Raw genomic sequence first — 131,048 nt, 5'->3', positions numbered from 1 at the left:
TGCCCTGCGTTTGGTATTTGAAACAGATTGCACTGACATGTTCAAGATGAACAAGTTACTTTCTAAACACATTATTCCACTTCAACCTACAAGTATGTAAAATGTTTATAAAGTGATGCACACTCTTTTCCTAGTCCCTAATATGGGCTTTATTGAGCCTTTTTTCCCCATTGTAATGTCTTCAGAGGAGTCAGGTCAAGCAAAAAGATTGAAGGTCAGTGCTGAGTCCCCCAATGTTAGTTCTCAACCTGGTCCATCTCCTGTAATAATATCTGAAGCACTTGCCAAGTTTTTGGGAACTGGAGAACGGGAAATGCTCCAGTCAGAAGCACATAGTCGTGTTTGGGATTACATTAAGATCAATCAGCTGGAGGTATGTAACTTTAATGCTTACTTTTAGTTTTTGCATTGATTATAATTGTTGAATGTCTTTTGAAAGCAGATGGTACTTGCTTATGACATTCTAGCATATATCAGACTACCCTACTGCTTTTGTGTTGTATTTTCACTAGTGTTTGCCCAATTATGTGGGGTCAGGAAGTTCTTTTTCTTTTCTATTTCAACATGTAAGAATTGGTAGCTTTTGAGGAAGCCAAAACTGTAAACCTGTTGAATCTGGTTATAGTTAGTGTTCTGTTTCTTCTGAATTTTTGCTTCTGTTATACAGGATCCTTTAAATCCCATGGGGATACATTGTGATGCCAGGCTTCGGGAGCTTCTTGGCTGTGAAAGCATATCTGCATTGGGAGTACCTGAGATGCTAGAACGCCATCACTTATTTAAGCGATCATGATAGTGCCAGCTGGTGAGTGTTCAAGGTTCATTTTAAGCCATTGTTCCCTATTGTTCCACGGTAGTTACTTTTTTGGCCAAGAATTGTGGTTGTGAACTCATCAGCAGACTGGGTCGTTCCTCCGGCATAACTAAATTGACAAACATCTAGCATTCTGTTATAAGCATATGGTAGTACGTAGGCGGTCAATTCTATGGGTCTGCGACTTGAAATTTTCTGTGGTAAAATATATGAACTATTAATTGGTTAGTTTCCTGATTTTTGTAGTAATTTTCCTTGTATGACAACGTCATAAATTTTCTCATTTTACTATCATAGTCAAATATTTGTTGCAACTCCTATGAAACTACAGAAATATCCAATTTAGGTTGTTTTTCCTACATTTCTAAACCAATCTAACTAATGTGTACTTGAGGAGAATTTTATCCTTGACAAGACGAGTTTACTCTGTTCTTTTTTTGGGGTTCAAACAAAAATGTTGCAGGTCTGACCAAGAAAATTATGTATTTGCAGGTGCACTGAAACTTTACCACCTGCCTGCCTGGGATGGTAGAAATGTTAGTTGAGCAGCTTCTGTTTAAGTCCTCTCTTAGGTCTTTTGTGCATTAACAAGGTTAGGTCATCTGATGTTTTATACTTTCGTCCTAGACCAGATGCAGATATGTAGCATGGGCTAATTGCAAGTAGTATCTGGTAGAAATGCTTTTGTTCTGATTTTGGGCTTACATGCCTCTGTTTTATTGCTAATTTTCTTTCTGATTTCCTGATCTTAAATCTTGTGGTGATGGATTGATGTTTTGGTCCTGAGATAGTCTTCAGCTGCTTGTTCCATCCCCTTGACTGGGAAGACAAACCTGCAGGGTGAACTGTCGTCAAGTTTATGTTCTTATTATATGTGGTAGCAAGCGATCTGTCTAGAGGGGAGTGAAGGACTTAAAAACCTCACCTTCGAAATCTATGTAGTGAATGACATGCTAAGGTTTTTCTTGCCTAAATTGTCATATAACGAGATCAGTGTAATGATGTCGGAAAATCTTCTTGCAAGCATGTAATCAAGGTTCATTGGCAGTTTCAAAAAGAAAATTAGCAGTGGGACAGAGGCATCCTCAGTTGCGAGTTTTGTTTCATGGGGACTCAGGATAAGGTCGTTAATTTACTTGGGACAGACCCAAAAAAGAAAGAATTGAAAACACAGGTGATCAGGTTTGGCTGGTGGATCTACACAGAATTTGTCAAACCAACCATAGAGAGTAGCTCATCGACCTGCACAAACACATGCTTGTTGAACACGCTCTTATGCTCTCGGATTTCTTTGGAGTTTGGTTTTGTTCTGGGCTATTAGGGCACTCATAAAGTCTACTGATTTCAAAAGAGCATGTATGGAGGCATCCTCCTGAAATGGTTCTGCTGTCAATACAGAGAAATTGAAAAGCCAAACAATAGTCGAGTCTCAAGATCTCTATTCTGCTGACGCCTTCTTCTGAAACATAACTATTGCGTAATTTGGCAAACCAAAATCATCAATTCGATAGACTAAACCACTACTTACTCGGTACATTTTCGGTGGCTCCTTTTACACGTTAAATTGGTAATTTCCTTTCGAAATCATGTAAGATTACGTATCACACAAACATATTACTGACCACCGGTAGCAATGTGCACACTTGACAAATTCAAATAATTGGTTCGGTGTGGTAGAAAGGTTAGAACTTTCTAGTTTTGATTTGCCTATGGTATTGCGGTTTTCCAACTCGTGTTTGATATCACTTGAAAACTTTGCCGAATGAAAACCATCACCTCTAGATTGAACCAGACGTTCCTAAGCCTAGGCTGAAACCCCGAACAGAATCCATGTAAGGTCAAATTCTAGCTTTCCGAAACAGAGAACCCGACTTGCTCTCCCCGGAACTGGCCCAGAATTAGACCGACAACGCCCTGCTTCCCAGGTCGACCCAGACCGGTGCTCCACCCCTGGTAATGATCTTCCTGCATTTAGGGTTAAGGGAATCTGCCATGCATTATTGGAGGAATAAAGCTAAATGAATAATTTTCCCCTGAATAACGTACTTTTCATGGCTTTGTTTATGATACTTTGTACATGGGAAATTTACTGCACCACAGACTCAATGAATGAACTGATCGTCTGTTGGCATATCTTTATCTCCGAAGTGGTTACAAAAGAAAGTACTTCCTTTATCCGATTGGCCCTACTGAAAAGGCCAAACAGAATTCGAATGAAACTAAAGAAAGTCGACTTAAGTTAATGGAAATCGCGGAACATGGAAGGCATACGATGCCAATGCTTTAGTCACCTTCAAGATCTGCAGAGAAGCACGCTGAAGCAAAGACACAGATATGATGCTGATGCGAGAGAGAGGTGGTCTCCACAGTCTGCCATTTCAATGTTTCGATGTCGCAAAAGTTGGTGACGGATGAATGAAACTTGCAATAAATTTAGTACAAGTTGGTTGAGTTAAATGAAAGCCAGAATTTCCAGCTAGAGATTGATGCATCGATTTGATGATTTTCTTCTTCTTCTTCTTCTTCTTGCTTGCGAGGTTATTGTAATCTTGTTGTGATTCGACAGAGCCAGTCAATTAAAATAAGGATGTGCGAAATAACACATTCTGCGGGAAGTGCTTGACAGTATTGTCAGCTTAAAGATTATATTACATATCTGGTGAATCAGTAACAATAGAGATGGAAAGCATTTACAAAATTTGAATATGAAAAACTGATGTCGCCATGAACATGTGATAACTTCGCGTAACGGAAAGACATGGTACCCGATCACCGCATCGCCAAAACTGTTTAAAAACATCAATCTATTGTCGCGTTGAGACGGAATCGAGTACAATATAAAAACACTTCATGGGTCTCACTCTAACAACTAGACTATGATGGTTTTGGTCTATTGAACCGAAGTCAGACCATACTTTCTCTGGCCCTTGTATAGTAAAATTCACTTGGACACTTCTGTCTTTTTCCATTTATTCACAGCTCTTTTTTCTTTTGGCCAACAATTCCCCACTCTTTTACTCTATTAGAATCTGGCATTCATCTCGCTCTCTCTCTGCCTCTCTCTCTATAAATAGACCTCATGCTGTTTGTTCTCTCTGCACTTACAAACTAAGCCACACCCAATTTCTTCTTCATTCCCTCAGTGTCCAGGCTTCTCTCAAACTACCCTTCAACTCAAACAATGGCCAGTGTTCAGGTACACAAGTTCACAGCTTTATCTTTACCATTGTGGGGATCTTAAGTCCAGTTTTCATGGATGAAATCCAGCTCAATGCACTTCTGTTTTTCCTTTGTTCGTCGACGCAAATTAGCACACTCCTTCTCGACCTAGTCGCTTTTAACTGTACTCATTGAATTATGCGTTGTAAAATAGCTTTTATGCCTAGACGAGGACAAGCATATACACAGATGCCCTATATTCAAGACTATTCAATCTGCTGCCATGGCAAAATGAGGGAAAAAAAGGTTATTAGGTCCACAGTCTGCGCTACATAAAGAAAGCCGATCCGTGGGGGCATAATGATATTACTACAAGAAGAGCAGTAGATAGTTACGTAAACTTAATTGAAATCATGAACAAGCATTTTTTTTTTTTCAATCTATCAATAGTTTCTTTTAAGAGTACCTAACCACAGGCGTAACGAAATAGTGTCTGATTGGGTTCAGAGGGTTCCAAACCAACCTTAGCCCTTTATGGTGAATCAAATCGCTATAACTGACAGCATCCACTGCATCGGGGTCATCTTTGCTTGATCATGTCGTATCCTGCATCATGTGCTGGTCACCATTGTAGCTGTCAGTTAAAAACATAACAGATCAGTTAGCCTGCCTGCTTGCTTGCCAATACTCAATTCTTGATCTTTCCTTCCTGTTGAGACAGAACATAAAATGTACAATCGAAATCAAATAGATAAAAAAGCCACCTGAGACAAATGAATTGCTTTCCCAGGTTTCAGGATCTCCAAGTGAATTTGAAGAAATCGAAGCAGCTGACACAACAAAGACTGAAGAGACAATTGCAGGGTTGGAACCAACCACCGATCATGATGGCGAAATTCCTGCAGAGGAAGCAATAGAGGAAGCCGATGAGGTTGAAGCCGAGGAAGCACCAGAGGAAGAAACCAAAGAAACTAACGCAAAATTCACTGAAGAACCTGCTGCAACACCGGATGAAGATGAGAATCCACTCGAAGAAGAGGAAGAATAAATCTTTTGCAGGAGATAAGCGCTTGAATTCTCTGTTATACCCTATGTTTCCTTATCTTTCTTATCATTTGCATGTCAAACCTGGTGAGAGTGAGACTAATGTTGTTCTGCTTTAGTTGAATGGATGTGATCTCTATGGTTTGTTGTTTGATTAATTAACATGACGCTTTCTCCTTGACGTCATTCTCCAAGGTCACGTTTTTCAATGTACCATCGTGCTATTTCCTAAGCGATCTCTATAGTTTTACATATTTCTATGCCAAAATCATGGCCAACTGAAAGAAACAAAACTTCAAACTCACACCAGCACCCTGAAAAAATGAATCTTCGAAAAGAAGTTCAGGTTTCTCCAAGCTTTGCAACTTCATCAACTGAAGTCCATTCAATTGGCAAAGAGCGTGCGCACACTTGAACCCACGAGCAAACAGGGATAAACAAACATTTAAGCACATACTGAGAGAGAGAGAGATCACAACCCGTCCATTTTCCATGGATTACTAGTAACCACTCCTGTGTATATATTTTTTTGTTACTGTCAATGTCAACTGCTAATACATTTGATCCCAAAGCTACTGGCGACATGTTCTTGAGTGACAAACTCAAGACGCTCTCGCATTACATCCAGTGAAGGACACAGTGGAAGCAACAAATTCATTACTTTCATGAACATTCATGTACATGACAGTTAATCCCATCTTCACAACTTCTCCAGCGAACGCAAGAAATATTGAAATTGCGTATGACAAATAATTTCCTCCAGCTTTCACGGGAGCAACAGTAAGGGCCTAGTTTCATCCGCGATGGCCACCAAGTAAAGTGATGGTAAATTACTAGTTTTATCGCCATTGAGTAACATAACTGTCTAATTTTAATTGCCTTAAGCAGTGGGTGTCATGCAGAAAAGTATTAGAACCCTTTAAAATCATATGTGTCGTTGAGATTCAATTCATTGCACTTAAGTAAACAATAAGCTCTAGTCTATTAGAGACTTCAAGCAACAATTGTTGAAGGCTGAGTCATACTAAATGTGACAAACTTGAGAAATTTTTAAGTACTTTTGCACTCGGCAATCTATTAACTACTGCCTACTGTTCGTCTCTTTCCAACGACCAATGCGGTTTACATCGACTGAGACAAAAATTTCGGTGCAAGTAAATTACATTTTTGTGTATGGCAAAGCACCGCGTCTGCTGCTGAAGTCATTAACCATGGGAAGCATAATGGGAAAGGAGATGACGACTATTGAAACTAAATAAAAAGCTCTTGCAAATTTAGAAGGGTCATAGAATGAGTTCAACACTTGAGTTTGGAGAAATGGCGATTTTGCAATCACGAAAGCTATGCTAGACAGCGAAAGTTGTCTGCAGAATTTGTAAGAATCATCTGCCGAGAGATCTACGACATATTGTTCTGTTGATCGAGCTATTTTGTGATCGAATTGCATATACACTCATCTGATATAGGGTGAGGAAAAAAAAATTAGACAAATGAAGATTCCTCTTAGGAGGCAATTGCTTACGTCTAGCACGGGCTCTTCCAAGCCTGACCAGTAGCAACATGGTACTCAATTCAACATGCGTTTAAGCTTGCCTTTTAGAGCCGTCACTAATCGGTAGGGTTGATTAGACACCAAAGTAAAATGCAAGAGTACATTTTACTTTTACGAACCAGAGATTCAAATGGATCCAAGGACTTGGCTACGCTAGATTAATCTAACGCCCTTTCAGTATATTTTCTCTTCATTTTGAAAATGTTTTTGCAGGCAATTTTAGTTGATTTTATTCTATGTCACTAAACATGACTGGTACTCCTATGGGTGCGTAACCCAGAAAGTAACACCCACTAAATAAAGTAAGAAATGGATTGCAAGATATCTAGAGAACCTAAATGCGCTATGCAAAGCGAAGCAAGTCACTATCCATCATCACGAAATTTCTGTAAACTATTACTCAGAAAAATATGCAAACAGGATGCAGGAATGGCTATCTAGTATGCAGCTTATATTATTTGCATTTTCGTTTATGCCAGGTGCAATGCGGATGATGCATGTAGTGATATAATTGCTAAAGGTTGATTCTAAATGACGTGCATTATATGATATGTATTGCTATGAGACTAATTAACTTTAAATCTACATGCAATCTACATGATTCTAATGACATCTTTTATTTGGTTTTTTTTTTTAGTGAAAATGATGGATTTTCTTATAATATATATGCATTCTAAAACTAACATGCACTGTTCTAACTATTCATGCGGACGATGCAATGTTGAGATTTCTCTTTTCATGTACTTTAATGGGTACTTTGATGTGCATTCTAAAGTGGACTTCTTAGCAACAAAATAAAATAAAATAAAATAAAGTGGGCTATTAGCAAAAAATAGAATAAAATAAAATAAAAGAAAAAGTAGATATCAACGTAGATACGGAATTAAAATTGCATTAATTACTATATAAGGAATCGAATTACCATATTAATAACTGAGATATGGATTTTTCTTTCTTGGCATTGATTGAGATACGGAATCAGATACTGAATTTATTGGTATTTTGATCAGAAACAAAGGGAAAATTTCTCTATGGCTTTTCTATATATAGAGGCATACTTTTTTCCCTTCGATGTGTCATTTTTATTAGACCCGTGAAAAACTCAGATTCAATCTAGACTTTGGTCATAAGCTCGATGAGTACCGCTTTTTTGTTTGGCATACGAGTCTAATTATTAGTCAATATGCTTGATATACATTGTTGGTTAAGTGAGAGTTTTCAACCTACGGAGAGCGAGACGGAGGCCAATGTCGGTGCCGGGCTGAGGGCAACCACTTCTTCTTCAGCAGTGGAGGCTCATAGAAAGAAGATCCATATGGAGTTGGATCTCAACCAGGAAGATGATGGGTGGTGCTGACAAGAATGGAACTCCTGTGTTACTTTTGGGGGGAGCGAGCCGGAGGCGGATGGCAGCGCCGAGGCTAAGGGCTGCGCTTCTTCTTCAGCAGTGGAGATATAGAGATAGAAGATCCACATGGAGTTGGATCTGAACAAGGAAGATGATCGGTTGCGCCCACAAGAAGGAAACTCCTGTGTTACTTCCACGGCCATCTCTTTTTCTTTTCTTTTTGTTTTTATTTCAAAATTACTTTATACAAAATACACCACATCTTGATTATCCAATCGTAACCCGATCTAGATCTAGATTTGGGAGCCTGTTCAACCTGTTTCTAGCGCGTCCGTAAGGTGATAGTTTTAAGGACACTTAACCTAAGCGAGCACCGCCTAATGGGCAAGCCAAAGCTATTGGGGAAAAAAAAAAGATTACAGTGTGTGCTTAATGGCCGTACAAGATTCGATAATCGGCCGTCATTTATCCTATTTTGAGGCCGAGACATACCTATTACTGTGGGACGAGAGTACGTTATCACAATTTGGGCTTTACCTGTTTTGTTGTTTGGATCGTGTCAGTCAATCTCGTATGATCTAATTCATCTCAATTGTTGCTTTATAATTTCAACACTGCATATTCGGCTCCTTTAGAGTTGTTTTGGTCAATCTCTTGTGATTTGATTTGTTTCAATCATTTCTTCGTAAATTTATTTTTCTACTTTGCACACAAATTGCCGGCTTATGATCCGACACATTATGAAGCATGTCACTTACAAAGTACATTATAATTTCTTTTCACGCTCTAATTTGAAATCAAGAGGAAAATGAAATGTATCTCTAATTGAATTGGTAAGGGAAACGAGATTGCTCAACTGCTTTACCTTGCCAATATTGTTTTAATGTTCTACACGGCCGGCTGTTTCTTTAGCATCTCAAAGTAGATGCGTCTACAGTTCAATATCGATAAAATTCAAACGTAGCTCCTTGCTTTCGCAAGTCCGAAACGCCCTTGGGTGGGCTTGCGCGACACCTCCCTCAGATCTGTTTCACTCAGATCTACTCGTCGGGAGGCTTGCTGAGGTCACGAGACCTTAGCATCGCGCCACCTGAGGTCGCGCAACCTTGGAGTCCTCACCTGGGCTTGCCGTGGCCCTCACTGGCCAGAGAATCGTCCAGCCTATTGAACATAGGGCAGACAATTTTGAAGGCAACGACGGGGAGCGAAACATAGGGCGACGGCGGCGCCAAGGCTGAGGGCAGCGCTCCTTCGTCGGCAGTGGAGGCTCAGAGGAAGAAGATCCACATGGTGTTGGATCTCAACAAGAAAGATGATGGGTGGTGCCGACAAGAAGGAAGCTCATGTGTTACTTCCACGGCCATCTCTTTTGCTTTTTTTTTCCTTCTTCGAAATTATCTTGCACAAAATATACCAAAACTCAATTATCCCGACGCTATTTGATCCTAGTAAATACACTCCGAGTCAAAGATCTTTGGAGAAATGACTTTGCATTTGGCAAAAGCTCAACCAAACACAGTCTAATTTCATTGGACCCTTTTGGGGTTTTTAAAGTCAATCTCTCAAGCTTTTTGAGGGTGGAGAGGACTAAGTAATTACATTGGGCTCTTTTAGGTTGTTTGAGTCAATCTCGTATGATTTAGCTTAGGTTCTATTCACTTAGCCCGTGGCATTAATTCGAAAGACTAGAAAAGCCTTTCCCTTATAAAATCCGTATACTCCAATTTTTTCTATGTGTGACAAGGAAACGCACCATTTTATTTTTTTTACAAACAAACATTAACAGTGTGGGGGGCGGAAATTCATATTATGGGCTCTCTCCTTTCCATTAAGCCGATAGGCCAATTCAAATGCAGTCCACCACCAGGGCAAATTTTTTAATGCGGACATGCTTTAGAGCGTCTAAATGTCTAAATGCCTAAATCCAATACAATATCAATATTCTTGATTAAGGGTCGGAGGTCGATTCTTAAATTATTTATTCAGTAAACGACTAAAAATGTCGTCAAAATTTAAGAGTCAATAAGCTCTTTCGTAATAACTTTTTGGATGGAGCGAACACAGATGAGTTACTGTTTCCCTTTCTTAAGGCACAGAAGGAAAGATTAGACATCATCTCCGACATAGGTAGAAGCAGTTCTCACAGTAGAACTCTAATAACATACCAAATCCGAAAGAGGGAAGTCAATCTGGGGATAAGATAGGGAGGAATAATTTAGCGGAAGAAGAATTGATTCAGATAATTTGTGTATCAATTAACTACTTTTTGAGATTTCTATTATAATTGTTTAACATGGAGTACATAGTCAAACAATGAGCATGTTTAGTTCAATATTTGGATGGGCTTTGTGGCTCTAAAGTCTCTTGCTGAAATACAAATAGTGTTTAGTTCGTTTTTTGCTCAACTTTGAGGAAATGCTAGGGATGTGCAACCGGATCGGGTTTACCTAAAATCTGAATTGGACCACCCGAAAAATAGATCTTGGAACCGGTTCTCATTCAAATAGATCGGGAATCGGTTCGAACCAGGCCGGTTCTCGATTCCAAGGACCTAGGAATTGAACTGGTTTTGGAACCGATTTTTAGTTACTGTTAAAAAAAAAATCCTAGTCTAGCTCACCTCACCTTCTCTGTCTTTGGTGGATTGTAATTTCTATTTCTCATATTAGGGGTTGTTGCTTTTAGCGGATGGTGAGTTTTATTATTCATCTTTTACTTTGAATCATCTCATTGTTACTCATATTATTTTGATGGAAAAAATAAAAACCAAAAAATAAAATAAAAGAAAAACAGGTTCGGGGGTAGATCCTGGAATCGAACAAAAAAAAAAAAAAAGGTAGATTCCAACACATGTTGTAGGACAAACATGGTAGGTTTCCCGTTCCTAAAATTTAGAACCGGTTATAACACGGTCTTTTTCAGGATCTAGATTCGGAACCTACTCACCCAGCTCATGCTCAACCCTAGGAAATGCAATTGCATTTCCAAAAGTCCCTAAAGGTTTTTAGCCCAACGTAACTTTGGAGGTACTTTACAAAGTTACATTTTCGGAATGCAACTATAACTTTTTTTTAATAATTTTATTTTCTTCTTTATTTTCTTTTTTTCTTTTCTCCTTCTTCCTCCTTTCACCACCTAATGCTCCTTCCTATGCTGACTGCGAATCTCGGCAACGGCGACCCCCCAACGATCAGCCATGACATGTGGGCTGGCAAGATCGGCAACGTGAGGGGGATTTGCTGGATCTCGACAACATGAGCCTCGGCGACGTTGGATCTCGATTGCGCGGCCTAGGCTTGTTCTCGACCGAGCAGGAGCTATTGCTCTCGAGGACCGAGATGGGGCTTGTGGTCTGGAATTGATGGGACGAGTCCTTGTTGCTATCACGGACCTCGGCGACGCGAGCCTCAACCTCGCTGGATTTGGCTAGGCCTCGAGCGAGCGAGGCTTGCCTTGCTAGATCCAACGAGGTCGGGGCGAGGCGTAGCCTAGCTTGTGGCCGGTCGCTGACCGTTGCCATGGCCGGCGATTGGTTGAGAAGAAATTAAAGAAAGAAGTAGGAAAAAAGAGAAAAAAAAATTAAAGAAAGTAATTAAAAAATAAAATAATAAAAAAAAAAATAATTAAAAATCGAATTATTTACAAAGGGTATTTTTTTTATTATACGGCATTTACTTTAAAGTTGTTTCTCAATGTGTTTTTAAAATATACTTTACCAAACACTATTTGTACTTCAGAAATCATCTTTAGCCCAAATGTATTTGTATTTTTCCAAGGACATTTCCTCAAAACTGAACCAAACATGCCCTAATTTACACCTCCTAGAGGTCTGTGATGAATGTATGAGCATAAACTTTTTAGGCATAAAGACTCCGACATGGACTAAGTATTCTTCAACGACATACCTCCCAGAACCAAAGCACTTGAGGATCGGTGTCTACATATCTGTTGTACTCTGTGTACGCCCTCCAGTCTTCTGACATGTATGTCTTCTTCAGTCCCATAAAGCATTAGACCGAGATCCTCGAGCTCCACATTCTTCGACGACGTAAGTCAAGTGTTTGGTTTGCAAATGTTATTTTGGGAGCGAGCGACCATCGGATGAGAGCGTGTGGGAAATGATGGCTCTGTGGTGGAGGGGCCAAATGAAGTGTTTGAGTCCGTGGGGGGTAGAGATGGAGCTTGAGCGGTTGATGATGGATCTGCAATGGAGGAGGACGTCAATTTGGTGTTCTCCACTAAAGATGTAAGGCCAAACCTTTCCTGCGTGTGTCTCATTCTAGACAGAAGAAAGACGAATATTTGTGTCATAGATGCTAAAATCCGACTTCGTGTTCGATATTTGAAAACGGAAACATGTTACTGCCATAACAAATGGGTAACATTCTATCTTCATCCAATTCAACAATCCACAATATTCGTCACAAATTATCTAGTGAATCAAGGACACCAGCTCTGGAAGATTAAGCAATTTTGGTCCATTTTGTTAATGGTTCTTTTGCGACTATTGCCATTCTCTCCTTTTGATCCACATTGTTTGTCTTTTCACTACACTGTGTCATGACTTTATTATGGAAGAAACGGATGTTTGAATGTTTATGGACGGAATTTGTTTCGATCTTTATTTTGAAATTCCTAATTATATTTTATAAGTATTATGTTAATGTGAAGTTAATGTATCAAGATAACATGTGTGGAGAGATATGATGAGATGAGCCCAATCACGGAATTGAAATGGTCGGGCCATGAAGGTGAGAAGAGCCACCCTTAAGTGCGACAAACAATTGAAACGATGCAAACAAGACACCTAGTTATTATTCTAACAATTAGTTGCCCTCAAAGAGATGATTCACATATAAGAGAGCATAGAGGAATTGTCGACACATGTAACTCCAACCATAAGAAGTCAATGCAACCCTAAAGCAAGATCAAGAGAACGGAGATCAGCTAGATTCTTTCTCCTTCGTCCGGATACCAATATCGGTTGTGGAACCATAAAGAATCGGCCTCTGCAGCAGTTCCATCATCATTACGGTTCCAAGCGTAGTATGCATGTGTACGGTTCTTGATGTCGAAAATGGCATGCCCGAAACTTGCTTCACGATAAGCAGAGTAGTCTGGCTGTGGCTCTGTCATACTGCTCCACACAAAATCATAATCATACATTCAGTTTCTCAGGCAAATGAAATTTGGAATGAAATTTGGATTAAAAAAAAAGTGTTTCTATCCTATTACTTGTTTGCTATGCCTTCTAGATTCCCTCCGTCACCGATGGTTATGTAGACAGGCGCATTGGGATCACGGACGGGAGTAGCCAGGCCATTTGTTATGTTATATGCTATGTTCGATATGCGTTCCTGTGGATAGAAAATGCACCATATTTCAAGAAGCCAAACGGTAAAATCATTACTTTAACAAAAACGAATTGAAAACTTACCGTTCTTTCATAAGCATGTACATGACCAGCAATCACAACATCAACCTTGTGCTCAACAAACCATGGCTCGAAAACTACTCGCATGGATTCTCCTTCCATGTAGTGGTAATTGTAGCTATTGTACATTGGAGTGTGCATGAGAACGATCAGCCATGGTGTTTCGCTCCTGTTCACTTTTGGCAGCTCTTCTTTGAGCCACTGGTACTGAGGAGTGTATATAGCTGAAAGAATAAGGTACGATCATTAAAGTGACAAGCAGTGCAATTACTTACCCCCTCATCAGCATAACTAACAAGATAGAGATTTTTCTCAGAAGTTCACAAGAGTCCATGTTTAAGATGAAATATTACGATATCACTAATCCGACCGGTAAAGATCCTTACCATATGCTGAATAAGAAGACAATACTATGATATATGCAGAAGCTCTCTTTATTGAGTACCACAAAGGGCTGGTACTGTTTGACTCTCTATATGGGACTTCGTATCGGTGCAAATACGGTTTAAATGGGGTATATTCCCCCTGAAACACAAATAACCTAAATTATTCAAAATCTGGCTGGGATGTTTGCTTCTCATCAAGTTCAGAGACTTCTATTAGAAAAACTTACAATTTCAGGGCAATAGTCAATCTCATGATTTCCTGAAACCCATATCCAATGCTGATAAGCCACGCTTCTCTCAACAAACCTCCCCCAACTGTCCCACCTCAAGCTGTTGTGCAGCGGATGATCATCTGCATAAGAGAGGTCGCCAACGTACAACACCGCCTTTGGATTATAAGGGTTTTGCTCATAATGAGTCAGCGTCACATTTGAATCATGAGTCTGACCTAAATCCCCTACAAGAAAGTGAATAGATAAATGGTATGGACAGAAATTAAGAGTCGAGATCGAATTTCCAAAATAGAATCTTGGGAAATAGAGTGCTATTTAGCATTAAACCGGAAATTTATTTATTGTTGCAGCGTTATGCACGAAGCCATTACAGATCAAGCAATGGAATTCAATCCAACTGAAATTTTCTTTTTCACTACCAAATCTTCATGTCTTGGTTTGAAACCGGATAGACATTTGACGCCAGAACCAACTCTTTAACCCATCACGAGAGAAACTTACCGATTAGACCGAAAGTGTAGGGGACATCCGGGCCGACTTCAGGAGGGGTCACAAACCAGAATTGTCGCCGGACGTGTCCAGACCCGACTACGTAGTGATACTTCGTGTCCGGCTGCAATCATGTGTATGGATTAAAAGGAAGTCGCCAAAGTTGGTATTAGTACAAAAGAAAGAAAAAGTAGAGGAAGAGCGAGCAAGCTCTAATTAAGAAATCCAAAAAGAAGCTATTACTTACCTCTAAATCTTTGATGGTGCAATGGTGAATGTAACCAGAAGTGTAGTTGTAGTACTTGTAAGACGTGACAACAGTGTCTTCCGAATACTTCTTCTTCTTGTGGTCCTTTTCGCTCCAGTAATGCACTTTGTTGGAGCCGGGTTCATCGGGTGTCACCCATGACACAATCACTGCCTTGCCAACATGATCTCCTTGTGTAATGTGAACCTGAAACACAATGTTCGAGCCGAGGTTAAACCTGAACTTTTTTTTTGTCAAGGAGGAAAATCGGAAGAATCGAAATTGCACCTGTTGTGGCGCATTATATCCGAGAGGCAAAGCAAAGACATCACTGTCAAAAGGCATGGCCACAGACGGCCAAATTTTCCTAACGAAAGGACTAGTCGTTCCTCCATCGCAGAACACAGCAAAAATCAGAACCGCCACACAATACGTCAAAGATGAGCTGGCCACGAACGAACCCATCACTTCTCAGTCTGTGAATTTTGTTAACTTTTAGTCAAAACTCAATTGCTCTTTATAATGTGATAGGTTAACCTGAATACAGGGGAATATTCTGATCTTCCCAGAAATTTCAGGGTGATTTAGTTCACCTGAATTTCATCACTTAAAAACCGAATCGTATTCAAACAGTTAACTTTAACAGAAAAGATAATTTTTTGATTGAGTCTATCCAGATTTTCCACGCGTTCCAAAATTTGCGCTTGGATAATGGTGAACTAGAAGTTTTCTGTGAATCTCTTTCCTTGAGAAATAGGGTGCTAATCGATATCAACTACAAGTATTTGTAACCTTAAAATTGCGGTTAATGAAAATACTTAGTCCATGGTTGTCTGATATTGACGAACACGAGAACCATCATAAATTTGACAAAAATGACAACCATCAGACACACGCATCTTATTGCATGCTCTCTCGGATTAAACGAAACACACTCATCCTTACCCTATAGCTCAACCTGATTCTGTCTTCAATAGTTTTCTTTAAATTTCTCAATTTGATCTGAAACTACATGCACCTGCTCAGGAATATTTGGTAATTCTAAGTACAGAAAATCTATTTTTTTTAATCAATTATCATTGAAAATGAATAGAAAAGGAATATCATTAACATACATGACAAGTGTTTGACCAAAAAAAAAAAAAAACATACATGACAAGTGTATAAAAATACATGACAAGTGAAATCTCAGCACGTGGACAGTTCGCAAATTTAACAAGTCATGACCTCAATTCACTCGAAGTTATGTTAACAAGTGTCAAAGGTCGTTCACATGGGCAATATAGTGTCGAGATTTAACTTGTTATGATTTTCATATGTAGCATAATTGTAATATATCCATTTTGTTTGTCCTTTAATGAATTGATGAACTTTGAAAAGTGGTTTTCTATACTTAGAGTCACCAAATGAAAAAAAAATGTTAATCTGGACAATGCCATCTGAGATTTTACTTGCCATGTATTTTCACATAACAAGCATAGATGTCTTTTTCTATTAATATATACTCTAATTGGCCTGGTAAATTTGGGTTCATATTGAAAATCAAGTTCTTTCGGGAAACATTGTTAAATGGCTTTACTTTTAGATAGTGAAATCTCTTCGTTTCATGTACTTTAGAGTCAAGACAGGGTCAAAGGCACTTCACGGAGACCATGCAGTGAAAAGTTTGAGATTTACTTGCCATGTATTTGCAAAAAAAAAAAGAAATGAAATGATAGGTTTGAAGAAATCTTGTGAAATCACGAATATTGTGATAAATATGATCACCATACAAATCTTAGAAACTTTGAATAGGGAACGAAATGATAGTTTCTAGCAAAAAAATAAACATAAAAAACAAAAATGAAATGATAGTTTTTAGAGAAAGCTTCTGAAATTAGGAATATTTGGATAAAATGATCACCTAAAATATCTTAGAAACTTTTAGGGACAACAAGTTTGTGAGGAGAGTGATATGCTTGGATTATTTCTACTTTTGAATCACGTCTTATTTGATCTATGAATTTAGAGTTTTCTAGTGCATGTGATGGGCTTGTGGCTTTTCCACGTAAAGTGGGCTTATTTGCAAAACAAAGACTAAAAATAAGATGAAAAAGAAGATATCAATGCAGATACGGAATTAAAATTGCTTTAATCGACTGCATAAGGGATAGATTTACCATATCAATAAGAGAGATACGGATTTTTCTTTTTGCCAATCATTTAGATTCAAAATCAAATGCACAAGGGAAAGTCTCTCCTCTTCTTTTCTATATAAAAAGGCATAGTTTTTCCCATAGTCCTATCACTTTTATTAGTCTGTACATGAGGCTCAATTCAATCTAGACTTCGATCATAAGCTCGACGAGCACTGTTTTTGTTTGAAATCTTCTTATATGAGTCTGATTATTAGTTGATTATTGATTAATATACTTGATATACATTGTTGGTTAGATGGGAATTTTCAAACTTAGCTCCTCGCTTTTGCACGTCCAAGACGCCCTTGTGTGGGGTTGCAGTGGCCCTTGCTCAGATCTATTTGTCGGTAGGATTGCCGAGGTCACGAGACCTTAGCGTCACCTGACGTTGCGCAACCTCGAGCCCTCGCCGAGCTCACGGTGGCCCTTGCTGGTTAGACAAGGAAGATAATGGATGGTGCCGACAAGAAGGAAGCTGTTACTTCCATGGCCATTTTCTTTTGTTTTTTGTTTTTACTTCTAAATTACTTTACACAACATATAGTAAAGCTTATTATCCAAATGCTATTTGGTTTTAGCAAATACATATTGAGTAAAAGATCTTTGGGAAATGATTTTGTATTTGTCCAAAGTTTAATCAAAGACAGTCTAATTTCATTGGACCCTTTTAGGTTTCTTTAGGTCAATCTCTTATAGCTTAATTAGTCTTAATTAAATTTTTTTACGATTTTATGATTTTCAATTCAGCCCAAATTTTCAATTATGGAAGTTTGAGGCCCAAACAGCATGGCCCAGAGAGAGAGAGAGAGAGGGACTAGTAATTATATTTGGCTCTTTTAAAGTGCATTTGGCAACGATTCCGCTCCAAAAAATCAATTTCATGGATGATTTTTAGATAACCAAAATGTATTTGTTTGTTGCACAAAATTTGTGCTCCTAAAATAGGAATGCATGTAGTAATTGTATATAATTTTTGTTCTCAACAACAATTTTTTTTTCTTTTTCATTTAAGTAAAATAATTACGTCTTGTCACTATAAAATCAACCTATATAGCATCACTAATAAAATGAATACAAATTATGCATAATCCATAATTAGTCTATTCATTTCGTGGAGCATAAAGACATATGTAAGATCCTTAAAAAAGAACATAAACTTAGCACTTGAATTTTTGCCACAAATTTGCCCTTAAACATTTATATATTTGATTAAACCCATGCTCGAACCGTCCCGACCCATATTACTTAAACACTTCTATATTTAACCAAATCATTGCATATGTGTTTATTATAATTTATTAAGAAAAATGATATGGCCTTTACACTTTCATGCAATACAAATCTAGAGATTTTTCTTTTATTTTTTTCAAAAAAATATTTTTTATTTTTTTCTAAAATATATGTTTTAAAAAATTAATTTTAGATTAAATTTATTTTATTATTACTAAATTTATTATTTATTTTTTTAAAATTATTTTTTAGTTTATTTTTATTGGTCTTGTTTCTAAATTTAAAAAAAATCACTTTTTTTTCTTGGTTCGTGAAATGTATTGGCGGTAATGGATAGAACAAAGGATTAGAGTCATTCATTTTTCGACCTTGTTGGTCTTGTTTCTAAGTGCTTGAGAATGGAATCAAAGAATTAAAACTTTTTTGTTATTGTTTCTAATTTCAAAATGTGTTCCAGTCAATCTCATTAGATTCAGTTTAGCCCAATCGTTTCTTTATAAGAATTAAGAATCACTTCATAGTAGCCTTAGTCAAAACACACCTTTCTATGAACGTCTTGCATCCTTTTCCTCAAACATGGAGCCCACAACTCTTTTCTTGCCAAAACCCATGAATATATATCCAGCCCATATTGCCCTTTTGCTTCACCCATAAATCTTGCCAAGAATCGTACTTCCCAGCTTGTATTTAGCAAGAAAATTATTAAAAAAATTTTAAATTTATTATAATTATGGCAATTCAATCCTAAATTTTTTTTTCTATCGATTTAGTTATAAACCTTTTAGTCAATTCAATCGATCCGGCCTATGGCTATATGGTGACATAATATTTTAAATATTTTTGTGAGTTTTTATTTTCTTTTTGTTTCTTTTTTTCCTTCCCTCTTCTTCGGGAGAGGAAGAAGAGTAAAGAAAAGAAAAAATAAATAAAAATAAAAAATTCAAAAAATAATATATTATGTCTTTTTTTTTCTTATGGAAAATAATATATCATGTCCGTTTGGCCAAAATTAGTCGAATGGACTGAATTGACACGAATACAAAAAGTTTAGGACTGAATCAACAAAAAAAAATATTTATGTTTGAATTGGTATAATTGTAATAAATTTAGAACTATTTTGATAATCTTACCGAATTTCGCGGAAATTTTGTGCCTTGGAAGCTTTACTTTCCCAACTTAGACATCACGTGAGATTCGGCCACGGTAGATTGAAGTGTGGGCTGGCCGAAATTCATTACGGCCTCTTTCCTTTCCATTACCCCAATAGGTCGATTCAAACGCAGTCCACCGCCGAGCCAACTTATTTAATGCGGACATGCTTAAGAATGTCTAAAATTTTTGTGTAATGGTCGGAGCTCGATGATTAAATTGTTTATGCAGTAAATGGCCAAACATGTCGCCAAATTCAGGCGTTAACAAGCTCTTTCTTGATAACTTGTTGGATAGAACGAACACAAATGATTTAATTACTCTTAATTAATTTGTTATGGTTTCATTTTTCAATTTTGCCCAAATTTCCAACTTTGGCTAGAGATTGAACTACATGTTGCCCTTTCCGGTTCTTCCATTGAATTTCTTGAATTTGATTTATCTCAATCAATACTTTACAATTATTTTTCTTTAGCCCAAATTTTCAATTTTGGCTTTTGATTCAATTTATCTCAATCAGTGCATTATAATTTTGATTTATTTTCAATTCTAACAAACCTTTCCTCATTTGGCTTCTGATTTGAGAGAGAGGGGAGGCTTAGTTACATTCGGCTCTTTTAGGGTTATTTCAGTCAATCTCTTATGATTTAATTTGTCTCAATCGACTCTTTATTATTTTCTAATTACAAATTTGGGCTCTTTTTGGATTGTTTCAGCCAATCTCATGTGATTTAATTTGTCTAAATCGATTTTTTATAATTTTTTTTTCAATTTTTTGCAAATTTCCTATTTTGGGTAATGATCAGACATAGAGGAAGCATTTGACCTGAAAAGTAGATTAACTGATGTCTCTGAGCTCGCTCTTTTGATGCTAAGTGGTTTAGATTTCATCATTCTACATCTGAACTTAATGTTTTTAGCCCAAATCAAGACACACACACACAAAAAAAAAGAAAAAGAAAATAACAAACAACAGAGGTTGTCTTGGTGAATAGTCAAATGTTTTGGCATTTTCTCATGTACCTGTAAATTTCTCAAGAAAAGAGTAGTTGATGAACGAGGACTGTGATGCCGTGATGACTATTGTGATGTTTATAGTTATGCTGTGTAGCAATCACTTAATGAAGGCTACGTTTAGCAATCAGGATAAAAGTCAGGATAGGATAAATTTTATCATATCCCGTGTTTGGTTCCTGCTTAGGATATGATATGGTGGGATATAAAGGAGATATAGCTCGAATATAATTATCCCATGGGGGAGGTGGGATAAATGTGGGTAAGATTTCTTTTGTTCATGGTATAAAAACTATTTTTCTGAATAACAAACTTCTTGTATAATAAAATTAAGATAATAATTATATTTAAATATATTTGAATTCTATTGTTAAAAAGAAAACTCAAAATAAAAAAAAACTAATTTTCATTTCTATTTATTATAAATATTATATATAATTTAATTTCTTTCTTCTTTATAATACATAGTTTGTATATGTGTGTGTCTATATATATATCCTAGTATCTATATCATTACATATTTTAAGCATAATAGTATAGTTTATTATTTAATGAAAAAATTTATTAAGATATGATGGAAGGGAATCAAAATAATGATAAAAAGAGATTTATAATTAAAAAAATAAGTTAAAATAAAGTAGAAGAACCCATAGTTTAAGTGAATATATTCAAACTCGGAAATGATTTTTCTAATTCTTGAAGAATGAGGGGCAATGAAATTTCTAAAAAAACTAGCATCTCCATTTCCTTTTCCTCTATATCTTTAGTTCATGTAGAAGTTTCATGACTGCTTTGTAATGTTTTAGTTCACGATCAAACTCTACGAAAACAGCAAGAGAGTTGAAACTTCCTCTCCTTATTAGCTTTCCGGTTCACATCAAAAGTCTAAGAAAAGAAAAAAAGAATCAAACCTCCTTCTCTGCTATAACTTCATGTTTCATGTTAAAGTTTAATGAATATAGCGAGAGATACAAAATTTTTCATGATCACAAAGACGAATGGTTATATTTTCTTTCTCTTACCAGATTTGGTAATGAATTATGAGATATTCTTACGGTTTTCATTTGTATATTTTCAGATTCATTTACATTGGTATGTTGTCAATATCAAACAATGAACATAATATGATGTGAACATATCTGGCTTTATTATTGTGATTCACCAAACATAAGATAAGATATGACAAAATTCATGGATTTCATATCTAATCCTATCCCGACTAAAAATCCGAACGACCAAATGTAGCCTTAATGGACAAATAATGTTACCAGATATTTATCTTACTAAAACCCATTGGACTCATGTAAATGTTGAATGTATATATCCAATAAAATAATTAAATCTATTATATGCGGACATCATTAATTAAGTGCAAGTATTCTTATGTTTGAGCCATAGGTGCAGTTGTTGAATGACATCTCATCTGACCATTGAGTTTAGAGTTTACTGTGCATTTCCTGGGCTTGTGGCTTATTCTTCTTGAGTGGCCTTACTTTCAAAACGTGAACAAAAGATATGAATGTAGATACGGAATCAAAATTGCATTAATTGATAGTGCAAGGAATAGATTGACCATATCAATGAACAAGATATGGATCAGATATTGAATTTACTGGCTCTTTATTCGCAAAACGATGGGAAAATCACTGTATGGCTTTTCTATAAATAGTGGCATAGCGTCTCTCCAACTGAAGTAACATTCAAGGTCCATTCAATCTAGAGTTCAGTCATAAGCTCGACGACCAGATTGTCATTGCATGTCTTTAGATATGGGTCTTATTATTGAATAATATGCTCGATATACATTGTTGGTTCAGTGAGAATCTTGCCGCATGCGAACAAGAGACCATTAAGAATGAAAGGCATGAGATTAGTTATAAGCCTTATATACTATTGCAAAAAAAAAAAAAAGAGTTATGTAGCTCACTTCAAATAATAAATTGGACACTAAATCGGTATGTCATCACTCTTCGTATATGAAATGCAAGAAATGAACATAATTTTATTTTTCGACTGCAGCACCTGAAGACTTTTGTCCTGAGGGCAAACGATTGCGAAGTGGACATGCCTTTAACTTTCTACAAGTCAGAGGATTTTCTTGATTTCTTAAGAATATTTTCAGAGACATTATGGACAACGTACGTTTCTGATTTTAGATAATTCTTGTAGTGGCAGCTAATAGATGGGGAGATTGAATCTCTCGGAAGGAGATTTACAGTTGTAAATTAGTTGCCCGCAAAATGCTGTATATATATACTATTTTATCCTATTTTTACGCTTTTCCAGTATTGATGACATGCGTCGAAGGCTCTTCACATAGACCATGCAGTGTAGTCGGGATTTTACTTGCCATGTATTTTCTAAGGTGATATTATTGCAAGTTGCCTTTTTTGATTTAGGGATATGTTTAGTAGAAGTCTTAAAACTTGTTACCAAAGTGTAATTGAGTTCTAAAACTTTCAGAAAGTACAATCAAGCCTAAAACTTGACAAATTGGGAAAATCAAGTTTTTCCGTTAACTCCATCCAATTCGGGAAAAATACTGACATGACATTTTATATTAATTTATCTCTCCTACGTGGCGCTAATGTGCCTGAAACAAGAAAAAAAAAATCCAAAACGATGTCATTTTGGTTCAAATTTGATTTTTAACATAAATATTAATTTAATTAAATTAAGAAATAAATAAAATTTAAAAAAGACCAACAGCAGCAAGGTCCCCCTGTTGGCCCTCGCCACTACCACCCCCCACCATCGCCGGAAGGGCCGGCAATAGTGGAGCGAGGGTCGACAGGGGTCACGGGCAAGCGAGGACTTGTAGGCCCTCGCCCAAATATGGGCAAAGGTCACAACCAAGGTGGGTGAGGGCTGCAACACCCTCGCCCAGGGGTCGCCGGTAGCTCCGCTAGATTTGAACCAACAAAGAAAAAAGAAAAGAAAAGAAAAGGAAAAAGGGAAAATAAAAATTCAGAAAAGAAAAATAAAAAACAGAATTGAACAAAACCGAATTAGATTTGTTGGTTCAGTTCATATTCGGTTTAGGGCGAGATTTTGTTCGATTCAGTTCGATTCGATTTTTTTGAAAAACCAAACTGCATTAAACCATTGACTCCCCTATAATGGTTATGGTATCTAGCCATTAGTATATGAAGGCTAGCCAAATGAGTTTTGATGGCCAAATAGTATCCATCATTCATTTAGTACAAGTCTTCGAATGATCGAGCCATCTAGACAAACTTGAATCACATCTTGTCTGACCTGTAAGTTTAGAGTTATTATTAGTGCATTTCCTGGGCTTGTGGCTCATTCATGTGAAGTGGGATCATTTGCAAAAATTCAAAAAGAAGGGACAACGATAGCTGTAACGCCCCCGTTTTGCTGCTCGAAATGAACAAGAATTGGACGAAGCCCATTAGGAACCGGCCCAGTCGCGGATTCAGCTGGTGCCAGAATTTCAGCTGCCAGTCTTTTCTCCAATCGTGGGCCACAGTCATGGAGGCCCAAAGACTTGCAGTTTTTATTTTAAAAACGAATGGGCCTATTTGGATGGATTTTCGGCCCATTCGTGGATAACAAATGGGCAGCCATACCCATTTTCTCTTGCACTCTGCTATCTCCCCCTTCGGCCGAGACACCCAGGGAGAACGACGCACGCTCCTCCACTCGCAACCTATGTTACACCGACATGGGACACGACACGACACGCCGACACGTTGTTTATCAAAAAACAGAAAATTCCGACACGCTGTATATGAAATATATATTTTTATATATACGTGATAAATTATTATTTTGCTGAAGTCACAAATAAATAGATAATTAAAAAAAGCCCTAGAATGAAATATGTCTGCCTGCGCACACGTTGGGACACTTTGTTTTTTTTTTTAGTTTCATGACCAAGAACTGTGTTTGTCTGTGCACATGTCTAATTCTTTGTCCCACATTGGCAATGTAATAGAGAAAGGAAGGGAAAGCCTCTTGTAAATGGGGGCTCAGTTGCATGAAGCAACCCTTCTTGGCTTGATGGGTCATGAGGAATGCCTAGTGTGTCCATGGGCCAAAGGTTCATGGAGACGTGGGCAGATAATGATTTTGAAGTATAAAATTTTCGTGAATTGATATTGGAAAGCATGTTGAAGCGTGTCCGGACGTGTCGGTGTCCGACGCTTGTCCGACACAGGAAATTTGTCTTTGGGGGCGTGTCCGTGTAACATAGCTCACAACTTCGGGGTTGGATCGGCACTTGGCAATTCTTGGCAATCGGCGGCTCGTTTTCAGACGCGGCAATGTTTAAGGCAAGTCCTTTCTCTAAACCTTTGACTAGCCTTCATCGATGTGGTTCAGAATACGGGAGGTCTGGCCGAGGGATTGGAGTGGCGGTGGTGGTGGTTCTCGAGTTCGGTAAACGTTTGTCAACGTGGTTTTCCTTTGTGCATGTCGAGACGTGGGAGGGTCGCGATTGTGGCGGCAGTTTACGAAAATGAGAGAGTACATCTTGGACCCAAAGATTTGGCTTGGTTCCGGTGAGCTCAAGCTTGGGGAAAGCTGGTCGAAAATGGGGGAAGCTGCCGGCGATGGCCAAGTTAGCAGTACGTTCGTAAGGCGACACCGTGGGTGGCATATATGCGTATTTAGCTAGTGTATTTGTAATACGTGACTGCGAAGTATGGGTTGGCCGTGTGCGGTGGATGAAATTCTAAATCCGGTACTTGTTGGGTGTGTCGCATTAAACTTGGGGTAACAAATGTTTGAAACAGAAGACCTTAGCCAAATTCCGCATGTAATACCCTATGAGCATATGTGGACATGGTCTAGCATATTCTAAATGTGGTTAGTCTATTACATGCGTTGTGTTATCTATACTGTGGTAAAGTTTATTGTGGAACACGGCATGGCATGACATAAATCACGAATTGATACCATTCATGGACATAGTCCCGCATGTCCAAAACAAGAACCGAGTAAGGTTCGCGAAAATGAGCTGTGAGCTCGTAGGAAATTACCCTATGGAGTATATGGGAAGATCCTGCTGTGTGACTAGGTGACCCTACTATGTGACCGGGCCGATCTCGGAGGCGGTATGAGACAATGTTGAGTGCGGACCAACTGGGAATTGATGGAATACTATGATACTTCATAGCATTACTCATAAACGTGTAATTTGGTAAGTCTCACATAGCATGACATCTCAATGATCATTCGTTTGTGTTCATGGTACATGCGTAGGAGGCGCTAAATTTATAGTCACATAATTCTTTCGGCGAGCCTAAGTATCGATCACTGCATGATTTGGGTTAGTCGAAGTTTTAGTGATTTGACTTGTTGAGTTTTATCTCACTCCTTTTCGTTGACAATTTCTTTTTTAGGCAAATGACATGCGCTTGTTAAGGTGTTGGAGCTAAGGTTTAAGGTCGAGCCACTACAGGTGGTATCAGAGAAGGAGAATCGGGGTTCGGGTTCACTACAATAGCCTAGCGGTGCCGTCGATAATGGGCTGCCCGCATCCGATTAATGAGAGATTTTCCTTTGCAAGTCCACGTAGCAAATTTGAAATGTAAAATTTAATTACTGAGGAAATTGTTATAGAAGATATTCAATCATATATATATTAAATAGTGTAGACCGACTTTTCATGGATCGAATGTAATGTAGGAATCTCATGTTCAGTTTCAAATATTGCGTAAGTTGAGCTCCATTTTTTTCTCCGAAAAAAAAAAATCCGTAGAAAATATTTTTCTCATTTTACGGCGTTTGGACTGCCCAAAAAAACTAAGTAATCGGAAAATCTTCTCCAATAAAAACCTTATGATTAAATTCAGGAAAATTATTACTTCTTTAAAATGAACATATTTATTTTCCTTAACATGACTAGACATGAATGTTAGGACCAGATACCTTAGCGCTTGGGTACAAGAACCCTAACGCCCGTGCTTGGGTCCTTGGGGACTAGGCCGGAGTCCTTAGAGGCCGACCTCAAGACCTTAGGGCCATGCCTAGGTCTTCGACCGACATGACCGAGACTCTAGTGCTCATGTCCAAGTTAACATATTAAATTTATGCTAATTCAGTCATAAACCTTTCAATTGAGTTAATTTACGGTCAATTTTGGTCATAAATTGCTGACGTTATAGTTCAGTCATCTCGAAAGTTCTAGGTGGTACGACTAACGATGTGACGAGGACAAATTGAATCAAAATGACGTCCTTTTCCACAATTTTCTGAATTTTTCTTCTTTTAAAAGAAAATTTTGTACTCACACGCTTTCCTCTTCAATCTCTAACAAAATTATCACTTCTCGACCAAATCAGACTCAATCTTGGATCTGGTTGCATCAAACCAGAAGATGTAGACTTCTTGCCTGCAGATATGCTAGAGATTGCTTTGCGTTAGATTGTCTTGCATACAGGTGCTAAATTTGTTTGCACTTCAACTTGACCGCGATGAACTCGAAGATGGAGGACAACAGAAGAAGAAGATGAATAATAATCCGGAAAAGACAGAAACAAAGGAAACAATAAATTCAGAAAATTTGAAAATTTGTAAAAATTATTAATGTCAGCGATGTTCATGTCATGTAGAATGGACGAGATCCACGTCATCGATTTTCGATTGAAATTTACTGAAAAGACTAATCATCAAAAGGTTTAATTGAAAGGTTTAGGAGTGAATTGGAACAAGTGTAATAGCTTCAGGACTTTGTAGACAATTATTTCGGAGATGATAAGAGGTTGGAGACAGGTTTTCAATTTTAGCTTATAATTCAACATACTCAAATAGAGAGAGAGGACTAATTACATCTAGCTCTTTTATGTTGTTTTAATCAATCTCTAAAAATAAGTCTATAATTACACATTCGGCTCTCTTAGGCAATTCTTTATACCTTTATTTTGTGACTTTGCACAAATTTCCTATTTCGGCTTATGATCCGACATATTATGAAGCATTTAATTTGACCTACAAATGTAGATTAAAATCTCTCTTCACGTTCTAAGTTGAAATCATAAGGAACATCTCTCTTCACTTTGGTGGCATTGACTATGATGTGGGGAAATCATAAGACGAAGGCTAGCTAAGTGAGTTTGTTATGGACAAATAATGTTATAAGATATTTATTTTACTAAAACCTACTGGACTTAAGTAAAAGTTAAACGTATATATACATTAAACAGATGACAAATATCGAACTCCTTACGTCATTAATTAAGGGCAATACTCTTATGTTCGAGCTATCGGCCAAGCTTTTGAATCACATCTTATATGACTTGTGAGTTTATCATTTTAGCGCATTTCATGGGAGTGTAAATTATTTGCGTAAAGTGAGTTTACTTGACAAAAAAAAAAACTTAAAAAAAAAAAAGATATGAGCACAGATACGGAATTAATATTGCTTTAATTGATTTGCCAACTAATAGATTGACCATATCAATGATTCAGATACAGAATCGGATACTGATTTTAATTGCGCTTTGATTAAGAAAGTTTCTGTATGGCTTTCCTATAAAGAGGGGCATAGCTTCTCTCTGATCAGGAGTGCCATTTTCACTCAATTAGTATGTCATGGCGTAGTATTCAATCTGAAAATTTTGATCATAAGCTCGACGAGCCCCATTTGGTGGTTGCATATCTTCACCTATGAGTTCGATTTTTGGTTAATATGCTCGATATACATTGTTGGGTAGATGGAAGTCTTCTTGCACACAAGAATGAGAAGACCGGAAATGAAAGGTATGTGATTGGTTATAAGCCTTCTATTATGTTGCGATATAAGAGAGTGACAAGCATCATCCATTAGAAATATTAAATTGGACAAATAAAGCAATATTTGTTAACACTCTTTTCCATGTGAAATGAACACATCCTCGTTCTTTAACTGCAGTGCTTGAAGGACTTCGTCGTGAGGGCAAACCATCGCGATGATCTCATCCGCCAATGCCTCGGCCTCGCATGACTCGACAAGAGACTTATCCATGTCATGACGCTTACCAAACGTCAATCATTGGCAACTAGCTGCATGAATGGGTTTGATACAAAGGACCTGTTGCTTTGGATCCTAGCATCCAGAAGGTCGGCTCCAAAAATTTATATGGATAGTTGAAGGGACGGCATTTGTTTATGAAGGGCATATAAGCTCAGTAGAGAGGCGACGCTGGATACGTTAACACCAGCTGAGCGGACTTTGAAAGTGATCTACGAGGGAGTCGATGATCAAGAGAAGCAGTCGATCTAGCAGGTGAATGATTTCGAGTTACGAACGTTAAGTTGGATGGAGGAGAATGTCGTGAACCTGAAATTTTCAAGGCACAACAGGCTGAGGAGGTGACCGAAATGACCGGGCATGCTTTAGAGCTTCTATTATTCTAGGACTTTCTTGGTTTATGTACATTAGAAGGCACTCATAATTAATGGAGTTGGTTGTAGATGGGCAGATTAGATCCCTACTGTTAGAGTGAAGAGAGATTTACGATTGCAAGTGAAGGGGTTCACAAACATAAGGAGCCCTCCCCTCGTTTTATTTTATTTTTCAGATTCCCCCTCCTGCTTATTTAAGTCATCTCTAATGAAAACCTTAATCTAAGCCAAATAGTCACAACAAGCCTACTCCCCATAGCCGCCCCTGCCCCGCTGTTGTGCCCTCTCCACCCGTCCCGCCTCCTCACCAAGCTTCTTTCTCTCCCTTCCCCCTTATCACCATCGAACTTGGTGCCTCCCTCATGGTTTGATGATGCAATATTAGAAAGGGGAGTTAAACAACTAAAACCCCTTTATACAGCTCCAAGTTGTAGTGATCCCTGTCTTTCTTTATCCATAAGAGATTATTACCCAATTATACAATTCAAAGAGCGAATCTCGTTGATTTGACATTCGAAATCATAGCTCGACTTGAGATACTAAACTTGAATTACGGGAAAATCTTTCATAAAGTCATAAACTTATTGCACTTTTGTCAATTCAATCTTAAACTTTTTAATTGTGTCGATTGAGTCTTAAATATTTTCACATTTTGTTAATTAAGTACATCCGCCCAATTTTGATTGAAAGTCGTTTACGTGGACATCGGCTGTCCTACGTGTATCGGTCGGCATTGACGTGGATAATTTTTAATAGTATTGTAATATTCTTTCAAACAAATTTATTAACATTTATATATTCTGATATTTTCTTTTTATTTTTTCTCTTTCCTTTTTCAGGTCTTTTCTTCTTACTCTATCGGTCGTTGGGCCTTGACCATGGCCGGCGACCAACCACAGGCTACAACTAGCGAGGGTCGCCCTTGTTGTCCGCAAGCGAGGTCACCTTTGCCAAGATTTGGCGAGAGGGGACCTTGCCAACCGAGGTCAACCCTTTCTAGCCTCTGGCAAGGCCGACACTGTCGGTAGTTGCCTTTGGCCGGTCGCCGGCCATGATCGATAATTGGCAACCGGCGAAGAGAAAGAATTTGACCAAAAGAAAAATACAATAAAATTGAAAAAAAAAACACATTAGATAATTATTTAAAATTTTTAACATCGGCGTCGACCGACTTAGGTAGGACTGTCGGCTTCCACATCGGCGGTTTTTTTTTATCAAAATTAGCCAAATAGGCTCAATTAACAAAATGTAAAAAAATGTTTAGGACTAAATTAACATAATTAAAAAGTTTAAGACTATATTGACAAAAATGTAATAGGTTTAGGACTTTTTGAATAATTTTTCCCTTGAATTATCCAAAAGAAAAATGTTGTATCTTCTTTATGTTAAAGCCGGAACCGACTTCCGTCTCTCTTTTAGTTTTTCCTTTTTAGCCTTCAAGTATAAATTACGGTGATATCTAATGCAATCTAATCATAAAGAGGAAAACATAAAGATGCCCAAAGAATAAAGGGATAAAAGAGGGGAAACAAAGGAGTTTTACTGGGGTCACGGGGGGTTGTAAGAATTAACTTGCACGCTCAAGATTGAGTTATTAACATGTGGACTCCCAACTTTTTTGGTACTTCTGACTAGAAATCACGCCATGTGAAATTCCCTTGCTTCCGTCAGGGTGATTTTTCCGAATTTCCGTCCGCTCATTTAAAAGTAGATCTTTCGTAATTTTATGTCGACGGAGAGCATGAATCAGATGTCCCCACTTCAATCATTTATCGCGTGTGGCAACTAAGAAGATGTCAAGCGTCGAGGACCGTGAACGGGCACGGGGGACCTTTGGATCGGTCCATCACGCAACCTTCGACCAACCAAAACATGCCATGTACTTTGTGGGCTAGAGGAGCATCGGGGAGATGCTGCCAGCTCATCACAATGTGCGAACGTACTGCCAGATCATCGTCAAACCCTTTGGGTGGGGACCACACAGAGTTTCGGCCTGGAGTGCTGCATTATTGGGCCATCTTCCTGTCTGCCGTGCCCACGTACCGACACAAACCCCCCTCAATTATTTCGATTGTTGTTCCCACGATTTTGGGATGGTGCCCTCCCAGGTAGAGGGTTCTTGCCACGTGGAAGGCGATCGACTTGTCGGGTATTGACTGTTTTGTCGTTGCCGCTTTTGGCCCCACCCCGAAAGCTCCTCGCGAAATCTCCGAGGCTGGCATCGTTAACTAGGATGTCCAACAATAGTTTTCAGCTTGGAATTGGAAGCCACATATTGAACTCTCAGGTCCGCATGATAATATTTTTTAAGCCAACAGTTATATTTTAAAAACATTTCTAAAGCTGAAAGCGCGTTTGATACCCAATTTTTTTTTACTCGAAGCATTTTTTTTGGGTCGTAAGCCCTTTCTAGATCCATTTAAAGAAGTCAAAAAAAATATATATACTATTATCTAGAAATAGAAAAATCAATTTCTGCTCAAAAGCATAAGTAGAAAAATCAACTTATGACCAAAAGTTGTTTTCTAGAGTGATAGCTTGAGCAAGGGCCCCTAGTAACACACGTCAAACTTCTCACCATGCTTATAATGAAAAAAACAAACTTTAAAGATAAATAGGAGGTTATAATAAGGGAAAAGTGCAATGTTCTAACTTATATATTGATGTCAAAAATTAAAAATTTATAATATTTATAGAAAACGTCGACATAGAGGTTAGCAATCGTACATAATACGACATCCAAAGTAGGTAATTTTTAAAATTTTTTTAGTTATTTTAATTTTGCAAAATTCTTTTCTTTATTGTTTAATATATTGGCAAATTATCGAAAGGTTTAGGACTCAATTAATATAACAAAAAGGTTTATGATTAAATTGGTTCAAGTACAGTGGGTTTATAACTTTGTTGATACTTTTCTCAGATCCGTGAGACCTCACGGATCGGAGAGGGCTCCCTAGGCAAAGGCTTGCAGCCCTACCTTCCGGTGATAGCTTGACAAGGGTTCCCTTTTCAACCTCACCGGTTACAATAAAAAAAAAGTAAAATAAATCCTTAAAATAAAAAAAAAAGCATTGATTTCATATAATGAGTTTAAGGACGGATTGGACAATTTTCCCGATGCCGATGTGACTCGAGATGTTAAAATAAGGAGATTCAAACTCAAAACCCATATTGTGTAAGTGCACGATTGAGTCACGATTCTCATCTCGTTAACACTTCTTCTCGCCAAATTGGAACGGGTGCAGCAAGTCAAATTCGCAACCATTTACCTAATTAATACCCATTAAATTATATTCAACCATTTAACAAATCAAAGTCATAGTCGGGATTACTATGAAAATTAAAAGATTAACCATGGAGATTCACGTATTTTGCTCTAACAAAAAAGGTAATAAAAAAGAAAAGATGATGATAATCAGCAGCCGGTGCTAACGTGTCGGCTCAATCCTCACCCAGAAAATCCACATAAGCAAATTGATTGGGACGATTGATTAAGAAAAAGTTAAAAAAGAGAGCGGAGTGCCATACTTAAATTCTCCATCGATTGCGTCTCGACGTGCTTGAAAACGATCTCATCAGCATCTTGCCCGCTGCCGGCACCTAAAGGGTGATTAGCACTAATCACAATTCCACGTCACGAAATTAGATGTTAACGGGAAGATTAATCAATATGTATTTTAGTTTCCTAAACGGCATAATAGAAAAAAAAAAGTTAATATCACAAAAAACTCAAATTCTTGATAAGTGAAAACCTCAAACTTATAAGTTGTGACAATTTTATCCTAAACTAATATGGGTTTTCATGTGGACGTGTTGTGTCAAACGTCAATTGAGATATTAAAATATGTCATCTAGCTCATCAATTTCCACGGTAAAATTTGATGGACGCTAATAGAGGACAAATATGAGATTTTCGATGACCCAAAAATAAGGTTAGAATAAATTTGTCGCAATTGTGCCGGTTTGAGATTTTTCATAGTATTAATCCGAAAAAAATAAAGAGAATGTTAAAGTTTCGAGCATTGTTTGTTCACGGGATATATACATAAAAATCTCGCTCCACCTAAAGGTTAAGTTTTTGAAACAGACATTCCAACACGATGCTAGAGCCGGGTTCCGCCCATGCTTATTTCGCGTGGTGCGGCATTTGCCCGGCCCGATCAAAGGCGTGTTTCGTCCGGACGGAACCAACCCCGCCCTGACAGTCGCGCGGATCGAGACATTTCCGATCTTTCTTGTTTGTTTCTACAAGGACGAGAGGAAATTTTTACCGGAAAAATCGGCCATGGATATGGGATGAAATTAAGAGTTGGAAACCGGAGAAGCAGAAAGCGAAAAGAGAGAAATTGGATTCGTAGGTTTTGCAAAAAGCCGCGACGCTGCCGTGTGATCTACGTGGAAGAAAAGAAAAATTTAAGGACTACCTCCTAGTTAAAATAATGACACGTGCATTAAATTCCTTTAATTGACTACATCCAAAGAGTCCGACCAAAAAAAAAAGAATACAAAAATAAAAAAAGATAAAATTCTTGGTCGAAAAACAATAATAAAATTGACACGAGAAGAAGAAAATGAGAATTTCCCCACTACCCAAGGGGGACCCAGTTAGCTCCAAAATTCACAGATAAACCATTTCGACCACAAAGTGCCGTTGATATGCAATTGGCAACCGGGAGCTGCGTTGGACACTTCAGCTGCCTCTCCCACTTTTTAGAGACCACACGCAAAGATGAATGGCAACAACGATGATCCCAAAACCCCTCTCCTCCCACTCCGCGCCGATCGCGGCGAGAGAGGGCCGCCCTCGCCCCTCCTCGATCTCTTCACGCCCGGGAACGCCCTCATCGCGCTCGGTCCGCTCCTGTGCGCCGCGACATGCCTCTTCATGCCGCTCGACGGGCCGGCGAGCAGCCGCAACATGCTCGGCGTGCTGGGGTGGGTGTTCGCGTGGTGGCTGACCGAGGCGGTCCCGATGCCGGTGACCTCGATGGCGCCGCTCTTCCTGTTCCCACTGCTCGGGATCGCGTCCGCGGATGCCGTCGCCAGATCCTACATGGACGACGTGATCGCGCTTGTGCTTGGGAGCTTCATTCTCGCTCTCGCCGTCGAGCACTATAACATCCACAGGAGACTCGCCTTGAATGTGAGTTCCTTCTTCGATAGTCTTTCTTCCTTTTTACATGGCCCACGTGCAATTTACTTACAAGATAGTTCATGATTATTAAAATATGTTATTTTGAGTCCAAACATTAATATCAAGTAATTTTTTTTTAAAGAAATGCTTTCCTAACAGTATCGTAAAGACTGTACAATCTTAATCATAAATTTTCGTATAAGTAATATGTATTTTATATAAAATATTCATTAATTGGGAGATCGTATGATCAGAAATAACCGATAGTATTGTCATAGCTTTGTTTCTATTATAGTTTATTCTTGAATTTTAATAATTAGTGTGGCAATTAATGCTTAACTATCGGATGAAAGCTTTTCTATTATGTGGATTAATTGTCGCTAGCATCATCTCAATAATGCCCTTCTTTTTTTATTGTGGAGGAATCTCCATCATGACACCTGTAAGCATTTGACACTATGATGTGGACTGAAAAGGCATTATGACATGTAGATGTTTGATTCCCTATTCCTATGAACCTTCATGTTGTCTCCTTGATACTATATTATTAGCCGGTGGGGTACCAGTAAATTGGTCTGTGTAAACGTATACGCTGAAAATCTAACCACTATTATATGAATTGTATCTAGAGAAATTGATCATCCCTCAAGTTATAGCTCTATAATTAGTAGGGGCAACAACGGACCGGTTGGATTCGAGTATTCACTCATACCCAACTCAAGACCCAACTAGCATAGAACCCGGACTAAATAATGGTCGAGTCGCGTTAACAAGTTTCCTTTTTTGTGTTCGCGAATGGGTTTAATTTTTTTTTATAAACGCTATATTGTCTTGATTTCTGAACAAGTTCGATGTTTTTTTGGGATCAATTCGGGTTTATGATCGGAAACCTAATCGAACCAACAAAAACTCATTGTTTTACTTATTATCTGAATCGAAAGGAAGCCCAACTCGAAAAGATCCAAAACTTTTTTGTCATGATCGATTTGGTTCGGTTCAGGTTTTAGTGTGGTCGGTTTTTTTTTTTTTTTCGAAGTGGTTGGTTCTTTTTTACACCCATAATAATTAGTAATCGTGAATGGAGCAGATCACGTTACTTTTCTGCGGCGAGCCACTGAACCCGCCTCTGTTGCTCCTCGGGATATGCGCCACCACGGCGTTTGTGAGCATGTGGATGCACAACGTGGCGGCGGCGGTGATGATGATGCCCGTCGCCACGGGGATCCTCCAGCGCATCCCGGAGGGGCCCGCCCGGCCCGACGCGGCAGGCAAGTTCTGCAAGGCGGTGGTGCTCGGGGTTACATACTCGGCCGCCGTCGGGGGGATGAGCACCCTCACGGGGACGGGTGTCAACCTGATATTGGTGGGGATGTGGAAGAGCTACTTCCCGGAGGCAAAGCCCATCAGCTTCAACACATGGTTCTTCTTTGGGTTCCCTCTGGCCTTGCTGATCTTCTTGGGCTTGTGGGGGATCCTGTGCTTGATGTATTGCTCGAGGGGCTCAGGAAGGGCTCTATCTCCTTACTTGGACAAGGCCCATCTCAGGAGAGAGCTTGAATTGTTGGGTATGGAGACCCCCATGTGTTTTCTTAATCAAAAGCAAAAATGGAAGGAACTTTTTCTTCGTTTGATGGATAAGCTAATTCAGTTTAATTTTGTGTAAAATGTGTGTGTAGGTCCAATGGCATTTGCTGAAAAGATGGTGTTGACCGTCTTCTCGGTGCGTTACCAACTTCGATTTTTCCTAGTAATTTCTCTAGTTCATACGATCGATCGCGTTGTTAAGACAGAATACGAAAAATTTTGCAGTTGCTAATAGTTTTGTGGATGACAAGGAGCATAACAGAAGACATTCCCGGTTGGGGAGCTCTATTTGAAGGAAGAGCAGGCGATGGAACCGTCAGTGTGAGTATATATTTATCGTCTCTAAATCTAATTTAGATCTAAAAGTCGCGTAAAATTAGTTTAATAAAGATGAAATTCGGATCTTTATAAGTTCAAATATAAGTTACACCAATCGTTCAATCCATTTGAACTTCGACTCGCGACGTTGTTCGCTGTTTGAGTACAGGTGATGATGGCGACGTTGCTCTTCATAATCCCGAACAAGAAGCAGAAAGGAGAGAAGCTGATGGACTGGAACAAGTGCAAGAAGCTGCCGTGGAACATCATCCTCCTCCTCGGGGCGGGCTTCGCGATCGCTGACGGGGTCCGCTCCAGCGGGCTCGCGGACATCCTGTCAGAAACCCTAGGGTTCCTAGAGGAGGCGCCGTACCTGGCCATCGCCCCGGCTGTCTGCGCCATAAGCGGGACGATCACTGAGTTCACGTCGAACAACGCGACCACGACCCTCCTCATCCCTCTCCTCATTCAGATCGCCAAGACCATGGGCGTGCACCCGCTGCTCCTGATGGTTCCTGGAGCCATCGGGGCTCAGTTCGCTTTCTTGCTTCCCACCGGCACTCCTTCCAACATCGTCGGCTTCACGACGGGCCACATCGAGATCACCGACATGATCAAGGTCGGCTTGCCTCTCAAGATTGTTGGTATCGCTACACTGTCCTTGCTGATGCCCACATTAGGTAAATCATCTTCTTGGTTGTGAACTACTTCGTCGGTTATCGCGAACGTTCTGTTCTCTCAATCGCCGTCGCTCGACTTTAATCGCGCCTCGAATGGAAGACCGCTCCGTCGTTGAGCTACTGATTAAAACGTGATCTGATCTGCTTTATTATTATTAATTTTTTTGTTATTGTTTGGTGTAGGAGCACATGTCTTTGGAACAAATGGGAAGATCCCATAGCAGAGGAGCGATGTCTTTCTTGTCTTTGGAGCTTCGCTTCCCACATGGAACAGGCAAAAAGAGGTTCCTAAGATCGATCAACCGCCTAGTACTAAATGTTAGGACTAATTCTTTGGGAGCTAATTTTTTTTTTTTTTTCATTGTCAATTCTCTGTACGTAAAACGACCCTAGTGGTCGGGCCCAAAATCTTGAAAAGGACATGGTAGACTGAATTGAGAATTCCAAATTTTTACGTTACATTTCTTTTTTTTTTTTGACCTTTTCATAGCTCTTTCTAGTAGCTGTTGGGACTTGAATTGAGCCGCATGTCGACCGCTTATATCCATCATAAATTGGGAAGAGTTCCAAAAAAAAAAAATTATAAACCTATCGGATTAGTACCAATTCAATCGTAAACCTTTTAATTAAACCAATTCAATCTTAATTTTTTTTTATTGGTACCAATTGAGTATATCGAATAAATTTTAGTTAGAAATTGCTAATGTGGATGTCGGTCATACCACGTTTGACGGGCGCGGCCGATGTAAATATTTTTCTTAATAAAATTTTAATATTATTTTGAATCTTACATAATTTTTTTAGTTTTTTCTTTTCGTTTTTCCTTTGGTTTTGCTTGAGGTCGACAAGCGCTACCAACTGACACTAGGGTGGGCTCCTCACCATATATCTCGGTGAGGATCGTGACACCCTTGCCGGATTTGGCCTCAAGCAAGCGCGTTGCGGCCCTTGTGGTGTCTTGGCGAGGTTGTGATGCCTAGATCGCATGGCCTTGCCCCATCAAACGAGGGCTAGGAGCCTTGAGGGCCAAGATGTCCTTGCCCTCACCTAGGGTGGCGAGGGTGTCCATACCCTTGCCGGCCCTCAACCTTAAGAAAAAAAAAAAATAATAATAATAATAAAAAGAGGAAAAAAACTCTATAAAAAATTATAAAAGATGCAAAATATAAATATAATATCATTAAAAAAATATCCACATTAACGTTGAGTTTGTCATGATAGGATAGTCCACGTTCACGCTAGCGATTTCCGACTAAAATTGATCGAATGTTTTAAATTGGCATTTGGGATTGAATTTGGTACCATTATAATATATTTATGACTTTTTTGGTATTTTTTCTCATCATAAATTCTAACATTAGCAAGTTCATGCTTCGTTGGGTTTTCATCAATCGCTCCAGACCACGTACGCTTGACCTCGCCACCCTTGCAAAAGCCCCATCTTATTATTTTTTTTTTTTGGTCGGATCAAAACTCCATCTTCGACATTGGACTCAATCTCACGGCCCTCCGAAGAAGCTCCGTGTTGTGTTGCGGAGTCTCACTTGCCCCGTTTCTCACGTTGGTGCGTCCCACCTGTCGCAAACACTGTCGTTTCCCGTCGCTGTTGCTCCAACCCCAACGACCCGTCAAAGTTTCTGCTGCGATTTCTTCTCTCCACACACCCTTTTTTTTTTTTTTAACAAAACACATCGGATAAAGATAGTCTCACGATTTAAAATCCGTTTGTTTCGCAAAATATATTTTTATGAAAATATTTTCTTTATTTTCTGTCATTTGAATCATTTTGGGATATGAGTTAACAAATTTTTTTATAATCAACGGAAAATGTTTTCTTATCAAAACTTGAGTTAAAAAAAATGATTTATACTTTAAAAAATAAAAAATTATTTTTAAAAAATTACTAAGTATCGACACTTGGATTAGAAACTCTACGCTTGGACACGACAATCCCAATGCTTATCTTGGAATACGAGTTAATAAAAAATATATTTTTTTTATCAATTGAAAAAGTTTTAAAAACTCTTTAAAGAAACAAAATCATTTTCCAAAAAGACTAAATACGTGGCTTGGGAAGAAGGATGATTTCCTACTCTTTGAAGAAAAAAAATATTACCCCAGTCAAAATTCACCATTGTTTTTTTTTGGGGTCTATAACAAAGGCACCATGTTTTTGACCTGTTTTACATGTAGTCATCAAAAGGCAGAATTGTATGAACCACGACATTGGATTCCCCCTTTTTTCCTGCTTTCTTCCACAAAAAAAAAAAAAAACCTAGGTTTTAGCAAAAATGCTTAGAGAAAAAGGATCACGTCCTCAAATTTCGGCGAACATCCTTTGCTTAAACATAGCAAAATCAGTGAGGCTGACTAATTATTTTTGTGAATGCATCTTATGCAGAATCCAGAAAACATTTTGTAGCGCGGAGTGTCGATCGATGCAAGTCACGAGTGGGACAAACATAAAGAACTATGCAGATCGGAGGCTCGGATAATTGCCGCAGAGGATTGGCGTACTCCGAGGGGCAGATCTGTGTTTGGCACATTGATATTCAGCTGCTCCTTAAATTCCCTACGATTTGATTTGCAAAGAGCGTGTGTTATAGTTACGTGTGCATAGAGTCGGTGAGATGAAGAAGACTAAGAAAACAGAAATTGAGGGAAGAAACTTAGGTGGGTCGGATTGGATAATGAAATTAGAAACCAGACGGACGCACCCGAAAATCGAACCACCTAATTTCGATCTTACTATAAATTCTAAGGTGGCCCAAAAGAAATGATTATTTTTTTCCACACCACACGACACGACAAGTGTCGGCGACTCTCGCAATTCCAAGACCTATTACTGCACCTGCGCCCCAGCCCCCGTATTAATCAACCATCAAGATAAGCATTCAATTTAAAGGCCCCCACCAAGAAAAACAAGAGCGTAAATAAAGACACCCATCAATCCCAAACCCCAACGCTCCGAGAGCAGACCCGAGAAAAACCAGCTGCCAAAACCAAAAAGCCTCCAAAAATGAGACTCCTCATCCTCGCCGCCACCGCCGTCGCCGTCCTACTCCTCGAAGTCTCGGCTGCCGGGGCAGCCCGCACCGGGCCTCCGCTCGGGGGGTGGCAGCCGATAAAGAACCTGAGCGACCCGTACGTGAGGGAGATCGCCGAGTTCGCGGTCAAGACGCACAATGTCGAGGCCAACACGGGGCTGCTGCTGAAGAAGGTGGTGAAGGGCGAGACGCAGGTCGTCGCGGGGACGAACTACAAGCTCGTCGTCGAGGTCAAGGACGGGGCCGACGCGAAGAGGTTCGAGGCCCTCGTCTGGGACAAGCCGTGGGAGCATTTCCGGCGTCTCTCGTCGTTCAAGGCCGTTCAGGGCAACGTGTGAGCGTCGTCGTTTCGTCCTACTTGTGAATTACCGCTAACTATCCTTTCATCGGTCATATTACAGCGTCAGTAGTTTGAGAATAAAATAAAGAGTCCCTAGAACTGGTAGGGATGAGAAGTTTGAGTCTGATCCGATGGGCTGTTTCTGTCTGAAAACTTTGGTGCAAAACTCGAGGGATCCCATGTTTTGCTTTCCCTTTGCCTGTTGCTGTTCGTTGCTTTTCTGGTGTCTGATGCTGCTTGCTGCAACGTGCAAGAATCTTGTGAAGATGGATGGGATTAGGTCAGCCGAAGAGAGAAATCTACATGTGAAGAAAGATGGTGTTGATTAGGAGTAATCCGTTCCGTTCGGTCCGGTTTAACCCATTTTTTAGGATCCGTGAACTATCTAGAAGGGACCGACCTATTTCGACTGACTATAGATATGAAATGAAGGAAAAAAAGTAATGTTTCAGATAAATAATCGTGCGCCGTAGATTAATTTTGTTGACTTCTGGTCCAAAAGAGAAAGATAGTTTCTCGACCGTAGTGACCTAAACAAAATTTAAGAGCGCGTTTGGTGGGGGACGTTGGATGAAAGTCAGGTAACTAATCTAGGCTTTGGGGAAAGACCAAAGCTAGAAAAATACTATTTATTGTTTTTTTATTGGACCATTCTCGACGGTGGAATCCAAATTCGATCCGATCTACCCATTTGATGGACAATCTTCAATCCGAAATTCTTTGTTTTTTTTTTTCCTTCCGTTGATCTCGTAGTTCATCCATTAGTCCTCTTGAACTTGTTTGGCAAGAATATTGAAGGTCGATGGTGGATTACACGTGCAATATTATTACCTCGCAAATTTCGCATCTGATAGTACATGACATATATACATCACTCAAGATTCACAAGGCAACAACTATCATCACGCGCATTGGATGTGACTTTGGCAAAAAGCATATCATCTTTTTTGAGCTTTGTATAAAAGTAGAAAGATCGGAGATTTTCTTTTGATCAACCCTAGATAGACAACAAAACTAGCATCGTTTTATCCCCCATAAGTAAATTTGTCATCTGAAATGGTTAAGGGAAAAATAAAACGGATGAATGATTATGAATTTTGAGCTACAGTTATACGAGGATAACCTTATTATTTCTAGGTCTTTATAGACAATATTTTCCACCTTTCATAGCTCTTCCAATCGAAAACACTTTCGTACGCCCCGTCCAAATCAAGAACGTCAAGTCCAATAAAAGAGAACCAAGCGCCAAACCCTAGAAATAGAAGCAAGCCACGCCGAAGACGCTCCAAGATCCATCCTTTTCCCCGACCACTTGCGACTATGCTCATCGACAAAGGACAGCGAAACAAACGGAAATTCGTAAAATATGGAAGAGGCTCCATGTTTTGGACTTTCACCAGCCCTCATTGTAATGTTTGTGCGATCCATCTGTCGTGAACATTGTCATCTCATTTCTTGTGGCTGTCGCTCCCCTCTTGCTACCAACCAAAACTTTTGCGATTTCTTTTCTCCGCACACTGTTTTTTGCACAGACAACATTATCCAAAAAATCATAAATTTATTATACTTTTACCAATTTAATTTTAAATTTTTAAATTTTATCAAGTCTTGATTTTTTTTTTTCTTTTGGCCTCTCAATAGTTTGGGCGAGGGTTGGCAGGCCCTCACTGGCCACAGTAAGGGAGGAAAAAAAAAGAATAAGAAATATAAATTAAAAATTAATAAAAAAATGGAAAAATATTAAGATATTTTCAATAATTATCCATAGTAGTTTTTTCGGGCCAAAACTGGTCAAATAGACTCAATTAGCAAAAAGTCAAAAGATTTTGAAATTCAATTGGTAAAATTAAAAAAAAAATTAAAATTGAGTTGTCAAAGGTACAATAGATTTAATACTTTTTAGACAATTTTTCCTTTTTGGATGAGATCAATCGAGTACACATACAAAGTTGGGTCGATAATTTATGTTGTGAATCATTATTCAACATATGCAATTGAAGAATACTTTGGAGAGTCCCCCATTTCCTACACGCATAGTTAGTTTGCCTTTGATTGAATTAGGAAATTGACTTATGATGTCATCTAATAAATAAACGAGATTATACGAGTTAATAACAAGATTAAATGATAGAAATTCCGCTTGAAAATACATGAACATTTTTATTGGGAACATTATCAAAAAATACTAAATGTATTGTAACTGTACCAATTCAGTCATATATCTTTTACATTTGTGCTAATTTAGTCCATTCGGTCAACTTTAGCCTATTGGCTTTGACGTGGACACCGATTGGACTTAACGTGGACATCAATACTGATGTGGATAAATTTTTAATAAAAAAATCCTTTTTTTTTGCTTCCTTCTTCCTCTAGCCGACCATCGATGAAACTCATCTTCGTTGGCCACTAGCGAGGGCAAGCCTCGACCTCAACCCCGTGATGGCGAGCCTCATGGCTAGCGCCGGTGGGGGCGAGCTTCGTCGGCCCTTGCCTATGGCCGGTGATCGGCGGCAATCGGCTGGAGAAAGAAGGAAGCCCTAAAAAAATGGAAAGAGAAAAAAAAAAAAAGGGAAAGGAATTTGAAAAATGTTAAAATATTATTAAAATTTTGAAAAGAGTATTTATTGTGGGTTAGTACTACGAAAAACCCGAAACTAATATACTTATGATAAATTTACCTCAAATTAATTTTTTTTACAATAACAAATTCAAACTTGTACACCTTTGATAAATTTACCCCAAATTAGTACACATGTCACAAATTTACCTTTCGTTAATTTTCGTTATATCATATCGTCAAATTACCGAGTTGGATGATATGTAGCAATTATTGGGAGTACGCATTTGGGGTTTTTATCCTCTGTTTGTCACAATTGTATCAATTTAAGGTTTTTCATGACATTAACTCAATTTAGTGGAAACTAACGGAGGGTGAATTTATCACATGTGTACCAGTTTAGAGTTTTTGATAGTCAAAAAAATTAATATGGGATAAATTTATCACAAATGTATCAATTTGGAGTTTTTGGTAGTTTAATAAAATAGTTTAAGATAAATTTGTTATAAGTGCACCGGTTTAGGATTTTTTGTGGTAAAAAAATAGTTTGAGATAAATTTATCATGGGTGTATCAATTTAGGGTTTTTCGTGATATTAACCCATTTATTGTTAGGTGATAGGAAATAAAGATACACATTCTTAGTGGTAGGTGCTAAGGTCGAAAGAAGATTGAAGGTACATAACATCTTTCGAGCTTGGTGGTTGGCTCTTGAATTTATTAGAGATGACTCTGGCTCCTCAGGGTTTTGGACGCGAAATGCGACGGTGGATTGGGAAAGAAGGGGAAAATGGAAAGTCCGACGTCTCTGCTTCCACTCTCGGATCAAAGGGATGGAAGACGAACGCGGAGGAAGATTCTCACTCCTTTTCCTAACCACAGTAAAGAATGGTGACAGTAATTTCTGTCTTACGCAAACTCCCTGAAATTTTCAATAGACTATGTTCTTTTTTATAAGAAATAAACAACTAGAAATTGATCGGTCCAGATGGATTGTTCCATCTTGAAATCAGAAATCGAACCGACAATTGCCAGTTCCATAAAAATGAAACCGGAAATTGGACCAGCGCTACTAGAAACCAAACCTCCCCTAATTACAACCTTGCCATAAATTCGAAGTTGCCCCAAGAGAAAAAGAGTTCCTTGTCCCCGCCACACGACAAGTGTCCGTGACTCCCGCAATTCCAAGATAAGCGTTCAATTTAAAAGCCCCCACCAAGAAAAATGAAGACCCACCAATCTCAAACCCCAACGCTCCAAAAGTAAGACCCGAGAAAAACAGTTACCAAAAACCAAAAAGCCTCCGCAAATGAGACTCGTCATCCTCGCCGCCGCCGCCACCGTCGTCCTCCTCCAGGTCTCGGCCACCGGGGCCGGCATTACGGTGGCGGTGGTCGGGGGGTGGAAACCGATAAAGAACCTCAGCGACCCGTACGTGAAGGAGATCGCCGAGTTCGCGGTCAAGACGCACAATGGCGAGGCCAACACGGGGCTGCTGCTGAAGAGCGTGGTGAAGGGCGAGACGCAGGTCACCGCGGGGACGAACTACAGGCTCGTCGTCGAGGTCAAGGGCGGGGCGGACGCGGGGAGGTTCGAGGCCCTCGTTTGGGACAAGCCGTGGGAGCATTTCAGGCGTCTCTCGTCGTTCGAGGCCGTTCACGCCCACGTTTGAGGTCGTCGTTTTCGTCGTACTCCTGAATTATTGCTAATTATCCTGGGTCATATTACAGTTTCAGTTGTTTGGGAATAAACCAAGAGTCAATAGAAGTGGAGATCTGGTCGTTTTATCTTCAGGAATGTTAGTTTCAGTCTGATCTGTGTGATGGGCTGTTTCTGTATGAAAACTTTGGTGCAATTCGAGGAATCCCAGGTTTTGCTTTCCTTTTGCCTGCGCTGTCCTTGCTTTTCTGGGTCTGTTGTCCCTTGATGCAAGGGGATAGTTTAAATAAGGATGACTGAACTTTGGTCAAATATGTAATATGATATATAAATTTTTACATTTTTCAATGTAAGTTTCTGAACTTTAGTATAATATATAGCATGGTGTGCAAATTTTTAATTTATTCAATATCATTCATGATTTTTTTATTAAATATTCACTTTAGTCCTTAAATTATATGTAAATAGCCTATGTTATGTATTCATTGATTCAATCTCCGGAGCAACATTAGATATTTTCATATAATTCATGGATTAAATTGAACATGATTGAATGAATTAAAAGTTAAGGCACCATATTAGATATCAAATTAAAGTTTAAAGATCATATTACATATTTAGTTAAAATTCGGAGACATTTGTGTCATTTTTCTTGATGAAATTCGCAAGAATCTTGTGAAGATGGATCAGAATAGGTCAGCCGAAGAGAGAAATCTGCAGGTGAAGAAAGATGTTGTTGATCTTTGATTTGGGATGGGGATGGTCGAGAAACGTAGCAGTCGATGGAGATTTACTTTGAAGTATATTCTAGTATATTCTCACGTGTGCTATAGGGAAGGGACAGATCTATCGACCGACTATAAATCACTTTTTTGTACAAACCTTTTTAATATGTTTAATAAAGAAGAAAGGATTATTTAAGACAAATTTCATGTGGGGAAGATTACTTTTGTTTGACTTCTGGTCGAAACGGAATTGATAGTTTCTTGACCGTTGTAGACTCCACAAAAGTTAAGAACGTGTTGGTTGGGTAGTGGCCGTTGGAGGACAAGATAATATTTTAGGCTTCGGGGAAAAACCAAAACTAAGAAAGTAAAAAAATGTAGATAAATATATATGGGGAAGACAAAAGAATGGACACTCTTCGTTCTTTTGCAACTCTGCCGTAGGCCCACAAATGGGTTGATCGGATCGAGTTTGGTTCTAATTGAGTCGAAAATGATCCTACCCAAACCGGCACATTTAACTACTAATACATACTTTTAATGCGATACAACTTTACCGTCCCATAACCATACTCATACTTGACTCCGAGCCAATCCGAACCCAATTCTTAACCATTATTCTCCTTAAATTGCTAGTTTTTTGGGGACTATTCTGAATTTTCTTCAACACTCCGTAATATAGCGTCCCAATAAAAATAAAAAAATAAAAAAAAACTAAATTAAAAAATATAGAAAAAAAAATTATCAACGTAAGCCGATCGTGCCACATAGGACGACAGTATCCACACCAATGATTTCCAACCAAAATTGGCCGGATAGATTGAACTAGCAAGACGTGAAAAATATTCAGAACTCAATTGGCACAATTAAAAGATTTAAGACTAAATTGGCAAAAATGTTCTAGGTTTAAGAGTTTTTGAATAATTTTCTACTCCTTATGAAATAGAGATGTTGTCTATTTTTTTTTTCAATGTTTTTGGCTGATTTTTTTTTTCTTTCGTTGATCTTGCCGTTGGATGGGACTTTAGAATGTGGTTCATTGAATTCAACAACTAGATTAAACACAAGAAAATGAGATTTAAAAAGTTTGAGTATCATGTGAATATTGTTCATTTTATTGAGCAAATTGTTAACAAGTGCCTCCAGTATATATATTAAGCATGACTAATAGAGAATATTTCAATCTTGAAAAGTGTCGATTATGCGTGACACAAAAAAAAAAAAAATTGTGTAATGAAAAAGTGCAAAGATCGGATAGTTTCTTTTGATCAACCCCAAATAGATAACAAAATTAGAGTCATTTTATCCCTACAAGTAAAATTTGTCACCGGAAATGGTTAAGCGACGAGCAATGAATCTTTCGCAAAACAAAATGGATGAATGATTATGAATTTGGAGCTAGAGTTATATAAAGATGACCTTAATTTTTCTATATCTTTGTAGACAATTCTCTTTTCACCTTTCATGGCTCTTCTAATATATATATATTACAAATCCAAACATTAGCAAGTGCTTGCTTGGTTGGGCTCAAATCGATTTCCCTTGCAGAATCTCATGTGCAGCCTTCTAATCATTCGAAAAACCCTTTCGGTACGCCAACGTCCCAGCAACAGAGCCAAGTGTCAAACCCTAAAAAGGAGAAGAGTTCAAGATGTGAAAGGAAGCCACACTGAAGAAGCTCCAGATCCATACTTTCCACGACCACTTGCCACTTGTTCAGCGACAATGGACAACAAAACAAACCACGTCCGCTTATCTTACACACTCCAAAGAAGGTCCGTGTGACTCCCACTTGCCCCTTTCTAACGTTTGTGCGATTCATCTGTCGGGAACACTGTCATTTCCGGTCGCTATTGCTCATCCCTTGCTACCAGCCAAAATCTGCTGCCATGTATTTTTCTCCGCACACTGTTTTTGGAGAAAATCGATCTACCGACAAAAGCATATCTTGTTTCATGGGTTTTGGTTAGGGGTGCGTCTTGATCCCGGTCCAATCTGAAAACTTAGATCGAACTGGTTGGTTCTGGTTGGTTCCCGCGGGAATTGGTCTAGTTCCCGATTCCAAATTTTTGCTAGCGATGGTCTGCTTTTGCATCTCTGGTAGGTCACACTCCACAAGGATCTGTTCAAACTCCCTACTATACTCCTTAATGCTTATCCTATGTTGCTTGAGAGAGTTCAGCCTTTGTAACAAATCTAATTTATAGCTGAGCTTCTTGAGCTATTTCCAAGATTTGACCATGCTTTTTTTCCTCCCTGATTCTTTGATTCTTCTCTCACCAAAGTGAAGCATACTTCTAAAATTTAAGGGTGGTAACTTTACACTTCTTTTCATCTGAGTGTGACCTGAACTTAAATACTAGTTCGATAGCATGTAACCGATCAATAAAGTCATTTGGATTGAAGCTACCTTCAAATTCAGGTGCTTTCACTTTGATTTCACATTCATTCTCATTATGCCCCCCTCTTCTTCTTCTAGCTCGATAATTTGAACCACAAGAATCGCCTTGAGTGTTGTTGGATTCATTACCGCAGCTGGTGTGGTGGTCTAGATCAATATTTGGTGATCGATAAATTGGTGATCTTCGTGATTTTCTTTGTCTCGCTTAATTCCCCAAGAGGTTGAGGATTTGACATCCATTATTGGAGATTCTCTAAGGCACAGTCCCACCTTTCATATTAGGCTTGTTCCATGCTCGAGCCTCTGGAAATTTGGTTACTCGGAAATTATGAAACGGAGAATGGAAGAACTCACCCAACTAAGTCAACCTTAGAAGCTTTGATACCGATTTGGTAGGTGGCGAGTTTGGGTGAAGTTGTTGTACAAATTTGAGCAGTGCAAGTGTTTGATGCGTTTGCAGAAAAAGAACTTTGGGATAGAAGAGTTCACCACGAAAGTATAAAGGAATGTGCCACTAATCAAGAAAAAATAACTTTAAGTTACACCGCAAATGAATTGGAAAAGAACCAAATAAATCTGTCACTTTAAAGAAATTCTCATGTATTATGAGATCAAAACTTGGCATGCATACACTTGAGAATGCACCTCTTATTTATTGAAGGACTAAGACACTAGACTAGGAAACACTAAATAATAAATCTTAAAAGGAAACATAAAATTAAGAAACGTCAAATTAGGAAATAATCAAATTAGAAAATCAACTTAAATAAGAAAACTACACTTCAGATTTTAAATCAGCTTATTGAAAGATTCTTTACTCTTCAACTTATAGAAAATACTTATGATCGGTTTCGGGAAAATTATAAAAAAAAAATGCTAGATATATTGCAATTGTGTCAATTTAGTCATAAATCTTTTAATTGTACCAATTGAGTCATATATATATATATTTTTACGCTTTGTCAAATATTCATCCGGTCAATTTTGACCAAAAATTGATAATGTGGATGCCAATCATCCTATATGACGCCGCCAGCACTAATTTAGAGATTTTTTTTTATGAATTTTTAACATTTTTTCTAATTTCTTAGTTTTTTTTCTTCTCTTTTCCTTCCTTACTTTTTTGCACTGTGGCTTACAACGGTCACAGCCGCAATGGTCTCTGGGTGAGGGCACGATGACCCTCGTTCGCCATAGTAAAAAAAATTAAGAAAAGAAGGAAAAGAGAAGAAGAGGGAAAAAGGAAAAAGAAAAGTAAAAAATAAAAATATCGAAAAATATTTAAAATCTAAAAATTTGTCTACATCAATACTAGCGGTGTCGGGTAGATCAATTGGTGTCCATGTCAAAGATTTCTTGCTAAAATTGGTCTGGACACAATTGACAAAATATGAAAAGGTTTAAGACTCAATTAACATAAATAAAAGGTTTAAGACTGAATTCACAAAATGCAATATATTTAGGATTCCTTTTGTCTTTTTGCCAATCATTTTCTGCTCAAAATGTCCCTTTGCTTGTATATAATGGAATTCGATGCTCCCGCATCACTCATGTCCTTAATCTTGTCATGGCTTCCATTAAATCTCAAGTCAATAATTTCATAATCCATGAAATAATGACCATGCCATATATTCTAAGTTGCAACAATTTTAATTTACCAAAATAAAAACACTTGTACCTTCACTTATGGCAATAATTTTCCTTCACCTAAAAATCATATGTGGCAATAATTTAGTATAAAATCGTCTAATAGAAAATTGACTCAAGTGATTTTGCTTTTAAAATTTATGTTATGACAAAAGATTGTTCGAAAAAGTTATGACATCAAGCGATTTTTCTTTTAAAAGTTATGCTATGACAAAAGATTGTTTGAAAATCTATGACAAATGAGGGACTGGAAGTTATGACGCCATTCATATTCGTATTGTCATCGAAAAAAAAAAATTGTATCTTCACTTCAGCACTAATTTCCCTTTGCTTAATAATCTTATGTGGTGCTAATTTAGTATTAAATCGTCTAATAGACAATCGACTCAAGTGATTTTGCTTTTAAAAATTATGTTATGACAAAAGATTGTTCGAAAAGCTATGAGATCAAAATGAGGGCTTGGAAGTTATGACGTCGTTTATATTCTTATTGTTATAGTAAAAAAAAACAACACATATCTTCACTTCGGCACTAATTTTCCTTTGCTTAAAAATCTTATGCGATGCTAATTTAGTAGTAAATCGTCTAATTGACAAGCGACTCAAGTGATTTTTCTTTTAAAAGTTATGTTATGACAAAAGATCGTCGGAAAAGCCATTGTTAGAAAAGCTATGAGATCAAAATGAGGGCTTGGAAGTTATGACGTCATTTATATTCTTATAGTTATCGTAAAAAGAAAAAACAACACATATCTTCACTTCGGCACTAATTTTCGTTTGCCTAAAAATGTTATGTGGCGCTAATTTAGTATTAAATTGTCTAATAGAAAATTGACTCAAGTGATTTTTCTTTTAAAAGTTCTATTATGACAAAAGATTGTTCGAAAAGTTATGTCATCAAAATAAGGGCCTACAAGTTATGCCACCGTTCATATCCTTACCGTTATTGTAAAAAAAAGAAACACTTATATCTTCACTTCAGCACTAATTTTCCTTTGCCTAAAAAGTCGTATGTGACGCTAATTTAGTATTAAATTGTCTAATAAAAAATCAACTTAAGTGATTTTACTTTTACAAATTATGTTATGACAAAAGATTGTTCGAAAAGCTATGACATCAAAATGAAGGCCTGGAAGTTATGACACCGTCCATATTCTCACCGTTATTGTAAAAAAAACAACACTTATATCTTCACTTCGGCACTAATTTTCCTTTGCCAAAAAATCTTATGCGACGATAATTTAGTAGTAAATCATCTAATGCTAAATCGACTCAAGTGATTTTGCTTTTAAAAGTGATGTTATGACAAAAGATTACTCGAAAAGCTATGACATCGAAATGAGGGCCTAAAAGTTGTGACACCATTCACATTCTTACCGTAATCGTGAAAAAACAACACTTATCTTCACTTTGGCACTAATTTTCCTTTGACAAAAAATCTTTATGCGACACTAATTTAGTATTAAATCGCCTAATACTAAATCGACTCAAGTGATTTTGCTTTTAAAATTTATGTTATGACAAAACATTATTCGAAAAATTATGACATCGAAATGAGGGCCCGGAAGTTATGACACCTTTTGTATTCTCATTGTAATCGTTAAAACAAAAATGAAAAACTTATCTTCACTTCGGCATTAATTTTCCTTTGCCTAAAAATCTTATGCGGCAATAATTTAGTATTAAATCGTTTGATAGAAAGTCGACACAAGTAATTTTGCTTTTAAAAGTTATGTTATAACAAAAGATTGCTTGAAAAGCTATAACATCGAAATGAGGGCTTGGAAATTATGACACTGTTCGTATTCTTATCGTTATTGTTAAAAAAAACATATCTTTACTTCGGCACTAATTTTCCTTTGCCTAAAAATCTTACGCGGCACTAATTTAGCATTAAATCGTCTGATGGAAAATCGACTCCAGTAATTTTGCTTTCAAAAGTTATGTTATGACAAAAGATCGTTGAAAAAGCTGTGACATTGAAATGAGGGCCTAGAAGTTATGACACCGTCTGTACTCTCGTCGTTATCATAAAAAAAAAATACATATCTTCACTTTGGCACTAATTTTCCTTTGCCCAAAAATCTTACGTGGCACTAATTTAGTATTAAATCGTCTAATGGAAAATTGACTCAAGTGATTTTTCTTTTAAAAGTTATTTTATGACAAAAGATTGATGGAAAAGATATGACATTGAAATGAGGGTCTGAAAGTTATGACACCATTCATATTCTCATCGTTATCTTTAAAAAAAAAACACTTATATCTTCAATTCGACACTAATTTCCTTTGCCTAAAATTTTTATGCATCACTAATTTTGTATTAAATCGTCTGATAGAAAATCGACTCAAGTGATTTTTCTTTTAAAAGTTTTGCTATGACAAAAGATTGTTTGAAAAAATATGACATCAAAAAGAGGCTTGAAATTTATGATACCATTCATATGCTTATCATTATCGTAAAAAAAAAAAAAAAAAAAACTCATATCTTCTCTTCGGCACTAGTTTCTTTGCGTTGATTTCTTTTTACAAGCGAAGAACTAGGATGCCCGTTGGATTGCCTAGATTGTTACTTTTACTATTTTATATCTAATTTTGATTTTTCATTTATAATACAAGGGATTTGGGTACCTGGGACATCAATGGGGCAATGCGTCTCTTCTCCCATTTATCTCGATTTGTATAGGTTTGATGAATGAAGGCGTCTCTTCATTATACTCTTCTCAGCTCGCTGATCTTCCTGTTTCTGTGTGGTCGAGTGACCAAGTGTCGGAGTCCGGTCGTGTGGCTACATATATTTGCCTATGTTTTGGGAAGATGCCAAAATAGAAATTGCAGCTTAAGTAAGGGTAAATAGGCTCTTAGGGTTCAAGAAGTTGGGCTTGCCCGAAATAGTAAATGGGCTAATGAACTGTAAATGTTTAGATTTTGCAGTAGGCTTGGATAAAATGGGTTCCCTTAATGGTAAATGGGCTAAGTAAAGCTAATGTTTAGCTTTTGCAGTAGGTTTGGATAAAATGAGTTAAGAGGGTCGCTTAATGGCACTTCTACTTCTCACTAACGAGTCATCAGTCAAATAGAATTTGTAGTTATTGACCAACAAAAAAAAATTGTTCCATTCTAGCATTAGATTTAGCTTAGTTTAATTTTTATTAGTATATATAGTTAGACTTTGTTTTTTCTCCAGCAAATCCCCTGGACATAATTTAACTTTTTGGGATGCCCTTTATGTTGTTTGCCTATTTTCTTGAACTATATTAGGATGCATCTTTTTTTTTTTTAAGGAGATCATTGTACTTGGTTCTGGTCACTCCCATTGACACTTGAGTGCTTCTTCACAACCTTTATTGTTCATTGAATTGTTGATATGAACGATAGAGACAATGGGGAAACATTCGCAGTGACATATACGAGCCACCGGGTAGTGATGGAAGAGGATATAAATGCGGTGGGAGACCATGGAGAAATAATCGTAGTGGAAGACACGGGCCACCAAGCAGTTTATACGGTAGGAAAGACATGCCGTGAAGCGCTTAATACGGTGGGAGAGACGGGCCATCGGGTAGCTATGGAGGCAACAAAGGTGGACGTAGACTAGTCATCGTTCATTCAACGTCGGATCAGGCAAAGGCCGAGTCTTTTGAAACTCTCGGTTGGCAAGGAAGCTTGATGCATCTACCGGGTCCACCGAAGGTTGACTAGTTTAAATGGAATTGTTTATACACCCGAGTTCGTGTTAATCGATTTCTACCACCATGAACGTGAGTGCACAATAATTATTGAAGAGCACAAGCTAAGATACTTCGTAGCTTTAGTCGATCGAACCGGTGTCAATGTCAATGACTATTTCACTGTCGTCGCAGCCCGAGAGAGGGAGATCGCAGATTGCTACTCCGAGTACCTTAAGCTAGGAAAGTCAGAACTGGTCAAGATGATGATCCTAGACGGTTGCTTCGCAAATCGAATGGCTCCAAGACGATATATCAAAGGCTCCAGCAAAATGTTATGGTTTCATCAATTTGTTGTTCATAGTTTTCAACTTTTGGATTCTAAAGGTCGGTTAGAGACCGATACAATACAAACAAACTCTCCAGTCCAAGATACTTGCATGATCTACTCCATGATTGCTTTGCTCGTTTACCCCCCGAATCACTCGGGGTCATCATACCATGGGCACCTTGAACTAATTCACTATGTACTTAAGCTGAAGGACATTGGCATCAAGTTCAAGCCGAGGACGAGCAACAACTTTCTGGACATTTGCTTCACTAATGGAGTCCTCGAAGTGCCCTATATAGCTCTAGACAATATGACGATTTCTTTCCTTTCCAACTACGCTATAGACCTCCACTAATTTCTCATAGAAAGCCAATCGCTCACCTTCCTAGGGTGCCTCATGAGTGAGGACAAGGATGCGGCTCTCCTATCCGATTGTCACATGTTGCGAGACTACTAAAAGCTTGAAGAATTCGCAATGGAGAGAGTCCAACGCATCAATTAAATATTAACAAAAAGAATGGATTTCTTTTGAGACATGGCCAGGGAGATTGCGATGGACATGAGCAGGAGCTACCTGGGCAAGGTATTCATGGACATGAACACGTATGCAGACGACCTATGACATCAAAATGAGGGCTTGAAAGTTATGACACCATTCATATTCTTATTGTTATGGTAAAAAAATAACACTTATCTTCACTTCGGTACTAATTTTCCTTTGCCTAAAAATCTTATGCGGCACTAATTTAGTATTAAATCATCTAATAGAAAATTGACTCAAGTTATTTGCTTTTAAAAGTTATGTTATGACAAAAGATTGTTTGAAAAGCTATGAATTTAAAATGAGGGCCTAGAAATAATGACATTTCTCATATTCTTACCGTTATCATAAAAAAAACTTATATCTTCACTTTGACACTATCTAAAATTCTTATACAGCACTAATTTAGTATTAAATCGTTTAATAGAAAATCGACTCAAGTGATTTTGCTTTTAAAAGTAATGTTATGACAAAAGATTGCTCGAAAAGCTGTGACATAAAAATGAGGGCTTGGAAGTTATGACACCGTTCATACTCTCATCATTATCGTTAATAAAAATAATAATAATAATAATATCTTCATTTGGCACTAATTTTCTTTTGCCTAAAAATCTTATGCGGCACTAATTTTGAATTAAATTGTCTAATAGAAAATCGACTCAAGTGATTTTGCTTTTAAAAGTTATGTTATGACAAAAGATTGTTCGAAAAGCTATACATCAAAATGAGGGCCTGGAAGTTATGATATCATTCATTTTCTTATCTTTATTGTTAAAACAAAAAAAAATTATATCTTCACTTCGACAATAATTTCCCTTTGCCTAAAAATCTTATGTGGCACTGATTTAGTATTAAATCGTCTAATAGAAAATCAACACAAGTGATTTTGCTTTTAAAAATTATGTTATGACAAACGATTGTTTGAAATGCTATGGGATTAAAATGAGGGCTTGGAAATTATGACACTATTCATATTCTTATTTTTTTCGTTAAAACAAAAGAAAACTTATAACTTCACTTCGGCACTAATTTTCCTTTGCCTAAGAATCTTGTGCTGCGCCAATTTAGTATTAAATCATCTAATAAAAAATTGATTCAAGTGATTTTACTTTTAAAAGTTATATTATAAGAAAAGATTGTTCGAAAAGCTATGATATCAAATTGAAGGCCTAAAAGTTATAACATCATTCATAGTCTTATCATTATAGGAAAAAAAAACACATATCTTCACTTCGGCTTGTCGAAATTGAACTATTACGAATAGAAACTATTTAACATTTGATAATCTCTAATGGGTTTGGAAAAACAATTCCTATTTTATGCCCAACTCATCTAGATTCGAGCTATTATGAGTGAAGTGACTGATTTAAATAAGGATTTTTAGGCTTGATTTTAATTTACTAAAATGCCCTTTTCCACTATTTGACATACATACAACCACCTTCTCTTTTTGCGCCCACTTGAGCGAAAAAATTCATTCGTGGAAGCTGAATAAGGAAGGCATGAAGTGGGCTAGGGAATGGGAAGATGACATGTATCCCTTCCTAGCAGTTTATAGTCCGACCCCTCTATATATACATCATAGAGAGAGGGACATAAACACCATGGCAGATCATGAGAAAATAGTTGCAGTGGAAGACTCGGGCTACCAAGCAGTTAATGCTATGGGAGGCACAGGCCACCAGGCTGCTATGAAGGTGACGGAGGCGGACGTAGACTGGTCACCGCTCATTCAGCCTCGAATCACACAAAGGCCGAGTCTTTTGAGACTCTCGGCTGGCAAGAAAGCTTGTTTGCTTAATCTTGATAATTATTGAAAACATTATCACAAAAAATATGTCAATCGATTGTCATTCGGAAACAAGTGTGTGTTTTAGTATGTTTTGTCAATTTATTACCAAATGTAAGCATCTTTCGGTACGGGAAAAGAAAGGGGAGACAACTAATTGTGTCATGATTTAACATGGCTAGAAAATATCGAGGTTGTTTAGAAAAGTGTGAGAGAATTGATTTCTTTCAAAGGAAATCATAAATGAATGATAGATTGTATATATCTTTCGGAAGAATATGCTCAAATTTTTAGTTTATAATTAGGCTGTTTTGTGTCTTACTACTATTAGGAAGAAGGTTCTTATTGCTCTCTATAAGGATCGTCCTTCATTCTAGCCTCGATCTTAATTTTCATTCTTTTGGGATACTTGTTTTAAAAAATTTGTTACAAATACTTCCTCACTAGGAGTGATGTTGAGAATTTTTACTCATACGTTCAAAGTTTGGCCATCAAGATTCGTCACAAAAGGTAGTTTTCTCAAACTTAGCGGTAATATGCGCAACAAGGGTGGTGAATGAATGATCGTTTGTGTTTAAATGTGAGGAGATAAAGGGTGTTTAATGGTTGATTAATGCTATGGAATGGATGAACATACTTTAACATGATGATTTGTGCATGGATTTGGATGATTGGTTGAGTTTTGTTGCATGCTCACATGTTATTTTTCTCGAGTCAAAATGCATAATTTTTCTGTATGTTGATTGGCCATGTCTAAACGTCAAAATTAGACAAAGTGATACTCTAGAATTTTGTAAACAACTTCAAGATCTTCGATTTGATATATTATAGCATGAAAATGGACATTATTTACTATATCAAAAGGGTCCCATGGTGTGAGACATGAATCTGTGATTTCATTGTTTTGAATCTGATGATGTGTTTTTCTAATCTGACATTTGCTGCTTCATGATTTTCTATGATTTTTTTTAGATCTTATTTCATAAAAGCCTCTTCGTGAAAACCGTTTAGAATATCCTAAATCTCTAATTGCGTAAGGATTAGGAAGACTTTCCCTTCCCAATATGGTTTCTAACCGACCCCCAAAAAAGGTTAGTGGCAATTCCAAAGTATTTTTTTTTATTTATAGAAACCATTGCTAATTCAAGAGCTTTTTTGAACACTAAAACGAAATAGCCACCAACCCCTCTCCATCGGGTGCGAGGCTCTCTAGAAGCGCCCTACACCTCTTGGGAAAGGCCGTCGGAACGCAATGAACCCCCATGAAATCAAACCCAACTAGGTCGTCTCTCTCTTGGTTGAGCACCAATCCGCCGCTCGCCACATTTTCCCACCAAGCAAATACCCATGATGTTGATCCCCAAAAAAGCAAAAATGGGAACCTAAAGAAATTTTTCCTCAGAAGCCTTCTCGGGCAGATCATGCTACATTCACCACGGTTTTCAATCACCAACCGAAGCCATTTCCAACTCCACTAGAAAGTTAATCTCGTCGCACTCTCTCTCTCTCTCTCTCTCTCTATGCACCAAGTCTTCACTTCCCAACCAAAGTACAACTATCTTATGTTGGCTAGATTGTGCGTATCCATCGACTCTTTGCTCCTTGGGTAGAGAGAAGTGTCATGCTTAATAATCAGCGCAATAAATTCCTTTTTGCACGCAAAGAATTAGGTTACCCGCTTGATTGTCCAAACTGTTACTTTTACTATTTTATATCCGATTTTTATTTTTCTTTATAATATAAGGGATTTTAGTATCTAGGGCATCAATGGGGCAATAAGTTTCCTCTCCCGTTTGTCACGGTATGTCTAGGTGTGATGAAGGAATATGTCTCTTCACCCGGTCTTTTACGCTCACCGATCTTCCTATTCTACATGGTTGAGCGACCAAATAGTCTCGAGTCTAGCTTTATTTCGGAGGCAAAGTATATTATCTAATTGAAGTCATGGGATATCTGTTTCAACAAACTTGACGAGATCAGAATGTAGAAGTTTGTAACTCCTCCTCTGTGCATCTATACAAGGAAAAAGTATTCCTCTACCATGTGTCACCTACTAGATATCCAAGAAATTAGTGATTACTTTGTTATGTATGATCAACTTCAATGCAATAGGAGCATTGATAGGTTGTAGGAGTTGTATAGGCCCCAAAGTGTTTGGTCTGTTCCCTTCAAATTTTTTGTTGTGATGCGTATATGTAACTATCAAATAAACAAGGTTGAGGAAAAAGTGTGATAACTAAGATGTTTATGCCTTTCCACACGCATTGTACATGTTGAACGAAAAACATGATTATGAATATTGCTTTTGCAATCTTGAGGTTCTTTTTGCAAAATCATCGGAAAAAATTCATTATGTCCGGCTTCCTTGGAGCTTGAGTGTGTTACTTTTTTTAATTTCTATCTCCTGGTGTTTTCAAGTGAAGTAATATTGGCCAAGTTTTTCTTGAAAATTCATAGTTCTTACCATTTTCACCTCATTGGATTTATAAACTGAATTATTTAAATTGTGCACAAGTCCCCCAACCATAAGATGCTTAGTTAAGTATATTCAAGAACACGCTACTTATAGAAAAAGGGATATGTGAGGCCACTCTACAATTTGATTTCCTTTATATGCTCGATTTACGGGAGAGAAGGTTCGCGAAGGGATTGGTAGAATGAGAAGAGAAGCCCAAAGGTTCACTAAGGTATTTGGCCGCTAAAATGCCCTCTTTAAGTGTCCTGTTTAATGGGCAGATGCGGTCCATTTAACCGCTTAATCTTGATGGTTATTGGACATGGTATTATAAGACCTATGTCGGTGGAAAGTCATTGAGAAAGAAGTGTGTATTCTAGTGCGTCTCATCGATTTTCTGCTATATGTAAGCATCTTTGAGCGTATTTGACATAACATAGGAAAGCTCGGATACTCAGAAACAATCTAAAACAAAGTTTTGTCTCCTAGTTAATCTCGCAAAGTGACAATTAGTATTCTTGGTAAAACGAAATTACCATTACCTATTTAATTAAGCATTTTTGCATCCTTATGTCCTTTTACAGAGGGGAGGATCAAATAGTTTAGGGTCTAGCTTTATTTTGGGCGAAAGTGTATTTTCTAGTTGAAGTCTCTGGATATTTGTTTCAACAAACTTCATAAGATTAGAATGTGGAAGGTTACTACTCCTCTACTATAAAAGGAAAAAGGATTTCTCTACCATGTGTTACCCGCTAGATTTCCAATAAGTTAGCAATTGCATATGTCATTTATGATCAACTTCAATGCAATAGGAGCATTGATAGGTTGTAGGACATGTTCCCTTCATTTTTTGTTGTAATGCTTATAGATAACTACCGAATAAACTGGCATGAGGAAAGAGCCATTTCCTCCGACTCACCAAAGAAAAATGAGCATTTCGGACTTAGAGAAAACCATTCAGCACAGTTTTCAATCACCAACCAAAGCCATTTCCAACACCACTAGAGAGGTAATCTCGTCACGCTCTCTCTCTCTCTCTCTCTATGTACCGAGTCTTCACTTCCCAACCAAATTACAACTATCTTATGTTGGTTAGATTGTGCGAATCTATCGACTCTTTGGTTCTTGGATAGAGAGAAGCGCCGTGCTTAATAATCATCGGGATGAATTCGTTTTTGCACACAAAGAATTAGGTTACCCGCTTCATTGCCCATACTACTACTTTTACTGTTTTATATCCGATTTTGATTTTTCTTTTATAATATAAGGGATTTTATTATCTAGGGTATCAACGGGGTAATATGTTTCTTCTCATGGTTTTCACGATTTGTCTAGGTGTGATGAAGGATTATGTCTCTTCACCTATTTTTTTTGCCTCGCTGATCTTCCTATTCTACGTGGTCGAGTGACCAAATAGTCTCGAGTCTAGCTTTATTTTGGGGGCAAAGTATATTATCTAATTGAAGTCATGGGATATCAATTTCAACAAACTTGATGAGATCGGAATGTGGAAGTTTGTCTCTCCTCTTATATGCATCTATACAAGGAGAAAGTATTCCTCTACCATGTGTCACCTACTAGATGTCCTACAAATTAGTGATTACTTTGTTATGTATGATCAACTTCAATGCAATAGGAGCATTGACAGGTTGTAGGAGTTATTTAGACCCCAAAGTGTCCGGTCTGTTTCCTTCAATTTGTTTGTTGCGATGCTTATATGTAACTATCAAATAAACAAGCTTGAGGAAAAAGCATGATAACTAAGATATTTATGCCTTTCCATATGCATTGTACATGTTGAATGAAAAACATGATTATGAATATTGTTTTTGCAATCTTGAGGTTCTATTTTGCAAAACCATTAGAAAAAATTCATTATGTCTGGCTTCTTTGGAGCTTGAGCGTGTTAAAATTTTTAATTTCTATCTCCTCGAGTTTTTCAAGTGAAGTAATATTGGCCTAGCTTTTTCTTGAAAATTCATAGTTCTTAGTATTTTCACCTCATTGGATTTATAAATTTAAATTATCTCAATTGTGCACAAGTCCCCGGTCATAAGATGCTTAGTTAAGTATATTTAAGAACATGCTACTTATAGAAAAAGGTATATGTGAGGCCACTTTACAATTTGATTTCCTTTATATGCTCGATTTACTGGAGAGAAGATTCGCGAAGGGATTGGTAGAACGAGAAGAGATGCCCAACACCAGGCTGCTGAAGGTTCGCTAAGGCATTTGGTCGCTAAAATGCTCTCTTTCATCGTCCTATTTAATGGGCTATCCGGGGTTCATTTAATTGCTTAATCTTGATGGTTATTGGACATGGTATTATAAGACCTACGTCAATCGATAGTCATTGAGAAACAAGTGTGTATTCTAGTATGTCTCGTCAATTTTCTACCATATGTAAACATCTTTGAGCATAGTTGACATAACATAGGGAAGCTCGGATACTCAAAAACAATCTAAAACAAAGTTTTATCTCCCGGTTAATCTCGCAGAGTGACAATTGGAATTCTTGGTAAAAGGAAATTACCATTACCTATTTCGTTAAGCATTTTTGCATCCTTATGTCCTTTTACGGAGGGGAAAACCAAATAGTCTAGGGCCTAGCTTTATTTTGGGCAAAAGTGCATTATCTAGTTGAAGTTTCGGGATATTTGTTTGAAAACTTCATAAGATTAGAATGTGGAAGTTTACTACTCCTCTACTATAAAAGGAAAAAGCATTTCTCTACCATGTGTTACCTACTAGATTTCCAAGAAATTAGCAATTGCTTATGTCATTTATGATCAACTTCAATGCAATAGGAGCATTGATAAGTTGTAGAACATGTTCAATTCATTTTTTGTTGTAATGCTTATAAATAACAATCGGACAAACTGGCATGAGGAAAGAGCCATTTCCTCCGACTCATCATAGAGAAATGAGCATTTTGGACTTAGAGAGAAAACCATTCACCACTATTTTCAATCACCAATCGAAGCCATTTCCAACTCCACGGGAGAGGTAATCTCGTCACTCACTCACTCTCTCTCTCTCTCTCTCTCTCTCTCTCTCTCTCTCTCTCTCTCTCAATATGCACCGGGTCTTCACTTCTCAACCAAATTACAACTATCTTATGTTGGCTAGATTGTACGCATCCGTCGACTCTTTGGTCTTTGGGTAGAGAGAAGCACCGTGCTACATAATCAACGTGATGAATTCTTTTTTGCATGCAAAGAATTAGGTTACTTGCTAGATTGCATAGATTGTTACTTTGTTGTTTTATATCCGATTTTGATTTTTCATGTATAATATAAGAGATTTTAGTATCTAGGGCATCAATGGGGCAATGCGTTTCTTCTCTTGTCTATCACGGTTTGTCTAGGTGTGATGAAGGAATGTCTCTTCACCTGCTCTTTTTGTCTCGCTGATCTTCTTGTTCTACGTAGTCGAGCGACCAAATAGTCTCGGGTCTAGCTTCATTTTGGGGGCAAAGTATATTATCTAATTGAAGTCATGGGATATCTATTTCAACAAACTTGATGACATCAGAATGTGGAAGTTTGTCTCTCCGCTTATATGCATCTATACAAGGAAAAAGCATTCCTCTACCATGTGTCACCTAGTCGACGTCCAAGAAATTAGTGATTACTTTGTTATGTATGATCAACTTCAATGCAGTAGGAGCATTGATTGGTTGTAGGAGTTGTTTAGACCCCAAAGTGTCCGGCCTGTTCCCTTCAATTTTTTCGTTGTGATGCTTATATGTAACTACCAAATAATCAAGCTTGACGAAAAAGCATGATAACTAAGATGTTTATGCCTTTCCATACACATTATACATGTTAAACGAAAAACATAATTATGAATAATTGTTTTTGCAATCTTGAGGTTCTTTTTTACAAAACCATCAAAAAAAAAACTCATTATGTCCGGCTTCTTTGGAGCTTGAGCATGTTAAATTTTTAATTTCTATCTCCTTATGTTTTCAAGTGAAGTAATATTGGCCCAGTTTTTCTTGAAAATTCATAGTTCTTAGCATTTTCACCTCATTGGATTTATAAACTGAATTATCTCAATTGTGCACAAGTCCCCTAGCCGTAAGATGCTTAGTTAAGTATATTTAAGAACACGCTACTTATAGAAAAAGGTATATGTGAGGCCACTTTACAATTTGATTTCCTTTGTATGTTCGGTTCACGGGAGAGAAGGTTCGCGAAGGGATTGGTAGAATGAAAAGAGAAGCCCAACACCAGGCTGCTGAAGGTTCGTTGAGGCATTTGGCTGCTAAGATGCTCTCTTTTAGTGTCCTGTTTAATGGGCTATCTGGGGTCCATTTAACTGTTTAATCTTGATGGTTATTGGACATGGTATTATAAGACCTATGTCAATCGATAGTTATTCAGAAAGAAGTGTGTATTCTAGTATGTCTCGTCGATTTTCTACCATATGCAAGCATCTTTGAGCGTAGTTGACATAACATAGGGAAGCTCGGATACTCAGAAACAATCTAAAACAAAGTTTTATCTCCTGGATAATCTCGCAGAGTGACAATTGGAATTCTTGGTAAAACGAAGTTACCATTACCTATTTAGTTAAGCATTTTTGCATCCTTATGTCTTTTTACAGAGGGGAAGACCAAATAGTCTACAGTCTAGCTTTATTTTGGGCGAAAGTGTATTACTTAGGTGAAGTCTCGGTATATTTGTTTCAACAAACTTCATAAGATTAGAATGTGGAAGTTTATTACTCCTCAACTATACAAGGAAAAAATATTTCTCTACCATGTGTTACTTGCTAGATTTCCAAGAAGTTAGCAATTGCTTATGTCATTTGTGATCACCTTCAATGCTATAGGAGCATTGATAGGTTGTAAGACATGTTCCATTCATTTTTTGTTGTCATAGAGAAATGAGCATTTCAAACTCAAAGAGAAAATCATTAACCACAGTTTTCAATCACCAACTGAAGCCATTTCCAACTCCACCGGAGAGGTAATCTCGTCGCGCGCGTGCGCTCTCTCTCTCTCTCTCTCTCTCAATATGCACCGAGTCTTCACCTCCCAACCAAATTACAACTATCTTATGTTGGCTAGATTGTGCGCATCCGTCAACTCTTTGGTCCTTGGGTAGAGAGAAGCGCCGCGCTTAATAATCATCGCGATGAATTCTTTTTGGCATGCAAAGAATTAGGTTACCCGCTAGATTGCCTAAACTGTTACTTTGTTATTTTATATCCGATTTTGATTTTTCGTTTATAATATAATGGATTTTAGTAACTAGGGCATCAATGAGGCAATGTGTTTCTTCTCCTGTTCGCCACGGTTTGTCTAAGTGTGATGAAGGAATATGTCTCCTCACCTGCTCTTTTTGCCTCACTGATCTTCCCGTTCTACATGGTCGAGCGACCAAATAGTCTTGGGTCTAGCTTCATTTTGGGGGCAAACTATATTATCTAATTGAAGTCATGGGATATCTGTTTCAATAAACTTGATGACATCATAATGTGGAAGTTTGTCTCTCCTCTTATATGCATCTATACAAGGAAAAAGTATTCCTCTACCATGTGTCACCTACTAGATGTCCAAGAAATTAGTGATTACTTTGTTATGTATGATCGACTTCAATGTAGTAGGAGCATTGGTAGGTTGTAGGAGTTGTTTCGACCCCAAAGTGTCCGGCATGCTCCCTTCAATTTTTTTGTTGTGATGCATATATGTAACTATCAAATAAACAAGGTTGAGGAAAAAGCATGATAACTAAGATGTTTGTGCCTTTCCATACACATTGTACATGTTAACGAAAAACATAATTATGACTAATTGTTTTTGCAATCTTGAGGTTCTTTTTTACAAAGCCATTAGAAAAAAAACTCATTTTGTCTAGCTTCTTTGGAGCTTGAGCATGTTAAATTTTTTAATTTCGATCTCCTTGTGTTTTCAAGTGAAGTAATATTGGCCTAGTTTTTCTTGAAAATTCATGGTTCTTAGCATTTTCACCTCATTGGATTTATAAACTGAATTATTTAAATTGTGCACAAGTCCCCCAGCCGTAAGATGCTTAGTTAAGTATATTTAAGAACACGTTACTTATAGAAAAAGGTATATGTGAGGCCACTCTACAATTTGATTTCCTTTATATGCTCGGTTTACGGGAGAGAAGGTTTGCGAAGGGATTGGTAGAACGAGAAGAGATGCCCAACACTAGGTTGCTAAAGGTTCGCCGAGGCATTTGGCTACTAAGATGCTCTCTTTCATCGTCCCGTTTAATGGGCTGTCCGGGGTCCATTTGACTACTTAATCTTGATGGTTATTGGACATGGTATTATAAGACCTACGTCAATCGATAGTCATTGAGAAACAAATGTGTATTCTAGTATGTCTCGTCGATTTTCTACCATATGTAAGCATCTTTGAGCGTAGTTGACATAACATAGGGAAGCTTAGATACTCAGAAACAATCTAAAACAAAGTTTTATCTCCTGGTTAATCTTGCAGAGTGATAATTGGAATTCTTGGTAAAACAAAATTACCATTACCTGTTAGGTTAAGCATTTTTACATCCTTTTGTCCCTTTACGGAGGTTAGGACCAAATGGTCTAGGGTCTAGCTTTATTTTGGTCGAAAGTGTATTATTTAGGTGAAATCTCGGTATATTAGTTTCAACAAACTTTATAAGATTAGAATGTGGAAGTTTATTACTCCTCCATTATAAAAGGAAAAATTATTTCTCTACCATGTGTTACCTGCTGGATTTCCAAGAAGTTAGCAATTGCTTATGTCATTTATGATCAACTTCAATGCAATAGGAGCATTGATAGGTTGTAAGACATGTTCCATTCAATTTTTTTGTAATGCTTATAAATAACAATCGAATAAACTAGCATGAGGAAAGAGCCATTTCCTCCAACTCACCACAGAGAAATGATCATTTCGGAATCAGAGAGAAAACTATTCACCACTGTTTTCAATCACCAATCGAAGCCATTTCCAACTCCATTGGAGAGGTAATCTCATCTCTCTCTCTCTCTCTCTCTCTCTCTCTCTCTCTCTCTCTTGCACCGAGTCTTCACTTCCCAACCAAATTACAACTATCTTATGTTGGCTAGATCGTGCGCATCCGTCGAATCTTTGGTCCTTAGGTAGAGAGAAGCGTCGTGTTTAATAATCAATGTGATGAATTCTTTTTTGCATGCAAATAATTAGGTTACCTGCTTGATTACCCAGATTATTACTTTTACTATTTTATATCTGATTTTTAATTTTCTTTTATAATATAAGGGATTTTAGTATCCGGGGCTTCAACGGGGCAATGCGTTTCTTCTCCTATTTTTCACGGTTTGTCTAGGTATGATGAAGGAATATGTCTCTTCACATGCTCTTTTTGCCTCGCTGATCTTTCCGTTCTACGTGGCCGAGCGACCAAATAGTCTCGGGTCTAGCTTTATTTTGGGGGCAAAGTATATTATCTAATTGAAGTCATGGGATATCTATTTCAACAAACTTGATGACATCAGAATGTGGAAGTTTGTCTCTCCTCTTCTATGCATCTATACAAGGAAAAAGTATTCTTCTACCATGTGTCACCTACTAGATGTTCAAGAAATTAGTGATTACTTTGTTATGTATGATCAACTTGAATGCAGTAGGAGCATTGATAGGTTGTAGGAGTTGTTTAGACCCCAAAGTGTTTGGCCTGTTTCCTTCAATTTTTTTGTTTTGATGCTTATATGTAACTATCAAATAAACAAGCTTGAGGTAAAAGCATGATAACTAAGATGTTTATGCCTTTTGATGCTCATTGTACATGTTGAACAAAAAACATAATTATGAATAATTGTTTTTGCAATCTTGAGGTTCTTTTTTGCAAAACTATCAGAAAAAAGTCATTATGTCCGGCTTCTTTAGAGCTTGAGCATGTTAAATTTTTTAATTTCTATCTCCACGAGTTTTTCAAGTGAAGTAATATTGGCCTAGCTTTTCCTTGAAAATTCATAGTTCTTAGCATTTTCACCTCATTGGATTTATAAAATGAATTATCTAAATTATGCACAAGTCCCCAGCCGCTAGATGTTTAGTTAAGTATATTTAAGAACACGCTACTTATAGAAAAAGGTATATGTGTGACCACTACACAATTTGATTTCCTTTATATGCTCGGTTTACGGGAGAGAAAGTTCGTGAAGGGATTGGTAGAACGAGAAGAGAAGCCCAACACCAGGCTGCTAAAGGTTCACCGAGGCCTTTGGCCGCTAAGATGCTCTCTTTCAATGTCCCGTTGAATGGGCTGTCCTGGGACCATTTAACTGCTTAATCTTGTTGGTTATTGGACATAGTATTATAAGACCTATGTCAATTGAGAGTCATTGAGAAACAACTGTGTCATCGAAGTGAGGGCCTACAAGTTATGCCACCGTTCATATCCTTACCGTTATTGTAAAAAAAGAAACACTTATATCTTCACTTCAACACTAATTTTCCTTTGCCTAAAAGTCATATGTGACGCTAATTTAGTATTAAATCGTCTAATAGAAAATCAACTTAGGTGATTTTACTTTTACAAATTATGCTATGACAAAAAATTGTTCGAAAAGCTATGACATCAAAATGATGGCCTGGAAGTTATAACACCGTCCATATTCTCACTGTTATTGTAAAAAAAAAATGCTTATATCTTCACTTCAACACTAATTTTCCTTTGCCAAAAAATCTTATGCAACGATAATTTAGTATTAAATCATCTAATACTAAATCGACTCAAGTGATTTTGCTTTTAAAAGTGATGTTATGACAAAAGATTATTCAAAAAGTTATGACATCGAAATGAGGGCCTGGAAGTAATGACACAATTCACATTCTTACCATAATCGTGAAAAAACAACACTTATCTTCACTTCAGCACTAATTTTCCTTTGCTAAAAAATCTTTATGTGACACTAATTTAGTATTGAATCACCTAATACTAAATTGGCGCAAGTGATTTTGCTTTTAAAGTTTATGTTATGACAAAACATTATTTGAAAAATTATGACATCGAAATGAGGGCCTAGAAGTTATGACACTTTTTGTATTCTCATTGTAATTGTTAAAACAAAAACGAAAAACTTATCTTCACTTCGGCATTAATTTTCCTTTGCCTAAAAATCTTATGCAACAGTAATTTAGTATTAAATCGTTTGATAGAAAGTCGACACGGGTGATTTTGCTTTTAAAAGTTATGTTATAACAAAAGATTGCTCGAAAAGCTATAACATCGAAATGAGGGCCTGGAAATTATGACACTGTTCGTATTCTTATCGTTATTGTTAAAAAAACATATCTTTACTTTGGCACTAATTGTCCTTTGCCTAAAAATCTTACACGGCACTAATTTAGTATTAAATCATCCGATGGAAAATCGACTCAAGTAATTTTGCTTTCAAAAGTTATGTTATGACAAAAGATTGTTTGAAAAGCCGTGACATCAAAATGAGGGCCTAGAAGTTATGACACCATCCGTACTCTCGTCACTATCGTAAAAAAAAAAAAAATACATATCTTCACTTCGGCACTAATTTTTCTTTGCCTAAAAATCTTACCGGCACTAATTTAGTATTAAATCGTCTAATGGAAAATTGAATCAAGTGATTTTTCTTTTAAAAGTTATTTTATGACAAAAGATTGATGGAAAAGATATGACACCGAAATGAGGGCCCGAAAGTTGTGACATCATTCATATTCTCATCGTTATCTTTAAAAAAACACTTATATCTTCAATTCGATACTAATTTTCCTTTGCCTAAAATTCTTATGCATCAGTAATTTATTATTAAATCGTCCGATAGAAAATCGACTCAAGTGATTTTGCCTTTAAAAGTTTTGCTATGACAAAAGATTGTTCGAAAAACTATGATATCAAAAAGAGGCCTAAAATTTATGACACCGTTCATATGCTTATCGTTATCATAAAAAAAAAAAAAAAAAAAAAAAAACTTATATCTTCTCTTCGGCACTAGTTTCTTTGCGTTGATTTCTTTTTACACGCGAAGAACTAGGATGCCCGTTGGATTGCCCAGATCGTTACTTTTACTGTTTTATATCTGATTTTGATTTTTCATTTATAATACAAGGGATTTGGGTACCTAGGACATCAATGGGGCAATGTGTCTCTTCTCCCGTTTGTCTCAATTTGTATAGGTTTGTCTTCATTATACCCTTCTCAGCTCGCTGATCTTCTTGTTTTTGTGTGGCCGAGTGACCAAGAGTCGGAGTTTAGTCATGTGGCTACATATACTTGCCTCTATTTTGGGAAGATGCTAGAATTGAAATTGCGGCCTAAGTAAGGGTAAATAGGCTCTTAGGGTTCAAGAAGTTATTTTTTTTTTTTGGTAAGAAACGGGTTCAAGAAGTTGGGCTTGCCCAAAATAGTAAATGGGTTAATTAACTCTAAATGTTTGGATTTTGCAGTAGGTTTGGATAAAATGGGTTCCCTTAATGGTAAATGGGCTAAGTAAAGCTAATGTTTAGCTTTTCCAGTAGGTTTGGATAAAATGAGTTAAGAGGGTCCCTTAATGGCACTTCTACTTCTCACTAACGAGTCATCAGTCAAATAGAATTTGTAGTTATTGACCAACAAAAAAAAATTGTTCCATTCTAGCATTAGATTTAGCTTAGTTTAATTTTTATTAGTATATACAGTTAGACTTTGTTTTTTCTCCAGCAAATCCCCTTGACATAATTTAACTTTTTGGGATGCCCTTTATATTGTTTGCCTATTTTCTTGAACTATATTAGGATGCATCTTCTTTTTTTTTTAAGGAGATCATTGTACTTGGTTCCGGTCACTCCCATTGACACTTGAGTGCTTCTTCACAACCTTCATTGTTCATTGAATCGTTGATATGGATGACGGAGACAGTGGGGAAACATTCGTATTGGTAGATACGAGCCACCATGCAATGATGGAAGAGGACATAAATGCGGTGGGAGACCATGGGAAAATAGTTGCAGAGGAAGACACGAGCCACCAAGCGGTTTATGTGGTAGTAGACACAGGCCATGAGGCAATTAATACGGTGGGAGAGACGGGCCACCGGGTAGCTACGGAGGCAACAGAGGTGGATGTAGACTAGTCATCGTTCATTCAACATTGGATCGGGGAAAAGTCGAGTCTTTTGAAACTCTTAGGCGGCAAGGAAGCTTGTTGCATCTATCCGGTCCACCGAAGGTTGATTAGTTTATATGGAACGGTTTATACACTCGAGTTCGTGTCAATCGGTCTCTACAACCATGAACGTGAGTGCACAATAATTATTAAAGAGCACAAGCTAAGATACGTCGCAGCTTTAGTTGATCAAACCGGAGTCAATGCTAATGACTATTTCACTTTCGTCGCAGCTTGAGAGAGGGAGATTAAAGATTACTACTCCGAGCACTTTAAGCTAGGGAAGTCAAAACTAGTCGAGATGATGACCCTAGATGGTTACTTCGCAATTGAATGGCACCGCATTGTGGGTGAAATAGTAATGGCAAGCCCGGATGATACGATCAAGAATTCGCCGGGGTTGACAATGTCAATACTCTTGGATTTTGTCTAGCTTGAAAACCAAACCCTGCTCATCACCCTCCATATCCAGTACGATATATCAAAGGCTCCAACGAAATCTCATGGTCTTATTAATTTGGTGTTCATGGTTTTTAACTTTTGGATTCTAAAGGTCGGTTAGAGATCTAATACAATACAGCAAGCTCTCCAATCAAGATACTTGCACGATCTACTCCATGATTGTTTTGCTCGTTTACCCCCCAAATCACTCGGGGTTGTCGTACTACGAGCACCTTGAACTAATTCACTATGCACAAAAGCTCAAGGACGTTGGCATCAAGTTCAAGCCGAGGATGAACAACAACTTTCTAGACATTTGCTTCACTAATAAAGTCCTCGAAGTGCCCTATATAGCTCTAGACAATATGACGATCTCTTTCCTTTCCAACTACGCCATAGATCTCCACTAATTGCTCCTAGAAAGCCAATTGCTCACCATTCTAGGGTGCCTCATGAGTGTGGACAAGGATGCGGCTCTCTAATTTGATTGTCACACACTGCCAAAATGGCCTTTCCCACCGTTTGACGGATATACAGCCACCTTCCGTTTTCGCTCCCACTCAAGCGAAGAAATTCATTCGTGGAAGCTAAGTAAGGAAAGGCGTGAAGCAGGCTAGGGAATGGGAAGAGGACATGTGTCCCTTCCTAGCGGTTTGTAGTCCGGCCCCTCTGTATGGACATCATAGAGAGAGGGATATAAACCCCATGGTAGATCAAGAGGAAATAGTTGCGGTGGAAGGCCCGGCCTACCAGGCAGTTAACGCCATGGGAGACATAGACCACCAAGCTATTACTGAAGCGATAGAGGTGGACATAAACCGGTCACCGCTCATTCAGCCTCGAATCACACAAAGGTCGAGTCTTTTGAGACTTTCAGCTGACAAGAAAGCTTGTTTGCTTAATCTTGATAATTATTGAAAACGTTATCACAAAAAATATGTCAATCGATTGTCATTCGGAAACAAGTGTGTGTTCTAGTATGTTTTGTCGATTTACTACCAAATGTAAGCATCTTTCAAGACGGAAAACAAAGGGGAGGCAGCCAATTGTGTCATGATTTAACATGGCAAGAAAATATCAAGGTTATCTAGAAAAGTGTGAGAGAACTGATTTCTTTCAAAGGAAATCATAAATGCATGATAGACTGTGTATATCTTCCGGAAGAATATCCTAAAATTTTTAGTTTATAATTAGGCTATTCTGCATCTTACTACTACTAGGGAGAAGGTTCTTTTTTCTCTCTATAAGGATCATCATTCATTTTAGCCTCGATCTTAATTTTCATCCTTTTGGGATACCTCTTCTGAAATTTTTTTTACGAATACTTCCTCACTAGGAATGATGTTGAGAATTTTTACTCATACGTTCAAAGTTTGGCCATCAAGATTCGTCACGAAACGTAGTTTTCTCAAACTTATCGGTGATATGCGTAACAAGGGTGATGAATGAATGATCGTTTATGTTTAAATGTGAGAAGATAAAGGGTGTTTAATGGTTGATTAATACTGTGGAATGGATGAACATACTTTAACATGATGATTTGTGCATGGATTTGGATAATTGATTGAGTTTTGGTGCATGCTCACATGTTATTTTTCTCGAATCAAAATGCATAATTTTTCTGTATGTTGATTTTCTATGTCTAAATGTCAAAATTAGACAAAGTGATATGCTTCAATTTTGTAAACGACTTCAAGATCTTCGATTTGATATATTATAGCATGAAAATAGACATTATTTACTATAACAAAAGGGTCCCATGGTGTGAGACATGAATCTGTGATTTCATTATTTTGAATCTAATGATGTGTTTTTTGATCTGACATTTGCTGTTTCGTGATTTTCTATGATTTTTTCTAGATCTCATTTCATAAAATCCTCTTCATGAAAACCATTCAGAATATCTTGACGCATAACATATAAACAATTTAAAAATATTCATGCACGTTTCTTATTTTTAATGTATTTTAAGGTTTCCGGTTAATCTGTGAATGTTCTTGAGTCAGAATGTTAATGTCTATTTTAGATTCTAATTATCTTACATTTAGAGTCTTCTTTTGAAGAAAAATATAAAATGAAAGTTGTTCGTTAGCATCTTATTTAGTATATTAGGAAGTTTGATGCATTAATCCTGAGATTTGAGTGCCCATTTGATCATAATACCAAAGTATGCATGTTCTGTGGAAATTGCTTATTTGCTACTGAACTTTTGTGAAAAATGATTTTCCACAAGTAGATGGAGACCTTTTTAATAAAAATTCAAAACATGAAACTTGTCAAGGACATATTTTCACATTTGTATAAAAAATATTAGAATTTTTACATCCATTTTACTATTTTTTCTACAGTTTATGATCATTGGTTTTGCTCTGACCATGTTTCTGAATAGTATGATCAAATTTGTCAATTTTTGTGTCAATGCATTGGAAAATACAAAAAATAGTCATCATGAAATTTAATCAACATGTATTAAGCTTTCCTTGAGTTCTTGAATCATTACAATTTGAACTTATCTTCATTGATAACCGTACCAAAACATAATCATCTTGATTTCATAAGTGATCATCTTAGGGCTTACTGATCTTCTTTTGATTGATTTATCTCCAAGGCTCAAATGGCATAAGTGCATGATCTATTTAAAGTTGATAGCTTGTGATTTGTTAGATAAATGTTAGGATTGATGCATGACACAGGAAAATTTCATGAGCTTGTGAGAACCAACCCATTCTTAAACGAGTTAACGGGATCAATGAAAAATCGCGACGTGTGCATATAAAGGTAGATCCTAGGCCTGTTTTTTGAAAGATTTGAATTGTTTTGTGCTATGTGATCCATGATGTGATGGTGAATGTGCCTATTGATGCTTAATCGAGTGGCCTATAGTTCTAAATCGATGAGCGCTCGGGCCAACGTTATAAGGCTCATGCAAGGTAAAACGATGGTCCACCCCAAAGAATGGAGACCAATAACCAATGTCCACTTCGGTTTTCTATTTATTATTGATGTGATGGTGAATGTGCTTATGCATGCTTAATCAAGTGGCCTATAGCTCTAAATTGATGAGCACTCGGACCGACGTTATAAGGCTCATGCAAAGTGAAACGATGGTCCACCTCGAAGAACGGAGACCAATGATCAATGTCCACTTCGGTCTTCTATTTATTATACCCTGATCATGTCTCATTTTTCTTTGTTGGGTTGTATTATTTATCAAGGTCGGATCAAGCAAAGGCCGAGTCTTTTGAAACTCTCGGCTAGCAAGGAAGCTTGATGCATCTATCAAGTCCATCGAAAGTTGACTAGCTTATATGGAATGGTTTATACACCCGAGTTTGTATCAATCGGTCTCTACCACCATGAACGTGAGTGCACAATAATTATTGAAGAGCACAAGCTAAGATACTTCACAGCTTTAGTCGATCGAACCGGAGTCAACGCCAATGACTATTTCACTATCGTCGCAACCCGAGAGAGGGAGATCGTAGATTACTACTCCGAGTACCTTAAGCTAGGGAAGTCAGAATTGGTCAAGATGATGATCCTAGACGGTTGATTTGCAATCGAATGGCTCCATATTGTGGGTGAAATAGTAATAGCGAACCTAGATGATACGATCAAGAATTCGCTAGGGTTGACAATGTCAATGCTCATGGATTTTGTCCGGCTTAAAAACCAAACCCCGCTTATCGTCATTCATATCCAGTACGATATATCAAAGGCTCCAACGAAATCTCATGGTCTAATCAATTTGGTGTTCCTAGTTTTCAACTTTTGGATTCCAAAGGTCAGTTAGAGACCCGATACTATATAGCAAACTCTCTAGTCCATGATACTTGCACAATCTGCTCCATAATTGCCTTGCCCATTTACCCCTCGAGTCACTCAGGGTCATCGTACTATGGACACCTTGAACTAATTCACTATGCACAGAAGCTCAAGGACGTTGGCATCAAGTTCAAGCCAATGACAAGCAAAAAATTTCTGGACATTTGCTTCACTAATGGAATCCTCGAAGTGCCCTATATAGCTCTAGACGATATGACGATCTCTTTCCTTTCCAACTACACCATAGACCTCAACTAATTGCTCCTAGAAAGCCAATTGCTCACCGTCCTAGGGTGCCTCATGAGTGAGGATAAGGATGCGGCTCTCCTATTTGATTGTCACACGTTGCCAAAATGGCATTTCTCACCGTTTGACAGACATACAGCCACCTTCCGTTTTCACGCCCACTCGAGCGAAGAAATTCATTCGTGGAAGCTAAGTAAGGCGGGCGTGAAGCGGGCCGGGGAATCGGAAGAGGACATGTGTCCCTTCCTAGCGGTTTGTAGTCTAGCCCCTCTATACAAACATCACGGATAGAGGGACATAAACGCCATGGTAGATCATGAGGAAATAGTTGTAGTGGAAGACCCGGCCTACTAGGCGCTTAACGCTATGGGAGACACAGACCACCAAGCTGTTACAGAGACGACGGAAGCGGACGTAGGCCGGTCACCGCTCATTCAACCTTGGATCACACAAAGGCCGAGTCTTTTGAAACTCTCGGCTGGCAAGAAAGCTTGTTGGCTTAATCTTGATAATTATTGAAAACGTTATTACAAAAAATATGTCAATTGATTGTCATTTGGAAACAAGTGTGTGTTCTAGTATGTTTTGTTGATTTACTACCAAATGTAAGTATCTTTCGGTACGGGGAAAAGAAAGGGCGGCAGCTAATTGTGTCATGATTTAACATGGCAAGAAAATATCAAGGTTATTTAGAAACTACGAGAGAATTGATTTCTTTCAAAGGAAATTATAAGTGCATGATAGATTGTGTATATCTTTTGAAAGAATATGCTAAAATTTTTAGTTTATAATTAGGTTAGTCTGTGTCTTATTACTACTAGGGAGAAGGTTCTTTTTGCTCTCTATAAGGATCATCCTTTATTTTAGCCTCGATCTTAATTTTCATCCTTTTGGGATACCTCTTCTGAAATTTTTTTTACAAATACTTCCTCACTAGGAATGATGTTAAGAATTTTTACTCATACGTTCAAAGTTTGGTCATCAAGATTTGTCACGAAACGTCATTTTCTCAAACTTAGTGATAATAAGCGTAACAAGGGTGGTGAAGAAATGGTTGTTTGTGTTTAAATGTAAGGAGATAAAGGGTATTTAAGGGTTGATTAATATTGTGGAATGGATGAACATACTTTAACATGATGATTTGTGCATGGATTTGGATGATTGGTTGAGTTTTGACGCATGCTCACATGTTATTTTTCTCGAGTCAAAATGCATAGTTTTTCTACATGTTGATTTTCCATGGTTAAACGTCAAAATTTGACAAAGTGATACTCTAGAATTTTGTAAACGACTTCAAGATCTTCGATTTGATATATTATAGCATGAAAATAGACATTAGTTACTATATAAAAAGGTGCCATGGTGTGAGACATGAATCTGTGATTTCATTGTTTTGAATCTGATGATGTGTTTTTCTGATCCGACATTTACTATTTCGTGATTTTCTATGATTTTTTCTAGATCTTATTTCATAAAATCCTCCTCATGAACACAGCCCGCTGTGAAGGAGATAGAGGTTGTGTTCGATGACTGGCAAGAGTACAATGTTAATAATCCGAAAGCGGAACAAAAATAGGTAAAGAATGCAGAATATATACGTGTGTGACAATCTAATTTTGATGAAGATCAGCCTCATAAGATTAAGGATACATTATGAATGCCTGAGCCTGAACTTGCCCACGACACATATGACCATTTAGATCAAACATTTATTTCGATTGGAGCAGGTAGTAATTACTTGCTATATCATTCGTAGCTGACTATTGTTTCGCATGGTTGTATTCATAAAATCATCAAATGGATCCTCGATACTTTAACAAATCTTTTGAGGTTTTGGGCAAAGACTGACAAACTGTGATGTTAATTATCCCCACCATCCCATTATCATAAACATTGGCTGAGAACAACCATCCCTCTCCGATTAAGGATACATTATTAATGCTTGAGACTGAGGCCAAACTATCCGGATTGTGAATTGAGATAATCTAAATTTGACAAAGATCAGCCTTAAACGATTAAGGATATATCATTAATGCTTGAGACGGAACCCAAACTATAGAGATTGTGAATTGAAGCAAAGTATCTTACCCAGATGGTTAGTCCCACTTAGGACATTTCATGCAGAAATCGCAAAAATCCAATCAAAGAAAACCAAAAAGCTAAGAAAAGTGATGCTTTAGTGAAGGAAGGCACGCATCTTTAGCGAATCACCGCCGCCTCGCCTGGGCGACCCTATCACCGGTGACGATGGCGTGGTGGGTGGCGGAGGTCTGAGAGTTAGGGTCCCGACCGGCGACCGCCGTGGAGGAGGACCGGTTGGTCGGGGGGCCAGGCGGAGGCGGAGGGTCTAGAGCTTACGCGCGACACGGTGGTGGGTGGCGTGGGTCCGGTCATAGCCGAAGGTTTCAAGAACTGGTTAGTTGGGGAAGGCGAGAAGGGGAGGTTCACGAGGGCTTGGACACGACGTTCCTGTGGATACCGAAGTCCTTCGATCTTGGCCACATCGACATAATAGCGAGGGCGAGGGCGGAAAAAGAATACCGTAACTGAAGTTGGATAGTAGTTATGAACGAGTCCATAATCTTTAACATAAACATCGATAAAAGTCAGATGCAACATTATGTACACGAAGATTACGATATTTATTTAATATTGAATAGCTATCAAGATTATACATATATCTCTTTTATAGTACGTATATTTATTGAGAAACACCGAATTATACATAGATTCTCCAATTCTTATATTCCGCTTTCTTTCTCAAGCCTGTTTAAAAAAAAAGAAGAATCAAGTTTGCGGATATCATTCCTAAATTATCATCATATCATATAGATTATTATCTTTCGATATTAATCTCGTGCGCGACGCTTTTCAACAGACGCGCTCTTTCTCGAGCAGAGCATCAACTGATCCCGCTCAACTGAGCAACGGATGCCAATCGTCCCTCCGCAAACAGTTTTTTTTTTTTTGGTCGAAAGTTTCCACAAACAGTTGAGAGACAACTTTCTTAAAGGCGTGTCAAATGCTACGTAATTTCTTGTTTTCCATTGGTGGGTGTTTAGGTTGCTCTTTTTCTGACGAGTGGTGTGGCTTTGGGAGGGATCATTGCTTTTTCTTTTTGGGGCTTTGCCTGCTCAGTCGTTCTTCAGAGGACAATACCCTTCCTTGTTGTGTTCGCCTTCCTTTAATGTTTCATTAGAGCACGACACGTTGCCACGTTGGTTTGGTGCTACTTTAATTGAACTCGGGTTGACCATAGTGCAAATGCAAGCTCGTCAAATTTTCATGAAGGCCCATGTAGTATATCTATTTGCTTCTAGGTCTTCAAATAGCTTGAAAGATGCTCGCTTGAGATTAAGACGGCTGAGACTGTCAGCGGTAATTTACCCATCATTACTGCAACTTCAAAAAGGTGTGAGGGATGCTCAAGATAAAAAGCATGAGACTGCGTGCATGGAGAGGTACACAACGGGAGAAGAGGAGGCACATAGACAGAACGCAGATATAAAGATGAGTAGGCAGGTCATTTTAAAGATTTGTCGAGTCTGCCCATATCAACCCATGAAAGAAAAGCTAGCATCAAGAGTTCTATGGTAATCTAAGTTCTGACTGCCTGAATCCAAAGTCAGAGAAGAGTAATGTGGAATATGCATGGAAATAGATAGTAAGATTGTGCTGCCCAACTTGCCATGCCAGGCGCCTTGAAAACTTCCATCATCACTCGTTTACTTTCGGGGGCAGCAGTAGGCCAGCACTTTGAAGATAGCTCCGATGACCATGAGCAGAATAAACACGCAGGCACAGATAATCAGCCACTTCCTCTGTTTCGCGGTTATTTTCCCAGAGTCTTTGTCGTCCATAGCCGTAAGTACCCCTCTCTCTAATTCTTTCCGAAGTTTTCCATTTATTAAATCCAATGAAGGCAGGCTGTGAAGAGAAGCACTCAAGCGTCAATGGGAGTGACTAGAACCAAGTACAATGATTTCCTTCAACAAAGATGGATCCTAATATAGTTGAGGAAAATTGGCAAACAGCATAAAATGCATCGCAAAAAATTAAATTATGTCAACGGCATTTGCTGAAAAAAAAAGTCAAACTACATATACTAACTAAAATTAAACTAAGCTAAATCTCAAAGCCCTTTTTTAATAATATTTCTAATACTGAGTTTTTTCTGATGGTTCTGCAAAAAAGAACCTCACGATTGCAAAAGCAATTATTCATAATTATGTTTTTCGTTCAACATGTACAATGTGTTTCATGGAAATGCATAAGCATCTTAGTTACCATGCTTTTTCCTTAGGCCTGCTTATTCAGAAGTTATCAATAAGCATCACAACAAAAAATGAAGGGCACATGCCAAACACTCTAGGGTCCAAACAAGTTCTACAACCTATCTATCCATGCTCCTACTGTATTGAAGTTGATCATAAATGATGAAGCAATCACTAACTTCTTGGACATCTAGTAGGTGACACATTGTAGAGAAATACTATTTCCTTTTATAGATGCATAGTAGAGGAGCAGCAACCTTCCACGTTCGGATCTTATGCAAGTAATCCAACAGAGAGAGAGAGAGAGAGAGAGAGAGAGAGAGAGAGAGAGAGAGGGGTAAATGATCACGAGAAGGGTGTAAATGATCACACCACAAGTTAGCATCATATCCTGTCCGGTTCTTGTTTCTAGGGCAAGCAAAGCCATAACTTACTCATGTTAAGAGCATCAACATCAACATCACATTTATCCCAAACTAGTTACATTAAGAGCATCAGACGAGAAAAAATGATAACTAGGCAGAACACCACAGCAGAGTCAGCCTACATGTATTATAAAGAGAACTTGTCATTTGGCCATTAGCATGCATAGCTATTTCTGCAAGGAGAACTCGTCATTTGTCATTTGGCAAGTTCCAACCTCTCATTTACAGCCTTTCATAGATGAGGCATTTTAATCAGTAGGGGAGGGCCCTTGCAGCGAATCATGGTGATATTTCATCACAAATATCCCTAAAATCTATCCATGGCATAGTCTGTAGTCTTGTAATTATGTACTGTAGAAATCACAAACACGTTTGTCAACCATGAACATTTGGTCATTTGGGGTCACTTCCTTGATGTGAAGGTAGTATTCCAAGGAAAGTGCAGGAACGGAAGAGAACATGAAAGCAGCATTAAATTTAGACAAGGTGTTGTTGCAGAGCAAGGAGCTATATCAGGTACTCCACTTATTGTCATTCACATCCCCATTTTTTACCCTCTTTTCGGTCAAATGGTAAGTTAGCTTGGCTTTCATCCTTCTACATGCCAGAAAAGATCCAATCCTTCAATACTGTCAAACTAGCAGAAATATTTCACGTTTTAGGTGCCAGATTGTCTGTGTTTGTATGAAACTTGACATTGTCCTTTCAACTCAGAACCTCCTCAAACCACCAAAGAGAACTAATACAAAAATTCCTTCTGCTGATGGTAACACCTAACTTGCAAGGAAAGAGAAAGGCGAAGATGTCAATGAATCTGGAAGATTCATGCCAGTAACAGACATTAACCACCATGTCATTGCCCGTGAAAAACTCAACATTGCTATTACCAGAACTATAAACCCTTGCGGGCGAATATTGCCTTTTCCTTCCATTTCAGCTTTTAGGCATTATTTGTCCCTAATATTCGCAGAGAGACGGTGTATTAAATAGCAAAAGAATGCGATGACCTAACAGGGGATAACTCTGTGTTCGTTGGCTCGCTCTTCCCAGATAACAAAGGTTAACCACAAATTTAGTGAAGTTCTACACAGTCCTCTCACAGTTCTTCCTGTCTTAGTTAAGTGCAAAACCTAGACACTTCGTTTGACAGACCAACACAAAATTGCAGAAGAACGACAGCGTAGAAACTGGGTTTGAGTTGAACCCCCAAACCCGCGAGTGTGAGGATGAACCGTCTTACCTTTCAGCGAAGCGAGAACCAGGTTCTTCCTCAGGCGGAGGCGATTGAACCCAAATCGATGATCAGTGACCCATGATTGAACTGAAGCTAATCAATCACTGCAACGCTAGAAAGGGTGGGACTTGAGTGCAAAGGAGGAAGCCTTTCGACAAGATATTTCTTGCGTGGGAAAAGAGGGGTTTTCTCTTCTCCCTCCCTCTCTGGTTTCTGTTTAGAAGAGTTTGCCTCATGCATTGCTCTAAGCTTCCAGGATTGAATTTGGCGCTCGAAAAGGGAAAGTAGACATATGGCTGTCAAACGGGGGAAAGGCTATTTTGATAATTTAAAATCAAGCCTAAAATTTTTTATTTAAGTCAATCACATTACTCATTTTAAATGGGACATAAGATGAGAATTGCTTTTCCAAATCCACAAGAGATTATTAAATGTTGAATATTTTCTATTCGTAATATTTGGGTTTCGACAAGTGTATATATATATTTTTATCGAAATAACACATTTCATTCATTTCCTTAATCGAAATAAAAAAGAGAAACGTCTTAACTCAAAAGGCATAACTTCAAATCAAGACAAATCCCAGACAATTTCAAAACAAAACAAGGTTAAGATAACAAGAGAAATCATCAAATAAATTTATAGGTCACACGCTCAAAGAACAGACTTATGAGTTCATACCAAAATCGACAACAAATCACCTTTTGGCAGTGTGTTCCTATGTTTGGCATCTCCAACACAATCACCAAATATAGTGAAAAGGTTGAATGAGCATAAATCCGGCACTTGTGTGAGCGAAACTTTCACGAAACTCCTCCGATCTCCTTCAAAACCGAATTTATTCACCATCGAAACCCGGGGGAAGCGAAACCCCGAAAACATATACATAAAAAATTCCAAATATAAACTAGATCAAGATAGAATTCTCCTCGAAATGGGAAAGAGAAACTTCCAGATATAAACTAAATCAGATGAGAAAGTTTTCAAAAGGGAGAAAAATAAGAAAACGAAATAGAGAATGAAAACAAACAAAGAAGAAGGTGAGGGAGGGAGAGAGGGGGACAGACCCTCTCTTTCTCCCTCATGAACAAAGCTTCAGGGGAAAAAGAGAAGGAAGCGGCAGCTGCTGGGAGAAAAAAAAACCTAGGGGAGATAAGTTGTGAGTGAACTTTCAGCGCCTTATTTACAGCAACATAAGAATATGAACTTTCAGGCCCTCATTTTGATGTCATAAATTTTTTAATAATCTTTAGTTATAACATAACTTTTAAAAGCAAAATCAGTTGAGCCAATTTTTATTAGAAGATTTAATACTAAATTAGCGCCGCATAGGATTTTTAGGTAAAGGAAAATTGCCATTGTAGCATAAATGAATGGTTTCTAAAATTAAGCGTTAAAGCGAGCGGGTGGGCACTGTCAATGTCGTCTTACTCGACTTCCCACTTTCTCGAGACAGTTGGAGGATTAACCCCTAGATTGACCTTTCCATACAGGGATAAATTTTGCCCTAGCTTTCAAATGAATATTCCCAATAACTCACAAAATCTTGTATTCACTGCTTACCCATTTTCCTGCAAGATTGTGCAGTTTCAAGCGTATAATCCATCGGCCATGGAGAACTGAGAAACATCAGTAGGAAGAAGTTACTGAAATTCTCACTAAATTCTTTCATTGCAGAAATAGAGCCCACTGAATTTTTAGGGCCTTTAAATCTGGGTTCTAGAAATCTTGATGGCTCAACTGTAGCGGCATAAGGAGCATGATCCTCTGTGAGCAACGGCCGATTCACAAAAAGAGTAAACACTACCAAAATATCCATTCTCACTTGCTGGTGATAGGCGATTTCCATCTCCTCTTTGGTCCAGCCAATTGCGGTCAGTGACCAGCCAGAGACAAGGGTCGTCAACGCTTGCCCTTGCCAGTGGCTGGCATGGACGAGCTTCGCCGATGATCGGCTGAAGAAAGAAGGAAGGCAAAAATAAAAATAAAAATAAAAATAAAAAAAAAAATAAAGAATATTAAGATATTGTTAAAAATTTGTCCACGTCGGTTCCGGTTGGCCAAAGTTGGTTGAATGGAATGAATTAGCACAAATATAGAAGATTTAGTACTGAATTGACATAATAACAATAGGTTTAAGACTTGTTTTTTGGTAAGGTTCGCAATAAAAATGTTCATATAATTTCAAGAATTAGTTTATATCATTATTTAATCTGATTATTAACTCGTATATTCTCATCTGTTTATGATAGGACACCATAAGTAAAATTCCTATTTCAGTCAAAGGCAAACTAACTATGCATGCAGGAACTGGGGGACTCTCCATAGTATTCTTCAATTGCATATGTTGATAAATAATTGACGACATAAATTATCGACCCGACTTTATATGTGTACTCAATCAATTTCATCCAAAAAGGAAAAATTGTCCAATCTTTATTAAATTAATTTTACATAGATCTAAATAGATCTTGAGATGATATATACACTCACACTGACGGTTCCATCACCTGCTCTTCCTTCAAATAGAGTTCCCCAACCAGCAATGTCGTCTGTGGTGCTTCTTGTCATCCACAAAACTATTAGCATCTGCAAAATTTTTTGTATTCATCTTAATGATGCGATGGATCGTATAAACTAGAGAAATTACTAGGAAAAAACTAGGTTATTAACGCACCGAGAAGACGGTCAACACCATCTATTTCAGCAATTGCCATTGGACCTACGCACACATTTTACACAAATTAAACTGAGTTAGCTTATTCATCAACAAAGAAAAAATTCCTTCCATTTTTCTTTTGATCAAGTAAAACATTGTACTTAATAATTTCAAGACAAGCCCACGAAATGAAAGGAAGGAAAGTGAGTTTTGGGGGTCTTTTTACCTAACAATTCAAGCTCTCTCGAGATGGCCCTTGTCCAAGTAAAGCAGATAGAGCCCTTCCCAAGGCCCTTGAGCAATACATCGAAAAAGAAGAAGAAGATAATTATGTCATAAAGAACGGCATTGGGTTTTGAATGCTAGAAGGCTGATCCTTAAGCCCAACAAGACAATTTGGGCATGAAATGTTTCATAGAGTCCTCTCCCGAGCTCACATGATGGGCCCCTGAATAGGTTCGAGTTCTTTTCTGCTTCTTTCAGCCAAGTTGTTATGACTATCCCGCCGAAGTTGGCCGGATGACTCAATAGACGTGAATGCAAAAGATTGAATATTCAATTGACAAAATTGAAAGGTTTAAAATTGAATTGACAAAATGCAATAAATTCAAGACTGTTTTGAATAATTTTCCTTCCAATTTCTACATAGAGCATGTCCAAATAAATTGTCCGAATAAATTGTCAATTTTTTTTCTTAATTTAGATTTGATGCACACACTTTGATGGTTAAATCTAAACAAACAAGATAAGAGTTTTAACATTGGATATGAGTTTTAACATCAATATCCAATTTCTGCGATAAATGCCCTCAACCGTGTTAAGCATGCTACTAGGCAGATTAGTTTAATTAGTTGAGGGGAAAAATGGGATAAAGATTTCATATGTTTGATTAGAAACCACTCAATTTAGGGAGATAAATTAGCTAAGTTAAATCTATCAGAACTAGCATACATGACCAATACATTTCATCCTCAACCAAATCTTACACATGATCTTAAGAGGTTAAATTGAGTTCATGAATAATCCTGTTAGCAAAACTATACTCTGTTAGTGCTGTTATGCAAGACAGAATAATTTGCAAGCAACTCCTTAAATGAAACAGATCAAGTATATTGTCCCAAATTTGCTCCTGAGCATGGCTACAAGCATAGCTGAATGAGCAATAGGTCAAAGCACCCGGATCAATGAACATCGGCGTCACGTACGGGCGGCATATAATCCCCGAATGAGCTCATCGCCGACCACGGATGGCGTTAAAACTCCAAGATCAATGAAAAACAGCTTCAGGTATTGGGACGGGGCAGCGTATAATCGCCGATGATGTTTCGAGCTCTACTTTAGATGGGATTGGCACCCAAGATCAATAGGTCAAGAGGCCGGGGCCATATCTTTCCGGTCCAAAGGATAAAGGTGAGCAAACTGCGTAGCAAGAGATCAAATACTCATGATGTGTATACACCAAGATATGAAGATAGGTGAGGCTATGAAAACTTCAAAGTTCCTTCTTGGAAACATGTTTTTAGGAATAAAGAACTTCAAAGTTCCAGATCAATTTTCGGTTGCTTTCGGGCGAGAATGCCTTTGGCGAGTTGTGACTTGAGACTAGTTTTCTAATTCTCACTTTGTTCCCATTTTGTAAGTTCAAAATAATCGGGATAGTCTCTTAAGCATAATGCAATTATAGAAGCATAAAATCAAAGAGCACCTTATAACTTTCAGCAGCCACATATATAAGTTTATTCATGCTGTGTGCCACCAATGCAATTTGGTATGTCCCTATCAAGTTGATGATGCCACCACTTTCGACTACGCCGTCGGCACCCACAAGGACCATGTCAACTTCATCCATGGTATATGCCACTGCAAAATCACTCGGGAGCTTCACAGTAACCTTGAGCTTGGCAAGCTCATTCAATAACCGTAGCCCTATCCCGTCAAGTCTTCCTTTTGCATGCAGAGAAAATTATACCTAAAAATCAGGTTAATTGGTAACAAAACACCAAATTACTGTTTAGCTACCAAGTGTCATGCCCGTATGTTCTTTGCAATACTCAAATGTCGATACTAGTTATAGTACCAGATGATAAAGCTCATTTACATGTTTTAAAACCAATATTCAAAATTAACGGTTACAAAAGACGCAGTGATTTCAAATTAGGATGTTCAACTTGTCAAAGCAGCTCATACATCAAGAGCCACTCGAAAAATTAGCTAAACATAAAGCGGAAAATGTCTTCAAGGTTATAGTAGACTCTACATACTATAATTGGTAGCAAAGAGTTCAAAAATGACCCGCGCAGAACATTCGGAAGACTTTCTTGTTTTGTACAAATGTCTTGAGAACTTCTAGGACCAATCTCGAGAAACCAGGGACCAAAATGGTACAACCATCAAAAATAAAATCTTGAGTAAACATTGCTATCATCCTTTGTGCCCGCAACACGAAGTAATATCTCCCGCTTATACATGGATAAACAGTTTATGGTTTAGAAATTAACTCATTAGATAAACAATGGTGTTCTTTTCTCATATTAGTTTGACAACCCTATGAGATACTTTCACAAAATTTTCAGCACGCTCAAGCAATCGGGACTTTGCTGAGTTGAATTCCTCGTATTCTGCAGCCGATGTTGTGGGCACATAACACATGAAAAGGTCACAGCCCTCCGTCAAGGAGATAGAGGTAGTGTACCATTACTTGCAAGAGTACAGAGTTAATAATCCAAAAGCGGAACAAAAATAGGTAAAGAATGCATAGTATCTATGTTTGTGATAATCTAATTTGACGAAGATCGGCCTCATACGACTAAGGATACATTATGAAAGCCTAAGACTAAACATCTTCATGTTTCTGCTAGGAAGTCTGCTGATAAAATTGGCCTCTTTATACCAATGCCCCGAGGCAAAATACAAATTGTTATGACATCATGAAGCCAAGAAAAATGAGGATACAGGTGAGCTAAGCACTTAGGCCACCAACCCCTTGATAGAGAACTGCAATTTGTACCTGACTACCCTTTCTTTATACATTTCGCATGGTTGTATTCATAAAATCATCAAATGGATCCTCGATACTTTAACCGATCTTTTGAGGTTGTGGGCAAAGACTATGACAAACTGTGATGTTAATTATCCCCACTATCCCATTATCATAAACATTGACCGAGAACAACCATCGGTTTGCATCTTTGGGCCATTCGGTGCATAAAAGGCCTATACACATAATAAGAACACAACGCTTTTAACTTAAGAATTAGCTTCGAGGTGGATTTATGAGGAAAGGTAAAAGGTAAAAATGTTTAAAAAAATGGAACTAGAGTAGACTCCAATACAAGAGAAGTTCTAACATATACCAAGTGTGATGTAATTGTCCAAGAACCCAAACTGTCCCGATTGTGAATTGAAGCAGAGTATTTATGAGGAAAACATATTATGGTACAATCAACTGCTTAGACCAAAATGCTGCAGTGTGAGAGGTCATTAGCATTTCAACGCAGAAACCGATCCAAATGCCTTCCACCGGTTCCGAGAGGATACTAAAGCAAGTATCCTCTCAAAAGTCATGGCGAACCATCATTCAACTAGTTGAGAATCAAACGACATGAAGCATACAAGACCGAAAAAGAAACCTTCACAAATTGAACCGATGCTTAGTCCCACATATGACATTTCGTGCTGAAAGTGGGCAAAAGAAATCCTACCCCAAAGAAAACCAGAAAGCTAAAAAAACGATGCTTTAGCGAACAAAAGCACGCACCCTTAGCAAATCAGAGGCCTTCTTAAACTCAATTTCAAGCTCCATCATCACCCCCACGAGCGCTCATATCGCCGCTACGGCCGTCCACAAAATTGGGCTGCTGCCTCCACTTGTTGAACTCGTCAATCTCGGCCGCCTACGCTTGGGCAAGCCTGTCCCTCCTAATGACACCGTGGAGGGCGACGCGGATCTGATTGCGAGTGGAGATCTCGGGTTAGGGTTATAGATGGCGACTGCCATGGAGAAGGACTGGTTGGTCGGGGATGGGGAGAATGTTGGGATTGAGTGCGACCGGAAGGTACTTAATCATAGTCGTGCCCAAGTCCGGCACCCTCCCCTTTCTCCGTCGTGAACAGCCGGTCCTCCTCCACATCGGTCGCACAGGCGTAGCGGCCGTGGGGACTCACTAGCTCGATTAAGATCGTCAATGGCAGCTCGGCCACGGGGAATCCAAGTCCTCTCTCTTGCTATATTCCTAATTACGGGACGTATTAATAAATGATGAAGTTCGATAGTGAGTGTATGTATGAAGGGAAAATGACAAAGGGTCCTTAATTTTGATCCAATATATAACAAGATATCTGAATTTTTAATTCATTTAATACGATTTCTCAATTTTAATTTAATATATATTGTAGTACTTAAAATTTTAATCTTTTCAATATAAATCTCTGAATTTTTATTATATGTTCAATTTAGTTCGTGAATTATATGAAAATGTTTATTATTATCCTTGATGTTAAATTAATGGAATGACTATGTTGAACTCATATAATTCAAAGACTATATTAAATATTTACCAAAAGTCCGGGGACCACATTGAATATTAGCCTAAAGTTCAGGAATCATATTGAATAAATTAAAAATTCAAAGACTGCATTGCACGTTAAATCAAAGTTCAAGGACTATTTGTGTTATTATCCCGTGGATGAACGAGCTGAAAATGATCTTGCTGCATTGTCCCCCGATCTTTATCTTGTTTAGTTTTACTCTAGATGTATGAACCTCTCAAGGAAAGAGGTCAATATTAGTGTGTTTAGGTCAAAGGTGATTTTTTATTAGCAATCGAAACTAAACAGTATCTCACGGCACGATTTGGTTCAGCATTTCCCAAAACCAAAACAAATTGTGAAATCATTAGTCTTTGTCTGTCCATGACCTATAACTATCAAATCTTGTTCAACAATGGCGTATGATGTATGAATAGAAATCGATGTAACATTACATGATATGATAATTATGATATTCACTTGATTTTGGATATATTTTAAGCTTATGCATATATCTTTTTTGAATTCATTATATTTGGTATAATATTTATCTTATTACTTTCACTATAGTCTTCTAATAAAGCCTAAGACACAAGTAAACTGGCCAACTAAAACTTCAAAGATCACAAGCAAAATTTTAAAACATCCAGCCAAAACTCAAAAGATCACAAGTGCCAACTTTTAAAAACGATCATTAAGTGCAATTTTTAAAAACAATCACTTAGTGTCAACACCCACCAAATATTAATAAAAAACGTGATTCCGGAAGCCCGCAAAATAAGGCAGATCGTTTTAAAAAAACACAAAGAGTTAAAGTCACTAAATTTGCCTAATAAAGCCTATAAGCTCCATGTACTCTTATTTACATACACCGAATTATACATAAATTCTTTAATTCTTATATCTCGCTTTATTTCTCAAGTCTGTTTAAAAAGGATGTTATTCTTAGATTATCCTGGTACCAAACAAAGTACATCTTCCGGTATTCACCGAATCGACTTATGATTTCTGTTGGTACACTTACATGTATGTTACAGGTTGTCTCGTTAAGTTTTTCCTCTTCTTTTACGTATTATGGTTATATTTTCAGCTATAATTATTCCTCTTACGTTAATTAGCCACATCTTGAATTGAGTATGGATGTTTTTCATATTGCGGATCCGGTAAGCCGTGTATTCGCGTCAACTTCTCGCGATCATCCAATCCATGCCTGGGATGCTGCTACTGGATAGGCTAGAATTGTTTAGGTTGGAGGTTTCAGGAACTCTAAGGAGACTTTATTAGGGGTACACCGAAGTTGTGGACCCCGAGTTTATCACACATCTTAGACATGCTTTGTAGCTAGTCTATTGTCCGCATACCCCTTAGCTTCTCCTTTGCAATCTTCTTCGTGCAACTTCGGTTTGAATTGTCTTGACATTGCAGCTACGTTGCACATACAGGGCTTTTGGTCTTGTGGATGGAAATTACAGCTGCATTTCCAATTACATTAATCCTGTGAGGAACAATTAAGGTTAACATTGAATTTTGAAGACTCGTAAATTTTTCCCTCATGTCAATGGTCCCCTCTAATTCCCCTTCCCATTTGAAATCATGCATTGCTTTACCTTCTATTGTCGAAAGAGATCGGTATTTTGTGATGTAGGTTATGCTCTGCTACCCGAATTTCGGAATGTCGGTGTTTGGTTGCTGAGTGGTTTTTACGGTTATCATAGATGATTTGGTTTGTTGGAGCTATATTCTTTATGTAAGGTTTATAGCATTTTAAGTCTACTAAAGTTTCAACCAACATCCTCTGCTCCCGTTGACGTGCATCGCCCCTGTAAAGATTTTGAGTAGCACTCAACACTTGAAGGAGGAAACAAAGAAGATAAAATGGAAATAGAATTGAGTATCTCACTTTCTATTGCTTTTGTGCAGGTATTACATTTGCCATTGCTTTCTCTCCAGCTTATACCGAAATGTTGGCAACTGGTTCCTACGGCCAGAATACCGTAATTTAAAGAGAAGATAACATGCAACTCTTATACATCTTACATGGTCAACAAGGTGGGGTAACCCATGGAAGTGCTTATCTAAGTACTTTTCGTCGGTTGCGTTGGCTTCGTAAGAGTGTTTTTCTATCTGCTTGTTCGTTCTCCGACTGTTTGATGATATAACTATCGCGTCCAAAATGTGAGTAGATGAGGGAACGATGAGTCTCCAAGGAATAATTGTGATACCTTCTTTGCCCGAGAATTGGCCGAGGGGTCGATTGAGTGTTCGATCATGTGTTGGTTTGGTCGTCTCGATTCTATCGGTCATGACCATGATGGCTTATGCTATGCGTTGTCGGGAAGCATGGCGCGTGTGTTTAATCGGCCGACCTAAATCCAATTGAACAGTACTATCTAGTGATGTTTGGATTTTCAAATTTCAGGTAACAGTGAGATCAAATCCAAAGAAATGTCCTTTCTTGTTAAGGTTTTAAATCTCGATGGTCTTCCTAGTCAAGTATGTTAGGACATCCATAGTCAAATGAGTCTCCGGTGTAATTGTTGCGGAGAAAAGATGGATTGCCAAGGTTGGAAGTGTATTTCCTAGAGTTGTCTTTGGAGGATTGACCACGGCGTGTTGAAGTTCATCGCCGCGAATTCAATGATTCGATTACACACATATCTCTCGTCCGCTATGAGCTTCATTTGGACCATCGAGCTTCTAGTAACGCTATTCTATGGTGAAGAGGCGGTTCCAATTCATGGTTCACTTGATCTTGAAGATCTTTGCCGATGTCGCGACTAAGGTTTTCCGAGATGTCTTCTTCTTCGGTGGCCCAAATTGCAGGTCTCGTATAAACTTAGGACGCTTTGGACATCACTACCGAAGGGTCTTCATAAATTTGCCACTTTCGTCCATGAAAATCTTCAAAGCATCTGTTTTTTGGTTCCGCTTGATTGGAGGTCCTATCCTACGAGCTGTCATGGAAGTCCCTACGACAAGTGTTTCCCGTACAATCCTTCAACATGTCATAATATATATATTATTGGTCCGGTCCAACATGTCATAATTGGTTATAGAATAATTGTCTGTTTTTACAATCAATTTGAACTTTTATGACTAGATTGTGAATATATGATAGAGTCAATCATGTTTTTCCGAGTGATTAAATGTGTTTTTCTTGATGTAATGAATTAAATCTATGCCATGGCTGGATTATTTATTGCTACTTGTATGAAACCTTTAACAATGCATAGTAAGTTTAACGCAGGTGTACTCCGAGGGTACGCATGACCGATTGACATGCCAAGAAATTCTTGCTAATGATGAGCTATATAAAGCATGGAAATAGCAAGTCAAACCCATCGTGTTCGAGCGAGCGGGAGATGTTGGATTTTGAACTTTCAAAGTCCCTTCGTGGATAACACCGCAATGCATGTACAAAAGAAGCGATAGTGCCGGTGTGCTCATGTGAAAGTTAGAGTCGGGAGAAAGACATAGACGCACGCTCGTAAGAAAAATTGCAAGCAAATGTTCTCCGATCTTATAGACATGCTAGATCATGCAAATGCATATGAGGTAAATGGGAAAGGCCATCATTTCTCCATGGTCTCTAGAGCCTAGTCTTCATTCCAAGTGGCATTGCTTTCCGGCTATGGCGGATGCGACGACTTCAGTTCATCATCTACATGCAAGCAAAACCATAATGCTAGAGGAAAGCCTTGGCAACTGTTGAAGTAAATCGAGTGTCTAAAAGATTGGAAAGTTGGTGGATCTCTGCCGGTATGCTGGAAATCTTTGGATGTCGCAACCTCAAGATTCTCGGGATTATGCGGTTTCCGATCACGCTCGGAATACCACCACCGCCCCAACAGGCTGAATCTTGCCTTTTTTTTTTTTTTTTTTTTATAATGGTTTTGCAAAAAAGAATCTCAAGATTGTAGAAGCATTCATTCATAATAATGTTTGCCATTCAACATGTACAATGTGTTTCAAGGAAAGGCATAAATATCTTAGTTATCATGCTCTTTCCTCATGCCAAACTATTCGGTAGTTATCTATAAGCATTACAACATAAAATGAAGGGAACATGTCCAACAACCTATGAATGCTCTTATTGCATTGAAGTTGATCATAAATGATATAAGCCATTGCTAACTTCTTGGAAATCTAGCAAGTAACACATGGTAGAGAAATACTTTTTCCTTTTATAATAGAAGAGTAGTAAACTTCCACATTATAATCTTATGAAGTTTGTTGAAACAAATATCCCAAGACTTCAACTAGATAATACACTTTCACCCAAAATAAAGCTAGACCGTAGATTATTTGGTCCTCCCCTCCGTAAAAGGACATAAAGATGCAAAAATGCTTAACTAAACGAGTAATGGTAATTTCGTTTTACCAAGAATTTCAATTGTCACTCTGCAAGATTAACCATGAGATAAAACTTTGTTTTAGATTGTTTTTGAGTATCCAAGCTTCCCTATGACAAGACATACTAGAATACACACTTGTTTCTCAATAACTATCGATTGACGTAGGTCTTATAATACCATGTCCAATAACCATCAAGATTAAACAGTTAAATGGACCCCGGACAGCCCATTAAACAGGACACCGAAAGAGAGCATCTTAGCAACCAAATGCCTCAGTGAACCTTCAGCAGCCTAGTGTTGGGCTTCTCTTCTCGTTCTACCAATCCCTTTGCGAACCTTCTCTCTTGTGAACCGAGCATATAAAAGAAATCAAATTATAAAGTGGTTTCACATATACCTTTTTCTATAGGTAGCGTGTTCTTAAATATACTTAACTAAGCATCTTACAACTGGGGGACTTGTGCACAATTTAGATAATTCAGTTTATAAATCCAATGAGGTGAAAATGCCAAGAACTATGAATTTTCAAGAAAAAGCTAGGCCAATATTACTTCACTTGAAAAACCGGTGGAGATAGAAATTAAAAAATTTAACATGCTCAAGCTCCAAAGAAGCCGGACATAATAAGTTTTTTTCGATGGTTTTGCAAAAAAGAACCTCAAGATTGCAAAAACAATTATTCATAATTATGTTTTTCGTTCAACATGTACAATGTGTATGGAAAGGCATAAACATTGTTTATTTGATAGTTACATATAAGCATCACAACAAAAAAATTGAAGGGAACAAGCTAGACACTTTGGGGTCTAAACAACTCCTACAACCTATCAATGCTCCTACTGCATTGAAGTTGATCATACATAATAAAGTAATTACTAATTTCTTGGACATCTAGTAGGTGACACATGGTAGAGAAATACTTTTTCCTTGTATAGATGCATAGAAGAGGAGTGACAAACTTCCACATACCGATCTCACAAGTTTGTTGAAAGAAATATCCCATGACTTCAATTAGATAATATATTTCGCCCCCAAAATAAAGCTAGATCCGAAACTATTTGGTCCTTCGACCACGTAGAACAAGAAGATCAGCGAGCCAAAAAGAGTAGGTGAAGAGACATATTCCCTCATCACACCTAGATAAACCGTGACAAACAGGAGAAGAAACGCATTGCCCCATTGATGCCCTAGATACTAAAATCCCTTATATTATAAAAGAAAAATTAAAATCGAATATAAAACAAGAAAAGTAACAATCTGGGCAATTAAGCAAGTAACCTATTTCTTTGCGTGCAAAAAGGATTTATCGCGCCGATTATTGAGCATGGCGCTTCTCTCTACCCAAGGACCAAAGAGTCGACGGATGCGCACAATCTAGCCAACATAAGATAGTTGTAATTTGGTTGGAAAGTGAAGACGGATGCGCACAATCTAGCCAACATAAGATAGTTGTAATTTGGTTGGAAAGTGAAGACTCGGTGCATATAGAGAGAGAGAGAGAGAGAGAGAGAGAGAGAGAGAGCACAACGAGATTACCTCTCCAAGAGAGTTGGAAATGGCTTTGGTTGGTGATTGAAAAACGTGATGGATGATTTTCTCTCTGAGTCCGAAATGCTCATTTCTCTATGGTGAGTCGGAGGAAAATGGCTCTTTTCGGGAAAAGTACACTAGAAGTGCCATAACTTGTGTACGACGTTCACTTGAGTGCCATAACTTTTAAAACGTTCATTTAAGTGCCATAACTTTCAAAAATCGTTCACTTGAGTACTACAATAACTTTTCCGGCGTGCCACGTCATCTTTCTAGCATCTACAGAAACTTTTCCGGCATGCTACAATAACTTTTTTAGCGTCTACAGTAACTTTCCCGACCGCCACGTCAGCTTTTTCGACTACCACGTCAACATGGCACTCAAGTGAACAATTTTTAAAAGTTATGGCACTTAAGTGAACGTTTTGAAAGTTATGGCACTCAAGTGAATCCCGTGCAAAATTTATGGCACTTCTAGTGTACTTTTCCCGGCTCTTTTCTCATGCCGGTTTATTCGATAATTATCTATAAGCATTACAACAAAAAATGAAGGGAACATATCCTACAACCTATCAATGCTTCTATTGCATTAAAGTTGATCATAAATGACACAAGCAATTGCTAACTTCTTGGAAATCTAACAGGTAACACATGGTAGAGAAATACTTTTTCCCTTTATAGTAGAGAAGTAGTAAACTCCACAATCTAATCTTATGAAGTTTGTTGAAACAAATATCCTAAGACTTCAACTTGAAAATACATTTTCGCCCAAAATAAAGCTAGACCCTAAACTATTTGGTCCTCCCCACTGTAAAAGGACATAAGGATGCAAAATGCTTAACTAAAAAGATAATGGTAATTTCGTTTTACCAATAATTCCAATTGTCACTCTGTGAGATTAACCAGGAGACAAAACTTTGTTTTAGATTGTTTATGAGTATCAAAGCTTCTCCATGTTATGTCAACTACGCTCAAAGATGCTTACATATGGTAGAAAATTAACGAGACATACTAGAATACACACTTCTTTCTCAATAACTATCGATTGACGTAGGTCTTATAGGACCATGTCCAATAACCATCAAGATTAAGCAATTAAAGGGACCCCAGGATGGCCTATTAAACAAGACACTGAAAGAGAGCATCTTAGCAACAAAACGCCTTAGTAAACCTTCAAGAGCCTGGTGTTGGGCTTATCTTCTCATTACAAAATAGAATCTCACTTATGAAATCAAGTCGATTATGTTTAGGTACGGTTACTAATGAAGATAAGGCCAAATTGCAATGATTCAAGAACTCAAGGAAAGCTTAATACATGTTGATTGAACTTCATGATGACTATTATTTTTATTTGCCAATGTATTGATACGAAAATTGACAAATTTGATCATACTATTCAAAAACATGCTCAGAGCAAAACCGATGATCATAAACTACGTAAAAAATAGTAAAATGGATGCAAAAATTCTGATATTTTTTATACAAATGTGAAAATGTGTCCTTGACAAGTTTCATGTTTTGAATTTTTATTAAAAAGGTCTCCATCTACTTATGGAAAATCATTTTTCACAGAAGCTCAGTAGCAAATAAGCAATTTCCACATAACATGCATACTTCGATATTATGCTCAAATGGGCACTCAAATCTCAGGATTAATGCATCAAAATTTCTAGTACACTAAATAAGATGTTAACGAACAACTTTCATTTTATATGTTTCTTCAAAAGAAGACCCTAAATGTAAGATAATTAGAATCTAAAATAGACATCAACATTCCGACTCAAGAATATTCATAGATTAACCGGAAACCTTAAAATACATTAAAAATAAAAAACATGCATGAATATATTTAAATTGTTTATATGTTATGCATCAAGATATTCTGAACGGTTTTCATAAAGAGGATTTTATGAAATAAGATCTAGAAAAAATCATAGAAAATCACGAAATAGTAAATGTCGGATCAAAAAAACATATCATCAGATTCAAAACAATGAAATCACAGATTCATGTCTCACACCATGACACCCTTTTTATATAGTAACTAATATCTATTTTCATGCTATAATATATCAAATCGAAGATCTTGGAGTTGTTTACAAAATAATTCAGTTTGGGGGACTTGGGGCACCATTCGCGAACCTTCTCTCATGTAAATCGAGCATATAAAGGAAATCAAATTGTAGAGTGGTCTCATGTATATATTTTTCTATAAGTAGTGTGTTCTTAAATATACTTAACTAAACATCTTATGGCTGGGGGACTTGTGCACAATTTAGATAATTCGGTTTATAAATCAAATAAGGTGAAAATGCCAAGAACTATGAATTTTCAAGAAAAAGCTAGACCAATATTACTTCACTTGAAAACATAGTGGAGATAGAAATTAAAAAATTTAACATGCTTAAGCTCCAAAGAAGCCGGACATAATGAGTTTTTTCCGATGATTTTGCAAAAAAGAACCTCAAGATTGCAAAAATAATTATTCATAATTATGTTTTTTGTTTAACATGTACAATGTATATAGAAAGGCATAAACATCTTAGTTATCATGCTTTTTCCTCAAGCTTGTTTATTTGATAGTTACATATAAGCATCACAACAAAAAAATTGAAGGGAACAAGCCGGACACTTTGGGGTCTAAATAACTCTTACAACCTATCAATGCTCGTACTACATTGAAGTGGATCATACATAACAAAGTAATCACTAATTTCTTAGACGTCTAGTAGGTAACACATGGTAGAGGAATACTTTTTCCTTGTATAGATGCATAGAAGAGGAGTGACAAACTTCCACATTCCGATCACATCAAGTTTGTTGAAACAAATATCCCATGATTTCAATTAAATAATATACTTTGCCCCCAAAATAAAGCTAGACTCGAGACTATTTGGTCACTCGACCACGTAGAACGTAAAGATCAGCGAGACAAAAAGGCGAGGTGAAGAGACATATTCCTTCATCACACCTAGACAAATTGTGAAAAACAGGAGAAGAAACATATTGCCCCGTTGACTCCCCAAATAATAAAATCCCTTATATTATAAAAAAAAATCAAAATCGGATATAAAACAAGAAAAGTAACAGTTTGGGCAATCAAGCAGGTAACTTAATTCTTTGCGTGCAAAAAAAACTTCATCCCGATGATTATTAAGCACGACGCTTCTCTTTACCCAAGGACCAAAGAGTCGACGGATGTGCACAATTTAGCCAACATAAGATAGTTGTAATTTGGTTGGGAAGTGAAGAATCGACGCAGAGAGAGAGAGAGAGAGAGAGAGAGAGAGAGAGAGAGAGAAAAAACGACGAGATTACCTCTCTAGTGGAGTTGGAAATGGCTTTGGTTGGTGATTGAAAACAGTGGTGAATGGTTTTCTCTCTGAGTCCACAATGCTCATTTCTCTATGGTGAGTCGGAGGAAATGGCTCTTTCCTCATGCCAGTTTTTCCGGTTGTTATCTATAAACATTACAACAAAAAAATGAAGGAAACATGTCCTACAACCAATCAATGCTCCTATTGCATTGAAGTTGATCATAAATGACATAAGTAATTGCTAACTTCTTGGAAATCTAGCGGGTAATCTATGGTAGAAAAATACTTTTTCTTTTTATAGTAGAGGAGTAGTAAACTTCCACATTATAATCTTATGAAGTTTGTTGAAACTAATATATTGAGATTTCACCTAAATAATATACTTTCGCCCAAAATAAAGCTAGACCCTAGACTATTTGGTCCTAACCTCCGTAAAGGGACAAAAGGATGCAAAAATGCTTAACCTAACAGGTAATGGTAATTTCGTTTTACCAAGAATTCCAATTATCACTCTGCAAGATTAACTAGGAGATAAAAATTTGTTTTAGATTGTTTCCGAGTATCCGAGCTTCCCTATGTTATATCAACTACGCTCAAAGATGCTTACATATGGTAAAAAATCGACGAGATATACTAGAATACACACTTGTTTCTCAATGACTATCGATTGACGTAGGTCTTATAATACCATGTCCAATAACCATCAAGATTAAGCGATTAAATGGACCCCAGACAGCCTATTAAACAGGACACCGAAAGAGAGCATCTTAGCGGCCAAATGCTTCGACGAACCTTCAGCAGCCTAGTGTTGGGCTTCTATTCTCATTCTACCAATCCCTTCACGAACCTTCTCTCTTGTAAACCGAGCATATAAATGAAATCAAATTGTAGAATGGTTTCACATATACCTTTTCTACAAGTAGCGTGATCTTAAATATACTTAACTAAGCATTTTACTACCGAGGTCCTTGTGCACAATTTAGATAATTCAGTTTATAAATCAAATGATGTGAAAATGCTAAGAACTATGAATTTTCAAGAAAAACTAGGTCGACATTACTTCACTTGAAAAACACAAGGAGATGGAAATTAAAAAATTTAACACGCTCAAGCTCCAAAGAAGCTAGACATAATGAGTTTTTGCTAATGGTTTTACAAAACAGAATCGCACTTATGAAATCAAGCTGATTATGTTTAGGTACGGTTACTAATGAAGATAAGGCCAAATTGCAATGATTCAAGAACTCAAGGAAAGCTTAATACATGTTGATTGAACTTCATGATGACTATTATTTTTATTTGCCAATGCATTGATACGAAAATTGACAAATTTGATCATACTATTCAGAAACATGCTCAAAGCAAAACCGATGATCATAAACTACAGAAAAAATAGTAAAATGGATGCAAAAATTCTGATATTTTTTATACAAATGTGAAAATGTGTCCTTGACAAGTTTCATGTTTTGAATTTTTATTAAAAAGGTCTCCATCTACTTATGGAAAATCATTTTTCACAGAAGCTCAGTAGCAAATAAGCAATTTCCACATAATAAGCATACTTCGGTATTATGCTCAAATGGGCACTCAAATCTCAGGATTAATGCATCAAACTTTCTAGTACACTACATAAGACGTTAACGAACAACTTTCATTTTATATGTTTCTTCAAAAGAAGACTCTAAATGTAAGATAATTAGAATCTAAAGTAGACATCAACATTCTAACTCAAGAATATTCACAGATTAACCGGAAACTTTAAAATACATTAAAAATAAGAAACATGCATAAATATTTTTAAATTGTTTATATGTTATGCATCAAGATATTCTGAATGGTTTTCATGAAGAGGATTTTATGAAATAAGATCTAGAAAAAATCATAGAAAATCACGAAATAGTAAATGTCGTATCAAAAAAACATATCACCGTATTCAAAACAATGAAATCACAGATTCATGTCTCACACCATGGCACCCGTTTTATATAGTAACTAATGTCTATTTTCATGCTATAATATATCAAATCGAAGATCTTGAAGTCGTTTACAAAATTCTAGAGTATCACTTTGTCTAATTTTGACGTTTAGACATGAAAAATATGTGAGCATGCACCAAAACTTAACTAATCATCCAAATCCATGCACAAATCATCATGTTAAAGTATGTTAATCCATTCCATAGTATTAATCAACCATTAAACACCATTTATCTCCTTACATTTTCACAAATGATCATTCCTTCACCACTCTTGTTACGCATGTTGCCGCTAAGTTTGAGAAAACTACCTTTCATAACGAATCTTGATGGCCAAACATTGAACGTATGAGTAAAAATTCTCAACATCATTTCTAGTTATGAAGTATTTATAACAAATTTTTCCGAACATGTATCCCAAAAGGATGAAAATTAAGATTGAGGCTAAAATGAAAGATGATCCTTATAGAGAGCAAAAATAACCTTCTTTCCGGTAGTAGAAAGACACAGGAATGGAAAGAGATTGTCATATCGTCTAGAGCTATGAGACACCCTAGGACGATGAGCGATTGACTTTCTAGAAGCAATTAGTGGAGGTCTATGGCGTAGTTGGAAAGGAAAGAGATTCTCATATCGTCTAGAGCTACATAGGGCACTTCGAGGACTCTATTAGTGAAGCAAACGTTCGGAAAGTTGTTGCTCGTCCTCGACTTGAACTTGATGCCAACGTCCTTGAGCTTCTGTGCATAGTGAATTAGTTCAAGGTGCTCGTAGTACGATGACCTCGAGTGATTCAGGGGTAAACAGGCAAAGCAATCATGGAGTAGATCGTGCAAGTATCACGAACTGGAGAGTTTGCTGTATTGTATCAGGTCTCCAACCGACCTTTGGAATCCAAAGTTGAAAACTATGAAAATCAAATTGGTGAGACCATGAGGTTTCACTAGAGCCTTTGATAAATAGTATTGGATATGGAGGATGATGAGCGGGGTTTGGTTTTCAAGCAGGACAAAATCCATGAACACCGACATTGTCAACCCCGACGAATTCTTGATCATATCATCTAGGCCCGCTATTACTATTTCACCCATGATGCGGAGCCATTCGATTGCGAAGCAATTGTCTAGGATCATCATCTCGACCGGTTCCGACTTCCCTAGCTTAAGGTGCTCGGAGTAGGAATCTCCGATCTCCCTCTCTCGGGCTGTGACAATAGTGAAATAGTCATTGGCATTGACTCCGGTTCGATTGACTAAAACTACGAAGTATCTTAGCTTGTGTTCTTCAATAATTATTGTGCACTCACGTTCATGATTGTAGAGACCGATTGACACGAACTTGGGTGTATAAACTGTTTCATATAAACTAGTCAACCTTCGGTGGACCCTATAGATGCATCACCTATCTTCATATCTTGGTGTATACTCGTTCCATGCAGTTTGCTCGCCTTTATCCTTTCCCATCTAAAGTAGAGCTCGAAACATCGGCCAAGGATTATACGTCGGCCCAATATCTCGAGCTGCTTTTCACTTATCCGGGATTTTTCACACCGTCCATGGTCAACGATGAGCGCATTCAGCACATTTCGGGATTATGGGCCGCCCGTACCCGAGGCCGCTTTTCACTAATCCGAGAGTTTCGACACCAAACCTCATTCAGCTATACGTGTGCATACTTGGAGCAAATTTTGTTTGGTATGATATATTTCCTATTGCGGAAAGTGGGTAACAATGAGGTATGATTGCTTTTCTTAGTTGGAGAATTAGTTGATGAGTTTTTAGGGGACAATATACTTGATCTGGTTCATTAGTGAAGTTGCTCGCGAATTATTCCTGTCTTGGATAACAGCACTAACATAGTGTAGTTTTGATAACATGATTAGTCATGTACTCAATTTAACCTCTCGAGATCATGACATAATGATCTTCAATGATTAAAGTTATCAAGTGTCGAAGAATGTTATAATATGGACAATGTAGTGCTGAGATTTCACTTGTCATGTACTTTACAACTAGCCTATAATGATTTTCTCTAGAGAGAGCAATGCATTTGTTTTTTATTTTCAATTCTACGAAACCTTTCTTTGTTTGGCTTCTAATTTTAGTGAGAGAGGGCCAGGCTCTTTTAGGATTATTTCAGTCAATCTCTTATGATTTGATTTGTCTCAATCGACTCTCTACAATTTTCTAATTACAAATTTAGGACTTTTTCATGATAGTTTCAGCCAATCTCTTTTGATTAATTTGTCTCAATTGATTTTTTGTAATTTTATTTTTCATTTTTTATGTTTTTCTTTTTCTTTTTTTCCTTTTATGTATTTCTTTCCCGGCCTCCACCTTTGCCGGCCTCGGTCGAGGGACACCCTCGCCGAAACCCAGCAAGGAACGCCCATGCCCGCCCAAGTGAGAGCAGCCCTAGCCCGAGGCGGGCGAAGATGGAGTCCATGGAAAAAAAAAAAAGGAAAAAATAAAAATTCGAAAAAATAATAAAATATTATTAAAATCTATCCATGCCGACAATGCCACATAGGATGCCCGGCGTCCATGTCAGCATTTTGCAGCCAATAGAACTGAATTGGCTAAAGGTAAAAAGGTTTAAGACTGAATTGACAAACTTAAAAGGTTTATGACTGAATTAGCAAAAGTGCAAAAGGTTTAGGATTTTTTGATAATTTTCTCAAGATATTTAGCTTACTCAAACCAATTGAACCATTTTGTCATTGCATGTCTTCATATACGAGTCTTATTGTTGACTAATATGCTCGATATACATCATTGGTCAAGTGGGAATCTTGCCGAACGCGAACAAGAGAACACCGAGAATGCAAGGTTTGTGATTAAGTTATAAGCCTTTTGCATTGTTGCAAAAATAGACCGATAAGCATCATTCACCAATGCAATTCACTTCAAATTTATCATCACTCTTTTTATATGAAATGTAAGAAATGAACATAGTTTTCATTCTTTCAACTGCAGCACTTGAAGACCTTTGTCGTGAGGGCAAACGATCATGGCAATCTATTAGTCAAATGTCTCAACTTCACATCACTCGGCAAGAGACTTATCAATGTCATGATAACAACCAAACCGGTTGTCCGACTTGGTTCAATACACAGAACTTGATACATGGAATGCTTACTAAGTGGACTTCCTCGAGGAAGGCGATGCTCCAAGAGAAGAATTCGAGTAGGTAAGTGTAGAATTTCAAGTCAAGAGTGCCAAAGGGCATCACTCAATTGAGTGGAAAAGTGTCAAAGACAAGGTTTTCTAGATGCAATAGGCGGAGGAGATTTATGGGCATGCCTTCCATTTTCTAGAAGTCAAGGGTTTTTCTTAGTTTTATAGAAATATTTTTAGGGGCATTATGGTAATTCTAGGGAATTCTTGTAGTTAGCAGGGTACCTCATAGATTAGGGGGTGTTGACACCTAAATTTTGACTAAACTTTTCAATCATTTTTGCATAGAAAATTAGAGCTAATCTTTTAGTTCTAGATAAAAATAATTAAGTCATTTTTCATTCATGCATTGCATCGGCATTTATCCGGATCGGCGGTGCAAGATCAAGCTTAATTTGTCGGGCGATTTGGACTTAAACCGATGGGCAAATTTTTTAGCAATTCATGGACATATGTGCCGAAAAGTTAAAACTATTTTGGAGCTTATATTTTAGAAAAAAGGCTTTATCTAAAATGCTAATTATTTGGAAAAAGCCTAATTAAGCTCACAATTGACATGAAAATTTTGACTAGCCCATCTATATGGCTAGGCCAAAATTTTCAGCTCATTCAAGGATCAATTTGTGCAATTGCACCCTTCAGGACTTAATTCAAGTTATATTTTGAGCCCGGGTTTATTTTACAAAAATTAAGAAACTTTAGGCACTTGATTTGGAACACTTTTATCTATAAATACAAGTGTTATGCCTAGGGTTGGGGGGGCCACAGAATTGAGAATATACAGCCACAAGAGAGAGAAGCCATGGATTAGTAAAAATAAAGTGAGGAGATAGGGAGGTGTTGTCTTTTGGCGTGTCGTTGTTGCTGCGGACTCGGTGACGACGAGATGGCCAATCTGTGATCCTTAACAAGAAGTTGCTGCTTCGTCCACATCAGCTACACTCTAGACCAGAATCGATCTGTGGCCGAGTTCCAATGGTATTTTCAGTCTTTCGTTCAATATAAACCTGTCTTTGGCCGAGAATTTACTCATCTTGCAGGTTCAATAACTGTTCCAAACAATTCTTCAAGCAAGTCTCGGCTGAACATCCTCCAAGAGCCACAAGACACCACAGCCGGCGAGTCGGACCATAAGCCTGTCCTTGTTCGTACTGTCCCTCGCCATCATCGTTCGCCACTATTTAGTCGTGCCGAACACCACCAACAACGTCTGCGTCAACGACATCCAAACTTCACGATCGTTATCTGCTATTTTTTGTTCGGTAGCAAATCTAGCAAGTTCATGCCACCACATCAGCATGGTGACAATTCTTCAATCAAGTCCAAGCGGTGCCTTTCCTTCCTTGAAGTCCACGGTCAAAGAAGGCAACTAGAATTTGGCCTCATTAAGTTTACATCCTGTATCTATTTTCTTTTGTTTTATCTTGGTCTGACAATGCTATTATGGGTTCTGTGACTTCATATAAGTCAAGCAAAGTTAGAACAATACACTAGGGAGACGTGTGCAGATTTATGGAGAATTCCACTCAAGCATGCCTACACCAGACAAAAGACAAAATTGTCAGCAAAGTCAACATGTACGTGGGTCTTTGATGTTGCACCAGATCATTGCTTGATTGACGTCCAGTTATTTTGGTTCTGGAGATACAAACTTGGCGAATGTCGTCGAATTGTTTGGCACGCCATTGTGAACACCACTGCCGAGCCGAGCACCGCCCATCGCCGTTCAACTCCAAGCTGATTGTTTGAGATCCCGAGCACTACCAAAGCCGTGAGCTTCCTCCCGTCGTTCGAGCCGCAATCTGTACGTCTTGTCCGAGATTCAAATTTGGCAATCCGATTGGCCTCCTTTTCGATTTGGGTGTTCAATCTTTGAACAAAGTTCGAATTAGGAAATCGCAATCGCAAGATAAGGTAAAATTCTATCCCTTGAATGTTAAGATTATCTTGTTTTCCTAATTTGATTTATTTGAATTATTTTAGCATATCTACAAGAAAGACTGTTGCTTAATCATGCATGTTTGAAGTTTCTGAATAAATCTTGAGATGTCATGCTTATCTTTTTAGAATTCCTAGCATATCTTGTGGTAGTTTTATTTTGAGAAATCTTGATCTTGATCATATCCGATAAGATATTTGCATTTTCTCAAAATTTAAGTATATCTTCGATCAAACTTAAGGTTTTCGGAAATATCGAGCATATCTTTTTGAATTAGGATAATTATCAAGATATTCATTGAAAATCTTAAGATAACTTTCCTAAAAGATGTTGATATCCTTTGTGAATAGGAGCTTATCTCCTTGAAAATTCTAGAATCCTCTAAGGATTTTTGAAAATTTAATAAATATTTGCACATCTTTAAACAAAACTGCCTATAATGTATGCTCCCCGGTGCCTAGTCCCGTCGGAAAATTAAATCACACGCCACGCCCATGATCTTATGGGATGGGATGGTGATTTAAATATAGAAATTCGTATTCCGCCCTTTGGCGAGAAGGGACGTTGTATTTCTATATATTTATCCGCATACTGGCTCGAATCTTCGAGGATGTAGCGGATAAAATCTCGCTCCGGCCCGGATCTTCGGAAATGAGAAGATTTATCGAAAAATCGGATTTAAAGGTATATTATGGGCATTGTTGTTTAATTTTGTTCAAATTCATCTGCTTCAATTCAAAAATTCGAAAAAGTAAAAAAAAGGGAAAATTCGAAAATCAAAAAAGGGAAATCAAAATCACAAATCATCAATCAGGAAAAAGCATTTTCATGAAATTTGGTACCGAAAGGGTGTTAATTAAAAATTAACATAACCAAGTCCCCGAACCCTAAACCTCGGTTAGCAGAAAATAAAGTATTCTCCCGTACTTTATTTAGGTATCTAATCTACCTACCAAAAAAGATTAGTGGCGGCTTCTAAATTAAAAATCAAACCTAAGTTGCGAATTGGTAGGGCTTGGGAGAGTTCGTATTAGGTTAGTTAATTCATCTAATTAACCTAATAATCCATTAACTTAAATTAATTTTTAGGTCGCGACAGGGGGGATTCCGAATAATCGCCCGAAGTGTCATCATTTCTTTAAAGAATAGCCTAAAGTGGAACTTATTTCAAAGAAGGGCATGAAGTGCTCTTCATTGTTTCAAAAAAGGGCGTGACCGAAGGGCATTTTGATCATTTTTTTTTCCAATTTTTTCTGTTTTCTTTTCGTTTTTTCATTTTCCTCCCCCCTTCCTTGTCCATCGTCGGCGTCAGGCAACCCTCGCCCCGGCCAACGTCGGGCAACCTGGCCTTCCTAGCCTAGGCGAGCAGCGAGGGTAAACCCGGCGCTCACCTGGCCTCGCCGAAGAAACCATTCGGTCGAAGAAAAAAAATAGCGACTGTTTGTGGTCTAATTAATTCGTATCTCGTGAACATGGGAGAAAGGATGTTAAGTTGCAGGAAGATGACCTTTCCCTAGATTGTTTTCTAATTCTTTCCGAGAGCTTGAGTTGGGAATATGGGGTTCAGGCTTTAAAGGATGTCGTGGTTTACAGGGCGTGCGATGGAGATGTGATTTGGTGTCTTGTTTCAAATCCGGCAAGGGCGAACGTTGCCCTCACCGACATTGGTCAAGCGTCTAGCGAGAGCGGCCCTCGCTTGAGTCCGGCGGCAGTTTGGAGAGGAAGAGGGAAAAGATGAAAAAGAAAAAGAAAAAAAATAGCAAAATGAGGGCAGGTGGTTTAGGCCAAAGCTGGAGTCGAAGCTCTCAAGGTGATCATGGAGGGGCAGGGTTTCGGGCAAGATGGAGGAGAGAGGATGTCTCTGATTTTGCTTGGTGGTTCCATGAAGTTGCAATTGCAAAGAGAAGGAAAGAGAGAGAATGAAAAAGAGAAAACAAAAAAGAAAATAGGAAAAAAAAGAGAGTAAATGACGGGAATGCTTTTGGTCAAGCCTTTTTTGAAACGATAAGGGCATTTTAGCTTTTTATTTGAAACAAAGTTCATTTAAATCCCTTATTTAAGAAAATGAAGCCATTTCAGGCTTTTGCTTGGAATTTTTTCTGAATGGGAGATTCAATCTCCATTCTCCTTCGATTGTAATTAGTTGCATGGTAAATGCTGACTCCAAAAAAAAAAAATTTCATATATACATTTAACTCCTTTTATCCTACAGTTTGCTTTCTTTACACTTCCATAAATTTTATGGTACTGGTGACTTGTGTTGGTCAGAGGCTCTTCATATACACTATGCACCATAGTCGGGATTATTTTTATTGAAAAAAAAAAGATTTCATTCATTAAGCAGAATGAGAGTTACAAAGAAGGCTTTCAAGCCTAACAAATATCAAAATAGTTGCAAAACAAAGCAAATTCCATAAACTAAATAATAAAGCACACTTTACAACTAAGAGCACAAACTCATTCCTTAAGAACAGATCTGTCGTCATAAATGATCGACGGCCGATCACCGTAATAAGTGATAAGCACATTTTGAGATCTTCCATGCTATTTACAATGACTTGCGGTGCACGTCTAGGTTCAACATCTCTAGTAACATTGTCGAGTAGTAACACCAATATCAAAATGTTGAAATGACTCAAATAAAATAAAAAAAGTAAGTGCTAGGATTCAATGCACAATCAAATCAAAATAAATAGATTGAACATGCCAATTATTGAGATAAGTCAGATATTGAATTTATTGGCTCTTTGGTAGCAAACAAGGAGAAAATTTCTCTACGTTTGTCCTATAAATAATGTCATAGCTCCTCTCAAATATGAATGTCAATCTTATTCAATATGTGAATAAAGCTCTGTTCAGTCTAGAAGTTGATCATAAGCTCGATGACCCCTGCTTTGCATATATTCAGCTATGAGGATTGATCAATGATCAATATGTTTGATATACATTGTTGGTTAAGCGGGAATTTCGCTGCACAAAAACAAAGTAAGATTGAAAATCAAAGGTTTGTTATTTGTTGTAAGCCTTTCAATATGTGCATCAAGCTCTGTTCAATCTAGAGTTTGATCATAAGCTCGAGCGACTTAATTGCACTTTTTAAAAGTTCTAGGATTTGATTGCATTTTCGTGACAATTTAATGACTTTTTAGGACTTTCAGTGCATTTATACTATAAAAAAAAACTATTGCTCAAATATATCTTATGGTGGGGCAAGGCAACGTTGCCCCATGCGATATGCTCTGTCTCGCCTTGTGCCCATCTCTAGCAACATTAGTCATCGAATGGTGGTGTCATGGCCCGAGATGTGCTCCCACCTCATGGGAATTAATGAAGGAAACGAACCACCTCGAGGCAACAATATGTAATCCTGAATCTAGAGAAAGTGGCCATAACTATCAAAGCAAATGAAGTTATTTATGGGCATCGGAACGATAGTCACCCGAGAACGGCAACTACTGTCTTGATGGTTGGTATAAGTCTCGCTATCAATGCCGTTCTCTTCTTCCACGACTGTAATTATCTTATGGTGTTACTAATATATTTTTTTTTTTTTTAGACAAAATTAATTTTTTGGATTAGTATATCTAAATGCAAACCACAGAACAACTAGAATTTAACTTCCAAGGGGGACTTGAAAATGTCTTATGGGCTTTAAGTTCGGGCCCTTCCTCGCACCAGGCCCAAGGCGGAGCAGGTCGACCTCGTTTCCAAACAGGCCCACGAGCAGAACCAGAGTGCGTACCTTAGCCAAGAGCGTTTCGAGACCGAGCTTCTCCACAACCTTTTCTCTCTCTCATTTCGCTGAAGTTGCTGGTAGGCAGATTCGTGCGGGTAATAGAATTTCTCCTTCTAAATCTCTACGTTGATTCGTGCTTCTACGTGCTCGCTCGACATTGATTGCTGTTGATTTGATTTTTGTCCGTGTTTACGCCGATTGAATTCGGATCCATCCCTTGCATCCCTAGATCTCCATCGAGGTTGCGGTAGATAGCTAGATTTGGAATCGAATTCGTTGCTGGGGTTGTTGGAATTTATGTATGATGTAGCTTGTACTTTTGATCGTCGTCTAGAATGTGTTCGTCGTGCTTTTTGGCTGACTCCGTGTTTGGTTGTGCTTTCCGAGCGCAGTCGGTTCTTGAACTGATGCGAATGCTATAGTTCCTGGCGAAATTCTCAACGGTGGGAAAATTGTTTCTGGACTGTTGTGGTCTGGGCTCCCCCGGGTCAGTGATTTCACATGTGGCCAATCTCAACCAGACTTTTGTCTTTCCTTTTGTTGAAGTGAACTTAAGCCAATGCTAATGTAGTAAAAGGGTAGATTAAGCGATTGGTACTGCATGCTCTTGGCTTTTTAAGTTTTGTCTAAAGATGGGTTTCTCGCCATCTAAATATATTTTACTCTGTTTATCAAGATGAATATGTTACTAATTCTATGTTTTTTGGTAAGGTTACTAATTCTATGTTGTTTAAAAGACCCACCATTTATTTACAAAACTCCGTCACTTTGCACTAATTGTGATTACCTCGGAAATGAATTCCTTAACATTGCCAATTCAATGTTAGAGGTGACATGGATCAAATCAAGCCATTCAACAGAGGTCATTCAAAGCTGAAATATTGAAGGGGAAAATAACATGAACGATTATAAACTTTATTCTAATGTGCACTGTGATCCATGAATTTTTAATTTATTCAATGTGATCCATGAATTATTAGTACATGTTTCATCTAGTTTTTGAACTATCTAAAAATATTCGACGTTGTCCTTCTATTAATCCAAATTCAAAATAATTTTGAACATGTTCATGCAGTTTAGTGACTAGATTAAACATGTACCAAAAGGTTCAGAAATCGTATTGAACAAATTAAAAGTTCAGAAACGGCATTGCACATTAGGTTAAGATTCGGATATAACATTGAACAAATTAAAAGTTCAGAAGAAAATAATTTACATTGAGCTAAAGCTCATAAATTATTAATTTAAAAACGTTAAAGTTCAAGAAAGAGAGCCACAGTCGATTTCTCGAGAGCGAGGAGTTTGGAGCTGTAAAGGAAAACCACACAGAAGACGCTCCAGAGTCAACCCTTAAATGGATTCGACCAAAACCAAAACAAAAAGTAAAAATAAAATAAAAATAAAAATAAAAATAAAAAACCTTAAACGGACAACAAGACAAAGCTCTCCAACTCATCTCACGACCCGTCGAAGAAGCTCCGTCGTCGTTGCTCCAACCCCCACGACCCGTCAAAGTTTCTGCTGCGATTTCTTTTCTCCACGTACGGATTTTCGGATAAAATACAAGTCTCACGTCTTAGCCACCATTTATTTCACGAAAAACATTTTTTTCACAAAAGCATTTTCCAATTGGATCGCTTAAGTTAGTGAGCCAACAAAAAAACATTTTCCTAATCAACAAAAAAAAAGGTAGTCAACGAAAGATGTTTTCTTAGCTGGCGAAAAATATTTTCCTAACGAAACCCATGGCCGATGCCGAACTCAAGCGTCCAATTTGGGCCCTGCCTCAATGGACCAAGGTGAGAGCATCAACACCGGAGTCTTGGCCCCGATCTTGATTGACCCAAGCCCAAGCTTCGAAGCCCGACTTTAATGGACCCAAGCCCGCTCTCCGGGGACGTAGGCCAGGCCTATGTAGACCCGGGCCGAGGTGCCTGGGAGTGGGGCACGAGCATCAAGTTTTCAGGCTCGGTTTCGGTGGACCCAAGGCCGGTGCCCGTGCTCGTGCTCGAGAGTTGGGGATCGGGGCTTGAGACCTCGGTGCCCCCGCCAAGTTCCTTGATTACCCATACGCGAGCCACTAATGCTTGAATAGTAAACGTTTATCCAATAAAGATAAATTTTTCTTATCAAATGACGGAAATCATTTTTAAACCTCAGCCAAACATCGAAAGATATTGTTATTTTTCTAAAAATGACCTATCGAAAAACATTTTTGAGAAATATCATATTTTTCAAGAAATAAATGGAGTCTTAGTTTGTGGATTTTGGTTTATAGGTTTTTTTTCTCGCACCCCACCTAAACATCACAATGTACTTTACGGACTTACTTCTATTTATAGCTACTAATTTGCAGGATTTGATTGAGAAATAGAATAACGAAATACGTACGATGTACACTCGAAGAGCGTGAAATCTCATTCGCAATTCACTTGCTTAGAGCCGAGCTCCATTTGGACTTCGAAGAATCCTCTTGTTCCGACATTCAGAGTTTGACTTCGACCAAATTAAAAAAATCGGTGCTTAACCTAATGCGTGAAAATTGACTCATGATATCATCCTACGCTTAAATCAGAATATAAGATCCAATGAACAGATTAACTAATAATATCAACCCCGCTTAAAACCATATTATGATGTATATTTCTGCACTGCGATAAATTTTGCCATCTATTGCAGCGCATTTATTATTTTTCGTATTACTTTCAACAAGTCGATTGTTGCTTTCATTGAAGATCTAGATGCGAAATCCTAAGAGGTCGTTAATTCCTTCATCCATTAATATATCAATTAGAAGTGGCAAAAGGGATCGATGATTCATATTTTAACTCATATTTAATGAGCTGGGTGGAAAATGGGTTAGTTGAAGCTTCAATATGGGGTTGAAACGGTTTTATTACATTGTATAGCGTAATTTAGAAATAGGTTACATGGGTCTGGGTTAGTCCCGTTTATAACCCATTAATAACTCAACTTAGACCCCCAAAGCTTACCGGTTTAATTTGTTCACTGAATTCTGAAAGAAATTTCAGTAAGCACAAGGAAAATGATCATAGATATCAATTAGATATCCAATTCGACCAAAATTAGCATGTGTTAAGCATATGAAGGATCATTTCCTACTGTTTGAAGAGATGAATAGAGAGAAATATTATTGACCTGTAAGTCAAATTCACCATTTGATTGACCTGTTTTACAGGTAGTGGTCGCAATGCCGAATTGTATGAGCCACTACATTTGGCTCCCCTCTTTTCCTGCTTTGAATTCTTTCTACAAAAATCTGGCTTTTAGAAACATGTTTCATAGAAGAAAAAAAAATCACCTACTTGAATTTGAGCGAACACCCTTTGCTTATACGGGCATAATCAGTGAGGCTGACTAATTATTCTTGCGAATGCGTCTTGTGCAGAACCCAGAAAAAGCGTTTTGTAGCGCCGAGTGCCGGTCGATGCAAACAACGAATGGACGAACGTAAAGAACTTCGCAGATCGGAGGCTTCGACAATTGCCGTAAAGGATTGGCGTACTCCGAGGGACAGATCTTTGTATGGCACATTGATGCTCGGCAGCTCCTTAAATTCCCTGCGTTTTGGTGTTGAGAGAGAGTGTGCGTTATAGTTATGTGGGCATTGAGCAGGTGAAAAGAAGATGAACAAGCAAATAGAAATAGCTGAAAAAGAATTATGTGGGTCGGTTAGAGAATGAGTTGCGTCCGACTGGCGGCAACCGGCTGGAGAAGGAAGGAAGCCCCAAAAAAAATGGAAAGAGAAAGAAAAAAAAAAAGGAAAGGAATTCGAAAAATGTTAAAATATTATTAAAAATTTGAAAAACCTCAAACTAGTATACTTGTGATAAATTTGCCCCAAATTAATTTTTTCGACAATAAAAAATCCAAACTACACCTTTGACAAATTTACCCCAAATTAGTACACATGTCACAAATTTACCTTTCGTTAATTTTCGTTATATCATATCGTCAAATTGCCGAGTTGGATGATACATAGCAATTATCGGGAGTACACACTTGGGACTTTTACCCTCTATTTGTCACAAGTGTATCAATTTAATGTTTTTCGTGGCATTAACTCAATTTCATGGAAACTAACGGAGGGTGAATTTATCACATGTATACCAGTTTGAAATTTTTGGTAGCTAAAAAAATTAATATGGAATAAATTTATCGTAAATGTACCAGTTTAGAGTTTTTGGTAGTTTAACAAAATAGTTTGAGATAAATTTGTTACAAGTGCACCGGTTTAGGATTTTTTTTTTGGTAAAAAAATAGTTTGGGATAAATTTGTCATTGGTGTATCAATTTGGAGTTTTTTATGGTATTAACCCATTTATTGTTGGGTGATAGGAAATAAAGATACACATTCTTAATGGCAGGTGCTAAGGTCGAAAGAAGATTGAAGGTACATAAACATCTTTCCAGCTTGGTGGTTGGCTCTTGAATTTATTAGAGATGACTTCGGTTCCTTAGGGTTTTGGACGCGAAATGCGACGATGGATTGGGAAAGAAGGGGAAAATGGAAAGTCCGACGTCTCTACTTCGACTCTCGGATCAAAGGGATGGAAGACGAACGTGGAGGAAGATTCTCACTCTGCAACCTTTTACACATTTAGAGAAAACCTTTGACTTGCCAAAGTGGTTCCTCAGCCTCAGTTAGAGATTTAACCTATGGAGCACTAATATTCTCCAAGAGCTTTCATGTCATATCCGACACTCTTACACTTTTCGACATGCGGCCGATACGTGATCGGCGCTCCCGACACGCCATTTTGATACACAGGAGATCAATTTTAAGCATTTTCAATAAGTTATGGATCAAATATAAATTTATCAAAAATATAAATACTTAAATCATATACTCAGCCACCCAAAAAATAATATGCCATCCGGCCAAAAAAAAAAAAAACTAATCATGAATCCCTAACAAAAGAAGAAGAAGAAATTCATTGTTGATATTTTTATATATACATGATAATTTATCGTGTATATATAAAAATATATATTTAATGTACAACGTGTCGGTATGTCATGTCGCGTGTCGTGTCATTACTATATAAGATTTAACTAGGATTAAAGAATAACTCCGAGGGGTGCCATCGTAGATATGAACCTTGATGTATAGAGCTCAAGGCATGACTCTGATGGAGAGAAAGGGCCGATTGAACAAACATTAGGAGGGTTAGGACCATTTTCCAATCCATTTGACCTCTCAATTTGATTAAGCATCCACACTTCTCTATTCTTCGATCCAAAATTAACCGCTACCTCCACGCGGGCATCTAGATATCTAATTGGCTCGATATTCCTATATACGATTCGCTTCACGACCACTCGCTCTTCCATTTCCTCCTACTCAAACGAATGAATACTTCGATAATTCTAATTTCACGAAGAAGCTAGAACAATGTTGGAATTTTTCATCGAGATGAAAAGGGGCAGCCTATTTTGACGATGGAAACCGGGGAAAATGGCGTTTACTTGAAAGCATCATTCTTCTCCATATAAGTGGAAGTTCACGAGTGTAAAGATAAGTGGTGAAGTCTTGTCATTTTCGGTGAACATTTTGCGGGGTTTTGCTCGTTAGACAGATGAAAAGATGGAGCACATTGGAATTTACGAGCATATGTCGTTGTTTGGGTCCAATTTCCTATTGCTATGAAACCGGACAGTTTCTTTATTTGACTCCACATGTGAGTTATTGAACAATGTCGATTACATAAAGAAGTGCTCATAGATGATATGGTATATTCATGCACCCTTTTGATATGCTCTTTGTACATCTAGTATCATTGAAGACAATATCATCTCTTCTTGATTTCTTGTTAGTCTGCTTTAGCTTTTCACTGGAGTGTACTCCTGTGAATGTAATTTCTATCCCACGCAAACTCCCTGAAATTTCCAATACACTCTGTTCTTTTTTTATAAGAAATAAACAACTAGAAATTGATCGGTCCAGATGGACTGTTTAAATCAGAAATTGAACCGACAATTGCCAGTTCCATAAAAATGAAACCGGAAATTGGACCAGGGCTCCTAGAAACCAAACCTCCCCTAATTACAACCTTACCATAAATTCGAAGTTGACCCAAGAGAAAAACAGTTCCTTTTCCTCGCCACACGACAAGTGTCCGTGACTCCCGCAATTCCAAGATAAGCGTTCAATTTAAAAGCCCACACCAAGAAAAATGAAGACACCCACCAATCTCAAACCCCAACGCTCCAAAAGAAAGACCCGAGAAAAACAGTTACCAAAAACCAAAAAGCCTCCGCAAATGAGACTCGTCATCCTCGCCGCCGCCGCCGTCGTCCTCCTCCAGGTCTCGGCCGCCGGGGCTGGCAGCACGGGGGCGGTGGTCGGGGGGTGGAAGCCGATAAAGAACCTGAGCGACCCGTACGTGAGGGAGATCGCCGAGTTCGCGGTCAAGACGCACAATGGCGAGGCCAACACGGGGCTGCTGCTGAAGAACGTGGTGAAGGGCGAGACGCAGGTCGCCGCCGGGATGAACTACAGGCTCGTCGTCGAGGTCAAGGGCGGGGCGGACGCGGGGAGGTTCGAGGCCCTCGTTTGGGACAAGCCGTGGGAGCATTTCAGGCGTCTCTCGTCGTTCGAGGCCGTTCACGCCCACGTTTGAGGTCGTCGTTTTCGTCGTACTCCTGAATTATTGCTAATTATCCTCGGTCATATTACAGTTTCAGTAGTTTGGGAATAAACCAAGAGTCAATAGAAGTGGAGATCTGGTCGTTTTATCTTCAGGAATGTTAGTTTCACTCTGATCTGATGTGATGGGCTGTTTCCTTTTGAAAACTTTGGTGCAATTCGAGGAATCCCAGGTTTTGCTTTCCTTTTGCCTGCGCTGTCCTTGCTTTTCTGGGTCGAATGTCCCTTGATGCGAGGGGATAGGTTATGTAAAGATGCCCGAACTTTGATCAAATATGTAACGTGATCTATAAATTTCTACTTTTTTCAATGTAAGTTTCTAAACTTTAGCATAATATACAACATGGTGTGCAAATTTTTAATTTATTCAATATGATTCATGAATTTTTTATTAAATATTCACTTTAGTCCTTAAATTATATGTAAATAACCTATATTATCCATTCATTGATTCAATCTCCAGAGCAACATTAGATATTTTGATATAGTTCATGGATTAAATTGAACATGATTGAATGAATTAAAGGTTCAAGCACCATATTAGATATCAAGTTAAAGTTTAAGAATCATATTACATATTTGGTTAAAATTTGGAGACATTTGTGCCATTTTTCTTGACGAAATGTGCTAGAATCTTGTGAAGATGGATCAGAATAGGTCAGCCGAAGAGAGAAATCTGCAGGTGAAGAAAGACGTCGTTGATCTTTGATTTGGGATGGGGATGGTCGAGAAACGTAGCAGTCGATGGAGATTTGCTTTAAAGTATATTCTAGTATATTCTCACGTGTACTATAGGGAAGGGACAGATCTATCGACCGACTATAAATCACTTTTTTGTGTAGACCTTTTTAATATATTTAATATAGAAGAAAGGAGTATTTAAGACAAATTTCATGTGCGGAAGATTACTTTTGTTTGACTTCTGGTCGAAACGGAATTGATAGTTTCTTGACCGTTGTAGACTCCACAAAAAGTTAAGAACGTGTTGGTTGGGTAGTGGACGTTGGAGGACAAGATAAGTATTTTAGGCTTCGGGGAAAAACCAAAACTAAGAAAATAAAAAAATGTATATAAATATATATATAGGGAAGACAAAAGAATGGACACTCTTCGTTCTTTTGCAACTCTGCCGTAGGCCCTCAAATGGGTTGATTGGATCGATTTTGGGTCTGATTGAGTCGAAAATGATCCTACCCAAACTAGCACATTTAACTACTAATATATACTTTTAATGTGATACAACTTTACCGTCCCATAACCATACTCATACTTGACTCCGAGCCAATCCGAACCCAATTCTTAACCATTATTCTCCTTAAATTGCTATTTTGTGGGGACTATTCTGAATTTTCTTCAACACTCCGTAATATAGCGTCCCAATAAAATTTAAAAAAAAAACTAAATTAACAAATAGAGAAAAATAAAAAATTATCAACGTAAGCCGATCGTGGCACATAGGACGACAGTATACCAATGATTTCCAATCAAAATTGGCTGGATAGACTCAACCGGCAAGACGTGAAAAATATTCAGGACTCAATTAACACAATTAAAAGATTTAAGATTAAATTAGCAAAAACGTTATAGGTTTAGGAGTTTTTGAACAATTTTTCTACTCCTTATGAAATAGAGATGTCGTCTATTTTTTTTTCAATGTTTTTGACTGAATTTTTTTCTCTTTCGTTGATCTTGCTGTTGGATGGAACTTTAGAATGTGGTTCATTGAATTCAACAACTAGATTAAACCGAAGACAATGAGATTTAAAAAGCTTGAGTATCATGTGAATATTGTTCATTTTATTGAGCTAATTGTTAACAAGTGCCTCCAGTATATATATTAAGCATGACTAATAGAGAATATTTCAATCTTGAAAAGTGTCGATTATGCATAACACGAAAAAAAATAGTGTAATGAAAAAGTGCAAAGATCGGACAGTTTCTTTTGATCAACCCCATATAGATAACAAAATTAGAGTCATTTTATCCCCGCAAGTAAAATTTGTCAGCGGAAATGGTTAAACGACAAGCAATGAATCTTTCGCAAAACAAAATGGATGAATGATTATGAATTTGGAGCTAGAGTTATATAAAGATGACCTTAATTTTTCTTTATCTTTGTAGACAATTCTCTTTTCACCTTTCATGGCTCTTCTAATATTTTTTCTTTTTTTTTTTACAAATCCAAACATTAGCAAGTGCTTGCTTGGTTGGGCTCAAATCGATTTCCCTTGCAGAATCTCATGTTCAGCCTTCTAATCATTCGAAAAACCCTTTCGGTACGCCAACGTCCCAGCAACAGAACCAAGTGTCAAACCCTAAAAAGGAGAAGAGTTCAAGATGTGAAAGGAAGCCACACCGAAGAAGCTCCAGATCCATACTTTCCACGACCACTTGCGACTTGTTCAGCGACAATGGACAACAAAACAAACCACGTCCGCTTATCTTGCACACTCCAAAGAAGCTCCATGTGACTCCCACTTGCCCCTTTCTAACGTTTGTGCGATTCATCTGGCGGGAACACTGTCATTTCCGGTCGCTATTGCTCATCCCTTGCTACCAGCCAAAATCTGCTGCCATGCATTTTTCTCCGCACACTGTTTTTGAAGAAAATCGATCTACCGACAAAATCATATATTGTTTCATGGGTTTTGGTTAGGGGAGCGTCCTGATCCCGGTCCAATCTGAAAACTTAGATCGAACTGGTTGGTTCTAGTTGGTTCCTGCGGGAATTGGTCTAGTTCCCGATTCCAATTTTTGCTAGCGATGGTCTGCTTTTGCATCTCTGGTAGGTCACACTCCATAAGGATCTGTTCAAACTCCCTACCATCCTCCTTAATGCTCATCCTATGTTGCTTGAGAGAGTTCAGCCTTTGTAACAAATCTAATTTATAGCTGAGCTTCTTGAGCTTTTTTCAAGATTTGACCATACTTTTTTTCCTCCCTGATTCTTTGATTCTTCTCTCATCAAAGTGAAGCACCCTTCTAAAATTTAAGGGTGGTAACTTTACACTTCTTTTCATCTGAGTGTGACCTGAACTTAAATATTGTTCAATAGCATGTAACCGATCAATAAAGTCATTTGGATTGAAGCTACCTTCAAATTCAGGTGCTTTCACTTTGATTTCACATTCATTCTCATTATGCCCCCTCTTCTTCTTCTAGCTCGATAATTTGAACCACAAGAATCGCCTTGAGTGTTGTTGGATTCATTACCGCAGCTGGTGTGGTGGTCTAGATCAATGTTTGGTGATCGATAAATCAGTGATCTTGGTGATCTTCTTTGTCTTGCTTAATTCCCCAAGAGGTTGAGGACTTGACATCCATTATTGGAGATTCTCTAAGGCACAGTCCCACCTTTCATATTAGGCTTGTTCCATGCTCGAGCCTCTGGAAATTTGATTACTCGGAAATTATGAAACGGAGAATGGAAGAACTCACCCAACTAAGTCAACCTTAGAAGCTTTGATACCGATTTGGTAGGTGGTGAGTTTGGGTGAAGTTGTTGTACAAATTTGAGCAGTGCAAGTGTTTGATGTGTTAGCAGAAAAAGAACTTTGGGATAGAAGAGTTCACCACCAAAGCATAAAGAAATGTTCCACTAATCAAGAAAAAATAACTTTAAGTTTCACCGCAAATGAATTGGAAAAGAACCAAACAAATCTCTCACTTGAAAGAAATTCTTATGTATTATGAGATCAAAACTTCGCATGCATACACTTGAGAATGCACCTCTTATTTATTGAAGGACTAAGACACTGGACTAGGAAACACTAAATAATAAATCTTAAACGGAAACATAAAACTAAGAAACGTCAAATTAGGAAATAATCAAATTAGAAAATCAACTTAAATAAGAAAACTACACTTCAGATTTTAAATCGGCTTATTGAAAGATTCTTTACTCTTTAACTTATAGAAAATACTTATGATCAATTTCAAGAAAATTATAAATAAAAAAAATGCTAGATATATTGAAATTGTGTCAATTTAGTACTAAATCTTTTAATTGTACCAATTGAGTCATATATATATATATATATATATATATTTTACACTTTGTCAAATATTCATCCGGTCAATTTTAATCAAAAATTGATAATGTGAATGCCGGTTGTCCTATATGACGCCGCCGTAACCGATTTATAGATTTTTTTAATGAATTTTTAGCATTTTTTTTGAATTTCTTAGTTTTTTTTCCTTCTCTTTTCGTTCCTTACTTTTTTGCATTGTGGCCTACGACGGTCACGGCCACAATGGTCTCCGGGTGAGGGCACGACGACCCTCGTCCGCCACAGTAAAAAAATTAAGAAAAGAAGGAAAAGAGAAGAAGAGGAAAAAAGTAAAAATAAAAGTAAAAATAAAATATCGAAAAATATTTAAAATCTAAAAATTTGTCTACGTCAATACTAGTGGTGTCACGTAGATCAAATGGCGTCCACGTCAAAGATTTCTTGCCAAAATTGGTCTGGACACAATTGGCAAAATATGAAAAGGTTTAAGATTCAATTAACACAAATAAAAGGTTTAAGACTGAATTCACAAAATGTAATATATTTAGGATTCCTTTTTTGTCTTTTTCCCAATCATTTTCTACTCAAAATGTCCCTTTGCTTGTATTTAATGGAATTCGATGCTCCCGCGTCACTCATGTCCTTAATCCTGTCATGGCTTCCATTAAATCTCAAGTCAATGATTTCATAATCCATGAAATAATGACCAAGCCATATATTCTAAGTTGCGACAATTTTAATTTACCAAAACAAAAACACTTGTACCTTCACTTATGGCAATAATTTTCCTTCCCCTAAAAATCATATGTGGTAATAATTTAGTATAAAATCGTCTAATAGAAAATTGACTCAAGTGATTTTTGCTTTTAAAAGTTATGTTATGACAAAAGATTGTTCGAAAAAGTTATGACATCAAGCGATTTTTCTTTTAAAAGTTATGCTATGACAAAAGATTGTTCGAAAATCTATGACAAATAAGGGACTAGGAGTTATGATGCCATTCATATTCGTATTGTCATTGAAAAAAAAAAACACTTGTATCTTCACTTCAGCACTAATTTCCCTTTGCTTAATAATAGTATGTGGTGCTAATTTAGTATTAAATCGTCTACTAGACAATCGACTCAAGTGATTTTGCTTTTAAAAATTATGTTATGACAAAAGATTGTTCGAAAAGCTATGAGATCAAAATGAAAGCTTGGAAGTTATGACGTCGTTTATATTCTTATTGTTATAGTAAAAAAAAAAAACAACACATATCTTCACTTCGGCACTAATTTTCCTTTGCCTAAAAATCTTATGCGGCGCTAATTTAGTAGTAAATCGTCTAATTGACAATCGACTCAAGTGATTTTGCTTTTAAAAGTTATGTTATGACAAAAGATTGTCAAAAAAGCTATGAGATCAAAATGAGGGCTTGGAAGTTATGACGTCATTTATATTCTTATAGTTATCGTAAAAAAAACAACACATATCTTCACTTCGGCACTAATTTTCATTTGCCTAAAAATCTTATGTGGCGCTAATTTAGTATTAAATTGTCTAATAGAAAATCGACTCAAGTGATTTTACTTTTAAAAGTTCCGTTATGACAAAAGATTGTTCGAAAAGCTATGTCATCGAAATGAGGGCCTGCAAGTTATGCCACCGTTCATATCCTTACCGTTATTGTAAAAAAAGAAACACTTATATCTTCACTTCAGCACTAATTTTCCTTTACCTAAAAGTCGTATGTGACGCTAATTTAGTATTAAATCGTCTAATAGAAAATCAACTTAAGCAATTTTACTTTTACAAATTATGTTAGCTATGACATTAAAATGAAGGCCTGGAAGTTATGACACTGTCCATATTCTCACCGTTATTGTAAAAAAAAAAAACTTATATCTTCACTTTGGCACTAATTTTCCTTTGCCAAAAAATCTTATGTGACAATAATTCAGTATTAAATCATCTAATACTAAATCGATTCAAGTGATTTTGCTTTTAAAAGTGATGTTATGACAAAAGATTATTCGAAAAGCTATGACATCGAAATGAGGGCCTGGAAGTTATGACACCATTCACATTCTTACCGTAATTGAAATGAGGGCCTGGAAGTTATGACACTATTCACATTCTTACCGTAATCGTGAAAAAACAACACTTATCTTCACTTCGGCACTAATTTTCCTTTGACAAAAAATATTTATGCGACACTAATTTAGTATTAAATCGCCTAATACTAAATCGGCTCAAGTGATTTTGCCTTTAAAATTTATGTTATGACAAAAGATTATTTGAAAAATTATGACAACGAAATGAGGGCCCGGAAGTTATGACACCTTTCGTATTCCATTGTAATCGTTAAAACAAAAACGAAAAACTTATCTTCACTTCGGCATTAATTTTCTTTTGCCTAAAAATCTTATGCGGCAGTAATTTAGTATTAAATCGTCTAATAGAAAGTCGACACAAGTGATTTTGCTTTTAAAAGTTATGTTATAACAAAAGATTGCTCGAAAAGCTACAACATCGAAATGAGGGCCTGGAAATTATGACACTGTTCGTATTCTTATCATTATTGTTGAAAAAAAAATATCTTTACTTCGGCACTAATTTTCCTTTGCCTAAAAATCGTACGCGGCACTAATTTAGTATAAATCGTCCGATGGAAAATCGACTCAAGTAATTTTGCTTTCAAAAGTTATGTTATGACAAAAGATTGTTCGAAAAGCCATGACATCAAAATGAGGGCCCAGAAGTTATGGCACCGTCCGTACTCTCGTCGTTATAATAAAAAAAAAATACATATATTCAATTTGGCACTAATTTAGTATTAAATCATCTAATGGAAAATTGACTCAAGTGATTTTTCTTTTAAAGTTATTTTATGACAAAAGATTGATGAAAAAGATATGACATTGAAATGAAGACCTTTAAGTTATGACACTGTTCATATTCTCATCGTTATCTTAAAAAAAAAACACTTATATCTTCAATTTGACACTAATTTTCCTTTGCCTAAAATTCTTATGCATCGGTAATTTAGTATTAAATTGTCTGACAGAAAATCGACTCAAGTGATTTTGTTTTTAAAAGTTTTGCTATGACAAAAGATTGTTCGAAAAACTATGACATAAAAAAAAAAGGCCTGAAATTTATGACACTGTTCATATGTTTATCGTTATCATTAAAAAAAAAAAAAAAAAACTCATATTTTCTCTTCGGCACTAGTTTCTTTGCGTTGATTTCTTTTTACGCCCGAAGAACTAGGATGCCTATTGGATTGCCTAGACCGTTACTTTTACTGTTTTATATCTGATTTTGATTTTTCATTTATAATACAAGGGATTTGGGTACCTAAGACATCAATGGGGCAATGTGTCTCTTCTCCCGTTTGTATCGATTTGTATAGGTTTGATTAATGAAGGTGTCTTTTCGTTATACTATTCTCAGCTCGCTAATCTTCTTGTTTCTTTGTGGCCGAGTGACCAAGAGTCGGAGTTTGGTCGTGTGGCTACATATATTTGCCTCTCGCTTTAGAAAGATGCCGAATAGAAATTGCGGCTCAAGTGTAAATAGGCTCTTAGGGTTCAAGATGTTGGGCTTGCCCGAAATATTAAATGGGCTAATTAACTGTAAATGTTTAGATTTTGTAGTAGGATTAGATAAAATGGGTTCTCTTAATGGTAAATGGGCTAAGTAAAGCTAATGTTTAGCTTTTGCAAGAGGTTTGGATAAAATGAGTTAAGAGGGTCCCTTAATGGCACTTCTGCTTCTCACTAACGAGTCATCGCTTAAATAGAATTTGTAGTTATTGACCAACAAAAAAAAAATTGTTTCATTCTAGCGTTAGATTTAGCTCGGTTTAATTTTTATTAGTATATACAATTAGACTTTTTTTTTTCTTCAGCAAATCCCTTAACATAATTTAACTTTTTGGGACGCCCTTTATGCTCTTTGCCTATTTTCTTGAACTATATTAGGATGCATCTCTCTTTTTTTTTTTTTTTAAGGAGATCATTGTACTTGGTTCCGGTCACTTCCATTGACACTTGAGTGCTTCTTCACAACCCTTATTGTTTATTGAATCGTTGATATGGACGACAGAGACAGTGGGGAAACATTTGCGGTGGCGGATACGAGCCACCAAGCAGCGATGGAAGAGGACATAAATGCGGTGGGTGACCATGGGGAAATAGTCATAGTGGCAGTCCCGGGCCACCAAGCGCTTTATGCGGTAGGAGACACGAGCCATGAGGCGCTTAATACATAGCTACGGAGGCAATAGAGGTGGACGTAGACTAGTCATCGTTCATTCAACGTCGGATCGGGCAAAGGCCGAGTCTTTTGAAACTCTCGGCTGGCAAGGAAGTTTGATGCATCTACCAAGTCCACCGAAGGTTGACTAGTTTATATGGAACGGTTTATACACCCAAGTTCGTGTTAATCGGTCTCTACTACCATGAACGTGAGTGCACAATAATTATTGAAGAGCACAAGCTAAGATACTTTGCAGCTTTAGTCGATCGAATCGGAGTCAATGCCAATGACTATTTCACCGCCATCATAGCCCGAGAGAGGGAGATCGTAGATTGCCACTCCGAGCACCTTAAGCTAGGGAAGTCAGAACCGGTCGAGATGATGATCCTCGACGGTTGCTTCACAATCGAATGGCTTCGCATCGTGGGTGACATAATAATAGCGAGCCTAGATGATACGATCAAGAATTCACCAGGGTTGACAATGTCGGTGCTTATGGATTTTGTCCGGCTTGAAAACCAAACCCCGCTCATTGTCCTCTATATCTAGTACGATATATCAAAGGCTCCAGGAAAATCTCATGGTCTCATCAATTTGGTATTCATAATCTTCAACTTTTGGATTCCAAAGGCCGGTTAGAGACCCGATACAATACGGCAAACTCTCAAGTCCAGGATACTTGCATAATCTACTCCATGATTGCTTTGCCCGTTTACCGCCCGAATCACTCGGGGTCATTGTATTACGGGCACCTTGAACTAATTCACTATGCACGGAAGCTCAAGGACGTTGGCATCAAGTTCAAGCCAAGGATGAGCAACAACTTTCTAGACATTTGCTTCACTAATGGAGTCCTCGAAGTACCCCGTATAGCTCTAGATGATATGACAATCTCTTTCCTTTCCAATTACGCCATGGACCTCCACTAATTGCTCCTAGAAAGCAAATCGCTCACCTTCCTAGGGTGCCTCATGAGTGAGGACAAGGATGCGGCTCTCTTATCCGATTGTCACATGTTGCGAGACTACTACTTCGGATCCAACGCAGCAGCTATGGATTTCTTTTGAGATATGGCCAGGGAGATTGCGGTGGACATGAGCAGGAGCTACTTGGGCAAGGTATTCATGGACATGAACACGTACGCGGATGACCTATGACATCAAAATGAGGGCCTGGAAGTTATGACACCATTAATATTCTTATTGTTATGGTAAAAAAATAAAACATATCTTCACTTTGGCACTAATTTTCCTTTGCCTAAAAATCTTATGCGGCACTAATTTAGTATTAAATCATCTAATAGAAAATTGACTCAAGTTATTTGCTTTTAAAAGTTATGTTACGACAAAAGATTGTTCGAAAAGCTATGAGTTTAAAATGAGGGCCTGGAAGTAATGACACTGCTCATATTCTTACCATTATCATAAAACAAAAAAAAAAACTTATATCTTCACTTCGGCACTATCTAAAATTCTTATACAGCACTAATTTAGTATTAAATCGTTTAATAGAAAATCGAATCAAGTAATTTTGCTTTTAAAAGTTATGTTATGACAAAAGATTGCTCAAAAAGCTATGACATAAAAACGAGGGCTAGGAAGTTATAACACTATTCATACTCTCATCGTTATCATTAAAAAAAAACAATAATAATATCTTCATTTGGCACTAATTTTCTTTTGCCTAAAAATCTTATGTGGCACTAATTTAGAATTAAATTGTCTAATAGAAAATCGACTCAAGTGATTTTTCTTTTAAAAGTTATGTTATGACAAAAGATTGTTCGAAAAGCTATACATCAAAATAAGGGCCTGGAAGTTATGATATCGTTCATTTTCTTATCTTTATTGTTAAAAAAAAATTATATCTTCACTTCGGCAATAATTTCCCTTTGCCTAAAAATCTTATGCGGTACTAATTTAGTATTAAATTGTCTAATAAAAAATCAACCCAAATGATTTTGCTTTTAAAAGTTATGTTTGACAAAAGATTGTTTGAAATGCTAAGAGATTAAAATGAGGGCTTGGAATTTATGACACCATTCATATTCTTATTTTGTCGTTAAAACAAAAGAAAACTTATATCGTCACTTTGGCACTAATTTTCCTTTGCCTAAGAATCTTGTGCGGTGCCAATTTAGTATTAAATCATCTAAGAAAAAATTGATTCAAGTGATTTTTCTTTTAAAAGTCATATTATAAGAAAAGAATGTTCTAAACGCTATGATATCAAATTGAGGACCTAAAGTTATGACACCATTCGTAGTCTTATCATTATAGGAAAAAAAAAACACATATCTTCACTTTGGCTTGTTGAAATTGAACTATTACGAATAGAAACAATTTAACATTTGATAATCTCTAATGGGTTTGGAAAAGCAATTCCTATTTTATGCACGATTCATCTAGATTCGAGCTATTATGAGTGAAGTGATTGATTTAAATAAGGATTTTTAGGCTTGATTTTAATTTACCAAAATGGCATTTCCCACCGTTTGACAGACATACAGCCACCTTCCTTTTTTGCGCCCACTCGAGCGAAGAAATCCATTCGTGGAAGTTGAGTAAGGAAAGCGTGAAGCGGGCCAAGGAATGGGGAGAGGACATGTGTCCCTTCCTAGCAGTTTGTAGTCTTGCCCCTCCGTACGTACATCACGCAGAGAGGGACATAAACGCCATGACACATCATGAGGAAATAATTGCAGTGGAAGACCCGGACTACCAGGCGGTTAACTCTATGGGAGACATAGGCCACCAGGCCGCTACGAAGGCGACGGAGGCGGACGTAGACCGGTCACTTCTTATTCAACCTTGGATCACACAAAGGCCGAGTCTTTTGAGACTCTCTACCGGCAAGAAAGCTTGTTTGCTTAATCTTGATAATTATTGAAGACGTTATCACAAAAAATATGTCAATCAATTGTCATTCGAAAATAAGTATGTGCTCTAGTATGTTTTGTCGATTTACTATCAAATGTAAGCATCTTTCGGTATGGGAAAACAAAGGGGAGGCAACCAATTGTGTCATGATTTAATGTGGCTAGAAAATATCAATGTTATTTAGAAAAGTGTGAGAGAATTGATTTCTTTCAAAGGAAATCATAAGTACATGATAGTTTATGTATATCTTCCGGAAGAATATGCTCAAATTTTTAGTTTATAATTAGACTGTTTTGTGTTTTACTACTACTAGGAAGAAAGTTCTTTTTGCTCTCTATAAGGATCACCCTTCATTTTAGCCTCGATCTTAAGTTTCATCCTTTTGGGATACATGTTCTGAAAAATTTCTTACAAATACTTCCTCACTAGAAATGATGTTGAGAATTTTTACTCATACGTTCAAAGTTTAGCCATTAAAATTCGTCACGAAAGGTAATTTTCTCAAACTTAGCGGTAATATGGGTAACAAGGGTTGTGAATGAATGATCGTTTGTGTTTAAATGTGAGGAGATAAAGGGTGTTTAATGGTTAATTAATGCTGTGAAATGGATGAACATACTTTAACATGATGATTTGTGCATGGATTTGGATGATTGGTTGAGTTTTGGTACATGCTCACATGCTATTTTTCTCGAGTCAAAATGCATAGTTTTTCCGTATGTTGATTTTCCATGTCTAAACGTCAAAATTAGACAAAGTGATACTCTAAAATTTTGTAAACGACTTTAAGATCTTCGATTTGATATATTATAGCATGAAAATAGACATTATTTACTATATCAAAAGGGTTCCATGGTGTGAGATATGAATCAATGATTTCATTGTTTTGAATCTGATTATGTGTTTTCCTAATCTGACATTTGCTGCTTCGTGATTTTCTATGATTTTTTCTAGATCTTATTTCATAAAACTCTCTTCATGAAAACCGTTCAGAATATCTTGATGCATAACATATAAAAAATTTAAAAATAGTCATGCATGTTTCTTATTTTTAATGTAGTTTAAGTTTTCCGGTTAATCTATGAATGTTCTTGAGTCAGAATGTTGATGCCTATTTTAGATTCTAATTATCTTACATGTAGAGTCTTCTTTTGAAGAAACACAAAAAATAAAAGTTGTTCACTAGCATCTTATTTAGTATACTAGAAAGTTTGATGTATTAATCTTGAGATTTGAGTGCCCATTTGAGCATAATACCGAAGTACGCATGTTCTGTGGAAATTGCTTATTTGCTACCGAGCTTCTATGAAAAATGATTTTCCACAAGTAGATGGAGGCTTTTTTAATAAAAATTCAAAACATGAAACTTGTCAAGGACACATTTTCACATCTACATAAAAAAATATTAGAATTTTTGTATCCATTTTACTATTTTTTTTTTTTGCAGTTTATGATCATCGATTTTGCTCTGAGCATATTTCTGAATAGTATGATCAAATTTGTCAATTTTCGTGTCAATGCATTGGAAAATACAAAAAATAGTCATCATGAAGTTTAATCAACATGTATTAAGCTTTCCTTGAGTTCTTGAATCATTGCAAGTTGACCTTATCTTCATTGGTAACCGTGTACCTAAATATAATCAGCTTGATTTCATAAGTGATCCTCTTAGGGCTTACTAACCTTCTTTTGATTGATTTATCTCCAATGCTCAAAAGGCATGATCTATTTAAAGTTAATAGCTTGTGATTTCTTAGATAAATGTTAGGATTGGTGCATGACACAGGAAAATTTCACAAGCTCATCAGAACCAACCCATTCTTAAGCGAGTCAATGGGATCAATGAAAAATTGCAACGTGTGCATATAAAGGCCGATCCCGAGACCCGTTTCTTGAACAATTTGTATTGCTTTGTGATTTGTGATCCTTGATGTGATGGTGAATGTGCCTATGCATGCTTAATCGAGTGGCTTATAGTTTTAAATCAATGAGCGCTCGGGCCGACATTATAAGGCTCATGTAAGGTGAAACGATGGTCCACCCCAAAGAATGGAGACCAATGACCAATGTCCACTCCAGTCTTCTATTTATTATTAATGTGATGGTGAATGTGCTTAGGCATGCTTAATCAATTGGCCTATAGTTCTAAATCGATGAGCGCTCGGGCTAACGTCGTAAGGCTCATGTAAGGTGAAACGATGGTCCACCCGGAAAAATGGAGACCAATGACCAATGCCCACTCCGGTCTCCTATTTATTGTACCCCGATCATGTCTCGTGTTTCTTTATTGGGTTGTATTATTAGCCCGATGAATTGCACGTTTTCATTTTCTCATCCTTAAAGTATCATGTTTTCCGCATGCGGAGGGAAAACCTAACGAGACAGGGTCACGGTTATTGAATGAGCTTGCCAAGCTCAATGTTACCGTGAAGCTCCTACTTGATTCAACAATGGCGTATGCCATGGATACGATTGACATGATCCTTGTGGGTGCTTACGGTGTAGTCAAAAGTGGTGGCATCATCAACTTGATAGGGACATACCAAATTGCGTTGGTGGCACACAAGATGGATAAACCCGTATATGTAGCTGCTGAAAGTTATAAAGTACTCTTGATTTTATGATTCCGTAATTGCATTGTGCTTAAGAGAAACTAGTCACAATCTGCCAAAGGCATTATGCCCTGGAAGCAATTGAAACTTGTTCTGGAATTGTGAATTTAAATTATCTCTCCATCACCTATCTCCATATCTTCATGTATACACATCATGAATATTCGATCTCGTTCCATGCGGTTTGCTCGCCTTTATCCTTTCCCATCTAAAGTAGAGCTCGAAACATCGCCCGGGAATTATACGCCGCCCCAATACCCGAAGCTGCTTTTCAACGATCTGAAATTTTTCACACCATCCGTGGTTAGCGATGAGTGCATTTAGCACATTCCGATATTATGGGCCGCCCGTACCCGAGGCTGCTTTTCAACGATCCGAGAGTTCGATACCGGACCTCATTTAGCTATATGTATGCATACTCGGAGCAAATTTTGTTTTGTATGATATATTTCCTATTGCGGAAAGTGGGTAACAATGAGGTATGATGGCTTTTCTTGGTTGGAGAATTAGTCGATGAGTTTTTAGGGGACAATATACTTGATCCGGTTCATTTGTGAAGTTGCTCAGAATTATTCCCTGTCTTGGATAACAGCACTAACATAGTGTAGTTTTGATAACATGATTAGTCATGAACTCAATTTAACCTCTCGAGATCATGACATACTGATCTTCAATGATTAAAGTTATCAAGTGTCGAAGAATGTTATAATATGCACAATGTAGTGTTGAGATTTCACTTGTCATGTACTTTACAACTAGCCTATAATGGTTTTCTCTAGAGAGAGCAATGCATTTGTTTTTATTTTCAATTGTAAGGAACTTTTCTTTGTTTGGCTTCTAATTTCAGTGAGAGAGGGCCAAGCTCTTTTAGGATTATTTCAATCAATCTCTTATGATTTAATTTGTCTCAATCGGCTCCCTCAAATTTTCTAATTACAAATTTAGGACTTTTTCGGGATAGTTTCAGCCAATCTCTTTTGATTTAATTTGTCTCAATTGATTTTTTGTAAGTTTATTTTTCATTTTTTTTTCTGTTTTTCTTTTCCCTTTTTTTCCTTTTATGTATTTCTTTCCCGACCTCCACCTCTACCGGCTAGGTGTCCCCGGACCTTGGCAAGGAACGCCCATGCCCGCCCAAGCGAGAGTGGCCCTAGCCCGGGGGCAAGTGAAGATGGAGTTCACGAAAAAAAATAAAAAAAAGGAAAAAAAAAAATTAAAAAAAATAATAAAATATTATTAAAATTTGTCCATGCCGACGGTGCCATGTAGGATGCATAGTGTCCACGTCAGTGTTTTCCAGCCAATACGATGAATTGGCTAAAGGTAAAAAGGTTTAGGACTAAATCGACAAACTTAAAAAGTTTAGGACTAAATTGACAAAAGTGCAAAAGGTTTAGGATTTTTTGACAATTTTCTCAAGATATTTAGCTTACTCAAACCAATTGGACCATTTTGTCATTGCATGTCTTCAGCTAGGAGTCTTATTATTGACTAATATGCTCGATATACACCATTGGTCAAGTGGGAAATCTTGCTGAACGTGAACAAGAGAACACCGAGAATGCAAGGTTTGTGATTAAGTTATAAGCCTTATGCATTGTTGCAAAAATAGACTGATAAGCATCATTCACCAATGCAATTCACTTCAAATTTATCATCACTCTTTTTATATGAAATGTAAGAAATGAACATAGTTTTCATTCTTTCAACTGCAGCATTTGAAGACCTTTGTCGTAAGGGCAAACGATCACGACTATCTATCAGTCAATTGTCTCAACTTCACACTATCACGACCTAAAATTTAGGCTAACGGATTATCAGGTTAATTAAATCAACTAACCTAATTCGAACCCTCCCAAGTCCTACCGAATCGCAACTTAGGTTTATTCATGAGAAATTATTCAATCGGAGTCGCCACTAATCATTTACGGTAGGTTGATTAGAAACCTATATAAAATAGCGGAAGAACTATTTTATCTCTACGAACCAAAGAGAATGAGTTCGGGGACTTGGTTACGCTAATTGAAAAAATTAACGCCCTTTCGGTACCAATTTCATGAAAAAGCCTTCTCCGATTGATCGATGTGAATTGAACGATCTTGATTAATTTGAAAAAAATGTGACATGAAGACCATATATTAAGCGCCCAAAGGATGATTTTTTGGTATTTTCAGTAATAAAAGAAAACATTCAAAAGCAATCAAAAATCTGAACAAAAATAAACAAAAATGCCCATAATATACCTTTTAATTTTCGATTTTTCCGAAAATCCTCTCATTCCCAAAGATCTAGGTTAGAGTGAGATTTTATCCGCTACATCCTCGAGGATTTGAGCTAGTATGCGGACAGGGGTATAAAACGACAACGTCCCTTTTGCCAAAGGGAAAGAACACAAAGTCTTATACTAAATTGCCATCCCATTCCATTAGATCATGGCTAAGGCGTGCAATTTAATTTTCCGAAGGGTCTAGGCACATAGGGGAGCATATATTATGAGCATGTTTTTTTAAAACTCTGCAAATTTTATAACAAACAAGCACGACAAAAATAAAATGAAAATAAGCCAATTAATGTTAATTTTCGAAAATTCAAAGGGGTGGCCGAAAATATGAGATTAGGGATCCACCTTTCCTCACCCAAAATTTGATCCAGTTTGAGAAAATTATCTTTAAGATTTAAAAATCTAGTTTCAGATAATTCTTTAAAAAATGGATAATTATCCAACCAATCTTTATCCCTTAAGCCGAACTCAAGATTGTTTCAAAAAAGATTCCAATCCAAATTCTAGATAATCTGAATATTTCAAATGATATGGCAATCTCTTCAATATAATGATCGGGATTTAGATTCATGAGAAAAAACGAGCCATCGGATACATCCAAAATTCAATCAGAATATCCACAATTTGAATTCAAAGATACGCATAATATCCATGAGATATGCTGCAAATTCGAAATAAACAACCAAAAACTTCTAGGATAATCTCTAGGTAAGCTTTGAAACTACAAATTCAAATCAAAGAACAGCAATGCCAAATATTCATGAGATAAGCATAGATATCAAGAGGTTTGCTCAAGATTCCAATTTTCTAATTTAAGAAAAAAATCCTTACGGATAATCTCAAGTAATCCGGACAAATTCAAACAAGATAACTTTGATATCCAAAAGTAGAATTTTACCTTATCTTGCGAACTGGAATTTCCTACTTCAAACCTTGCTCGAAAATTGCGCACCAAGCTCGGATGATTGGCTTGATCTAGAGAATTCCGCACACGTTAAGGACTTCGGCAAAGGCGATTTTGTGGCTTCAACAAGGCTTAGTTTGCATCAATAATTTGAGCACCAATTGGCTGAAAAATCAACACTAAACAGAAAAAAGGAAATCTTCCACAAAACAATAGGTAGATCACCGTAAATCCTGCAGAAGAAAAACTGCACTGTTTAATAATCAAAATCGTCCAAAAACGGGGTTGTTTTGGATTCCAAACAGCAGCAAAATGCCTCTGGACAGCAGTTAAATCGACAACAATCAGTAGTAAAAATAAACACCAAACTGCAGCTCGAACAACAGCAAACAGCAGCCTGAACAGCCCCAAACAGCAGCTCGATCGGCGCCAAACATCAGCGAAATCAGCCTCCAAAGTAGCAGCAACTTAGGGACCAAACAGCACGTGAAACAATACCAAACAGCGATGGATCAGGGGGTCAAACAGCTGCAAAGCTGGATCGAATCGGCCAACAAAAACTTGGACGAACAGCAAAGCAAACTCGGACCGAGCAGCAACAGAACGTGAGCTTGAATCGGCAGGGCTGAGCTAGAATGTGGGACGGCGGCGGCTGAAGCAAGGACTCTTCAGTGTGGGTTTGATTTAATCTGTGAAAAAAAAAAACGAGAAAAGGACGAGAACCAAACGCAACAGCTGGGAGAGAAATAAGAAGCATAAATTCTGGAATTTCCTTCACTAATCATGCTCCTCTGTTGCCACGCACTTTTCTTATTTCCTCTTCATGTTTTGGTTCTCTTTTGCCGTGTCTGATGTTGTCCATGGATGGCCTGAGAACCTGCAAAAAAAGAAAAAACGTGGAAAGAAATCTTGCTTCTCACCCTCTCCAGCAGCTTCTCTCGTTTTCTATCTTTTTGGTGTCGACCTCCTCGTGAAGCTCTCTGGCCATGTATTATAATCAATTGGCCCCCTATTCTGCCGTGTATGTAAAATTATGTGGCCTCTCCTGAAACCTAAGTTTAACGTGGTATTTATAGACTAGGGTCATCTAATACTAGTTGAAGAAGGATTCCTTAATGACCATCGGATTAAAAATTTTGATCTTCAAGAGTCCGATCTCATTAAA

At 37.5% G+C, this 131,048-nt stretch overlaps 7 protein-coding genes, 1 long non-coding RNA gene and 1 pseudogene across 10 annotated transcripts in view; 6 read left to right on the top strand and 3 right to left on the bottom strand.

Moving 5' to 3' along the window:
* Positions 1 to 1,552, top strand: part of LOC115757048 — a 3,619-nt gene extending 2,067 nt beyond the window's left edge. The window contains exons 3-6 of the mRNA XM_030697134.2: positions 1 to 92; positions 186 to 373; positions 668 to 805; positions 1,307 to 1,552. The exon at positions 1 to 92 is cut by the window's left edge and continues 80 nt beyond it. Coding sequence (XP_030552994.1) covers positions 1 to 92; positions 186 to 373; positions 668 to 793 — 406 coding nt within the window. The 3' untranslated portion in view covers positions 794 to 805; positions 1,307 to 1,552. The remainder of the gene's footprint in view (positions 93 to 185; positions 374 to 667; positions 806 to 1,306) is intronic.
* Positions 1,553 to 3,855: 2,303 nt separating this feature from the next.
* Positions 3,856 to 5,203, top strand: LOC115757084 (fibrous sheath CABYR-binding protein-like). Its single transcript, XM_030697181.2, has 2 exons — positions 3,856 to 4,010; positions 4,764 to 5,203. The coding sequence occupies exons 1-2, from the start codon at positions 3,996 to 3,998 to the stop codon at positions 5,019 to 5,021; spliced, it is 273 nt and encodes a 90-aa protein (XP_030553041.1). The 5' UTR covers positions 3,856 to 3,995; the 3' UTR covers positions 5,022 to 5,203.
* A 7,154-nt stretch (positions 5,204 to 12,357) lies between these two features.
* LOC115757079 (purple acid phosphatase-like) lies at positions 12,358 to 15,171 on the bottom strand. Its single transcript, XM_048276246.1, has 9 exons — positions 14,995 to 15,171; positions 14,707 to 14,913; positions 14,472 to 14,583; positions 13,965 to 14,194; positions 13,738 to 13,876; positions 13,355 to 13,575; positions 13,153 to 13,274; positions 12,879 to 13,054; positions 12,358 to 12,440 (listed from the first exon to the last, which is right to left on the bottom strand). Exons 1-9 carry the CDS (start codon positions 15,169 to 15,171, stop codon positions 12,358 to 12,360), a joined length of 1,467 nt encoding a protein of 488 aa, XP_048132203.1.
* Positions 15,172 to 33,284: 18,113 nt separating this feature from the next.
* Positions 33,285 to 36,805, top strand: LOC115757070 (tonoplast dicarboxylate transporter). The gene is made up of 6 exons (XM_030697163.2): positions 33,285 to 33,768; positions 34,847 to 35,324; positions 35,436 to 35,479; positions 35,569 to 35,664; positions 35,831 to 36,341; positions 36,525 to 36,805. Exons 1-6 carry the CDS (start codon positions 33,355 to 33,357, stop codon positions 36,560 to 36,562), a joined length of 1,581 nt encoding a protein of 526 aa, XP_030553023.2. The 5' UTR covers positions 33,285 to 33,354; the 3' UTR covers positions 36,563 to 36,805.
* Positions 36,806 to 39,311: 2,506 nt separating this feature from the next.
* Positions 39,312 to 113,135, top strand: LOC115757071 (cysteine proteinase inhibitor 1-like). 3 transcript variants are annotated; one of them, XM_048276157.1, is made up of 2 exons: positions 39,312 to 39,821; positions 113,016 to 113,135. In XM_048276157.1, the coding sequence occupies exon 1, from the start codon at positions 39,361 to 39,363 to the stop codon at positions 39,724 to 39,726; it is 366 nt and encodes a 121-aa protein (XP_048132114.1). In that variant the 5' UTR covers positions 39,312 to 39,360; the 3' UTR covers positions 39,727 to 39,821; positions 113,016 to 113,135. The 3 variants fall into 3 exon arrangements, with proteins under 3 accessions (XP_048132114.1, XP_048132113.1, XP_030553024.1); XM_048276156.1 differs by lacking the exon at positions 113,016 to 113,135 and adding an exon at positions 44,046 to 44,249; XM_030697164.2 differs by lacking the exon at positions 113,016 to 113,135 and adding an exon at positions 44,052 to 44,249 and having other exon boundaries at positions 39,312 to 39,827.
* Positions 43,508 to 43,972, top strand: LOC115757080 (cysteine proteinase inhibitor 1-like). The gene has a single exon (XM_030697176.2). It carries the CDS (start codon positions 43,594 to 43,596, stop codon positions 43,954 to 43,956), a length of 363 nt encoding a protein of 120 aa, XP_030553036.2. The 5' UTR covers positions 43,508 to 43,593; the 3' UTR covers positions 43,957 to 43,972.
* Positions 81,570 to 82,045, bottom strand: LOC115730981. The gene is made up of 3 exons (XR_004014202.2): positions 81,954 to 82,045; positions 81,746 to 81,790; positions 81,570 to 81,657 (listed from the first exon to the last, which is right to left on the bottom strand). It is a non-coding gene; the product is annotated as an uncharacterized LOC115730981 (long non-coding RNA).
* On the bottom strand, positions 82,925 to 85,857 carry LOC115730980 (annotated as a pseudogene).
* LOC115725903 (cysteine proteinase inhibitor 1-like) lies at positions 112,470 to 113,135 on the top strand. Its single transcript, XM_030655565.2, has one exon. The coding sequence runs from the start codon at positions 112,480 to 112,482 to the stop codon at positions 112,924 to 112,926; it is 447 nt and encodes a 148-aa protein (XP_030511425.1). The 5' UTR covers positions 112,470 to 112,479; the 3' UTR covers positions 112,927 to 113,135.
* Positions 113,136 to 131,048: the final 17,913 nt, after the last annotated feature.

This window comes from Rhodamnia argentea, chromosome 3 (assembly GCF_020921035.1).
Source record: "Rhodamnia argentea isolate NSW1041297 chromosome 3, ASM2092103v1, whole genome shotgun sequence".
Taxonomy (NCBI): Eukaryota; Viridiplantae; Streptophyta; class Magnoliopsida; order Myrtales; family Myrtaceae; genus Rhodamnia; species Rhodamnia argentea.
Note: the sequence above shows the minus strand (reverse complement) of the source record. Positions and strands in the feature narration are given on the sequence as shown.

What these genes read in the sequence shown, in the direction of transcription:
- LOC115757070 (XM_030697163.2), top strand. Translation starts at nt 33,355, where the DNA reads ATGAATGGCAACAACGATGATCCCAAAACCCCTCTCCTCCCACTCCGC. An exon ending in TGGTGTTGACCGTCTTCTCG is followed by an intron (nt 35,480 to 35,568) that starts GTGCGTTACCAA and finishes AAAATTTTGCAG; the next exon opens with TTGCTAATAGTTTTGTGGAT. An exon ending in CAGGCGATGGAACCGTCAGT is followed by an intron (nt 35,665 to 35,830) that starts GTGAGTATATAT and finishes GTTTGAGTACAG; the next exon opens with GTGATGATGGCGACGTTGCT.
- LOC115757080 (XM_030697176.2), top strand. Translation starts at nt 43,594, where the DNA reads ATGAGACTCGTCATCCTCGCCGCCGCCGCCACCGTCGTCCTCCTCCAG.
- LOC115757071 (XM_048276157.1), top strand. Translation starts at nt 39,361, where the DNA reads ATGAGACTCCTCATCCTCGCCGCCACCGCCGTCGCCGTCCTACTCCTC.
- LOC115757079 (XM_048276246.1), bottom strand. Translation starts at nt 15,171, where the DNA reads ATGGGTTCGTTCGTGGCCAGCTCATCTTTGACGTATTGTGTGGCGGTT. An exon ending in GCACCATCAAAGATTTAGAG is followed by an intron (nt 14,584 to 14,706) that starts GTAAGTAATAGC and finishes ACATGATTGCAG; the next exon opens with CCGGACACGAAGTATCACTA. An exon ending in GTCTTCTTATTCAGCATATG is followed by an intron (nt 13,576 to 13,737) that starts GTAAGGATCTTT and finishes TTATTCTTTCAG; the next exon opens with CTATATACACTCCTCAGTAC.
- LOC115725903 (XM_030655565.2), top strand. Translation starts at nt 112,480, where the DNA reads ATGAAGACACCCACCAATCTCAAACCCCAACGCTCCAAAAGAAAGACC.